Source organism: Leptidea sinapis, chromosome 30 (genome assembly GCF_905404315.1).
Source record: "Leptidea sinapis chromosome 30, ilLepSina1.1, whole genome shotgun sequence".
Taxonomy (NCBI): Eukaryota; Metazoa; Arthropoda; class Insecta; order Lepidoptera; family Pieridae; genus Leptidea; species Leptidea sinapis.
In genome coordinates this window covers 11,457,031-11,601,209 of record NC_066294.1, presented here as the reverse complement: position 1 = coordinate 11,601,209, position 144,179 = coordinate 11,457,031, and the positions used below count along the sequence as shown (strand labels likewise).

Below are 144,179 nucleotides of genomic sequence, written 5' to 3'. Positions count from 1 at the left end.
TTCAAACATTCATTAGTGGTGTCGTGCAATCTTTTAATAAGTGCGGCTGACTGTTGTTGCAGATTTGGTAAATTCAGTAATATGTGAATATGCGAATTAAAAATAAGACGCATGTTACTATATCTGTGGTTTAAAATTTCCCAACAAATTGAGTAATTGTCTGAACTAATTTTTAAGTGCTGTACCAGTTTATCGGCTTCACCCCTTAATTTATTTTTTAAAAATTGCATCTTTTGTGCATTTGGTATGAATTTGTTTTTGTGTATGGTTTCACAAAACAAATCCTTAAATGACAACCACTGTTTATAATTGCCACTAAATGTTGGTATCTCCATTTGAGGAGTAGAATTTTCCCTATATTTAATAGAATACATTTTTGGTCTTAAGACCTTTTGCATGTTTTCAAACTTATTTTCGTAGGCACTGAAGGCTGCCTCGTATTCATCATTATCTATTCCTTCACTATCGATCTCCCAATGCATGACCGACCACCTCGACCTTATTTTGGTCAAGACGTCCTCAATTTCCCAGGTTCGGATATGTCTTCTATATCCACAGCTTCAATGGCGCGTTTTAAAGCTTTTAAATTACTTTTTTGCTTTCGTAGCATATCTTCACCTCGACTAGAACTACCCTGGGACGTCAAGTATTCCTTAGATGTGGAGTACGAATTCCCCTCGGCAGGCGACATTGGTGTTACCTGACGATCTGAGTCGTAAAACAGTGGGGTTGCTGGTCTTAATAATGGTTTAGTTGCTTTGAATCTACTTATAAGATTTTTCAAATCATTATAAAATTGTAGAGCCTTTTGATAATAACAATCCCTAAAGTAACTATGATTTGGATCCTCATATTCAGCACGCAATTTCGTGTGATTAATTTGGAATTCACTCCAATAGCCATCTAAAGTATTTAATCTTTTTTCAATATAGGCAGGCGTCTTACGCTCCGGCCCATCCTTCTTAAAATTGGTCCGAAGGGTTTCCATTGCTGACATTATTTGTTCTTGGGTTGTTAATAGAGCTTCCATGGTTAAAATTGTATAGTAACAAGTATGAAATATGTAAAAAAATAAATGATCTCACTCTGAATAGTGGCGCGTGGTTGTCTGGTTTTTCTCAAAGCACTTTGGTAATGGTTTATGGTTAATGATATGGTATGGTCAATTAAATGCACTGGTATAAATGTCGCAATTAAGGTTAACTGACACGTGTTCACTATTCACTCGCGACAGTCCCGATTTACGACTAAATCTCGAAGGACCGCGTTCTACTCCACGCTGTACCACGATGTACACCACGTTTGGTCACTGATCTTATTAATGGTTAAATGGCTCGAAGGACCAAGATGTACGGTGTTCTGGTTGCCGTACAGATTAATTTATGTTTGGTTCATAAATTAATCTAGACTTAAGAACAATTTGTTTATTGAACTTAGTCTAAATGGTTATAATGGTAAATGGTTATGAGCACACGCGAACCGATTGATGCTCGAACGTGAACTGGGGAAAATGTGGAAACACGGCACGCGCCAGCGCAACTGCTGACAGGGCGCAACGTGATGTGCGATGTTCCACTCGTACACCCATAATGTAGTTCATACTCAATCATACTTTTGAGCGGCGGCCATCTTGGATTTGAAAAATGATCACAAATTCGTTCTCTGCACCCTCGAGAACCTCTGATACGATACCCATGATGTAGTTATAATAATTTTGAGCGGAGGCCATCCCGGATTTAAAAATGATCCCAAAATTGTTTTCTGCATCCTCGAGAACCTCGGACAAGATATCCATATTGCTGAAAACATAATTGTTTGCGGCAGCCCTCATGGATTTCAAAAATGATCACAGAATTGTTCTCTACACCCTCGAGAACCTCGGACACGATATCCATATTGCTAAAATCATAATTTTGTGCGGCGGCCATCTTGGATTTGAAAAATGATCACCAAATCGTTCTCTGCACCCTCGAGAATCTCGGACACGATATCCATATTGCTGAAATCATAATTTTGTGTGGCAGCCATCTTGGATTAGAAAAATGATCACAAAATCGTTCTCAGCACCCTCTAGAACCACTGATACGAAACCCATAATGTAGTTATCATACTTTTGAGCGGCGGAAATCTTTGATTTGAAAAATGATCACAAAATCGTTATTTGCACCCTCGAGAACCTCGGGTACGATATCCATATTGTTAAAATCATAATTTTGTGCGGCGGCCATCTTGGATTTGAAAAATGATCACCAAATCGTTCTCTGCACCCTCGAGAATCTCGGACACGATATCCATATTGCTAAAATCATAATTTTGTGCGGCGGCCATCTTGGATTTGAAAAATGATCACAAAATCGTTCTCAGCACCCTCGAGAACCTCGGATACGATCCCCATAATGTAGTTATCATACTTTTGAGCGGCGGCCATCTTGGATTTGAAAACTGATCACAAAATCGTTCTCTGCACCCTCGAGAACCTCAGACACGATATCCATATTGCTGAAAACATAATTTTGTGCGGCGGCCATCTTGGATTAGAAAAATGATCACAAAATCGTTCTCAGCACCCTCGAGAACCTGGAATAAGATACTCATATTTTTTTGATCATAATCTTGCACGGCGGCCCTCTTGGATTTGAAAAATGATCACAAAATCGTTCTCAGCACCCTCGACAAGACGGGTGTAATATGATTGTGTACGTGTGTGTTATATTTCGGTTTTTGGCCACACGATGTTATAAGGTTCACTTTACGAGCAAGTGTTTTGAAAAAGATATTACGGTTCAAAGTAAGAAACAAAACCACGGTGCACTCAGAGTTCTGGATTTTCAAGGTTCCTAAATTACTACTACTACCGCTAGACGAACATCTAACTTATTTTATGACAACCTATTACAAAAAAGTACGCTTTGATTGTACTGAACATAGGGAGTTTAAAAATGTATCTCTTCATTCAGACTATTTTGAACTGGAAACAAAACATTTATCATATATATATATATATATATCATTTATCGAAAATCATTCGGGATATTATCTGTGTTGAATGTATTTAGTGTCTGGATACTAGGCAGCAAAATCAATCAGGTAAGAAATAATATCAATTCTTTCAAAACCTTTGAGCAGCTTAATAGAAGTGACCGTATAAGCAAGTCATAAGTTACTTATCTTTCAAAATGAATTCGATAATACCAATCCGATCTGAAACGGAATGGCACTGAAAAAGTTAAGAAACACCGTAAGTAACTCTCTAGTATTGTTTTTGCTCTGTTTTAAAAATATTACCCTTTTAGAAACAAACTTTACAATTGTATGTGGTAGGCACTCTTCACAAAGCCTAATGGTTATGTAATTAGAACGTGGTATGTGACATGCGCGGGGACACAACCGCCTCTCTGGATAGTTCTTTCCTGACTCCGCTTGGAGCTCGCCGGGTGCCTGCTCGCACCCGCACTCGCACCGCACGCTAATTACACTGGAGCTAAGACTAATACCGAATCAGCTTCGTATTCGCTTCTTGGCTCGACGTTGTTGACTGCGATTATTATAAAGTAAAAAGCATATATGGTGTCATAAGTGGTATAGAAAAAATGCCAATTAGAAAAGACGAACACGTGGAGGGTACCGGAGACTCATCGGGAGTATAGACAAGACCACAGACTACGCGTGGCGCTGCTTGGCGTCGTAATGTGGGTGAGAGCCAGGATACCAACCTTTTTCTCACCCAGAATCATTATATATCAAGCTTGTCCTATCGACACTTTGCGCTTTAAAATCATTACTTACGCCTTGGTTGGTTTTAATATTAGCATAAAATGTTCTTTACTGTGTGCATTTTGCAATGATGCTTAGTTAAGGATTTAAAAATAATAAACAAACTAACATTTGCATATTTTATATAGAAACGAAAATGATGAGATTTTAATCTAACTTACGATACATTGAAATAATAATAATAATAACATTTAATCATTATTTGATTTGATTTATTCAAACAAAACAAATCTTATAACTATATTTACAATACTATGACTACATAAAATTAAAACTATCATTACAGACGTGGAAGCGTACCAAGAATACTGGCAGCATTTCCGCGCTGGATAGCTAGGCTGATCGCGAAGATAGTACTTTGTACATTCACCGCGCCTGGACATCAATTATTATTTATTTATTTATTGCTCCAACAGGGTGAGCACCAATACAATTTCTTAATAACTAACATAATATATATACATCTATATACATATATATAATTAACCGTTCTATGTTAAGGTTGATCCAGTAAGATATTAAAAGAAATGTTGATCCACCTTTTTGCAGTGTATAATTGGTTCTTTATAAATATAACTGATATACTTTGATCCGAATTTGAAATGGAAGGGTTGTTTGGGGATCTGCATCGGTCGCTTTGCAACATACTTGCCATCAAAAAATACATTAACAAAATGTTTTTGTTGATCCGTAACGGTCGCAAAAATTATACCGACGAGTCAAATGTGCATCCGTTTTATATTCATGCTCATGCGCAATCTTACTAACTAACGTTGATCCGAGGGCATTTGACCTTGAACCCGTCGACGCCCGCGCGGTTTTGATTTTATTGCGGAAAAAAGACACAACTATTGAAAATCTCACTGACGCGATTGATTCTGAAAAATATGTAACATTTGTAAGTGCCATAAAAGAAATGTGTGGCTTTAATGAACAAACAGGCATGGTCAAAATTATAAGCATACCCGCACGTATGCGTCCCGCTGTCTTGGGATGTGTTGAAATACTATACACACAGTCTATTATGCACAATGAATCCACAGCTTATAAGGAAGCATATAAAAAAAACTAGGTGACTTCAAATATTTCATTGAAATCAATTGGGAGTGGGAGATTTCGTTAAACGCTAACAAAAGTAGAAAACAAAATCACTTAACCAAAGAAAAAGTCATGCCGCTGGACAGTGACATTAATACCGTTATGCAAAAAATCCATAAATTAGAAATTAAATATGCGAGCAGATTGAGAAAAGATAGATGTTTTTTAAATTATGAATTATTGTGCATGGTAACAATAGCTCATATTATAATGTTGGACCGAAAACGATCAGGTGACGTAGCTTAATCTGAACTTACGTTTTACATCAATAGAAAGAATGAAGAAGTGCCCGAAAAGGTTTTGGAAAGTTTAACTGTAGAGCAGAGGAATTGTATTAAAGAATTAGACGTATTTCAGATTCCGGGTAAAAGAACTAGGGGTTGTATTTTGCTAACAAAAATAATGAGAGAAAACATAGATTTAATAATAGCTTGCCGTGAAGATTTAAAAATTCCAAGCTCCAGCCTATATTTATTTGCAAGACCTGGTACACAAGAACCTTATGAGGGCGGTAAGTGTTTAGATATGATAAAAAAACAGTGTTATTTGAAACGCCCCTAAATGATTACATCCACCGAAATAAGACATCATATTGCTACAATGTCCCAAATTCATTCTTAGCAAAATGATCGTTATACTGAGCAGATCGTTATATTGGCAGAATTTCTAGGGTATAATATATCAGTTCATGCACAAAATTATAGATTGCCTATGCAGGTACTCCCAAAAGCTGTTGTAGGATCTCAACTCTTAGAATATGAAAATACATTAATGGAGAAGAAGGGTCACAGGATAGAAACGATTACATCTCAATCATACCAAGAAACTAAAAATTTGAGGAAGAGACGCCATCTTCAAAAAATCCGGCAATAGAAAGCGATCAATCTAACACCTTACTTACAAACCCCAAAATATCTATCAAAACACCAGAAACTACAGTCAATAATAACATGGAAGTAATAGAAATTGGAGACTATAATGAAGTAAACGATAAAAACAAGACAATCAGTACAACCAAGATCCTTAAAAATAAAGACCCCAAAATTAAGCCAAACGGAAGCATGACGGAAACAAAATAGTCAAGTAGTACAAGTGATAGCGATATTGATATATGATAAACAGATTCAGAAACGAAGTAAAACTAGACGAACAAAAGTTCAAGCGATAGTGATAGTGATAATCCAATTAAGAAACGAAAAATAATCAGTCATAGAAAGTGGTCGGATGAAGAGATAAAATTAGTCAAAAAATATTTCCAATCATACATAAATAAAAAGATCAATCCAGGCAAAAACAAATGTATGGAAGTTTTAAATAAAGAACCTATTCTTCAAAATAGGACTTGGATGCAACTTAACACGTATGTTAACAATATTTGTGAGAAAAAGTAAATATATTTTAATGAAGATTCTGTGTGATACAACAAGTTCCTCTTAATATTAATAGTAATTGTATTGAGCTCATATGATTGATAACAAATGTTTTTTTCTACATGTCATCCAAACTCAACTTCGATATGATGCGATAAGATCATTTTTTGCTTTTCAATTATCACTTTAATTAATATATGTATCCATACTACTTAAACATTATAATAACAATTAGAAATTGTCCTTATATACAACTATATCTAGTATTGGTAGGACTCTTGCGAGGGCCAGTCTGAGGAATGGCCAGACCTTTGTCAGTTAATCAACGGCCAAGCAGTAGCTAATCAACGCTACGGTGTTCCGGGTTGAAGGGCATTGTTTGCGGAGTCATATAACGGGGCTTCAAGACTCTAGATCTTATATCTCAGGGTACTGTGTGAGATACAATATCACATACTCTGTATGATATTGAGCTGCTGGCATGCATGCAGATGGGCACGAAACTTAACATGGGGTAAGCGACAAGCTCGTGTCGTCAACAAATTTCCTTACCCTATATACAGGATGTCCCAAAGTTATGGGACATGAAGGGAAAGTACCTTAAATATCGAAGATAGGCTATTTTACTGAAAGAAGACTTTATGTTATTTTTAAAAGTTAGTACTTCTGCATTCAAAGATTTTCTAAAAATTACTTGCCTCGGCTGGGAACGAACTCTCGTTATGTAAAAAAAACACACTCATGCCAATCGAAAGAATGGCCAAAAACTAATAACTCTTCTTAAGTAACATAGTATTTTAAAAGAAAGTAGTCAATTAAGTGGGTATTATTTGTAAATTAATTAATTAAATGCTCAAGAAGAGTTATTCGTTTTTGGCCATTCTTTCGATTGGTATTATAAAAGTAGGTGTGTTTTTTTTTACATTTCAGTCGGTTCGATTTCCAACCTTACCTAGTTTACCTTAGTTTACCTATAAACAAAAAACTTTATAAATTAAGAAAAGTTAATGATTAGGTGGTATTGCAATACCTTAGGTATGTCCAGTAGGAGGACCTGCTGCCTTCTGATTGGCCCATTGGTTGCGTTTCCTAAACTTCAACGGAGTAAATCATTGATCCGGCCGGAACCACATTTGTATGAAAAATATTATATTGGATCAACAAAAACCACCCGGATCAACATAGGTTTTCGGATCAACAAAGTGCTCGCGATATAGCACGCATGATCAACAATTGACGGATTGATATAACTATCAGTATATATAGGGTCTTTCAATAGGGACTTCCGAACTTTTACAGTTGATAGCGGCCATCTTGTTGAAGCTACATCTGTCAAATTGGCTGTCATTTATTCAGTCTGTTTTGCCAAATTATCATGGATGGATATAGCGTTCAACAACACGTGCAAATGATAAAATTGTTTTATCAAAATGGGTGTTCTGTTCGGGCAACGTTCCGCGCTCTTCGCCCATTTTACGGGCGCCGTAATCGTCCTACCGAGAGGACTATTCGCAGTGTGGTGGATAAATTTGAGTCCACTGGTTCAGTAAACGATCAACCAACACCCGTACGTCAACGAAACGCAAGATCTACCGAAAACATCGCCGCTGTCCGTGAGAGCATGCAGGAGAATCCGAGGCAGTCGATTTCGCTTCGCTCACAAGAATTCGGCCTTTCACAGACCACAACTTGGCGAATTTTGCGTCGTGACTTGGCCTTCACCCGTACAAAATTCAACTGACCCCGGAGCTGAAGATGAAGACGACCATAGACAAAGAATTGTGTTCGCTGAATGGGCTCTGGAGCAGTTGGCAACTGACCCTAATTTTCATCGAAAAATCATCTTCAGCGATGAGGCCCATTTCTGGATGAATGGGTACGTGAACAAACAAAATTGTCGAATTTGGGCCGATACAAATCCACATGAGATCCAAGAGCGTCCAATGCATCCCGAAAAAGTCACTGTTTGGTGTGGATTTCGGGCTGGCGGCATCATCATCATATTTCTTTGAAAACGACGTTGGACAGGCCATCACCGTAAACGGAGAGCGCTATAGGTCGATGATTACCAACTTCTTTTGGCCTGAATTGGATGATATGGACACCAACGACATGTGGTTTCAACAGGACGGCGCTACGTGCCACACAGCTCATGCCACATTGGACATTCTGCATGAGCGGTTCGATAGCATGGTCATCTCACGTGGAGATGATGTGAACTGGCCACCGAGATCGTGCGATTTGACCCCATTAGACTATTTCCTGTGGGGTTTTCTTAAGTCGCAAGTCTATGCGAATAATCCACAAGCCACAGCGGCCCTCAAAGCCAACATAACCCATGCCATCGGTCAAATTCAGCCTGATTTATGCACTAGCGTCATGAAAAATTGGACATTTCGGATGCGCGCCACCCAGAGAAGCCGGGGCGGACATTTGAACGATGTTATATTCCACACATAATGGCATCGATAGGCCTTTCAAACGAATAAAAATTGTTGATGATATCTAACACAAATTTTGTTTTATTTAAATTTGAAGATAGGAAGCCCTTAATGAAAGACCCTTTATATATAACTATTTAAGTGACACCCCAATTATGGGTGCAAATCTAGAGCAATTAACAAACGAACACAAAAAAGCTGTACTTACGTTTTAACAAATTCATAAAAATATAAAAAATTAAAACTGTGAGAAATGTATTAAATTCGACATAGGAAAAAAGAGCTCATCAAATAAATCATTGTTAATACATTAGTGACTATATTGCAAAATAAGACGTATTACACATATTAGCGAAAGCTAGTACATAACAGAGTGTGAGGACATAACAGAGTGCTGTATTTTTCTATAGTAGCTATGGAGGTAATCAGAGAAGATATCAATAGCTTGGTGTCATATCGACAGCCCACTACCCTTAATATGATGATCATCGCCATTGACATTATGAACAGCGTTGTAAGTACTTGTTACAATGGAAGCCCAGATTCGACCGTGCTGAATTCGTTTTTTTTATGTAATTGGAGGACAAACGAGCGTACGGGTCACCTGGTATTAAGTGATTACCGCTGCCCACATTCTCTTGCAACACCAGAGGAATCACAAGAGCGTTGCCGGCCTTTAAGGAAGGTGTACGCGCTTTTTTTGAAGGTACCCATGTCGTATCGTCCCGGAAACACCGCACAAGGCGTCATTCCACAGCTTTGTAGTACGAGGGAGAAAGCTCCTTGAAAACCGCACTGTGGAGGACCGCCACACATCGATAACCTTTTCCTATTTTAAAAGCATGTACAATACCTCATACAATTCGCTGACATATTCACATGCAAAGACATCCCGTGAAATGTAATCATATTATGCTAAATGCTATCAGAAAAGCCAACATTTAAATTTGCAACTGAAAGAGTTTCAGCTGATCGGAAAAAATTTGGAGGATAAATTTGCAATTACAATTCCTCTTTTGCATACTAAACGAGATCAGCATCGAAATGTAGTTTAGCTAAAAGAGACACGAATTTGTTTGAACTTAACTAACTTTAAATGTTGCTGAGAAAATTAATTTTTACATTTTAGGTATCTTAAAATGAAGTAATAAGCGTGTTATTGTAGTAGGCTCCATGAGGTATTAATAGGTTATTGGGTAATTTTATCTCCTCTTGTATAATAAACCTTTTTAAGAAAACCCCAGTTGCTGTTCAGGCGTTTTCTATAAAAAAAAAATTGTAAAAAAACTCTGTTGTAAATCGTATTACTACAACTGCACATATATCTTCAGTACGGACAGATAGGCATTGGATTACGATTATTTTAAGGCAATAACAATGTTAAATATACCTATTGTAAACTATATTATTTAAAATATAATTTATTGAAGTTTATTGTGTGCCTGAATAAATAAATGAATGCTCCACGAATTCCTCTCGTCACTTATCATCATACATCTGACAATCCGTATTCTCGTTTATGCTTCTTATCCCATTAAAACTCCATGTTTTCAATCTCAATTTTTTAAAAACTAATTCATATATCTACCCTCCAGATATCGCAACAGAAGGGGGAATGCCCGTACGCCACACCGCCTAAGTTTTTTTCTCATGATTGGTCATCTGAATGTTTTGAACAGGGGATTCAATTGAAAATAAAATAAAACATAATTTAGATTTTCCTGCAAATGGCGATGATGGAAATAAAGTCATCAATTTCTTTGAGTGACGCCGTTTAACAATTAATTATTTTTTATGTACTATTGACATTTATTGATTTGAATCGATGTTTTTGTATTTGAATCAATTTTGGCAAGACCACGTACTCTGAAATCAGGTCTCGTAAAAGTCTTTTTTAGTTAATCGAATAAATAAAAATCTTTATTTTTATCCTTATAAACCCTTATCCCACATATATGGAGTCATACATACATATGTGGAGTCGGCACCCTAATTGTGACTCTCAAATTAAAATATTATAATATCGAATCATTCACGTTATGCATAATCTACTCATTAGGTTTAACATATTCAATAACTACGGTTTATTGGAGTATCTTCATAATATTCTCCTTTGTGGACTCGATTAAGTAAAGCATCGTACGATGTCAGACTCTAAAACGCTAAGCTCTCATAAATATTCATACATTCAGTTAATTATCTCCGCCAATTTTAATGAAGTTTTAATAAGCTGTGAACAAAATAAATACGTCAATTGGAAGAACGCCAGCGGGATGTTTAATTAAATTACCTTTCAAACAAGAAATTTCTTTGAATTCGAGCTTGCGAAAGATTTGTTCCCGTTTAAGCTGGCTTCATTACTTTGTCCAATTATTCCGCCGATAATTAATTATTGTAACTTATTCATGTAATCTTCTTATTCATGAAATAAAAGTTACAAATTGTCATTGTTTCTATTTGCCAAGCTTGAACCGTCGTTCGATTTAATTTGAGTCGTAGAAATCTGAAAAATAATATATTTTCGAAAAAAAAAACCTAACTAATATTAAAAAAAGACGAAAATGCATATTTTGCTGTGTATTTTTTTAAACTAATTTTATTTTTCACAATTCACTTTATAGCATAATGCACTCGGAATATCTGATATATATAAGTTAAGAAAAAAACTTAAAATTCCTCCCTCAAAACTTCATCATACTGCAATATGATATGCGAATCTGTATCGTATTAAATAATCCTTCACTTTTAGAAAAAGATAGTTATCACTGGGGAATAGGTCAGGTGAATATGGAAGATGATCAAGTATTTCGAAACCAGAATCTTGAGTTGCAGCCATAGCACGGCGGACGAGTGAGCCGGACAGTATCTTGATGGAATTTGATCGATTTTGATTGTGTTCAACATTCAACTCTGGTCATGAAGCTATGACACTATGGTATATAATGGTCTACGCACGATCTTCGGATCTTATATTAAAATAATAAAATTCAGAGGGTCGATGTGAAAAAAAAACACAAGGTAGTATTGTTAGCGGATAACGGGTGAACCAATTTTGATAATGCTTTTTTATTTGAAAGCTGGTGCTTCCCGTGTGGTCCCACTTTAATTGCAGGAAATTTAACCTTTTTATGAGATATTGTAATGAATGTAAAAAGATGACATTAAATTTCCGAGAACAAAAGTATGATTCGAATAAATATAATATTATTTGCAAAACTGAAGCAATTGCCATGTAGAGAACATTTTATCCTATGTATGATTAGATTAAACCGACTTCAAAAAGGAGGAGATACTTCAATTTAAATGTATTTTTTATGTTTTCTCAGAACTTTCGACTGGGTGAACCAATTTTGATAATTCTTTTTTTATTTGAAAGCTGGTGCTTCCCGTGTAATCCGTACTTTAATTGCGTCCAATTTCAACTTTAATATCGTAAGTCTTATAATTTGACACAATAAATATTTTACTGAACAATGTTCAAAAAATAGTCGAAAAAAATTTTTAACAAAAAACAACCGACTTCAAAAGCACTATTCCAAAACAATAGATATAATATGCACTAAAATGTATAAAAATAATTGCGTATTTTTATACAATCTAATTATTTAATCTAATTCTAGTTACGAATATTGTTATTTTTGGAATCGGTGTCCTTCCGCCGCGACCCTCTCTCGCCTCTCGCCTCCTCACAACTCAAGCACATCTCACTTATAACTATGTATGTAGTTACAAACCTATTTATTTATTTATTAGGTTCACCAACAGATTATACACTATTACTAGCTCATAAAATTAACAAAATAAGTATTAATTATGGTGTAAATCCAATTATTTTTGAAGTGCACAAGTGCGGGGTTGCAAGTTTACAATGAAAAATTATGTATTGTACTAATATAATGTAAAAGTGAAAAAATGAAAAAAACTAAAAATTAAACTAACTAAAAATAATAATTAAAACAAAGCATAAGTTTATGTGGTTTCTGCACTGATAAATTGATGCAATATTTTTTTGTAATCCTGAGGGGGGGAGGAGTGAGTGAGATGTTTTGAAAAGATTATTGTGTTCCCGGCAGATCTTTTCTAAAACACTATTAGCACCGAGTTCAGTTCTATATAAATTTCCAATAAATGTTTTGAAATTTGAGGAACGTGCACTTTCGCGTTGCACTGAAATTTTAATTTTGGCTAGGATATTGGGACAGTCTAATTTGTGATTTAAAAATTTGAATAGAAACATTTGAAGATTCACCCAGCGACGATTTTCTAGTGACGTTATATTAAAGAAATTTAATCTATCGCTATGAGAGGTTAATTCGAACTGTTTTTTTTCATGTACTGACAACAAAAATAGAACGCGTTTCTGGATTCTTTTGATTCTTTTGATAGGATCCTTATAGAATGGATTCCAAACTTGGATGACACCGACTCCAAAAATAACAATAATCGTAACTACAATTAGATTAATTAATTAGATTGTATAAAAATACGCAATTACTTTTATACTTTTTAGTGCATTATCTATTGTTTTTGTTAAAAAAAATATTTGTTGATTTTTAGTGAATTTGAAGTACACTAACTAACAATTTGTCTAAATAAGTGTATAAATAAGATTCGGCCGAGTATCGTTAATTTGCTCCTAAGAATTAAAGAGTTCCGTTAGTTTGTCATGGATTCCGTAATTACAACCTAGCCAAACTCTCACAACTTTTATTATTTATTATAGACACTTAAATTTAACAAGGTATATAGTTGTTCGTATCGTAAATTGTAAAAACTGGCTAGAAAATTTAATTATCAAGCAATGGTACGTTTTATTGTAGTATTTTCAAGATGGCATTTAGTTACCCGATCTTATAAGAGGTGACAGCCAAGTGTGAGTCCCTTCTATAATATATACCTCCTATAATCATCTTACACGATACATTTTTAAATACTTTTATAGAGAGAGAGAGGGCTGTAATAATATTTAAAAAAGTCTCTATTCATTATTTTGGTTTTTATTTTCCCACAATTTGCTGCTTCAGCTGACTACATCTATACTACGAACAGGGCGTAAAAAGTTTTACTATCATTACCTTAAAATATTTAAATGGGCACATCTATTTATTATTTAGGTATCTAATTATAGTATTGATGCCCTTAACTTCGTCTTGTGTCTACTATTTAGTAATACTACTACTAGCACTATTTTATTGAACGCTATAACTACATAGACCATTTCAGATACTTACTTCGCTTGTCTAACAGGCTGCTGCAATAAAAACAATGACCAAAATTTTACAAGTTAAACAGAAAATGAAATTATTCTAACAAAAATTTGTAATAAACGTAAGAAAGTTGAAATACATTTCGAAGAACAAGAGTATGTTCTTTATTAAAAATTTCATTTGAGAATCTGAGCCGATAGCAAAGTTTTACAATAAAAAGGGCAAATAATTGTACGAACTTCTTCATTCAATTTATGACCAGCTTTTTATTCAAATGTATCGTTATAAATATATATATTTACGAATCAGTTTTTCAATTTATCTATTATATTTTATCCCGGAGGAAATTATATTGAAACAGGTACAGATGTTAGTCAATAATCTAAATGTCCGTTTAGGCCATTAATTAAATCCATGTCATTCTAAATCGTCTAGGTTCAATAGCTTCTATGTAAATTAAGATAAATAATAATGACATCTGGTATGAAAATTAGAAACTTACCAAATTTTATGGTTCTAGTTCAATATGAAGCTTTAACAGATTTTATTTGTTAATCTTAAACTTCTTACCTTCACGTATTCCTGAACATCTTTGCCCATAGTATCCTAGAAAGTAATAGATAATAATTTATTTATATTATCATTATATCAGCTGCAAAGCGTGCAACTACTGAGCAATGGCTAAGCTAAACTTAAACTTCTATACTTAGTAATGGATTTGTATTAATAGATAATATAAGGTCCATTCAGATATTTATTAATATAATCCTGTGATTATATTAATTAATATCTGAATGATTAATAAATATGTGTACTCTGTAGTAGCGATGGTATAATGAAAGTAAATTGCACTTAATGTCACTTTTTTCATCTTTTTAGTCTCAAATAGCATCAAAATTAACTCTCACTGATACTTAAGGCAGTTTCCTCTTACTTCGTATTTAAGGCCTCATTACTATTCTGAAAATATTGTCATAGAAACGATGATCAATTAAGGAGTTTTATTATTTCCTATGATAAAAAGTATTTTTGCTCTCAATTTCACAATAGTTATTAAACAAATTTTTTTCTGCAGCGGATAAATCTCTTATCAATATCACATTGTCCGCCAATAACGAAAACTCAACTTTGGAATTTTCATTGTTGCATTTTGTCGTCCACGCGAGGGTTGAAGAAAATTAGCTTTGGTATTTTTCTATTACGAAATTTTGAAATTCTTGTTTAGTTTTATCAATGTGCCCACAAGAATACAATTTAATACTCAGCTGAATGTCGTGCTATGGATGTCTGCCAAGTGGCTTGTAACGATCGCAAGTTGCGACTTACCAACGTGTTATAAAGCTTAGCTGTGTTCTAGGAAACATACTATTGGGTAACTCTTAACTTTATTTATTTATTTACTCTAAACATTTCTTAGACAACATCCAAAAATATAACAATTGCTTTCAAATGACGCAATTTGGCGCAACGCATATTGTGTTCATAAATTATTTATCAGAAAGAAATAATTTAAAAAGACTTTAAACGATTGCAGATACTTGCAGTTGCTGTTGGCAAAGATCAAATCACCAAATGAAGTAGCCCTAGTATTGGCTTCATCTGGAATACATGCAGCATTGTTAAGAGGTGGACGAATTACACATTCTGCCTTCAAATTATCAAATAAACATGCAAATCAACGAAACACCAGTTTCCAACATCGCCAAAAATAGCCCATTGATTAAGATTCTAAAGTTATGCAAATTGATTATAAAGAATGAATTTACGATGGCACACAAGACGTGGTGGACACAGGAGGCACTGGACATAACGTTAAAGTTAACGTTATGTTTCCAGTTCTCCCTCTAATTGCCATCATATAAGCCAAGCTGATTCCTACCAATCGTAATGTGATAAAACTTGTTACAATCTAAATAAAAGTAGTTCACCGTACAATTATAACACATTCAAAGTTGGCAACAATGTTAAGAAATCATAAAAATGTGATGGAATGTCCTTAACTACTGTTACGTCGTTAAGAAAGCAGCAATTCCTGTAAGCTAGTAGCGTAATAAAGTTATAAAAAGTTTATTATAATCGGTACTGTACGGTTTTAATCAGTCAATTTTTGTATTATAACCGATAGAAAAAAACGGCACTCCATTTATTAATATATAGATTAAAAAATACTTGGATGCGCCGCAATCTATTGTCTCTTTTCTTGTAATTTGGATATGGCAAATTATAGTGCAGACGATGTCCCGAAGAAAGAAGAAAAACATAGAGAGTTTGTCATCTGAGAGATTAATCTAGTGACAGTTGTCTCTTGCGCCGAATATAATATAACCAAAGTGTCACCGAGCAACACAGTTCGTACGCAAATCGCAATATACGCATAATATAAAAAGTAAATTAAGACTTCATCAGTGATCGTGGTGATCAACGATCTAATCGCCTCGCCTTATGTTGTCTGTGTAACACAACGCATAAATCCATACGCCGAGAGGAAGTAACACGCACCTTAGCACCAGGAGTTCCTAAACGATTAGCGGGGGCTCCCAGCTGCAGACCATCGCGCCTCGGAATCTCAGTACCTACGGCAGCCTATTATTTAGCCACAACTGATTTTTCAATTTAAATAATATCATATTATGTTTTCCTAACACTCTTACATCATGTTCTGTATAAATTACTAGCAAAGCCGAGTAGGGAAATGCCGTTATTTAATAAAAATTATCATGGTGCATTATCATATCAGGTGCGTAAAGCTGCGTATTTTTCTGTCATAAAGCATAAATATTCAAGCATTATTGTGTCTTGGTTTGCACCGTAGCTAGTGCAATTACTCGGCTAATATCAATGATATGTTGGACACCTCCAACATTCATTGCTATGCAGACGACAGTACTGGTGATGCCGTATACACGGGCCTTGTGTATTCTATCGAGTCCTCTCTTTAGAAGGTCGCGGAATGGGGTAAATTGAACCTTGTCCAATTTAACCCCCAGAAGACTCAAGTTTGCGCGTTTACCACTAAAAAAACCCCATTTGTCGTATCACCGCTCTTCGACAACACTTCCCTAAAAGCCTCGCCTAGTATCGGAATACTGGGTCTCGAAATCTCGAGCGATTGCCAATTCCGTGGCCATATGGAGGGCAAAGCCAAATTGGCTTCAAAGAAACTGGGCGTCATTAATGGAGCATGGCAATACTTCAAGCCGGCCCACATTCTAGCGCTGTACAAAGCGCAGGTCCGGCCACACATTGAGTATTGCTGTCATCTCTGGTCTGGCGCACCCCAGTATATCAGTTCGATCCATTTGACCGCGTGCAACGCAGAGCAGCTCGAATTGTCGGGGACCCAGTGCTCTGTGAACGACTGGATCACTTGGCGTTGCGTAGAAACGTCGCTTCATTGTGTGTCTTCTACCGCATTTATCACGGGGAGTGTTCCGAAGAGCTGTTTAACCTGATTCCTGCCGCCGACGTCCACCTTCGCACGACACGCCACAAGTTAGGATATCATCCTCTCCATCTGGATGTGTGGCGGTCCTCCACAGTGCGGTTTACAAGGAGCTTTCTTCCACGTACTACAAAGCTGTGGAATGGACTTCCTTGTGCAGTGTTTCCGGGACGATACGACATGGGTACCTTCAAAATATTATAATAATAAAAATAAATAATATCGCTATTATTTATCTTGTATAGTGCCGATGTAGTTAAAAACATTATACATTGTAAATATCAAATATATGCAGATGATATTCAACTATACATAACTTTCAAGCCAAACGAGATGTCAGATGCAGAAAAAAATATTAATTCAGATGTCAGCCAAATCTATACTTGGTCGGTAAATAATTCACTGGTTCTTAATCCATCTAAGACCAAATTTATGATACTGGGAACACCTAAAGTCGTTGAAAAAATTGAACGTTAAAATCCTAAAATAGTTATTAATAATAAAGTTATTGAGCGAGTTCATGCGGTTTGTAATCTAGGATTAATATTTGAAGAGAATCTTAGATTTGAGAAACATATAAACTCTATTGTTGCGAACTGTTTTTATCGTTTAAAAGTGCTCTATCGCATTAGGATCTATTTAAATACAAATCTTCGTGTCAGGTTGTGTGATGCTTTGGTACTAAAAATAATAATTAAAACAAAGCATAAGTTTATGTGGTTTCTGCACTGATAAATTGATGCAATATTTTTTTGTAATCCTGAGGGGGGGAGGAGTGAGTGAGATGTTTTGAAAAGATTATTGTGTTCCCGGCAGATCTTTTCTAAAACACTATTAGCACCGAGTTCAGTTCTATATAAATTTCCAATAAATGTTTTGAAATTTGAGGAATGTGCACTTTCGCGTTGCACTGAAATTTTAATTTTGGCTAGGATATTGGGACAGTCTAATTTGTGATTTAAAAATTTGAATAGAAACATTTGAAGATTCACCCAGCGACGATTTTCTAGTGATGTTATATTAAAGAAATTTAATCTATCGCTATGAGAGGTTAATTCGAACTGTTTTTTTTCATGTACTGACAACAAAAATAGAACGCGTTTCTGGATTCTTTTGATTCTTTTGATAGGATCCTTATAGAATGGATTCCAAACTTGGATGACACCGACTCCAAAAATAACAATAATCGTAACTACAATTAGATTAATTAATTAGATTGTATAAAAATACGCAATTACTTTTATACTTTTTAGTGCATTATCTATTGTTTTTGTTAAAAAAAATATTTGTTGATTTTTAGTGAATTTGAAGTACACTAACTAACAATTTGTCTAAATAAGTGTATAAATAAGATTCGGCCGAGTATCGTTAATTTGCTCCTAAGAATTGAAGAGTTCCGTTAGTTTGTCATGGATTCCGTAATTACAACCTAGCCAAACTCTCACAACTTTTATTATTTATTATAGACACTTAAATTTAACAAGGTATATAGTTGTTCGTATCGTAAATTGTAAAAACTGGCTAGAAAATTTAATTATCAAGCAATGGTACGTTTTATTGTAGTATTTTCAAGATGGCATTTAGTTACCCGATCTTATAAGAGGTGACAGCCAAGTGTGAGTCCCTTCTATAATATATACCTCCTATAATCATCTTACACGATACATTTTTAAATACTTTTATAGAGAGAGAGAGGGCTGTAATAATATTTAAAAAAGTCTCTATTCATTATTTTGGTTTTTATTTTCCCACAATTTGCTGCTTCAGCTGACTACATCTATACTACGAACAGGGCGTAAAAAGTTTTACTATCATTACCTTAAAATATTTAAATGGGCACATCTATTTATTATTTAGGTATCTAATTATAGTATTGATGCCCTTAACTTCGTCTTGTGTCTACTATTTAGTAATACTACTACTAGCACTATTTTATTGAACGCTATAACTACATAGACCATTTCAGATACTTACTTCGCTTGTCTAACAGGCTGCTGCAATAAAAACAATGACCAAAATTTTACAAGTTAAACAGAAAATGAAATTATTCTAACAAAAATTTGTAATAAACGTAAGAAAGTTGAAATACATTTCGAAGAACAAGAGTATGTTCTTTATTAAAAATTTCATTTGAGAATCTGAGCCGATAGCAAAGTTTTACAATAAAAAGGGCAAATAATTGTACGAACTTCTTCATTCAATTTATGACCAGCTTTTTATTCAAATGTATCGTTATAAATATATATATTTACGAATCAGTTTTTCAATTTATCTATTATATTTTATCCCGGAGGAAATTATATTGAAACAGGTACAGATGTTAGTCAATAATCTAAATGTCCGTTTAGGCCATTAATTAAATCCATGTCATTCTAAATCGTCTAGGTTCAATAGCTTCTATGTAAATTAAGATAAATAATAATGACATCTGGTATGAAAATTAGAAACTTACCAAATTTTATGGTTCTAGTTCAATATGAAGCTTTAACAGATTTTATTTGTTAATCTTAAACTTCTTACCTTCACGTATTCCTGAACATCTTTGCCCATAGTATCCTAGAAAGTAATAGATAATAATTTATTTATATTATCATTATATCAGCTGCAAAGCGTGCAACTACTGAGCAATGGCTAAGCTAAACTTAAACTTCTATACTTAGTAATGGATTTGTATTAATAGATAATATAAGGTCCATTCAGATATTTATTAATATAATCCTGTGATTATATTAATTAATATCTGAATGATTAATAAATATGTGTACTCTGTAGTAGCGATGGTATAATGAAAGTAAATTGCACTTAATGTCACTTTTTTCATCTTTTTAGTCTCAAATAGCATCAAAATTAACTCTCACTGATACTTAAGGCAGTTTCCTCTTACTTCGTATTTAAGGCCTCATTACTATTCTGAAAATATTGTCATAGAAACGATGATCAATTAAGGAGTTTTATTATTTCCTATGATAAAAAGTATTTTTGCTCTCAATTTCACAATAGTTATTAAACAAATTTTTTTCTGCAGCGGATAAATCTCTTATCAATATCACATTGTCCGCCAATAACGAAAACTCAACTTTGGAATTTTCATTGTTGCATTTTGTCGTCCACGCGAGGGTTGAAGAAAATTAGCTTTGGTATTTTTCTATTACGAAATTTTGAAATTCTTGTTTAGTTTTATCAATGTGCCCACAAGAATACAATTTAATACTCAGCTGAATGTCGTGCTATGGATGTCTGCCAAGTGGCTTGTAACGATCGCAAGTTGCGACTTACCAACGTGTTATAAAGCTTAGCTGTGTTCTAGGAAACATACTATTGGGTAACTCTTAACTTTATTTATTTATTTACTCTAAACATTTCTTAGACAACATCCAAAAATATAACAATTGCTTTCAAATGACGCAATTTGGCGCAACGCATATTGTGTTCATAAATTATTTATCAGAAAGAAATAATTTAAAAAGACTTTAAACGATTGCAGATACTTGCAGTTGCTGTTGGCAAAGATCAAATCACCAAATGAAGTAGCCCTAGTATTGGCTTCATCTGGAATACATGCAGCATTGTTAAGAGGTGGACGAATTACACATTCTGCCTTCAAATTATCAAATAAACATGCAAATCAACGAAACACCAGTTTCCAACATCGCCAAAAATAGCCCATTGATTAAGATTCTAAAGTTATGCAAATTGATTATAAAGAATGAATTTACGATGGCACACAAGACGTGGTGGACACAGGAGGCACTGGACATAACGTTAAAGTTAACGTTATGTTTCCAGTTCTCCCTCTAATTGCCATCATATAAGCCAAGCTGATTCCTACCAATCGTAATGTGATAAAACTTGTTACAATCTAAATAAAAGTAGTTCACCGTACAATTATAACACATTCAAAGTTGGCAACAATGTTAAGAAATCATAAAAATGTGATGGAATGTCCTTAACTACTGTTACGTCGTTAAGAAAGCAGCAATTCCTGTAAGCTAGTAGCGTAATAAAGTTATAAAAAGTTTATTATAATCGGTACTGTACGGTTTTAATCAGTCAATTTTTGTATTATAACCGATAGAAAAAAACGGCACTCCATTTATTAATATATAGATTAAAAAATACTTGGATGCGCCGCAATCTATTGTCTCTTTTCTTGTAATTTGGATATGGCAAATTATAGTGCAGACGATGTCCCGAAGAAAGAAGAAAAACATAGAGAGTTTGTCATCTGAGAGATTAATCTAGTGACAGTTGTCTCTTGCGCCGAATATAATATAACCAAAGTGTCACCGAGCAACACAGTTCGTACGCAAATCGCAATATACGCATAATATAAAAAGTAAATTAAGACTTCATCAGTGATCGTGGTGATCAACGATCTAATCGCCTCGCCTTATGTTGTCTGTGTAACACAACGCATAAATCCATACGCCGAGAGGAAGTAACACGCACCTTAGCACCAGGAGTTCCTAAACGATTAGCGGGGGCTCCCAGCTGCAGACCATCGCGCCTCGGAATCTCAGTACCTACGGCAGCCTATTATTTAGCCACAACTGATTTTTCAATTTAAATAATATCATATTATGTTTTCCTAACACTCTTACATCATGTTCTGTATAAATTACTAGCAAAGCCGAGTAGGGAAATGCCGTTATTTAATAAAAATTATCATGGTGCATTATCATATCAGGTGCGTAAAGCTGCGTATTTTTCTGTCATAAAGCATAAATATTCAAGCATTATTGTGTCTTGGTTTGCACCGTAGCTAGTGCAATTACTCGGCTAATATCAATGATATGTTGGACACCTCCAACATTCATTGCTATGCAGACGACAGTACTGGTGATGCCGTATACACGGGCCTTGTGTATTCTATCGAGTCCTCTCTTTAGAAGGTCGCGGAATGGGGTAAATTGAACCTTGTCCAATTTAACCCCCAGAAGACTCAAGTTTGCGCGTTTACCACTAAAAAAACCCCATTTGTCGTATCACCGCTCTTCGACAACACTTCCCTAAAAGCCTCGCCTAGTATCGGAATACTGGGTCTCGAAATCTCGAGCGATTGCCAATTCCGTGGCCATATGGAGGGCAAAGCCAAATTGGCTTCAAAGAAACTGGGCGTCATTAATGGAGCATGGCAATACTTCAAGCCGGCCCACATTCTAGCGCTGTACAAAGCGCAGGTCCGGCCACACATTGAGTATTGCTGTCATCTCTGGTCTGGCGCACCCCAGTATATCAGTTCGATCCATTTGACCGCGTGCAACGCAGAGCAGCTCGAATTGTCGGGGACCCAGTGCTCTGTGAACGACTGGATCACTTGGCGTTGCGTAGAAACGTCGCTTCATTGTGTGTCTTCTACCGCATTTATCACGGGGAGTGTTCCGAAGAGCTGTTTAACCTGATTCCTGCCGCCGACGTCCACCTTCGCACGACACGCCACAAGTTAGGATATCATCCTCTCCATCTGGATGTGTGGCGGTCCTCCACAGTGCGGTTTACAAGGAGCTTTCTTCCACGTACTACAAAGCTGTGGAATGGACTTCCTTGTGCAGTGTTTCCGGGACGATACGACATGGGTACCTTCAAAATATTATAATAATAAAAATAAATAATATCGCTATTATTTATCTTGTATAGTGCCGATGTAGTTAAAAACATTATACATTGTAAATATCAAATATATGCAGATGATATTCAACTATACATAACTTTCAAGCCAAACGAGATGTCAGATGCAGAAAAAAATATTAATTCAGATGTCAGCCAAATCTATACTTGGTCGGTAAATAATTCACTGGTTCTTAATCCATCTAAGACCAAATTTATGATACTGGGAACACCTAAAGTCGTTGAAAAAATTGAACGTTAAAATCCTAAAATAGTTATTAATAATAAAGTTATTGAGCGAGTTCATGCGGTTTGTAATCTAGGATTAATATTTGAAGAGAATCTTAGATTTGAGAAACATATAAACTCTATTGTTGCGAACTGTTTTTATCGTTTAAAAGTGCTCTATCGCATTAGGATCTATTTAAATACAAATCTTCGTGTCAGGTTGTGTGATGCTTTGGTACTCTCAAAATTTAATTATAATGACACTACGTATGGTCCTAGACTACGAGCCCGCACCAAAAGTACTATACAGCGAGTGCAAAATGCCTGCGCCCGGTTTTGTTGGAATATTCCCCACTGATCTCATGTGAGTCCGTATCTTAGGAAAGCCAATATTCTGAACATGGAAAGTCGCAGACGGCTACACTTCGCTTGTATGATTTTTGGAATTATAAAGACAAAAACGCCAGCATATCTCTATTCGAAACCGTTATGGGCAAATGAGGGCAGGGTGTTGAATTTTATAACAAGGAATATTGTAAAGGCTAAGCTTTGTCCTCCCAAGCATCACACTGCGGCTTTCACGGGAAGTTTCAAGTACAATGCCACCAAGTGCTAGAATAATTTACCACCGCCGCTACGGGGTTTATATACAGTCTCGAATTTTCGAAAAAAATACAAAAAATACTAATTAATGACCATTACCTCCCTACATCTCCTGCCTAGGTGAACACTGTTTAAATTTCATTGTATTATATAAAATAGCTTCTCGTATTTATTATTATTTGGTCTTCCTTATATATTTACACACATACGTTTTTTATTATTTTTGTTATTGTCATTATTTATTTTTACTAACATTTTTTTTGTTAATCATAATTTTTTTTCTCATAATAATTATTTTAGTGCCATATTAAAGGCCGTCAACGCTCCTGTGATTCCTCTGGTGTTGCAAGAGATTGTGAGCGGCGGTGATCACTTAACAACAGGTGACCCGTACGCTCGTTTGTCCTCCTATTCCATAAAAAAAAAATAAGCTGAATGACAGTGTGCCAGGTAAACGTCTTTGTCGTATGCTCATAAGAAAATTGAATATTATATTGTATTCCTTGTAACTTGATCATTGGAACAATAATAATATAGAGAACATCTCTTCACTTTTAACGCGGAACAAAATCCCTTTAAGTAACACACTCGGCAAACTTTATCGCATTAAATAATACATTATGCCTGAGGGTGACAAACTTTTGAGCTAGAGTCCAATTAAAACGTAGCTTTCATTAACTGAGGGAGGATGTCTGTTTGTGTCCGGGAGTCTAACTCGTGCCAGCCTCGTTGCAGTTTCCTCCTTCAATTACATTATGTGTTTAGAGTTTAAGGACGGATTATAGAAACTACTGCAGCTCGAGCTTCAAATGCGGGTTGACTTGATCTTCGAGTTCAATACGAGAACAAAATGGAAATTTCTTTTCAGTACACGAAACTTCCTGCTTGCAATCTGTGAATTTCTCTAGTAAATTACTTTGTTTTTCAAATATTTCAGTAACGACTCAAGCCATAGCCAAATTCCCTATAAAGTGCGTTTTGTCACGTACTCAAAACGATTGATTTGTCAAACTGCAGCCAGTAATAGCACGCTCCCAAGAATGGAAAGAGATTAGCTATAATATAATTATTGTAGCTAGCCCAGCCCTCGGGTTTTATTAATAATTTAATATCTTTACTTCTTTAAGTTTAGCTTTTTAATCGCATTGAAATTGTTCTACAAAGTATTGCTATTAATATGATATTGTTATATATTTTTATTTCTTATTTATCTGTGCTTAGAGGTGTTTCTGACCAGTTGCTAGAATTACGAAAAAGTGTGTAGTGGACGACGGGTGAACACTCACAGACACTCCGTTAGGAAAATATAAGTTCCGATGCGCGGTACTATACACTAACACGATTAAATGCTCAATTTTTAAACCCATCAAAGTCGAATGAGATGAACTTCTTCCAGTAATATCTGTACTTACTCACATTGGCCTCCATACAAAGAAGGATACAAGGTTTCGAGATGATAGGGGCCAATTATTAATAATTATTCTTCGCCTCACATAGGTACTTCCTCTATTCACCCAACCAGTACAATAAATGATTCCTAATTCGAAATATTATCAATATTAAATTTCATGAATCTTACATTAGTTTGGAGAATTTTAACCAACAAACCTACAAGGCTTTTTCTTTGGATAATAGAGTGAGATTTTCACACGCTATCAAAATTGTTAAAAAAAAACAAATATGAAGCAAATTGAGTTTTGTAGAAATTGACATTGAAGTATATTAGCTACATATAGCTATAAGAACGTTTAAAACAAACCTCTTTAAATATTCAGTTTATTAAATCTTCCAAATTTAATTAAGTATTATAGCTTTGAGCAAAATAAATTCGCTGATTGGAAAACCCCAAAACTCTTCGCTTGATTAAGTTTCCCTTTTCAAATAAGACTTTGAAATCGAGTTTTCGATAGATTTTATCACATAAAATCGAATTGAACAACTGGGTGCACTATCTAAACCGCGTATAAAATTATATATATCTAAATAGATTTATGATATTTTTTTGCATAAAGGAAGTATTTTTCAATTAAGACCTTATTCACGTTTCTTAGTAAATTCATCATTTAATTATTAAACTTTTTAGTTAGTACTAAACTACTTAGTTTCAGCTCGTTCGCCAATTATATGATGTGAAAATATTGAAAAAAATTGCAGCCAACAGTTAATTTCTCTCCTTTATTTTAAGCAACTCACTCACACTAAAACAAAGTGACTAACGTATCTCGAGAGTAAGACGTATCTGCCATGCACACTAAAGTAATAAACATGGCCCGTTGTCATGCGTTTTTTTTTTGTTATAGAATAAGAGGACAAACGAGCGTACGGGTCACCTGTTGTTAAGTGATCACCACTGCCCACACTCTTGCAACACCAGAGGAATCACAGGAGCGTTGCCGGCCTTTAAGGAAGGTTTACGCGCTTTTTTTGAAGGTACCCATGTCGTTTCGTCCCGGAAACACCGCACAAGGAAGCTCATTCGCTTTGTAGTCGAGGGAGAAAGCTCCTTGAAAACCGCACTGTGGAGGACCGCCACACATCCAGATGGTGGGGATGATATCCTAACTTGTGGTGTGTCGTGCGAAGGTGGAATTCGGCGGCAGGAATTAGGTTAAACAGCTCTTCGGAACACTCTCCGTGATAAATGCGGTAGAAGACACACAATGAAGCGACGTCTCTACGCAACGCCAAGTGATCCAGCCGTTCACAGAGGTAGTGAGTCCCCCACAATTCGAGCTGCTCTACGTTACACGCGGTCAAATGGATCGAGCAGATACTAGGGCGGCTTTCAACTGCCGTCAACGAAAATAATGTGGCTACTGTAAGGCGACTTATTGAACAAACCCCGCGGATTACCTATGAGACAATTCAAGGACTATTGGGAATTGATATGAGCCAAATTCAGAAAATTTTACAGGAAGAATTGAAAGTTCGGAAACTTTGTTGTCGTTGGATCCCTCATGAACTGACAGCGGAGTAGAAGCGGGCTCGCGTGGAATGGTGCTCACAGATGCTAATGAAGTCGACCACGGACATTCTAATGCTGTTTATGACATTGTCACAGGAGACGAAACGTGGATTTATTGTTTTGAACCTGAAAAACACTAGCAATCTTGTGAATGGGTGTTTGAAAATGAGAACAGGCCAACAATAGTGAGGCAGGCGAGAAACGTTGGTACAAATGATCACAATTTTTTTCTCAGCTATGGGTCCCACCTGCACAATTCCACTTGAAGATCAAAAGAGTGTTAATGCCGAGTAGTATTCTACCATTTTTTTTACCCAGGGTGTTAAAAAAAGTTCGCGAAAGACGACCAAAAAGTCGCCTTCTCCTACATCATGACAACGCTTCTTCACAGACGGCTAACAAAACTAAGTTATTTTTAGCTTCCGAAAAAGTACAACTCGTCACCCATCCTGCACATAGCCCGACCTAGCACCCTGTGATTCTGTATTTTTCCCAAAATTAAAAATTCAAATCTTGAGAGGTTTCACTTTTACCAATTCCGAACAGGCAGTGGTAGCGTCCAATCAGCACGTAGGAAACATACCTTCAGATCTGTGGTCCTCCTCTTTTAAAAAATGATTCGATCGCTTGAAGAAATGTTTAAAATATAAAGTATACGTATTTAGAAAAGCAATAATCATAATATTTTGGTTATAAGATGTTGTTTTTTTAAGTTACGCAAAACTTTTAGTGTGACCTACGTACTGACAAAATTTAGAGAACAGATTAGTATAAAATATATGCACGAGATTTAAAAATTAGTTTGCCAATGAATGTGTACCTTGTACGCATGCAATTTATTTTGTTAATGTACTGGTATATCAAATACAAGTATAATAATTATATGAATTCAAAAATAAACTTATTAGTATGGGCAAGGATCGAATGACAATGCCTCAAATCTTTGCATCACCGCTACTGTATATTTTTATGATGTTCTTATGTAACTATGTCTTTATTTTTTTTTTATAATATTGTATTCGTGTATGAAAATCAATTAAAAGGCTGTCAATTAACGTATAGTCCCTGTAAAGTTAACACGAAAAGTCATCAGCGGTCCATTTATGATATTGTGATGAGAGAGGGTGATCGTGTGCTATCAATCATCGTGCTCATTTGTTGATGACCGACCTTATAAAGTGCTGCTTTAAATAAGCTTGAATGATTTGCCTGAATTGGTATCATTTATTCGTTACCGGTTCGTGTTATTAGCAATGTCCACCGTACGAGTAAGCGTGATGCGATCGTGCGCAGTACGAGACAACTCCAAGGGTGTGGATTTTTTGGCCTGATCCAAGCGTATGTGTTGCTGTGGGTTTACACCGTCTTCTGTATTAAAATTTGGGTGTTTTTAAATTTCAATGGCTTTACGTACCAGTCTTGGTAAAATCTATTTTCTTTTACCAAAACTTTTGGTTATTCGCACCGGATGTAGTGATTAAGACGGTTTTCTATGTGAAAACGAGATCATAAAAGGTCTTGAAACGTTGGGTTAACTAATATAATATATTACATATATACTTTTACGCAAAAATATAATGTAAAAATTGTTACATAAACACCCGTTTTAATCCTTTAAAAGTGTTTTATTTAACTTTATTACAATACCATCGACGATCAAGTCATCTCTAGCTAAGTTATTTGGCATTATGCATATGGTAGAATTCATATTCTTTCTGCATATTCTACCACATATATTACGAGATTTGTTCAGAAATATTTTTCAAATATTCAGCAATCGAGTTTCTTTGCCAAAGATAACGTTAAAACGTAAATTTCCATCCGCATCTCTTTGGTGTCTGGTATTCAATAACTGTATGTTTCACCAGATACTTTTAGCCTTGCACAGCCGCTTAATGGAATCATTTTTCCGAAAGTGTTCTCCAACTGATACAAATAACGCACCTTCTAGACTAGAACAGAACACACCCCATGTAAAAGGATTACAAACCAAATGGTATTGCGAATATCCATAGGTGGCTGTTATTTTTTATGAGGATAAAACATGACGAGCAAAGTCATTTACTCGATATGAGAAGACGAACCCGAATTTGTATTGCTTTGTAAATGCACTCGTCACTGCAAGACACAGAATGTTTTTATTGTTTTTAGAAGAGGAGGACAAATAATCGTTCGGGTGATGTTAAGTGATCATCGCCACTCACATTCTCTTCTAACACCAAAGGAATTACAGGAGCATTGCCTGCCCTGTAGAAAGGTACCTACGCGCTTTTATTGAAGGTACCCATGTATCGTCCTCGAAACACAGTACAAGGAAGCAACAGCTTGGAAGTACGGGGAACGAAGTTCTTTGAAAACCGCACTTTGGAGGAACGCCATACATCCAGATGGTGGGGATGGTATTGTTATTTGTGGTGTGTCGTGCGAAGGTGTAATTCGGCGGCTGTAATCAGGTGAAACAGCTCTTCGGAATACTCCCCGTGTTAAATGCGATAGACGACGCACAATGAAGCGACATCTCAACGTAAAGCCAAGTGACGAAGCTGATACTGGGGTGCGCCAGACCAGAGATGACAGCAGTACTCCATGTGTGGCCGGACCTGCGCTTTGTACAGCGCTAGAATGTGAGCCGGCTTGAAGCATTGCCGTGCTCTATTTAAGAGACCTTGCTACTAGAAGGCCAAATTGGCTTTGCCATACAGATGACTGCGAAGGAAATTCATTCCACACCTTTGTAGTACGTCGAAGAAAGCTCCTTGTAAACCGCACTGTGGAGGACCGCCACACATCCAGATGGTGAGGATGATACCCTAACTTGTGGCGTGTGGTGCGAAAGTGGAATACGGCGGCAGGAATTAGGTTAAACAGCTCTTCGGAACACTCCCCGTGATAAATGCGGTAGAAGACACACAATGAAGCGACATCTCTACGCAACTCAAAGTGATCCAGCTGTTCACAAAGCACTGCGTCCCCGACAATTCGAGCTGCTCTGCGTTGCACGCGGTCAAATGGATCGAGCTGATATTGGGGTGCGCCAGACCAGATATGACAGCAATACTCCATGTGTACTCCATACAGCACTAGAATGTGGGCCGGTTTGAAGTATTGCCGTGCTCCATTAATGACTCCCAGTTTCTTTGAAGCCAATTTGGCTTTGCCCTCCAGATGGCCACGGAATTGGCAATCGCTCGAGATTTCGAGACCCAGTATTCCGATACTAGGCGAGACTTTTAGGAAAGTGTTGTCGAAGAGCGGTGAAACGACAAATGGGGTTTTTTTTAGTGGTAAATGCTCAAAATTGAGTCTTCTGGGGGTTAAATTGGACAAGGTTCAATTTACCCCATTCCGCGACCTACTCAAGAGAGGACTCGATAGAAGACACAAGTTTCTCCCGGCACTGGTCGACGATTTCCCGAGAGAGACCTGCATGGCCCGTGTATACGGCATCACCAGTGCTGTCGTCTGCATAGCAATAAATGTTGGAGAAGTCTATGGTAATATGCAGAAGAAACAGCGTAGGAGATAGCACACAGCCTTGGGGCACTCCAGCATTCACGAGCTTCGGGTTCGAGCAATGTCCTTCGACAACGACCTGTATGCTGCGCCCAGTGAGGAAGCTGGAGGTCCACTTGCACAAGCTCTCGGGAAGCCCAAATGATGGAAGTTTAGAGAGGAGCGCCTTGTGCCATACACGATCAAAGGCCTTCGCTATATCCAGGCTAACTGCCCCGCCTTCCCCTTGTTTTCAATAGCCGCAGCCCATCTATGTGTTAGGTATACCAGAAGATCACCTGCCCACCGACCATGGCGAAAGCCGTATTGTCGGTCGTTGATCAACTGGTGACCCTCTAGGTATACCAAGACGGCTTATTATGCTCTCCATGATTTTGGAGAGCAGGGAGGTAATAGCAATAGGCCTGTAGTTTGCCGGATACGAACTGTCTCCTTTTTTTTGGATTGCATGGACAAGGGCTGACTTCCATGAGTCAGGGACTACGCTTTTGGAATAAGAGTGCCGGAATAAACGCGTTAGCACCGGCGTCAACTCAGGGGCAAACGTTCTAAGCACGATTGGAAAAATACCATCCAGCCCGCTCGACTTCCTGACGTCCAACGAAAACAGAGCTTGCCTATCAGTTTTCTGTCTGAACTGTACTTCAGGCATAGAGCACTGACACCGCGGGATGGTCGGCGGTGTTTTTCCGTTGTCGTCAAGTGTCGAGTTGGAGGCGAAAAGAGCGCACAGGAAATCGGCTTTCTCTTTTGCCGTATGGGCCAGGGTGTCATTCTTCATGTGCAACGGCGGCATGGACGGCTGGCTGAAGTTCCCAAGAGCAGCTTTCGACAACGACCAGAACTTGCGCGTTCCGGTCGGGTTACTGTAAAGCTGCCGATTTTGACGACGTGTTTTGACTTTGCACGGGCGATTTGCCGCTTAAAAAATCTGGAAGCACGGTTGTATTTCCTCTTAAGAACTATGCAGTTTGGATCCTTTGTACCCAGCGCCGCAACCCAAGTTCAGTACGCCTGTTTTTTGCAGTCAGATGTTGCTTTAACTGACGCATCGACCCGGGGATATGATCTACCACCGATCGGTACTACAGAGCTTGGTATAAAAATATCCATGCCCTGTAGTATCACATCGGCTACTGCAACGGCGCAGGCACTAGGATCATCCGAAGGGAAACAAACCCTGCTCCAAGGGTAGGATGCAAAAAAGGAACGCATCCTATCCCAATCTGCTGACTGTAGTGCCAAACGCGGCAGGTCGCTGGTGGTCTGCGACGTGGGTGTCGGATAGGCACTACACTCCTGACCAGGCAATGGTCGGTCGTTCCGAGAGGGGCGTCGACAAAGACCTGGTAACCATCGGGATGTGTAGTCAGCAGAAGATCTAATAAGGACGGCATGTGGCTATCCACATCCGGGAGCCGCGTTGGCGACTCAACCAATTGAGAGAGACCATACGCCAATGCAAAATTATGCACAGATCGCCCTGCGTAGTCTGTGGTACGTGATCCAAGCCATTCGGCATTGTGCCCGTTGAAATCACCCAAGACTACGATTTAAGCGGAAGGGATCTGTGCAAGCACGTCGTCAATTGCCGCTTGAACGCAGCCCATGAGATGATCGGTTTCTGCGTTACCACTATGGGACCTGTAGACACACGCATAGATGCGGACGCGGTCCTCTAAATCTACGCGGAGCCAGAGAGTGGACAGGTCCCTACCCTCAAAATTGCCGAGACGGCGACAGCAGATATCCTCCCTAACGTACACACATACCCCGGTATGAGGCTAAAAATTGTGCTCAATTTTGTACCCGGGGTACGTTAAATATGACGTATCGCTAGGTCGAGATATCTGCTTCTCCGTAAGGAAACACAAGGCCGGCTTCGCCGTCTTAAGTTGGTGGTGAACGGCGTTTAAGTTGGAGTGAATTCCCCTGATATTGCAAAAGTCCACGTTGAGTGTGGAGTGGGGTGCCGTGGTGTTACTGCCTCGTTTGTCCTTGGTCATGCGCGGTACTGTGCCCTCCCCAGAATACGAAGGGCAGCCCGAGCTAGAGTGCTCGGGGAGGGATTCTCCGACTCTGGTAGAGCCGGTACCCTCCTGGGATATTATCTCTTTAGGGACAACTTTCTTAATCTTTGTTGGGGAAGGGGGGGGGGAATGGCCTCCAATACCGGCATGAAGTAGCGGCACTAGGCCGCTACTTCATGCCTTTCTGTGCGAGTGTGGTAATTAACCCGGACGAGTCTGGCCCAATTGTGCTGACGTCAAAAGACGGCAGCGTGACTCTCCCACTTCTAATAAGCCCTTAGTCGCCTCTTACGACACCCATGGGCCTGGGACTCCCCTATTCTTTTATGCCCAGGGGAAAGTACAGGGCAATATAACTCCTAATTGAAGTGTTTGTTATAAACTATGTACTGTGATTTTTAATTAATTATTTTATGTTGATTGAGCAGTATTTTGGGCTTGGCTATCTTGTAAGTCAGTCGAAATTAAATAGTCTTAAATAAAATTTCTGTAAATCTAGTGGAACATATAGTTCAGAATTTGGCACTTTCTTCAGAAAAATAAGCTGAGCGTGAGCCAAATGCCAATCAACTTTTAGCGAAGATAAATTGTGAAATATCGTTGATATATAACATTATTTCATTAGCTGCATGTAAGATTTGAACAATTTATGTGATTCATATACTGAATATATAATATAATGTTAGGTATGAGTACAACAAAAATTTTTAATCATTCGTCTTGGAGCTACTGTCATTAGTTGTCAAGCAATTTATTCGTAAATTAGTGAAAAAAGTGTAATCCCGGACATAAAAAGTGAAAATATTAGTGTAATATTATTTTACCTGTGACATACAGTGTTATACCAGTGTGTAAAGTCTTATTGCATAAAACCCCGAAATAGTTCTACGACCGGTGGTTTTTTCTTCTGCTTACCCACATTGCAATCTTCATAAATCAAGTCCGGCGTGGAGTGGACACCACGGGAATGGGCTTAGGTGGTGAACCGCGCCGTTTTTTTGTATGAGCACCTGACTCGCGTAAATCGTAAATTGTTTTACCTGGCGAGAGAGGAATTTGCACGACAGAGATATTGGCGCTTTGTGTGGACCCGGGGTGGGATATGCTCGGCGAGATCTGAAATCCTCTGTTCATGTTATTCGTTCTAAACAGGACACAGTAAGGTTTTTGGCAAAGAGTAAGTTTAGTACTTTTTAAAAGTAATTTATTTTTATTACATAATTATATTGTTTTCGCTATAGTTAACAGTTGTCGATCACATTATATTGGAATTTGGAGAGCTACAAAAACATTAATCACAGCAAATTATTATTATTTTAATGCACTTCTCTCTTTTCTAATGACGCTGAGTCTAAATGATAACGACAATAATTATAATATTGTCTGGAACTTTATGTACTATATTTTAGTTATCTTTATTTTAGCTTTAATGTGTTTTTATTATATAGAGATTCTATAATAATAATAATAATAATATAATAATATTGACACTTTTTACACAAATTATCTTGCCCCAAGTTAAGGATATATAGCCTGTGTTTAGGTTAGGTTACAAAGATAATGATATTTTTAATACAATATACTTACTTAAACATACATAAATTCATATAAATATATCTACATATAAACATACATAAATACATTTAAACATCCATTACTCGGAAACAAACATCTATATTCATCATAGAAATGCTTGCACCTACCGGGATTCGAACCCTATGATTCTATGTGACATGGTTTTGCAGTACTATTGTGGACAAGTTTTACTAACTTTAAATTTTAAAAGTGGTTGTGTTGTTATTTTATTATATGTACGTATAAATATTATGAAGTATGGTTATATAAAATAAAAAATTATCTACATGTTATATTAACAAATTTATATTTTTTTTTTATTCTCTTACACATATAAACGTTATTTCACTTGGTCACATATTATATATTGTTTCTAAATATCACTATGTTCAATCAAAAAAAAAACTTAAAATTGGTCTGCTGAATCCCGGCTCACTTGGAACCAGACATGACGAATTTGTAGCAGCAATGCAACGTCATGCTGTTGATTTGATGGCTATAAATGAGACGTGGCTGTGCCAGGGCCAGGAGGGTCGCGCACCCGCTGTCCCTGGATACAAACTACGACATGTTCCGCGCCCAACCAGCGTTCGCTCTCGAGGCGGTGGCATTGGACTCTACACGAGACAAGGCCTGTACGTATCTTATCACATCCAATTACACCAAGCGTTGAACAGATGTGGCTTAAGCTTTTTATCCATGGCAGAGTTTTGGTCGTGGGCACCGCGTATCAACCTCCTTGGATGGATGTCAATACATTTTTGATGCTCTTACTGAGTCAATGGACGCGTTTGTCTGATGTGAAAACATTGTCTTACTTGGGGATTTTAATATTAACTTTTTTGATTCAAATCATATTAATTACAAAAAACTTGAAACATTTTTAAACACCTTTAAATTAAAACAACATGTGACAGAGGCAACGCATTTCACTTCTCAAACAGAAACACTTATAGATTTAATATACACACATGTTCCCGTATCATCTGTTACAGTGGATCATGTTGAAAGTTTGAGTAGCCATGCGTTTATATCATGTGTTTTAAATATAAATAAAGACCAACCTGTTCCAAAACAGGTTATGTGTCGACCTATAAAAGACATTAACGTGAATGATTATAAGCAATCATTAAGTAACATCCAGTGGGAGAAATTATTGATATTAGAAAATGTTGATGAAATTGTATTCTCATTAACATCGATACTATTATCTTTATAATAATCTAATTTGTTAAAATCAAATGTAATACATAACCTTGGATTAATATTACAATATTAGGAAGATGATGCAGTGTCGTGATGAAGCCCAAGTAAGGGCACGCAAAAGTAAGCTTGAAACTCATAAGCAATTTTATAAAAAAATAAAAAACTTTGTTAAGTTCGCAATACAAAGAGAGAAACAGGCATATTTTGATACGTACATAAACTCCAATATAAATAAACCTCAAGTATTGTGGAAGCATATTAAACAGAATACTCATATAAATACCGAGGGACAACAACAGTGTTAATGGACGTAGTGTACAATATTCTTACTGCTCAAGATGATGAAAAGGGTACGATTTTATTACTACTTGATTACTCACACGCATTTCATACCATAAATTCGAGTCTGCTGCTCTCCAAACTAAGTTACTATGGATTGAGTCCGAAAGCAATAAAATGGTTCCACAGTTACCTGAGTAATCGAACCCAAACTGTAGTCATTACACATGAAGATGGAAGTAGGTCATTCTCAGATTGTAATGCTCTTGAGCGCCGAGTACCTCAGGGATCAATATTAGGACCGCTATTATTTATCTTGTATAGTGCCGATGTTATTAAAAACTTTAAACATTGTAAATATCAAATTTATGCAGATGATATTCAACTTTACATAACTTTTAAGCCAAACGAGATTACAGAAGCAGAAAAAATTATTAATTCAGATGTCAGCCAAATCTATACTTGGTCGGTAAACAATTCACTGGTTCTTAATCCATCTAAGACCAAATTTATGATACTGGGAACCCCTAAAGTCGTTGAAAAAATTGAACGTTAAAATCCTAAAATAGTTGTTAATAATAAAGTTATTGAGCGAGTTCATGCGGTTTGTAATCTAGGATTAATATTTGAAGAGAATCTTAGATTTGAGAAACATATAAACTCTATTGTTGCGAACTGTTTTTATCGTTTAAAAGTACTCTATCGCATTAGGACCATTTTAAATACAAATCTTCGTGTCAGGTTGTGTGATGCTTTGGTACTCTCTAAATTTAATTATAATGACATTACGTATAGTCCTAGACTACGAGCCCGCACCAAAAGTACTACACAACGAGTGCAAAATGCCTGCGCCCGGTTTTGTTGGAATATTCCACACAGATCTCATGTGAGTCCGTATGTTATCCTTTTAAGCCTTTTGCCTTTTAAACGCCAGCATATCTCTATTCGAAACTGTTATGGGCAAATGAGGGCAGGGTGTTGAATTTTATAACAAGGAACATTGTAAAGGCTAAGCTTTGTCCTCCCAAGCATCACACTGCGGCTTTCAGGGGAAGTTTCAAGTACAATGCCACCAAGTGCTAGAATAATTTATCACCGCCGCTACGGGGTTTATATACAGTCTCGAATTTTAGAAAAAAAATACAAAAAATACATATTAATCACCAAAACCTCCCTACATCTCCTACCTTGGTGAGCACTGTGTAAATTCCATTGTATTATATAAAATAGCTACTCGTATTTATTATTTTTTTTCTTCTTGAAATAACTGGGAAAATGAGACTTAGCATCTTATGTCTCAAGGTGATAGGCGCAATTATAGTGCCGATCAGAGTTATTGGGTTTTTCAAGAATCCTGAGCGGCACTGTAATGGGCAGGGCGTATCAATTACAATCATTGAACGTCCTGCTCATCTTGTCCCTTATTGTCTTATAAAAATCATCCCACACTTTATTCTCATCATAATCTAACTTTCATAACATTTTTTTTTATATAAGAGGGGGCAAGAAGCTCATGGGATGGGGAGAGGTGAGGCATACGCGCATGGACATCTGCAACATCAGGTGTGTCAATAAATACGTTGCCGGCCTTTAAGGTGAGTATGCTTTTTTCTTGAAGGTCCCCAAGTCTTATCTGTTCGGGAAACCGCAGCCAGTAATTGATTCCACAGAGTGGCTGTGCGAGGCAGGAAATTTCTAACGAAACGCGCGGTTGTGTAATGACACACGTCTACGTGTTGCGGATGGTACTTTGCACGTACTTTCCGTTGGTGGAATTCGGCCGCTGGAATCAACCCGAACAGCTCCTCTGAGCACAAAAAAAATGATAAAAAATGAAAATTGAATTATATTAAAATTATAATTCCCCGTGATAAATGCGGTAGAAGATGCAGAGAGAACCCACATCTCTACGCAATGCCAAAAAATCAAGCCGATCAGAGATGGCTTGATCGTCAATGATTCGAACCGCTCTTCGTTGTAAGCGGTCAAATGGAAGAAGCTAGTACTGGGGAGCACCCGCCCAGAGGTGAGAACAGTACTCAATGTGAGGCCGAATTTGTGCCTTATAAAGTTGCAGGCGGTGGCTTTTGTGGCTTTGTGGCTTTGTAGTGAAGTACTGTCTCGCCTTACTGAGTACACAAAGCTTTATAGAGGCCAGTTTCACCTTCTCTTCCAAGTGACCACGGAACTGAACGTTACTCGATATATCGACGCCAAGAATGCCAATATAGGCTGTGGCAGTTAGAGGAGTGAATCGAGGGGATACGACAAAGGGAGACTTTTTAGTGGTGAACGCACAAACTTGTGTCTTCTTGGAGTTGAATTGGACTAAATTTTGTCGGTCCCATTCCGATACTTTGCAAAGCATAGTCTCCATTTCAGATACAAGTTTGTTCTGGTTCTCGTCGACGCTATCCCGGGATATGTTGGCACGGCCGGTGTAGGAAGCATACCCTGTGCTGTCGTACGCATAACAATGAATACTGCTGATTTGTAGCATATCTTTGACATGCAGAAGAAACAGTGTAGGGGATAGCACGCAGCCTTACGGGACACCAGCGTTTATGGGTTTTAAGTCGGAGCATGCACCGTTGATAACAACCTTGATGCTCCGATCGGCCAAAAAGCTAGCGACCGATTTGCGCAACTTCTCGGGAAGCCTATAGGATGGAAGTTTCGCTATAAGCGCTTTATGCCACACCTGATCGAAGGCCTTCGATCAATGTCCTAAATGTCCTAATGTTCAAACTCACCGCCAACGCCTCTACCTTCGACTCAATCGCTTGTGCCCATTTATGGGTGAGGTAAGCAAGATACAAGATCACCAGCTGAGCGACCCTGACGGATACCGTACTGGCAGTCGCTGATCAGCTGTGCTCCTCTAGTTATCCCTTAAGCTGGCGGTAGATGATCGACTCCATTACTTTGGAGAAAATGGAGGTAATGGCAATGGGGCAGTAGTTGGACGGATCCGAGCGTACATCTTTCTTAGGGATCGGGTGCACTAATGCACTAGTGCACTGGTTATAAAGGCATTTATGCGGCCGGCTTCGTGTGCCCGTTTAGTTATAATTTTACTTACAATTACTATGGATTTTTTTCTGAAAAAAAAATGGCGTGCGTACAAAGTACACATGTCAGAAGTTAAACTTCTTTGGAAAACTATTTAAAAAATCTTGTTTGTATCAATTATCCTAATCTGTTCCCTAAACCAATCCTTTTTGTCAATATTAGAAATTATTATTCTACTTACTAGCGGCCACGCGCTAAACCTGCACGATACATCGCTAGTAGGGAAGATGTTCTACTTTCTCGCGGCCGGATACTAATGCACGATACAACGCTGGTATGGAAGATGTTCAACTTTTTCGCATCCACGCGCTAAACCTGCACGATACAAAGCTAGTGGGGAAGTTGTTCTACGTTTTCGCAGCCGCGCGCTGAACCTGTACAATATAACTCTAGTAGGAAGGTTGTTCTACTTACTAGCGGTGCCATGTGCTTCATCCTACGTTTGCCCTTTCTCACTCTATCTCAATCGGTCTCAATCTCCCTCTCCCTCTTCTTGGATAAAAATCTCTCACATTTTCGTGACACTTCATTGGCACATATAGACACTGGATTTAAAAAATAATCCCAAATTCGTTCTCTGCATCCTCGAGAAGCTAGGATTCGATATCTACATTGTTAAAATGATAAATTTGAGCGGCGGCCATCTTGGAATTCAAAAATGATCCCAAATTCGTTCTCTATACCCTCGAGAACCACGGATACGATATCCATATTGTTAAAATCATAATTTTGTACAGCGGCCATCTTTTATTACAAAAAATGATCCCAGTATCTTTCTCTGCACCCTCGACAACCTCAGATACGATATCCATATTGTTGATATCACAAATTTCCGCGGCAGCCATCTTGGATTTCAAAATTGATCCCAAATTCGTACTCTGCACCCTCGAGATCTTCGGATACGATATCCAAAATATTGTCAAAAATCATAATTTTGCGCGGCGGCCATCTTAGACTTATTTTTTCGATTCATCGAGTTTGAAATCACAATGATTCTAAAGAAGTTTCACTTCATTTAATTATTATTATTATAGTCTTTTTTCCTCTCTAATAAAAGATTGATATTTTTTTTCATTAAACTATAATGAAAACAGTGTTAAACTCTAGATACAACTCTCTACAACTACCGGTAAATAAACTCGGAACCATTTTTATATATACATATATTGGAACAAACATTGTAATTAATAATACATACTGAGACTGCAAAACTTTCGTGTTACGGTCCAATTAAAATGAAGCTTTCATTATCTGGAAGTTTATTTGAATTACATCATTTATGTTTAGAGCTTAAGGACGTATTTCAGAAACTGTTACAATATCCAGCTTCACATGCGGGCTTCTATCTATTCACTTGTACTTCGAGTCTGTATTGCAATTTCCTATCAATACGCTGAAAGACTCTGAGCTTTGATACTCTTAAAAATTGTTTCGTGTTACGATTTATCTAAAGTTAATGTAGAAAAATCTAAGAAAATCTATACTTTTTTTGATTATCAAGATTTGCTATAAAAAGTGAATAGAATGATATTTTTTTCTTTTTAATGGAAAAGGAGGACAAACGAGCGTACGGGTGTTAAGTGATCACCGCCGCCCACATTCACTTGCAACACTAGGGGAATCACAGGAGCGTTGCCGGCCTTTACAATAGAAGTAGAAAAATGTATATATAGTTATAGGTAAGTTCCATATAATATTACATATGCGCATTCATATTTATATAAAAATGATATGAATATAAAATATTGGCGTATTATCCTTCTCAGTAAATCTGAAGCCTCGTGGAAAACACTTGATATTATTATAATTATTTAATATTTCATATTATACTATAAAATGCAAATGTTGAAATACAAAATTCAAATTAAGTTATGATTATTTTTCAAAACTTAACATTTTTCAACTGTCAAACCCCAAAAGGCTAAAAAAATTGATGTTAACCGATTCTCAGACCAACCCGATATGCACACAAAATATCATACAAATGGGTTCAGCCGTCTCGGATGAGTTTGGTAACAAACACCGCGACATGAGAATTATATATATTAGACTAGCTGACCCAAATTAATAAATGAATTATATTTATTACAATTATATTTATATATATAATTTATATTTTTTTAATAGGAAATAAAACATCTGGGTACAATAATTGTTGTAATATAAATACAACCTTTGTCGTACTTGACGTCCTTATTAACATTGTGAAGAAGCTAAGCATAATATGCTTTGAACTTAATATTAGGCCCTGGTCATCAGGATAATACTTACTTCCATTGCTGTTACCAAATATTACTCTGATCTCTGCTTCTCTTGTGAATGCCTGGCCAATAATACTGAGTGTTTCATAACATTGATATATAGAGCTCAATGTGCCTAAAGAAGATTAACATTAACAAATTAAATCCTACACTGTACATTGTGGTCCTTCGGCCTTTTGTTAACCAGTGACAAATTTTTTTTTTTAACCATTCCAAGGACATTGTGGTCCTTCGGCCTTTTGTTAACCAGTGACAAATTTTTTTTTTTTAACCATTCCAAGGACATTGTGGTCCTTCGGCCTTTTGTTAACCAGTGACAAATTTTTTTTTTTTTTAACCATTCCAAGGACATTGTGGTCCTTCGGCCTTTTGTTAACCAGTGACAAATTTTTTTTTTTTTTAACCATTCCAAGGACATTGTGGTCCTTCGGCCTTTTGTTAACCAGTGACAAATTTTTTTTTTTTTTTTTTAACCATTCCAAGGACATTGTGGTCCTTCGGCCTTTTGTTAACCAGTGACCAGAATTTTTTTTAACCATTCCAAGGACATTGTGGTCCTTCGGCCTTTTGTTAACCAGTGACCAGAATTTTTTTAACCATTTCGAGGACACAAAAACATTGTGATCCATCGTTCTATTAACCAGTACCATTAGTTAACCATTTTAACCAAAATTCGTCGCGTGTGTAGTGAACCAAATTAGTGTTGACCAAAGTGCTTGTGTGTGGAGTGTAACCAGTTCACCAGATCGGCGATACTACCAGCGACTACCAACGGGGAGACTGCTGAGGACACACCAGGTCACCACGTACCAGTCTTCAAGTAAGATCTTTCCTTTTTATCACTCACCACTCTTTACCACTCTCTTTTGACCCGTAACCATGGAGGCTCTATTAACCACCCAAAACCAGATTATGTCCGCGATTAACACGCAGTGTGTTAATTTCAAGAAGGACGGGCCAGAACGAAAGACACCCGCCTATATTGAAAAACGTCTCAACGCTTTAGACTCGTACTGGAGTGAATTCCAGACCAACCATACTAGGCTTTGTGCTGAGTTTGAAGACCCTAACCATCGCTACTTCGCGGAAAACCATTACCAGCGGACGAAAGATTTTTACCAGGAAGTTAGGAATATGATTTCTAATTACGTAACCAGCGATCCCAGCAAACCATTACTGAGACCTGCTACACCATTATCGCAGGGCTCAGATAGGCGCGATATTTTCTCTCCCGCTCAGGAGGGTCCCTCTTTTAGCTTCCCTGCACCAAAGCTATCGAACCAGGGCAACTCCAGTAGGGTCGAAGAAATGCTGCGAAAGCAGAAGAGCAACTTCAAGGCGCTATCCCGTACCATAGAGGCTGTCGACCTTGAAAGCTGCTCCGACCGCTGGGAGTTCGAAGATATTTTACGAACTATCCAATCAAGATGGTCGGTCATCGATTCTCTTCACTGGGACATCGACAGCGAAGGGCTGCTCGACAACGAAGAGTATGAGACAGCATTCGCTGAGATGGAGAAGAAATACAACACCATGAAGAAGGCAGTGAACAGACAGATGTGGTCGTCATCTTACAGGGAACGTTCAACCCCACAAATGGACATTCCCACCTTCAGCGGAAACTACCAAGATTGGATATGTTTTAAAGATTTATTCTCCGAAACAATTCACCATAATAAATCTTTACCAAATGCGCAGAAAATGCAATTCTTGAAAAGTAAGCTCCGTGGCGAGGCTGAAAAATTAGTTCACCATTTACGCATCAATTCTGAAAACTACGAAGTATGCTGGGACATATTAAACCAACGTTACCATAATACTAGGTTAATATTTAATTCTCACATACAATTGTTACTAACCATGCCTACGATTCAACATCAATCTGCAGCGGTCATCAAAAGGTTACATGACACCACCAACGAGTGTCTTAACTCTATAAAAGCAATGGGCATCGACATTTCCAACTGGGACCCATTGATCGTCTATATTTTGTGCCAAAAGTTAGATACTGAAACCCATAATGATTACATTGTGTCGCTTAAGAATCCAAAAGAATTGCCTACTTTGTTAGATTTTTTGAAATTTTTAGAAATTAAATTTACTTCGTTAGAAAGCTCTCGTCGTAAGCAGGACTTCAACAAATCAAATTCATCCCAGGTACACCAAAACCAATACCAAAAACCATGGGCTGAAAAGCATACCAATAACCATTTACATAATTTTATGAACAGAAATTTTAAACCAAGACCAGCTGTAATAAACCACGTCAATACGAAACCAGTACATATTGCGCCACAACGGAAATGCATACTCTGTAAAACGTGTTGCCATGAATTGTTTAAATGCAAACAATTTCTAGAATCCGCACCGCTGAATCGACTTAAGGTCATTGAATCCAACAAATTATGTAAAAACTGTTTAATTAACCATTATGACAAGGAATGTTCTTCGGAAAAAACTTGCCGTTTTTGTAACCAGCAGCATAATACTCTTCTGCATAATGCTCTTGTCACTTTTGCACCATCTACTTCTAGAAATACCGAGATCGAAAATTCTCCTAGAAGATCCAATATATGCGTTACCAATGCCCCACAAGAAACCATGCCCAAATTATTAGCAACAGCTAAAGTTAATATTATGTCTATGGATGGCTGTCACCATACCATGCGAGCCCTCATAGACCCGTGCGCGGAGTCATCTCTCATTACAGAGAATGCCGCTCAACTTTTAGGCCTACCCAGGATTAAGCGCCACTGTGTGGTGGTCGGAGTAGGCGCAAAAGCCAACAATAGTAAGGGAGTCGCACAGCTTTCAGTGTCATCTCTTCATAATAATTTCACATTTAAAACGGAAGCCTATGTGATGAAGCATGTCGTCGGGAATTTACCACACGAAACATTAGAAAAACCAGCTTGGCCGTATTTACAAAAGTTACCACTCGCAGATCCAGAGTTTTATAAAAGTAGACCAATAGATTTAATTTTAAGCGTTGAAGTTTACGAATTAATTATTTTACCAGGTTTAATTCGTAATGGCACATCACTACCAATCGCGCAAAATACCAAGCTCGGTTGGATTCTTAGTGGTACCATAAAACCAAACCAAACATATTGCAACGTCGTCATGGTCGACTTGCAGGATATACAGCGGTTCTGGGAGATTGAAGATATCTCAGACAACTCTGTAAATATTACGGATGAAGATAACCATTGCCTTCATCATTATCAACAGCATACTACGCGCAAACCAGACGGACGTTATGTTGTACGGTTACCATTAAAACCAGAGATTACCGAAAAATTGGGTGAGTCTAAAACCAAAGCCGTAGCCCAATTTCGGCAATTAGAACGCAGATTTTGTAAAAATAAAATTATCGAACAGAACTACAAACAATTTATCCATGAATATATTAATTTAAACCATATGAAGAAATGTAATAGTAATCCGATACTTCAGTGCTATTTACCTCACCATTGTGTAATCAGAACGGATTCCACGACGACTGCCACGCGAGTTGTTTTTAATGCCTCAGCGAAAACTTCGACTGGACTTTCGTTGAATGACCTTATGTACTCTGGACCAAATTTACAAGAGGATTTGTTTACTCTCATATTAAAGTGGAGGCAGTACCAAATAGCCTTCACAGCCGATATAGAGAAGATGTTCAGATTTATAGATGTCCATGATGATGACCAGCCGCTCCAGAAGATCGTGTGGAGGGACTCTGAAAAGCAACCATTAGAAGAATACCAACTTACCACTGTCACATACGGCACCAAGGCCGCACCATTCCTAGCCATGATGACATTGAAACGTCTGGCTAAGGATGAAGGTCACCGTTACCCAGAAGCAGCAGAAGTTCTGGCTACCAGGCTCTACATGGATGACCTCCTCCATGGACATCATGACCTCCAGTCTGCAAGGAGGCTGATTTCCGACCTCATAAATCTCCTTAAGTTAGGTGGATTCAATCTAAGGAAGTGGTCGTCAAATCAACCAGATGTACTACCAGATAACCAGTTACCATGCGAAGACCAAGCATATGTTTTTAAATACCAGGAATCAACCAAGGCATTAGGACTTAAGTGGCATCCCGACGAAGATTATTTCACTTTTCAATTGAATTCCGAACCAGTCAGTAAACTCACCAAAAGAAGTTTACTCTCGAATATATCGAAGATATTTGATCCGCTTGGATGGCTTTCACCAGTTACCACCAAGTTGAAACTACTCTTCCAGGAAGTATGGCTCTTAAATCTTCTGTGGGACGACGAATTACCAGCTGACATCAACACAAAATGGAAAACCATAGAGGCTGACATCACGAAAATTAGCCATATTACCATACCAAGGTGGTTGCAGTCTTCTAAGAACGACACCATTGAATTACATGGGTTTTGTGATTCATCACAAAATGCCTACGCTTGTGTTGTATACTGCAGAGTCAACAATATTACCAGCAACCAGTCTTCTGTAGTATTAGTAGCTTCGAAGTCTCGTCTCGTACCTGTAAAGAAAAATGTATCGTTACCTAGATTAGAGTTATGTGCAGCGGTTCTACTTACCAAGGTCATGAAGATCACCTGTAAATGCCTATCAGATTACAACATCAAAATCTACGGTTGGTCTGATTCGACAGCTGTGTTAGGCTGGCTCAACGGCGACCCATGTAAATGGAAACCATTCGTCGCGAATAGGGTGAAGCAGGTCATTGACATTATACCATCGAGTAGCTGGCATTATGTGTCAACAAAGGACAACCCAGCTGACTGCGCAAGTAGAGGCATTACCACAGAACAGCTGATTAACCATTCCATGTGGTGGATAGGTCCCCACTGGCTAAGATCGTTTGAAGAGTCCAAATTAACCAATAAATTATATACAACCTGCGAAGAGCTTAAAAAACCATTATTAAATATAAATGTAAACACAATTAAATATCAAAACAAGGTTATAGATAGTATAATTAGCCGATACAGCGATTTTACGCGAGCTTCAAGAGTGCTTGCGTGGGTGTTACGTTTTACACCTAAGTCATTTAATACTAATAAAACAAACTACTTAACTATATTAGAAATAAGAAAAGCTAAAAACTTAATTATAAGGCATATACAACAAGTAGAATTTTTAGAAGATATACAATATATTAAAAACCATAACCAACCTAACCCTAAGAGTAAATTATTAAAATTGAAACCATTTATTGATAACCAGGGGCTCTTGAGGGTTGGGGGGCGATTGACCAACGCCAAAATAGAAGATAGTATGAAACATCCGTGTATTTTACCACATAACCATTTGCTTACTGACATGATTATTGACCACGCGCATAAGATGACCTTTCATGGGGGTCCCCGGTTAACCCTTGCTTGGCTGCGTCAAGAATATTGGATCCTGGGAGGAAACAATGCTGTAAAGAAGAGGCTACGGAGATGTGTGCTATGTAGAAGGCACGACCCCCTGAAACACGACCAGTTGATGGGAGACTTACCACCTGCAAGAATCAACAGGACCCGCCCCTTTTACCATTTGGGGGTTGATTTTACTGGTTTTGTTGACGTCAAGTCTGCGAAGGGTAGATCAGTGAGATGTACCAAAGGATATGTCGCCGTCTTCGTGTGTATGGCGACCAAGGCTGTACATTTGGAGTTGGTCTCTGATCTCACCGCCTCAGCATTTTTGGCAGCCCTCAGAAGACTTGCGGCCAGGAGAGGATCGCCCGGTCACATTTACAGTGACAACGGGACGAACTTTATAAAAGCAAATAGAGTTTTGCAAGAGGAGATTGTTAACTTGAAAACCATATTGAATGCCCAGTTTTATGCAGAAATAGCTGAAATGTCGATAGAATGGCACTTCAACGCACCATCTTGGCCAAGCGCAGGCGGTCTCTGGGAGGCTGCAGTGAAGAGCTTGAAATACCACCTGAAGCGAGTAATAGGAGAACAAAAACTCACCTACGAGGAGTTCTCTACTCTTCTAGCTCAGCTAGAAGGATGCCTTAACTCCAGACCTCTGTGCCCGCTGAGTGAAGACGTCGAAGACTTAGATTGTTTGACCCCTTCTCATTTTCTGTCCAGTGGACCAACATTGACCATTGTTGAGTCAGAACACGACTTACGAACCAGATGGCAGTTAGTGCAGAAGATTTACCAAGATGTGTGGAAGAGATGGAGAGCGGAGTACCTCACACAGTTGAACGCTAGGTCCAAGTGGCGACGTTCACAACCAAATTTAAATGTTGGCGGCATTGTAATTATACACGATGCTAACCTGCCACCGGGTAAATGGGCTCTCGGTCGAATCGTGCAGCTACATCCGGGGCAAGATGGGCTAGTTCGAGTAGTCTCTGTTAAAACCAAAAATGGCATTATGAAGCGACCAGTAGTCAAACTATCTCTTTTACCTATTAACCACTCCAACGACGAAGACAGTAACCAAATTCATGAAACCACTGACCATAACCAGCCGAAACACCAGTCGAACGACGATTTACCAAAACCAAAGCGACGAGCTAGAAGAGGAATTGTTAATTTATTTACCATGGCACTTATGTTGTTTACCTTTTTATTTTCACCAGCCACGTGTGCATACAACGCTATAAACTTCAACGACAGTCAAAGTTTATATTTAGATAAAATATCAACCATGCGACTAGTTCAGGACGAATGGAAACTAGTTGTATACTACGATTTAAAACCATATTGGCAAGGCAGTAAATTGTTATCCAAATATATTGATCATATGGAATATATTTGCAAGGAATCGTCAGTCAGAAACCATTGTGAATCTATTTTAATACAATTACAGCACAGTTATACAGAGTTATCGCATTACAATAACATTCTGTCGACGCAGCAGTTCCCACGCGGGCACGCGCGGCGCAGGCGCGGCCTTATCAACGCTGTGGGTAATGTTGCACACGCGCTGTTCGGTGTACTCGATGACCAATTCGCTAAGCAGTATATTCAGGACATCGATTTAATTAGGGAAAACCAAAACCATCTTGCTGCTCTATGGAAAAACCAGACTTCCGTAATAGAAGCAGAATATAATGTATTGAAGAGGATGCAAGGCTCAATTGACAAACAATATAAAATATTTACTCATTACCTTAACCAGTTAAAGAACGCTACCAATGATGTCAAGAGTCAATTGAAAGACGTGGAAAACAATAATGAATTTTTATTATGCGCTATGGCAGCTAACAGCTTGGAGTCGAATTTGAAGAATGTGCAGGATGTTCTTTTAGATACTGTTTCGGAGGTGTACTTTGGGAAGTTCAACATACATCTTTTGAAACCCGACCAGCTTCTAGAAGAATTAAATATTATTTCCGGAAGATTGTCCAACGATTTAAGTTTACCAATAGAGAACACGCATACAGAATTAACCAAAATGTACCATTTACTCAAGGTCAGAGCGAAAATGCTAAATGACTATTTTATTTTTGAAATTAGAATACCATTAGTGAGTAGAGACCATTACCAAGTATATAAAATTTATCCTGTACCAAGACGGAACGGCAAAACCATGGTCACCCTAGTTCCAGTTTCGGATTACATTGCGATCAACTTACGAAGAGACTCATTTATGACCATATCACACTTAGAATTAAATAATTGTCTTCATTTAGATACTGAGACACAACTTTGTCCTTTGGAAAAACCAATTTCTCATATGAGTCATGATGACGTCATGTGCTCCAAAGACCAGGAGACGAAGCAGTGCAGAACCAAAACTGCCAAATGTCTAGATTGGTGGTCTCAGCTAAGCGAGGTCAATACATACTTTTTCTTTTGCTGCGACTCGTATCCAGTACGTATCATCTGTGGAGAGCAAATGTTTTCCAATCATCTTAATAATAGCGGCATTATTAGGTTGGGTCCAGATTGTGTTCTGAAAGGACAAGACATTACCATTTATGCTCGGAGGCTTCAGAACAATACATTAACCATACAGACGGATATACCAGCTATAGACATTCACCCCATCAACCACATCTTTAACCAGAATAAGACGTTCGTGTCGCTGATTTCGGAGCCAGCATCAGTGATGGGTGGTTACGATCAGGAGCTAGATGATATAGGCGCAAAAATAAAACAAATGAATTCAGAGAGTGGTCTAAAGGGTGGTATATCTTATCACGACGTTCACCACTACGTCGCGATATACGTGGTGGCGGGTGTGCTGGTGGCCGGGGCCGCCGCGTACGCCGTGCGGCGGTGGTGCCCGCGCCGCAGCCGCCGCCAGGACTCCAGCGCGCCGCCCGCGCCGGCAGCCGCTGGCGCAGGGCCAGCCGCGTCGCACCCGCCGCGCCCTGAGCCGCGGGGTCTGACGAACGCAGCGTTTGTGTATAGTGTTAGTGACCAGTGTGTAAGTGTAGTTAACCACGGGCAATCTAGTGCTAGTAAAAATAGTGATAAGTGTAGTGATGAAGTGAAAGACCAATCCACTTCTCCTGTAGTGCATAGGCATAATTTTAGTGATTACTGTGGCTAGAGACATTAAGGTTACCATTAGATAATGCAAATTTGTTTATCACCTTGTCTCACGTCACTCGCTAACCATAACCATTTCTTTTTTGTACCATCTTCACCACCACTCTTTCTTCTCTCGCGGTGGCAGCATGTACGGTCAACAGCATGTCGACTGTACATCACGTTTCGCGTATCAGCGTTTACGTCGCCTCGCGTTATTTCCTAAGTAATATTGTAACCAGTTCGCGACAAGCCGCCGATCGATTCGCGTGCTCATTACCATACCAACATTTTACCATTTTACCATATAGCATAAGTTAAGGTTTCAATATACCATTTGAGCCTAACTTGTGTTTTACTCTGTACGGAACCAAACCACCGTACATACACCAACTATTTTAGGTTATAAAGCCATAAAGGCATTAATTTTTTCAAAATTTACTCCTTTATAATTCTTTTTGATGTCATTCCTAATATACTAGACACTACTACCGCTTTGGAAACAAATGGCGCTCTGAGAGAGAAGAGCGGCGCAAGAAATTCTCACAGCATTCTTTTTTTTGCGCTCTTTTTTAATCGAAATATACAATATGGGACTGTCATTGATATTGCTATAAAATAATCATAATCTAGTCCCAGGCTGTCGGATCACTTAGATATTCAGCTGTGAAGTTGTAGGTATTTACGACAGAGCGATTTTTTAATAAAATATTTAAATTTATTTATAAATAGTTCCTGAACAGAAGCTGGGACTTTATTTTAATAGTGTATACATTTACCCTTAAAGCTATTATGTATCTAATGAAGCCTACTATAATCAGTCACAAGCAATCCCTTATTTTTAGTGTTTTAATAATGAAAATCTTTATTAAGAGCAAAAAGGTGACGCTTTTTGTGAACGTATATAAGCATTTCTGATTTCATTTAAAAAGGTTTAACTACACCATTTCCTATTTTTCTAAATTTCAATTATCGTACAAGTGTGTTAGTAAGTGTTTCAAATATAATACGAAGCCTGTATTAAGTTCGTACTTGCACACAAGTTATCATATGTGCAAGAGATAAGCGAATGGCGTTCTGCCAAACTCCGTACTGCAGTTTGATTACAAATATGTTGAGAACATTTTAGGACATTATCTAACGTAGTAGACGAAACGTTAAATCCTTGGAGAACTGCTGAGAAAGCTAATTAAAATAACTTAAGTACAAGATAGTTGCCAGAAACAAATACTCGGAGCTATTCCCTAACCTAAACAAGGACTGTCACGTTACTAAATTAAAGTTAACAAAAGTAACATATCTCAAAGTCAAATAAACTTTTCTCAGATTTTGAATCGTCACTATAAATACTTCTTTTAAATTACTGAATCTAACATATGTTCGGAAAAAGTAGAGCTCGTGAGAAGAACATACAAGAAACTCAACAGCCACTTGTTTCAATCAATTATAGTATTTTACAATGACTGTGATACAGATAAAAAATGAGTTTGTAAGGTGATGCATCTGTATATATGAATCGTGTTTAAATAATATCAAATACTAGCTGACCCGGCAAACGTTGTTTTGCCATATAAAGTATAATTCACGCGATAGTTTTATAAGTAATAAAATATTGCCTATATTATAGCCTGTACATTATTTTGTTCTATTGTCAATAGTTGTTGCAGCGCTCGCAAAAATAGGATTTCGATTTTACACCTTGTGTTACAAAATAGCAATTTTATTACGGATCCCTAATTTTGAAAAATAGCCTATAGCCTTCCTCGATAAATGGACTAACCAACACTGAAAGAATCATTCAAATCGGACCAGTAGTACCAGAGATTAGCGCGTTCAAACAAACAAACAAACACTGCAGCTTTATATATTAGTAATAGATTTCTGTTTTAGTGAATTGTGCTGTACATCTACCAATTGCTAAGAACTTTGTTACCACGATTCATACAAATAAATAAATTTCAAACTTCAAACAATAAACTGTATATAAATTATCGTATATTAGACGCATCAACTTTTAGAGCTTGAATTTATTGTTTGTGTAAGGCCGCTTCGCCGAATCAAACAAACACAAATAAAAATGTTTTTATGATGAAGACATTATTATATTCAGTAATATTAGTGAAGTAATGAACAGTACAATAATTTATGCAAGCACTCCGAATTTTGGCTGTGCTGCCAAGAAATCTTCAAAACACAGTTTAATGATCATTATGCTTTTACATTGTTAACTAAGTTGCCAATTCCCTTAGCAATAATAATTGAGCTGAAAAATATTCAAGTATTAAGAGAGGACCACCCCAGTTTTGTGCGGATGTTACTTAGACAAAATATGTGTGAGAATCTCACACATATTTTTTTAAATCATATTACATGCGGATGCATGTAATATGATTTAAATTTACATTTATAAATTACCTCCATTATTGTCTGTATATATAATTGCAGATTTAACAAAGTTGATTGAATTTGTCATTATTATCAATACTTATCTAAATGTTATAAGTATTCTTCTGCTGTTCAGAATAAGAACGAGACTGGAGTGAGAACTACTATCAAGGCATACAAGTCATCTTTTCCAATAAACAATCGTTCATACAATATGATACAATGTCTATTTATAACCGACTTCAAAAAAGGAGGAGGTTCTCAATTATTAACCGAATTCAAAAAAAATTAAAAACAACAACCAACTTCAAAAATACTATTCCAAAACAATAGATGTAATGTGCACTAAAAAGTATGACAATAATTGCGTATTTTTATACAATCTTATTTTATTTACGATTCAGCCAAGGTAGGTTTGTAACTACATATATATTACTACATAGTTATAGGTGAGATGTGCTTGAGTCGCACGCGCGACGTGAGGAGGCGAGCTGAGGCCAGAGCGGGGCCGCGGCGGGAGGACACCGATTGAAATAATAATCGTAACTAGTATTAGATTTATGAATTAGATTGTATAAAATACGCAATTATTTTTATAGCTTTTAGTGCATATTCTATCTATGTTTTGGAATAGTCTTTTTTATTATAGATATAATATGCATTAAAAAGTAAAAAAAAGTATTGCGTTTTTTTATACAATCTAATTATTTAATGTAATTCTATTTACAATTATTGTTATTTTTGGAGGCGGTGACACCGCGGGTAGGTTTGTAACTATATATTACATAGTTGTAGGAAGGTTGTAGGTGAGATGCGCTTGTGTCACACGCACAACATGACAAGGTCAGTTGGTTGTTAATTCACTTTTATTTGACATAGATATTTTTTCTTCTTTACAGTGCACTTTTTCCTTTGCACGGGATGCCGGCTAGATTATGGGTACCACAACGGCGTCTATTTCTGTCGTGAAGCAGTAATGTGTAAGCATTACTGTGTTTCGGTCTGAAGGGCGCCGTAGCTGGTAGTAGTGAAATTACTGGGCAATTGAGGCTTGACATTTTATGTCTCAAGGTGACGAGCGTAGTTGTAGTGCCGCTCAGATTTTTTAGGTTTGTCAATAATCCTGAGCGGCACAGCATTGTAATGGGTAGGGCGTATCAATTACCATTAACTGAACGTCCTACTTGTCTCGTCCCTTATTTTCATAAATAAAATATACCTATATATGACATTTCATTACATATGACAATTCATACAATGAGCGGGGGGAGAAAGGTACTTAATTTATATGGCAAAACAACGTTTGTCGGGTCACCACTTGTAATGAATAAATTAATTATACATATTTTGTTTGGTACAAGTATGCACATACAGGCACAATGCGATGGCTGTTTGGGAGATGTAAAAAATTGTATTTACTGATATGAACACAGCACAATATTCAACGGCCGCAATATTTTGAAAGGTTTTACACCTGTCACGTTCTATAATAATGTCTAGATAATGGAATTGATTTACTCTTTTTAAATGTTCTCGTATTTGTTACAACTTATCCATCATTGTTATGAATTTATTTGTCATATTTTAAGCTATTGAAACGTAATTATAATTTTATTTCATCTTCTTATTAACAAGCTGATCAAATCCTCTATATTATTTCAATCGGCATTATATAGAGACGTCAATTGATTATCCATTTTGTGTCATTTACCGTATTTATCTCGGGGAGTGCTAAGAAGAGCTGTTTGACCTGATTCCTACCGCTAAAATTCCATCTTTGCACAGCACATTATGCTCACCATCGGATTGGCATTTCAACACCAACTTTATGGCACTTACAACTAAAGTGTGGCATGTACTTCCTTGTCCAGTGTCACCAGGCAATATGACGTGGGTAACTTCAGAAAAGTGCTACACTTATCTTAAAGTACAACAACGATTCTGTGATTTATTTGGTGCTGCTAGAGTAAGTGTAAAGAAAGTTAAATCGTTAATTCAAAGGTAAAAATGACATGAATGTCAAAGACTTTAACACCATTTCGCAAAAGATGAGCTTTAATGAGAAGAAGTTGCATTGCCACTCTTTAAAATAAAAATCATATAAACATAAAAATCCCCGAAGATTAAGTGGGATGCCGTTTTCATTACATCAGGTTTTCTACTTTTCGCCTAAAAAATAGTCTCTAGTCTATGAGAGACCATTTTTCTATCCAATTTCATCTGCATAGTTTCAATTGTCTTTTGAAGTTAGTTTAATTTGGGCGAATAATAAAAGTTCGACACAGCGGATATGTGGTCCAACTTTATATCGCAATTTCCGTGAAAGGATAAATGATGCATCATTCACGTTTCATTGTAACTAAACATGTAGGTATTTGAATTTCAAATACGATACTTATTCGCTGACCATAAAATACTACAAAGTATTTTAAATTAAATTTCTCTAGTAGTATTAAAGTTACCTTAGATGGCGAACATAAATGCCTCGGGCGAGAGGTTTTCCATTTAGGTCGTATGTTCGTTTTCTGCTGGAGAAAATACCTAACAGTTGGTGATCCTTGATATATTGATCAGAAATATAATTCAGTATCACCTATCAAGGAAAAATATTTTTTTGTTATTAACAGCAGCAAATAAAAAAGCAGTTCATGTTTTTTGTCATTAATTTATTATTAATATTATTAAGCTGCAATAAACACTTGTTTGTTTATATACATCTAAACTTTCTAGAATAAGTAAGCTTAAATATTTTTGTGAAGTAAGTTTGCTTGCTTGCATGTTCGATGGGCGCTGGTGAAATAGTAACATGTTAAAAATGTTCTACTGTAAAATCAATATTACTTCGATATCTACCAGTTACTTGTTTTTAATTCAATGCAGAGGGAACTGCGAGCCACATAATTCTACTCGGTAAAGTCAATTACTTAAGTCTTTTGTTATGCTTTTTCGTCATGCTTCCAGAAAATGTACAAATAAATGTGTTACAAAATTCAAAAGAATAGTTAAAAAACGTTTGTGTGGTAAAGGTTTAATTAAAAATTAAAGGATGAATGAAGCCTTTATTGCAAGCAAACTAATTAAAATGGTACATTCTTAACTTATGATATACATTACAACTTACACTAAATGATTTTAATTATATATCACCTAATATATTATATTCATTTCTTATGTCAACCATTGCTCGCTTGTCCGCTGACGTAGGTCTCCTCCAGATCTTCTCACATTTTCCTGTCGTAAATTGTTCTTCTCCATGTTGGTCTAGCAATATTTTTGAAATCATGTTCCCATCATATCGTTTGTCTCCCTCTATTTCTTTTTCCATATCTTGGATACCATTCAATAATGTCTTTTGTACATTTATCTTGTTTGCTTCACATGTCCTGTCAAACGCCATTTTAGCTGCTTAATTGCTTTTTGCACATTTTCCTTTTTTTGGCACACTTTTAATATGTCTAAATTTTTATTTGTGAGAGATCAGGTTTGGCACCCATAAGTCATGCATTTTATACACGTATTATTATTTTTTAATTTAATTGATTGGGAGATATGAGCACTTTTCATTATTTGCTTGAGTGACCAGTACTTTTGCCAGCTTTTCGTTGTTAAATTTCCTTATCCATAAGTTCTTTCTTAAAAAGTATCCGGCTCAGATACACATATTCATCTACATATTCAATGGCTCTGCTGTTTATTTCTAGTGTTTTAGGTATTCATATGAAAACCTACTTTTTTGCTCTCCATAGCTAATTCTTGCATGATCTGTAACGCTTCTGAAGTTTCTGACAGGATAGTAAGCTTATCTGCAAATCTCAAGTGATTTATGTATACGTCCACCGTTGATGTTCATCCGGTATAGTTCCCAATCAAATCTTCGAAAGATACCTTCTAGAACTCCAGAAAACTGGTAATAGGCCACTTTGTCTCACCCCTTTTTGTATCTTTAATTCACCTACCTACTGTTACCAACCTAACTTTGCCGTGCTACCGGTGTATATTTTAGTTTTTTTTTACTTTCAATAAGTGATGTCACATCCTATTTTAAATTAAAATATTTGAATTTGAATTTATTATATTTATCAAATTTATATATTTACTGTGGATTCCTTGTTCATATTATAGTGAATCCCAAAGATACTTATTTTTTTTTAGTTTGATCTAGTCGACTAACTATAATTTTCGAAATCTATATTGTGTGATGGATTGTACTTATTACATTTTTCAATGATTTATCTGATCTCGAAGTTGAGACTCCTCTAATATTTTCGTTATTCTATTTAAAATTATTTTTGTGTAAATTATACAAAGATTTGCATTAAAATTATTGGTCTATATTTTCTATCATTTCGGTGTCTCCCTTTTTATATAGCAGAATTGGTTTGTTTCCATTGATTGATTAGATATGTTCACTTTCAACGATTACATTTAAATCTTTTGTTATGATCGAGATAGTTTCAGATATTGTTCCTTTGATAAGTTCGTTACATATTTTATCCTCTCCCGGTGCTTTATAGTCTTTCTGTGTTTTAATCGCTCTCTCAACTTCAACGTGGTGAAGGTTACTATAATATAAATAACTTTCTTAACGATACCGCAGATTGGGCATGAAGCGACTGCTCTCAAGCTTTGTAATAATAAATTTTACACAAATAAAACTAAAAACAAAATTTCATTAACGATGCTATACCACTATGGCATAAAAGGAACCGCGCTCGATCTTCTGACTTCATATCTAAACAATAGAATTCAGAGGGTTGACGTGAAGGGCAGGAGATCTCCTGGGACTCTTCTCAGTATGGGGGTACCACAAGGGTCTATTCTTGGATCGTTCCTCTTCCTTATCTATATAAATGATCTTCCTAATCTTATAGAGAAAAATCATAAGGTAGTATTGTTTGCGGACGACACTTCACTGATTTCAAGGTGAAAAGAAACCAAGCTATGTATGACGAAGTGAACGATATTTTATCTGACATCGTGTACTGGTTTAGCGCTAATAACCTATTGTTAAATAGCAAGAAAACTAAATACATTAAATTTACCGTACCCAATGTCAAAAATGTAAATGTAAATGTTTTGTTAAACGGAGAGGTGATAGAACCGGTGGAATCTGCTATATTTCTTGGCATAACTCTAGATTCCAAATTACAATGGGGCCCCCAAATTGAAGGATTGGCGAATAGACTTAGTTCTGCAGCATACGCGGTTAAAAAAATTAGACGGTTAACTGACATAGATACGGCGCGACTAGTATACTTTAGTTATTTCCATAGTATTATGTCCTATGGTATATTGCTATGGGGCAACACTGCTGATATTAATACAGTATTTGTGCTGCAGAAGAGGGCTATTCGCGCTATTAATAACCTAGGTCCTAGAGAATCATTGAGAGCAAAATTCAAAGAAATTAACATCTTGACTGTTGCTTCTCAATATATTCTTGATAATATAATGTATGTTCATAGGCACATAAGTGAATTTGCCAAAAACTGTCATAACCATAATGTTAACACCAGGAACAGACATAAACTGATGATGCTTACTACTCAGCTAAGTCGAGTTAGTAAGTCTTTTGTGGGGCGATGTATATGCTTTTACAACAAGATCCCAGAAAATATTCAAAACAAAAGTATTACGTTATTCAAAAGAATTGTTAAAAAACGTTTGTGTGGTAAAGGTTACTATAACATAAATGACTTTCTTAATGATACCACAGATTGTGAATGGAGCGACCGCCCTCAGGCTATTAAATAATAAGTTTAATTGTACAATATTACTTTGTAAATGTTACTTTAATTGTAAAACATATTTTTGATGAAAAAAAAGCCCGCTGAGTTTGTTGAGCCCATTTTTTTTTATGGAATAGGAGGACAAACGAGCGTACGGGTCACCTCAGTACGGGTCATTCAGGTCGACAACGACCTGAATGCTGCGCCCAGTGAGGAAGCTGGAGGTCCACTTGCACAAGCTCTCGGGAAGCCCAAATGATGGAAGTTTTGAGAGGAGCGCCTTGTGCCATACACGATCAAAGGCCTTCGCTATATCCAGGCTAACTGCCAGGCCTTCCCCCTTTCTTTCAATAGCCGAAGCCCATCTATGTGTTAGGTATACCAGAAGATCACCTGCCGACCGACCATGGCGAAACCCGTATTGTCGGTCGTTGATCAACTGGTGACCCTCTAGGTATACCAAGAGCTGACGGCTAATTATGCTCTCCATGATTTTGGAGAGCAGGGAGGTAATAGCAATAGGCCTGTAGTTTGCCGGATCCGAACTGTCTCCTTTTTTTGGATCGGATGGAAAAGGGCTGACTTCCATGAGTCAGGGACTACGCCTTTGGAATAAGAGTGCCGGAATAAACGCGTTAGCACCGGCGTCAACTCGTTTTAAACACGATTGGAGAAATGCCATCCGGCCCGCTCGACTTCGTGACGTCCAACGAAAACAGAGCTCGCCTAACAGTTTTCTGTCTGAACTGTACTTCAGGCATAGAGCTCTGACACCGCGGGATGGTCGGCGGTGTGTTTCCGTTGTCGTCAAGAGTCGAGTTGGAGGCGAAAAGAGCGCACAAGAGATCGGCCTTCTCTTTTACCGTATGGGCCAGGGTGTCATTTCTCATGTGCAACGGCGGCCCATTCTTCTCAGGCCTGAGGCATTCATTTTGGAATGGGTGGTAGTTTTTTTGACTTTCAATAAGTGATTTCACGTCCTATTTTGAATAAAAATATTTGAATTTGAATTTGATGTAATGTACATGATGTATGGGATGTAAGAGTTTTTCTCAAAAAAAACTCTTGGTTCATTTCTTTATCTTTAAGTTGTTAATTCTTAATGATTATGTAGAGTGAAAAAAGTCGTAATTACAATTTATAAATTTTCAAAAAGAAATACGCCAAAACTTATTGTATGTATGGTTATAATTGTATGGTATCGACATAATATTTGAGATAAGTTTATATTAAGTGTGTTATATAAGCCAATATATGTTTAATACTTATCAAAGAAGTTAAGTCTTTGACGCAGATATTTAATGTTAGCACATCTACTCAAGCAAATATTGGAGGATCTGGGAGCCGATTAAAGCAGTAAAGCAGTGCTTAGTGAGTAGTTTGTTCCACGGATGATTGGATCTTTATCGATGACTTTAGCGTAAGAATCTAGTGATGTCTATCAGAAACTTATTTCAAAGGTTACTTTTGTATAGCTCTACAGTTTGGTTATCCATATTATGATAACTCCTAAAGGCGTTTAACAGTTTTAAGTTAAGCTCAAAAAAAATCATTTTACTGCTATCTCACGCAGGGTGTTACTAGCACCCCAGAGACTTCAAATTCAAAAATAATTATCATTTTATTAATTTTAGAATTTGTTAATTCATTATTTTACGTGAGTGTTGTGGGGGATGCTCATGACAGCCCGCGAGTTTATTAAATTAAGTCATCTTGTCAGCAATTTTCATTAAATCTATCGGGTTAGTTTGAACTACAAAATAAAAATAAATAAGGATAGTATGTTGTTCTGCCTGCTCAAACAAAAATGTAAACATAATTTTATGAATATTTTCATCGTTTTTAAACAGATAAATTGTGTAGTGGAGTGGAACTCCCAATTTATCCAAGATATGAATAGTGATATATAGGAGGTAATTTTAGAAGACTATTAGTACAATGTTACATATTATCTATGTGAAGTCACATCTGACCAAATGCAGCAACTGAGATTTTTATATCTTCTACTATCAATATCATACAATACAACCTACCTAAATTATAAACATATTATCAAATTATTGTGTGCTCGCGAAAAATAACGTATGCGCATGTTTTATATATAAATAATTAAAATTTTTGCAAAGTCAAATTATTTAAATATACACTGGCCTGCAAAAGTAAGTATCACACTTTTCAAATTATTTTTTTTTCTTAACTATAGAAGGTAGAGACTTAAGATTAAAAACGTTTTGTTGCAAATTTTATAGGCTTTAATTCTTAGAAACTAAAATTATACATTAGTAACATTATTAACTTAAAAAAGATAAAACAATGAAAATAGACATTTTTAGTTTAGTGTAAAAAATTCAACTAAAATGTATTACATGTTATTTAATTTTAATAACTGGTATTGCCTCCTCGAGCTCTGATTACAGCTTCGAGCCGGTTTGGCAAACTGAACACTAGGTTTCGGAGCCGATGTTGGGGAAATATTCTCCCATTCTTCTACCAGGGCCTGCTTTAGTGCCCTGAGGGTAGTAGGTGGTGGTCTGCGATTTCTGACTAGCCTCCCAAGCTCATCCCAGGCGTGTTCAATCGGGTTGAGATCAGGACTTCTTGATGGCCAAGCCATCACGCTGATACCGACCTCCTGAATATACTCTTGTACGATATGAGCCGTGTGTGGCCGGGCATTATCATGCATCAGCATCGATCCATCACACATATTTGCTAAATACGGCCCTGCATACTCATTGAGAATCTCTTGAGCATATCTTTGTTCAGTGAGGGTGCCATTTTCTATGGCTACTAGCTCTGTGCGACCTTCTGAAGATATGCCAGCCCATACATGTACACTGCCTCCACCGTATTGGACTCTTTCTGAGATGCAGGCTTGAAGGTATCGCTCACCTGGTCGCCTGTAAACACTTCGCCTTCCATCAGAAGTGTAAAGGGAGAATTCTTCTTCATCCCACTGCATGTGTTCACGGGCGTATCGCAGTCTCGCTACTCGATGCTGTCTCTCGAGTTTTGGGCCACTCGCTGATCTTCGGGGTTTCAAATTTGCTTCAGCGAGTCTTCTTCTCACTGTACTGTCACTAATGTAGTCCCTCCGGGTCTGAAGTAGCTGTTGCTGGACTTCAACTGCATTTTGGTGGCGATTTCTTAACACAGTGGAAATAATGTAACGGTCTTCTCGGGCACTGGTTCAGCTGGGTCTGCCATTACAAGGTCTCCTTAGATGGTGTCCAATCTCTTCGTACCTTCGCTTTACCTTCTGGACCGTTCGTACCGTCACACCCACCATTCTTGCAGTGCGACGCATACTGATGCCTAGTTCCAGAAAAGCCATGATCCTAGCACATTCTTCAACTGTAAGAGGCATGAAAAATAAATGTTATGTGCTTTTTAGCATAAATTTTTAAAACAAGACCCATCTATCTTGAAAAAAATTTAAAACAGAAAGAAAAATGTGAATGGTAAAATTGTAATTCGGAAACGTCCACTTTGAAAAAGGAATGGTTTTGTTTTTGAAGTTTTTTTTCAGTCAATTCTTAAAAGAAGGTTACCGACTATAAAGTTTTTATGTACAAAATTAAATTCTCTTTGGAGTCCTTTTTATTTCAAAAGTATATCTTGTGAACTGAAAACGTTATACCAATTTTAAAAGTGTGATACTTACTTTTGAAGGCCAGTGTATATAATTTATTATTTTGTGTTCTTACAATGTTTAAAGTTTATTATTTACTGGTTTATGTTTATTTTTCTCAGACTTATTTTTATTTAATTTTATAACAGAATCGTTATATATATAAATTTTTATACATTATCATCATTGTCGCTACCACTTAGCTATAAAAGCCAACTTCATTGTCATCCCACTGCACACCGCGAGATTACTTATGGGGCTGAATTACTGTGCAAGTTTTAAGGGATATTTTCTTTTATTTTATAAGTAGGAACACTAAGAGGGCCAGTATAACCCTTTTTTCATAATAGTTACCGGCACACGATATAAAACTTTAGATGTTATGAAATATTTCGATGATATAATATTTCCCTAAGCTATCGATAACTTAACACAGTTGTAAACATCACTAAGCTTTTGTATTAGCCCTGAGGTGAGGGTATAAGCACCTTTCTAATGACTCAATTATATCTATTGCGAGTGTAAATCCCTCGTTATTATTCCTTGGAAAATTATATTCTAGTATTCATTAAGAATCCAATTTATATTCAAGTCTCCGAGTTGAACAATTCAGGCATTCATAGTTTTATTATTTTCTATGGTTGATCTGTAGTAGTCCGGATCGTGGGGATGAATAACAATGTAGCAGGACTATTTGTAATTGAAATGTCATTTGAATTTCTGCAGAATGTTAGAATTGAATTGATTGATTCTATTATACCGAGACGGTGATATTCTAATAACTTGCGAATATTTCAAAGAAGAATGAACAGTTTATTATAATCACTTTCGCGTGTCAAAACAGGAAGTTGTTGACTGTTTTTTTAAATTTTATATGAATGGATATAATACTCCAAGATTCGTCACACTATAAAAAAAAACAAATCTACGAGTTATTAATGAAACTCTTCAAATTTTACAAGGTTGGGCTTCAAACATTATGCAGCGTTAATTTCAATATAAAGTCAAGCATTTGAATATAAATTTATCATTTGTTGCAAGCTGCAACTGATGCAGAAGAACACAAAATAAATATTGTAACTATGTGATAGTAAATTTTTCACAGGTCCAAACAAACTAAAAGGCTGATCTAGTGGTGAAGCCGGAAGGTAGGATTAGTAATTTCCTCCTGAAATCATTCCTATTCTTAATTATTAAAAGGCTTTTTGGGCTGCCCGTAGTTAAGGTGACCGTCGACTCGGTAAGAAGAAGAATTATTAAAAGAATACAATACTAGATATGATTAAATTAGTCGGTATTAAGGGTCCTAGACTTCAGTGGTTAGCATCATATCTTAGCAACAGGCAACAATGTCTTGTTATTGAGAAAATAGATGACAATGGAGATATGATCCCTTTCTTGTCCGAATACAAGCACAATAAATGTGGCGTTCCACAAGGAAGTATGCTGGGCCCTATCCTATTCTTACTATATATTAATGATAATATTAACATAACCAAATATTAATGTTTGTTATTTATTGTGGATATTACAATCGTTTATATACAACAAACGTTTATATACGTCAATATTACAACAAAATAACAACAATTAAAGAAGTAGCTCATACAAAGTTTCTAGGAGTAAAATAGATAAGAATTTCAATTGAAAAGAGCAAGTAGACAATATATCTAAGAGAATAAATAAGTTCGTATATGCGCTTAAATAAGTCAGAAACGTAACAAGCGTAAAAACTGCTATCATGACTTATCAAGCACATGTAGAATCGCTACTGCATTACGGGCTTATATTATGGGTACACAGCACAGATATAAATAGAGCATATATTGCCTTTGCCGTCTCTTTATATTTTCGAGATATGTATGTTTGTAAAAAAAAATAAAGAATTGTTTATATATTTAAGAATTGTAGATATAAATCCGCGGAACCGACGTGGTGCACAAAGACACGTTCTGCTAAATACTATACTATATAAGTTGTGTATGTAATTGTGTTCGTGTTTATAATAAGTTACCGAGTTGCAATACAAATTTAAATTCTAGATTATTTAGGAATAAGCTATATAGTCGGCTAAATGTTTATAATTTTTATAGTGTTAAGGAATTTATGGAAATTAAATTCTGATATTCATTGTAGTTAAATATTTGCATGCTAGGAATAGTACTAGCAAAACATATAAGCTCATTGTTATAATATTTTGACACCATTGTATACTATGTTCTTAGCAAATAAATATATTATTATTATATTAAACACCGGCATTCAATGTGTAAAGAAACCCATTAATAAGTGTCTCACACACGGGAATCACTTGATATATATTGACGGCCACAACTTATAAGAACCTGTAGCAAATAGAAATGTTCTCCGTAGTGAAAATTGATGGCAATTTATCTCGTAGTTCCATATACTAACTTTTGATTGGTCACGCTTTTGACTCTATTGATGAGGATAGAAACTGATGGAAATGTAGGTTTAACTTAATCACTCATATTACCTTAATTTTGGGATTTTTAATTCCTAACACGGTCTAAAATAAGCACTATTTTTAATTTGCCAGCGCACAAGCTATAGGATCAATTGAATAAACTGGTCAGGGTATTCCCCTGTTTGGAAAAATGTTAAAAATAAAATTAACCAAGATGTAAAAAAACAAAGTGATTGAGACTCTCCCTATAAATTTCCATCACAATGCAGATTATTTAAGGTGAAATGACAGCAATTTTCTGGTTCATCGTCTCCCTAATGGTTGCCAGACTTTCGAGACGATGTTGGTTCACATTTTTCTAACTTCCCCACCGCTGTCCGTTGCCATATGGCAATAGTATGAGACGACCGTGTAGTACGCTGTACCAAAAGAAAAACTATAAAGGGATAAAATCTGTCGAGTATGGTGGTCAACAATGCCTCCACGCAAAAGACAATACGCCCAGGAAAACATTCTCTCAGAATTATGTTTAGTGTAAATTTTTATAGAGCTGCATATTCCGATGCAGAATTCTCCGAACACTTCGTTTCAATAGCTGCAAGTCATTTGTACGTGCAGAGCACTTGCACTTGCACATTGCTCGATTGCTGCTCTCATTGCTGGTACAGAACCAGCTTCAATTCCAAGTGTCACGAGGGGCTGCTAATATAGTGTTGTGTTGGTGTCTTCTGCACTGACCAACAATGTACTGAGTCAGTTTTTTTAACTGGTAATCACGCGCCGCACAGTTTTTTGTTGCTAATAAATTATCTATTTTATATTTAATCTATTTCTTTTCTATCGCTTTATATTCCATTGCTGATTATTTAGAAATGAGAAATCCTCGATAGAAGTTTTGTAACTAAAAGGAACGGTGTTTCAAGTGGAATATATTTAATAAATACGGTGGAAATGATAGTTATAAGTATTATGTTTTATATTTTCATAAAATAGGTTGTACCGCTGACTCTCACAACGGTTCCTCGGGTTCGCTCCTTGCCTGTCACGCACCAATGTGTTCTCGGTTTTCGGATTCATAAGTACGTTTTTTCTATACTTTATAAGGTCGGCAAAGCTCTTGTGATTCCTGTGGTGTTACAAGTGAGTATGGGCTGTGGTAATCACATACCATCAAGAGACCCGTATGCTGGTATTTGTCCTCCTCTTCCATAAAAAATACGTACAAGGGCCACACGTCAAGGGAAATGAATAATCAATTACACAAGCTAGGCTAGGAATCAATATTGCGGGTTTATTAAAGTTGAAGATTGGCTCTCGCCACATCTGAAACACTTGGACTACAACTTATGGATACGATTAGAAGATATCATAACCTGCTCTAAATAACACACCGACATCGAGTCACTTGAATTAAATTTGAAGGATAGAAGTCTGTAGAATAAGCAGTGATTAAATTTCTCATGAAAACAATAAAAATCCCTACATTCGTGGCCAGACAGATTAAAGGCCTGCATAGGCGAAGGTACATCTAGAATAGATTTTTATATTTATTGCTGAGACTTCAACAATTATTTCCAAAAATGATTACAATAAGTCAAAAAACTAATGCACTTTTTTTATCGGTTTAGTTTAATTGACATTCTTGCACAGCATATTAAAATAAAATACTTTAATACAATTAAAATCCGTGTAAAACTGTATTTTTTGCAAAAGGTCCATCCTTTAAAAAGTATTTTGTTTAAATGTGTAACACTCGTATTAATCAAAATACTCTCCTTGGATTAATTAAAATTAACTCCTTACTTCCACCATATCATGCTGTATCAGTAGAATTTAAAAAATCAAGTAAAATACAAAAAAAAAAACAGAGTGAAAAGATTTACAATACTTCCAGAACACATCGAACGTTCACACTCCAAAAGTAATTGTTGTTAATCGACTTATATTAAAACTTTGTCATGCCATTTTGTTTGATCGTGGAGTAAAGGATGTATCTTGGGGTGAGCGATCAATCTTTGGGCCCCCAGTTCTTTGCTGCAATACGTTAAGCTTACCGAAGCCTCTATCCGCCGCACGGCATATCGCTACGGGGCGCGGCAGCAAGCAACCGGCTGGAACCTTCACGGTGAGTACCTCCGTGCTTATACAAATTAAAAAGTTCACATAATATACTTTTGCAGTTCTTTTTTCAAATAACAAAACTCATTTATTTACTGGTTTTTATTTTAAAAGTTTAATTTATTCGGCTTAAACTCAGATAGATTAAAACTTTTTACGCAACTGTTTTTTTTAAGTGAAGATGCAACTATGGCTACATTAATAATTTACTGGACTGTTTGTCTAATATAACAATAGTTAAACGATTATTGCAGATAAGGGTTAACTAGATATCTTTAATTCATCATTTGACTAAACTTTTTACGTAACTTTCGGTTTAGTAACAATTGCTGATACGAGCGCCCTCAACGTCAGGTAGAGGAACAGTACTTGTATCTTACATAAGTTGTTTGTTGTTCGTTTTAGTTTCATGTTACATTAGAATAATAATTTTTTTCGTTAATAAAACCTGAGACAGGAATTCAATATTTTAATTAAACATATTTGTTTTATTTAGCGGTGAATAAGAAACAGAAAACAATTACTCTATTACCTACGAATGAGAGTCGTCTATGTAATTGAAAGAAGAAAACATATTAAAGAAGAAAAGTAGTAAGGAGTCATAAAAAATTCCAATAATAACCTTTTTTAATTTTTAAAATTTGCTAATTGACTTAAAAATTGTTATTTTCTAGTCAAATAATTACACGCTATACTTAAAATTCGTACTTATAGGGCATGACAAAATAAAATAAAAAATAGAAAAATCTTATTTCCGACATAATAAGGGAAAGCTTTTTAATGTCAGACAATTTAATTTTTCATAATTTAAAGTGACATTGATTTTTTAAAAACCTCTACCACTTCATGATTTAAATCTGGGTTTGCGTGGAAATTGCCTTTTAAAAAATTATCGATAGAACTATTAAACAACTGCTATATGTCTTTGAGAAAAATAATAATTGTACATAATTTATTAACAAGCAAATACTGCTCTAAATATTATTCATTTATATATTATAATCATAAGACGACAATGTTTTAATTATTTTCGCCCTGCCGCCGGTCGCGGTGGTATTTCTTTGTCAATATAATATATTATACAGTATAATACAAAATATAACTACATTATATATATAAAAATCTCGTGTCCGGGTGTTTATTACCAAACTCGAAATGACAAGGGTCAACCCAACCCTCAATTGTTTTTTATTTTTATTTTATTAAGATTAAGCATTAAATAATATATACAACTTCAAATTTTCTCCCGTCGTATTTTGAGTTGCATAATGTTAATCGAATATAATGATTATTATAGTACTATAAATTTTATGTTCAATATATTTGGTTGGTCTGAGAATCGGTCGTCATCTATTTTTTTTACCCCGAAAATTTTAATTCTTGTATTCTTTTTATTACTTTTTATGGCAATACAACGTTTGCTGGGTCTGCTAGATATTATATAAAAGGCATTAATTTTCTAAAAATTGAATCCTTTAGAATTCTTTTTGAAGTTACTTCAAACACCACCGCCGCTTCGGAAATAAATGGCGCTCTGAGAGAGAAGACGCGGCGCAAGAAATTTGTATCAAGAAAATAATCATAATCAAGTACCAGGCTGTCCGATCACATAGATATTCAGCTGTGGAGTATTAGGATTTACGACGGAGCCATTTTTAATAGAATATTGAAATTTATATTTATTTATAGATAATGCCTGAACAGTGGCTGGGATTATGTCATAAAAGTGTATACATGTTACCTTAAAGGTATTATGCATCTCATGATATGTACTTATGTGTATATTCCAAAACACCGTGAACGTCCAATGGACAATGAACGCTCTTTCTTTTAGTCTGTTATTAGAACTAGAAAAATCTGAAGCAGAACAAGGAACCAGCACACGGGTTGCTCGTGTTTCCTATTATCCATTAAAAAATCAAAATAGGTTGTGATCGGGTGTTACGTTTGACAAATCATTTTACACTTAAAAGCCTCGATATGGATTTCATGTATACAAAAATACGAAACATATTTTCACATACCTGTTCTTGTACGTTCTACATTACACAATTTAAAAAAAATAAGACAATTTATATGTAAAAGATGAATTATTATAATAACGATGTGTGTTTCATAAACAATATTATGTTTTACTTCACTGAATAAAAAAACAAGAAAAATAAATGTGTAATTATGAATAGTTTTTCCCGTTTTATATAAAAAACTAAGTTATATAATATATATTTATACAAATTTATTATTTACCAAAACTTATCGCCGATGTGAGACTCGAATCGGCGGCCCTCGTGTTCCGTTGCATTATTAAGAACGCTCCGTAGGGACATCTCCAGAAGCCAGAAGTGAGGGATGTCACTTAAAAATATAAAGCTGCTTCTATAATATATTATAATTATAATATACATGTATTAAAAGAAGAAGGTATTTCATTCTGAAGGGGAAATTGTGATTAGTTAGTTAACTAGACATGTGGCGATCCTCCACAGTGCGGTTTTCAAAGAACTTTCTTCCACGTACTACAAAGCCGTGGAATGAGCTTCCTTGTGGCGGTGTTTCCGGGACAATACGACATTTAATTGTAAATATTTTATTAGTACACGTCCTTGAAACAGAATATACGGCACTACATATATACAGGCACGGAGTATTATTTATCATCAGATAATCTTGCTCGTCTCTATAGAATAAACAAAATGGCGAACAATTGGGACGCGCACGGCTTTTTCCGTTTAAATTTTAGCGTTTTATTTCAATTTAGTTTAACTTGCTAATTTTTGCACCGATGGAAATGAATCTAACATACTTTACCGAAAGTCCAATCCATGTCGGCGAAGCAAGTTTCGAGATTAGCATTAACAAACAGACAAATCGACTAAAAGACTAAACGAGCTTTGTGACATAAGTATAATATAAGCTTACTATTTTTTTAATATTCAATAATAGTTAATTTTCAATGAGGATGTTTAAGGCTGATTATTAAGAGGGTTTTGTGTTGTCCTTACGCCTCGGTATTTATTAGATAAAAATTAAATTATAATAATAAACGTAGCTACGTTAATAAATAACTGATGATTTACAAGACTACCGATATAGCCTGCTTTGTATGTACAAATTCTTAGTGAAAGTTGTTATAAGAGGAAATACAAGAAATGTGTCTATTACCCCGGTATATTTTTACTATCGATTTGAGAAGCTGTTATTGATAACATGAATAGGTGGAGGCTCATAACGCGTTCGGTAAAAAGTCAGTTCATGTGTAAATTAACGAACACGAAAATAAAATGTCGCAATTAAATCAAAAACTAAAAAGAATTATGAAATTAGGTGAGAAGACAACATAAATAAGTAAAAGAAAAGATTGAAAAATTGTAGCACTTGTTACGGCACTACAAATATGTTATTGATGTAGACTTTTCAAGCGATTTCAAAGAAAGGAGGTTATCAACGTGTTTGTATTATCATAGTATGGATTAGACCGTTTTAAATATTTTAAAGGGTACCGAGATTGGTTTTTATTAGAAAACATAATATTATTTAACTACCTATATTTTATTAGGTTAGCGAAATGAATCACATCTAACGATGGAGTATATTGGTATTTGTGAATGTAAAGTAAAAGTAAAGGTAGCATTTATTCATGACAATACACAAAACATAGTAAATACATAGTTAAATTAACAAAATAACAAAAAAAAAATATGATGTCATTATAGGAGACGCACTGAACATTTTTTGATTGAAATTAGTATCAGTCCAATTCCAACACTGATTGTCAGTAGGTACCTACCAAGTTGACCTGTTGATAGCAGCCGTAGAAAACACGGTTCCTTTTGTATATCCTAAAAAATGACAATCTTAAAAATAGTACAAAAATAATAAAAATCAATAAAGAATTTTAGAGTTTTAAATGATTTTTATTTTATTAAATAGAGCACGTTTTGTATTTTGTTTTGATTTTTTTTAGTTTAATTTCTATATTATAATTTATGACTCTGAACCCTTTTGTTTTTCTAGTAGAAAAGATTTCAGTTTTTTTAAAGGGAGAACAAGCCGTGTAGGATATCTTGGGATTACTAAAATTCGTTCGTTAATAATAATAATACTAAAATCAGCAAAATTCCGCTGAGACTGAAAAGGTAAAAAAAGAGTATCGGGAACATGACAAATAGAGATCAGACTTATAAGTTACATAATATTATATAGATGTATGTTTGCATAATTAATGTAATTATTACTACGTTTTAATTAGAAGCTGGGTTTTTAAATTTTTCTTAGAATATAGATATTATTAATAAAGCATGTCAGACAAATTTAAATTCAAGTTGAAGCGATGTTCAGTGTTCTAAAACTAAGTTATTACAGGCACTAATTGATGATGTAACGTCGGGCCAAATTTAACCCGAGACAGGTTTGGCATAATTGATAATTATCTTACTTTACAGCATTGCATGCAAATTTGTTACCCAATTACTGTGTGAAAATGAGTATGTGTTACCTATTAATATGATATTAGCATGTATGTGTATCAAATAAAACTCTGATTATTAATTATTATACAGAACAGAATGTTTCATTTATTTTATTACAAAGTCACCCTAAATGTCGATAATGCTCATAAAATTCTTCGTTCCACAAAACTATCAATTTAAACTTATAAATAACATATTGTATTCTTAATCATAATATTTTTTTTCATATAAGATTTTATACACTCTCTCAGAGTGTAAGAGAATACGGTAATGTAAATTAAAAAAAAAAATGTTTTTAGTTACTAGTGGTTACAATATTTTTGTTATATACGATTTCTAGGTCCTAGTAGACAATACCTACGTACTTCGCGCTTGAGACATGCAATACGTATACTTGCTATAGCAAGTTAGCAACATCTTCGTACGAATAGAGACGTAGCTGCCAAATAGCTTGTAGCAACGTAGCGCGTAGCACGAAGACAACGAGTATCTGTGTTCTGTATACGCCTCGATTATTAGCATTTTTGGCGTAGTATACCAAATAGAATATAGGGTAAGTATATTATACGCTATAAACCCATTGCTTTAGAATGATAAAACTTAAATACTATACCCGTGCGGGTATTTAACACAAAATAAACGGTCACACTGAAAGAATCCAACAAAACGAAAAGAGACGGCGCATCTTAAGACATTGATTTATAGATTTTATATTAGCAATACAAGAAATTCGGAAGTTATGCTGTCAACAATTTGGAAGTTGAATTTTTATATTTTTTTAGGAAAATGTATAATTTATAACACTTTTTCTTTCATCAATAGCGGCAAAAATAATGTTAAGGCCGGCAATGCTCCTGTGATTCCTCTGGTGTTGCAAGAGATTGTGGGCGGCGGTGATCACTTAACACCAGATGACCCATTCGCTCGTTTATCCTCTTATTCCATAAAAAACATATTTGAAGTGTTTGAATTATAAAGTTTGATCAGTAATGGAAGTTAAGCGTTTCAACATAGATTTGTTTCTTCTCTTCAATAGCGACCAATATGTACTGTTGGCATTCCTATGTAATCACTGATTTATACAAACTCTCACTACAACTTCAATATTTTGGGCTTATCAAGAATTTAAATCTATTCAGCCCCTATGGCATATACATGTATAGCCGTACTCTTTTAGCTCAGACCATAAGCGCGTGAACATTGGGGCGCGCAAGAGATTGTCTGCCATCGGCATCATTGAACTGAAAATGCAGAGTCTAAGTCTTAACTTATCTTCTATCTAGAACAGTGGTACATTGTTCAGTCTAACAGATTTGTGCCTTAACCACAAAAAAAATTACAAAAAAACAACCAATTTCGAAAACACTATTCCAAAACAATAGATATAATATGCAATAAAAAGTAAAAAAATAATTGCGTATTTTTATACAATATAATTCTAGTTACGATTATTGTAATTTTTGGAATCGGTGTTCTTCCGCCGCGACCCGCTCTCGCTTCTCATCTCCTCACGACTCAAGCACATCTCACCTATAACTATGTATGTAGTTACAAGCCTATCTTTGATGACACCGACTCCAAAAATTACAATAATTATCAAAGTCGGTTCACCCAGTCGAAAGTTTTGAGGTTACAAACATTAAAATAAAAAAAAAATACCGACGAATTGAAAACCTCCACCTTTTTTGAAGTCGGTTAAAAAGCCAATCAATCGTGTCACCCCCTCTTTAAAAATATTCCTTTTATTGCCTCAAGAAGCTATTGAATCTGATTTCTGTTGCCAAAAAACAGATTGGAGAAAACGAAAAAGAAATCAATTATTGATCAGGTGACGATATATTCTTATTCCACAAAATAAATATATATAAATATATATAGTATTTAGTAAAGTTGTTTTATTATTTATTTCTAGCATATCGCATAAATATCTATATGTTTCATCTAAATTCAAGCTCCCGGTGTATTGTTCGGAAAATACGGTTGTCTAATAAATAAAACATTGTATCAAATCACATGACTGAACAAATGTGCTTATATGAGATACTTCGCTATATCGATATCAATAAATAACAACAACATTAATGTTTTCAAAGATGTAAGAAGATAACAAAACATATATATTAAGTTAGTCCTGCTGTTTTAATTTTTCATCATAAGGTTTCAAATAAATTTTGTTTTTTTAATAAATAATAAAATCTTTGAATACTTAATTTTTTGTTATTTTTATTATTTATTTCTAGCATATCGCATAAATATCTATATGTTTCATCTAAATTCAAGCTCCCGGTGTATTGTTCGGAAAATACGGTTGTCTAATAAATAAAACATTGTATCAAATCACATGACTGAACAAATGTGCTTATATGAGATACTTCGCTATATCGATATCAATAAATAACAACAACATTAATGTTTTCAAAGATGTAAGAAGATAACAAAACATATATATTAAGTTAGTCCTGCTGTTTTAATTTTTCATCATAAGGTTTCAAATAAATTTTGTTTTTTTAATAAATAATAAAATCTTTGAATACTTAATTTTTTTCTCGTTTTGTTTTTGCGTTACAAATATGCATACATGTCTCTTAATAATAAGTAAAATAAAATCTTCATTCCTCTTTAGTCACAATCGTTCATATGTCTTGGCCTTCTCAATGATTCTCATCTCGATCGTTTGAAACTTCTCTTCTGCTTTTATATTAGAGGGTAAACAAGCATACGACACATCTGTGAGTGAGTGGTGTCTCCGCTACCCACACTTTCTTCTCTAAGAGCGTAATAATTGATGCTGCAAACTGTGTCATATTGAGCTAGAAATGCGAGTTCATTCCATAGTTTGACAGGGGAAGGAAGAAACAGATAATTGTTTGCTTTACAAGTGAACGAAGGTATTTCTTAATACAATCTGAGAAGTGCGGATTTCGAAATGCGTACACATACTGTTAGCTACTTACATATTATATGTGTCCCGCTCTACGCACCTATGTTGAGTGCTGGTAGTGATTTCTGAACGACGCGACGCATAATAATTTTGCTCATCAACTAGTATACATCAATTCTTTGTACGAGTTAGGTTGAGAATGCTGTGTAATTTCGTTCAATTGCGGCAACAACAAAGTCTATACTGCACCATGCATCAAACCCTGTATATATATAAACATAAAATTTATGAATTTGATTATTTTATCTTCTTGATATCTTTAAATATAAAAAATTTGTACCACATTGTTGGTCCGCGATGGACTCCTAAACTACTGAACCGAAATTAATCAAATTATGCACAACGTGTGCAGGTTGATCCAACTTGAGAGAAAAAGAAAGACAACTTTAATATTTATACTTAACTTTTATTTCCCTTAATATTCTTTAATATTATTTTTTTTTTGTATGAATAATTCTATTATATAAATTTACGCACAGTTTTATCGTTCTTGTTAATTATATTAATATAAAAATAAAAAAAAATGTAATTTTAACTCTACTGACATTAATATTTATTTTAGATCAAAGTTTTTTAGTTGTATTTTATGAAGCACTTCGGGAAAATTTGATATTACAAATGGGCAAAGCCGTTGGCAAGTCATCTTGAAACCGTTTGTGGCTTTTATTAGGAGCATCGAAAGCTTCCAATCTCTCTACAACACCTGCTGCCTCCACCTAAGTTGAAATCAATGAAGGATTTTAGCCTTATTATGGGTTTTATTCGATAGCACGTTGTGGCAAATTTCTAAGAATCAATTTAGAGATAAAATGACTATCCCTTTTGAGGCACATATGTCTTCGACTTACGTTTTGCATTGAAATGTTTATGAATTGAACACGAAATAGATCGACTCTGAGAAGATGCAACTATTCGTTTTATGAAGGCTTTTTTCTCAAGTCATATATTATCACATTATCATAATTATTTCTGCTGGGCAAACAACACTGAATTTGAAATTTTGTTTACATTCTTAAACATTTTCCAAAAGAAGTGACTCAGGAACACTGGTGGAGGAGACAAGGGTGCTTGTGATAGTAACTAGAATGTCAGAAAAAAAAGATTAAATAAAATCAAGTCGAATACAATTGACAATAATAAAGCTCAGAACAGTAATGTTACAGTAAATTCACTTGTATCGTTATTGCATCACTTCGAAGCGTACTTCGAGGCACACGATCGATTTACGTATTGGCAACAATTTTTAGTTCGTTGCAGTTGCCAACAACCTCACGAATCTCGGAAGAGCGATTAAAACTTCACGTCGAAACTTATCTGAACTTCACAAGATATGCGAATTGATTTTATAACTACTTCTCTATCTGTTATGTTATAAAGTTTCTTGTTTCCTATTTCAATGGGGGTTTAAGGACAGCAGTGAAGTTCGTCCAAATAATATTAAAAGTCGTCGCTATAGCTCACCTATTGATCGCGTTTGGCAGTTTGATTGTGTCAGGCACAACGCTTCTGGTTCTATATATTACGTAATTAATTGTGTACGACACAATTAATGTATTACCTTCTTCAGCAAGTCAGCTACAACCTTGTCCTACTTAACATACATAAAGTAATTTGGATTTAGTTGACAAAAATTAAAGTCTAAGAACACAGTTTTTGCTCCTTTCTTCTATTTTAGCTACTTCGGGTTTCACTAAAAAACCTAATCCGTTGATAAAATCTCTAGGTAATTTATTTGTCAACCTTGACTGAAAATCGAATAAAGAAAAAAAGATGCAGTTGGCTCTCGTACCATTGTTACTTCTATATTAAAGAAACCGACAATAGACAAGATCAAAGATAGTCCACGGACAAGCAGAGTAAGTCTCAAAAGGCCAATAACGTTGACCAATCTTAACTAAGCCTTTTGACTTCATCAATAGTAAACAAAGCTAATTGGGGCTCTTTGACAACGTTCCCACAGAGAAGTTTCGAGAATTATTATAGTGGGTTTTCATGACACGGCAGACGTTAATTGGCTGTTTTGGAGAATTGAATATTTATGATGTATTATTTAGAATGATATAGATTAATAAGCTTTTCATGATTGATAATAAGTCATAAGTCTAGTCAAAATAAAATCGTATGAGTCGTACTGTCCGTTAGAAACGATAAAACTTATAAATGGCTTGAGTTTTAATATTACTTTTGTTATTATGATTGAGTTAATTCTCTGATTATTTAGGTTATATATCGATAAATTTGAAAACATCTAAAGGAACAGCTGTACAACCAAAATCTTATGATTTAGGTTTTTGACATTTTCTTTCTCTCTAGTTCGTGGTCACTTCGTGTTTCTAAAATTGAAAATAATATTTTGAGTCGGTTGCAAATTCACATCATATCCGATATAATAATAGAAATGTGAGTCTTTGGTCAAAAGTACAGTTATCGTGACATGATAGGTCCAAGTAAATTTTTAAGGGCTGCCACACTTTATCAATTTTTTGTCGAACTTTTGTCCCAAATCAACCAGTCAACCAACCAAACCGCATTAAAATTTAGTTCTACTAAGCAAGAAGAGTTAATTGTGCTTTTATCCAGATTTCTTGGTACCAATGGAACTTTCAATCCAACGCAAGTATACAAAGGACATATAAAGCTTATTTTCAAACATTCGATTGCAAACTAAAGCAATATTTTACTGCTTCCTTTCACCAACTGTTCGCTTCCTGAATTTATAATTCGAAACAGTTTCTCGGGAAAATCTACGGAATACGAATTTAAGGCTTGAACGGTAGCCATGAGATATTTTCTGTAATATATAGCCTCTTTTCTTAACACCTATAAAAAATATTTTTACATTTTATATTCAAATAAAATATAACATGAATTTGTTATATTTTAAAAACTGCGAAAACCGCTACTTTTTGCAGTTCGTAATTTGCAACCGTGTTAATTTTATACTTATTAATAATTAGTTAATACGTCTTAAATAACTTATAGATATAAATTTATTAATTAGTTTATTTTTCATTTGATTGACTTTGTTACTTTATAGAAATTCGTTTATAAAATTGAACTCCCATTTATTTTCATAAGCATTATTTAACTTGTGTTAATATTTACTGGTATAGTAAAACAGCGTCATACAACCTTTCTATTGTAAAATGAACTGGTATTTAGTTATCAAAACATTGAAACCAACTCCAACTGTCCTATTAGATAACATTGGAACCTACAGCTAACTTAACAAAGTTATTAATAAGTTATGTAGTGGTTGTTGGCAACTCAGGAACATAGGAATATTATGTTTAAACTGTCAGAAACATAGCAATAGTTACAACTCGCGACTTTGAGTCACAGCAAAGATGTAGTATTAAATACGTGAGTATCCTTCCCTACTATGTGATCATATTTGTATCATTCTTGTGGATTCTTACGAATTCATACTTAAAAAAAAGCAACAATATTTCCATAATCTTTTAGTATTTTTACACAAACCGTAAGTGACACATTTACAGTAATTAAAATTCGTTTTTTTTATATTTTATAAATCTATTTTTCTAAAAAATTCACGTTTCCTATTTATATTGATGGTCTTATAATTTCATAATTGTAATTTATTATCACTTGGCTTAGATTTTTAGGTTTTATTTTTTATGCTTCCACGCCTCCACTACTTAGTTGATCATAATGAAAGTTGCACATAAAATTGCTGTGCTTCGTAAAAAGCTATGCCAAAATTCTTTAGAGTTTCACAGCTTGATACTAATTAACATCAAAAGCTAGTATGTCTATGATATTAATCATTCTAGTATTATGTATTTGGTTATAACAGTTGTCATTTCTTCAATTTAAATTTCTAAATATTAGTGCCGTATTATTTTTATGATAATAAGGGACGAGCAGGATGTAATTGATACGCGATGCCCATTACAATGCAGTGCCGCTCGGGATTCGTGATAAACCCAATAATTCCAAGCGCCACTACAATTATTGCACTGGTCACCTTGACACATGAGTCAAGTCTCATTTGCCCAGTAATTTCGCCCTTCAGACCGAAACACAATAATGCTTACACATTATTGCTTCACGGTAGAAATAGCCGCCGTTGTGTTACCCATAATCTAGCCGGCATACTGTGCATAGGAGCCTCCCACTGGTTACATTTATTTATTTATAGCCGTTTACATATATTTAATTATTTATATATTATATTTTGTTTGCAGGTAAACTACAAGACTCCAAAAAGCAAGTAAGTACAAATAATATAAATCGTTTAATTTAAATGTATTGGACCAACAAATGGGTTCCATAACAATTCTCACTCAGGCATAGTGGCACATACAGAGTGATGTTTATATATTCATTTATTAAGGCATACATACAAACTTAAGTTAATAACAATAATATTAATTAGTTAAATTTGAATTTGAATATGAACTATCACCGAATACCTACATACTTTATAAACAGTATTGATAATTTAAAAAAATTTTAAATTATACAAAATGTAATCAAAACATGAATAATAATATTATGATTATTCAACAAATCACTTGTATATTGTGTAATTTTTTAAAATGAAACCATTGTTAACTGGATCGTGTTAAGATTTTCCTGCAAAAGGCATAAAATAAATTATTATTAATTTTCTTCTAAATTGGAATTCCTTTCTATGCTAATTACACTTCCACCGCTCCGGAAACAAATGGTGCTCTGAGAGAGAAGAAGCTTTGCTAGTATTCTTTAAATTGCTATAAGATAATCATAACGTAATCCATGTTGTCTGATAGTTTACATATTGTGCTGGTGAAAAGTAAAATTTAAATCTGATTTTTTTTTATTGTTTTAATTACTTATAGATAACATGTGAGAAGAATGAATGTACTATTTCTTTTTATTATTTAGTTTAGTTCTCATGACAGTGTTCGTCATGTTCACTTCAATGTCACTGCTCGTCTCGGGGCTATTCATTTCCTTCTCTACAATATATTCGTGAACGGACGCTACTTGTGGTGCCTCCATTTGATGTTTTAATATATAAGTGTGGTGATGTTATAAAGTTATTTACTTATTATACATGTTTTTAAATCGCTAATAAAATTATCTTATATTTTTTTTACAGTGTGTGTGGATTGATGCATCTGATGTACTTAATATATGTTGTGTTTTTATTTAGAAATAGAAATAGAAACACTTTATTAATTTACACAATTTTTTTTACTAACTCATTCATCTAAGAGATTGAATATTTGATAATTTGAGTATTTTGTTGATCATGTTTCATTTATTACAAACAAATAATCTGTAATGTCGTTTTTAAGGAATGGCAATGAGTTTCTAGCCACTTCACCTCATTAACGCTCAACCTTTTCCGAAGTGGTTTGAAAAACTCATGATTGGACTTGATTTGCCGCGGCTTGTCCTACTAGATTAAGTTAAACGCATAACCTTATTTTTAAGAGTAGTCACCATGAAATTATTTAGAGCAAGGGGCTACGACTTTAATTTACTAAACTTGAAAGTGTTTCAAAGTTGTTACATACTGTGCGAGCACTTTTGGCTAATATTCTCCATAAACTGTAATTTTGTTAAGTCATATTGTTGGCCTTAATGAGCCCACAGTGAGACACATCTGTGGCTCTCAAAGTGTGAAACAATGGGGTACTTTGTAATAACTGTATAAATAAGTCAGCTAGTAAAAACAGGAAAAATGGAGGAATAATTTAAAAAAATATTTTACATATATAAACGTTTTACGTATATATATCTCTCATTTGTGTAGATTGTAGATTTATTCATAATTTCCAACTTTCCTGGTTGTGCGGGTCCTAAATATTGCAATAACTTGTATTTTTCTTTTTAAGCTAGTCAAAAAGCAGTCTGAAAATATAAGTGATGGCTCACCAGAATCATAATGACGTCTAAAAAATGTATCAAAAGTGTGTATTTAGCATATAAAATATTGCATTTATTATTAACATATTCAATTGAAAAATCATAGCAAGTAGTTTGTCGTAAATAACTCAAAAACTAGTTACCGTCTTTTAGCGGCACTGCGCTACTTATATACTATTGGCGTTAAATTTAAATTATAAATAGTGGAGATAGAGTTCCGAGAGCCAGAACTTTTTTATTGGAAATTTCCTCCTCTTTAAGTATATTTTTTCAAATTCCTTAAATATAAAAACTTTTGAGTTATTTACGAAAGAACTAAATGCTATCTGTTTTTTGTTGATAAAATATTTTTCTACACGTCTTTCCAAATCGAAAGAGCTATCTCTCATATTTTTAGGAGATTTATTGAGAATTAATACAGGTATGAACTTGATGACTAACCTAAATGAAAATGTCATAAAACTAACATAGGTCATTGAAACTGACCAAACTTTTAGTTGGGTTAAAGTTAATTAACACTTGATTAACATTGAATTTATTTTAGTCCTTCACTGCCAAAGTGGAACTATTTTCTAATTCAAATGCATGCACTACAAATTAAATTTCACGTAATAAAGGAAATGGGAAGCGACGATATAAAGCCTTCATCGTATCACTTTGATAGTACGAGCACGTTCCTTCGTAACGATCTTGTTAACAATCACGCTTCTCTGGGATATATATATTTTTTCACATTCAATTTTCTTTTGCTTTACATATGAAAGCAGACATTCTTATGTCTATATGTATATAAGAATAAATAAAAACTTTTTTAGTTATATACCTGTATAGCCGAGTGGTTACTATGCTAGAGGTCCCGGGTTCGAATCCCGGTAGGTGCAAGCATTTATATGATGAATATTGATGTTTGTTTCCGAGTCATGGATGTTTATATGTATTTATATATGTTTAAGTAAGTACCCATATTGTATTAAACATATCGTTGTCTTGCAATTTCGGCAAGATAATTTGTGTAAAAAATACTTAAATATCGTTCATTTAAATATCATTAAATTATTATTATACAATAAGGAAAATATGTTTTTGGTTCAGTAGACATATGAGTTACTAGTTGCTGATTTTTTTAATAAAAATAAGGAACAAGACGAACAGGGCGTTCAGCTGATGGTAATTGATTCGCCCTGCACATTACAATGTAGTGCCCCTCAGGATTATTGAAAAACCTAAAAATTCTGAGTGGCACTACAATTGCGCTTGAGACATAAGTATCATTTGCCCAGTAATTTCACTAGCTACGGCGCCCTTCAGACCGAAACACAGTAATGCTTACACATGACTGCTTCACGGCAGAAATTGGCGCCGTTGTAAAGTAAAGTAAAGTAAAGTAAAGTATGCATTTATTCATGACATCACAAAACATATATACATAGTTAAATTAACAAATAAAAAAATACGGGGTCATGAAAAGGACACCCACTCAGTATTTTTGGAAATGATTTCCAGTACTGATTTTCAGTAGGTACCTACCAAGTCGACTCGTTGACAGTAGCTGTAGACAACACGGTTCCTTTTGTTATAGGTCTTAAAAGTGACCATCCAAAAATAGTAGAAAAATAAAATAAAAGAAACTAAAAGATTGAATTGGAAAACGAGTTTAAAAATATTTTTATTTTAATTTTATTAAATAAGACATATTTTGATTTTTTATTTTATTTATTCATGCTGTTTATTTTTGATTTTATGCCTCTGAACATTTTTGTTTTTCTAATAGAAAAGATTTCAGTTTGTTTTTAAAGGAGAACAAATTTTTTTGATCTTTAATAGGTGGCGGCAAATCATTCCAGCATTTGGAGGCGCTGTATTTAAAGCTACCCCTAAATGCTGCGGTACCGTGTAGAGGCACTTCAAGGAGAGTCTTGCCGTGACGCGTCTGATAACTCTCATTTGAGTCCGATAACCACCTAAGCCTTTTATATAGGTAAAATGGTATTCTGTACTTAACCACGCTAAAAAGTAACGAGGCAAACTGAAATTGCCTACGTAATTCCATCTTCATTATGTTGTTGGTGTTCAAAAAGGGTGTTACGTGTGCACGGTAAGGAATATCATAACAAAATCTTGTGCAAGCATTTTGTACCCTTTGTATAAGTTTTTTTGAAGCCACCAACAACCTAGGCCCAATCACTGTATTAGCGTAGTTAAATTTAGAGAGAATAAGTGATTCACATAACTCTTTGCGAACCCAAACGCTTAGCGAATTTCTGATGCGATAAAGTAACTTTAACCTATAAAAACAATTTTTCGCGACACCAAGAATGTGATTTTGAAATCGCAAGGATTCGTCAAATACAACTCCCAGGTTGCGCGCTTCAGAGACTCTGTCTATTTGTTCTCCATTTATAAAAATTTTGGGTTTATGGTCTGATGTTGTGTTGACTTGATGGTTACTTCCTAATATCATATATTTTGTTTTTTTCGCGTTTAACTCAAGGCAGTTATTTTTTGACCATATAGATATGCGATTTAGGTCTTCCTGTAATTTCGCAAGAGCAGAATTCAAATCTCCTACTTTAAAAGATATATACAACTGTATATCATCAGTATAGATATGGTATTTGCAATTCTTTATACAGTTAGCGATATCCGCTGTGTAAAGTATAAACAGAAGTGGCCCTAAAATTGAGCCTTGAGGAATTCCTCTACAAACATGGGCGCAACGAGAGATACAAGTGCTAAGACCATTTTCACGCCTAATGTTGACGACTTGTGAACGATTACAAATAAAGGTTTTGAAACAGCAAATAACGTTGTGGTACCCATAATCTAGCCGGAATCCTGTGCAAAGGAGCCTGCAACTATGCTCCCACTCCCAGTATGATAATTATATATAATATGGTTTAGTTGATCAACTAGCATGAGGGTGTTGACGTGCGGGCCAATCGAAAAATTCACTTCGATAACTATACGAACTATAGAGAGAGATATTACGAGCCGTAACTACATTCACATTAGTATTAATGACCTGCCTAATGGTTAAACAATTCAAAACTTATAATAATATTTGGCTCAGTAATATACAAGCCACTATTTAGCTATGCAGCTATGAACTATTATTTGAATGTAATTACACATTTAGTCCAAACGTATTTCGAAATTAGAGTTAATTTTACTGTATTTATGTTGAACTGGTAGACGATTTTAATTCGATGGTTCAATGCAGATTGGGTTCCAATACCCATAAAAACTTTTGTGATTACGTTTTACGTCATTTTGTGGTTAAGAAGATACTTTGAACAGAAAAAAGAGACCATTAGCCCTTTAAAAATAATGGCTTTAGCACTAACAAGGTATAGGAAAAATATATGAATCGTTCATGCACTCAGTGATATTTTATTACGGGTTTTACTATGATAATTAATTTGAACACTCAGATTTCAGATTAGATGAAAACATATTTTAGACCCTTATTGACACTCTTTTAATACCAATATTTCTGTAGATTTGTTATGTATTAGTCATCTGGCTGATGTCGCTCGGGTTCTTAAATATATATTAATAAGAATACAAATTGAATTTTTATCAAAATTTATGAACGATGCGGATTCGAACCAGTGCCTTTCGGGTTCCGTCCGAGTGACGTATGTCAAGTTCAACTACGAGTATTAGGAGCCACGACCTGAAGTGACGGATATCACTTATAAATACCAAATTGTATATAATAAGTTATTATAAGAACCGTAAAGCTTTACACTTTCGTATAATTCACCTATATATACTATACATCGACGTAATTATGTGTAACACACACATCATTGATCATGACTTTCGACGTTTTTAGACAAACAAATATATATTTTTTACCATAGAGAGTAACAATAACATAACATTACTGTAACAACATCAACAGGCTACATTAGTTCGTAGAGAAGCTGTGACATGAGAAGAAGGACTGATAAGAAACTCCCATTTCTAACGAATATACATACAGCAAGATACATAAGAAAGTATAATAGTGTTACAGTAAGAGATTGGATTAACAAGTCATTAACAGACAGCTAGCTTGGCATTAGCTCTTTATCGCACATATTGACAAATCAAAGTAGGTCATCCTATATCGGGCTCTCAGATCATCTATACCATAGTATATTAGTCTATCATTATCACCCACGTGCAGAACGTTTGCAGATTTGTTTGAAAATATGAACTCGAATCAAAATATAATTAGTTTTTATCGTAACCATCATTAACTGAAGAAATCTATTAATATTTAAATAGAAAGATTTTTTAAAGTAAAAACTAGCTAGCAATAATGAAATATTAGAACGTAAATGCGAAACAAAAATGTAAATATTGATTTAGTTAATTCATTTGATTTACGACGAAGTTTATGATAAAAGAAACAATGAATATATTAAAGGTTAAAGCAGGCTTAACTAAATATGGTTTGAAATATAATATGACAACAATAAGAATATACAATTTTTTAAATGACTGACATTACCTAATGGAATCTAGTACAAACAAAACGGATATATTTTAAATTACTTGTAAAATGTTGTAATCTTAATAAGCATACAGGCCGAAATGAATCACAATTTAATATAAATCACACGAGATTTTCTGATAAAACAAAAGGGATTACAACGCTCCATTTTGTGTGTACTGCGGCTGGTAATATTCAAATTTAATATTGTTCATTTGGAATTGTATTGTAACGTATTAATTACATTTAAATATATTTTACTAGCTGACCCGGCAAACGACAGACAATATATATATATATTGACGAATATATAGGTGTATATGTATAGGTATTTCAAAGTAAAACCAACCATCTGCATCTTATGGTAAAAGTATTATTTTGAACAGTTCAGTACTTTTCGTAATATAACCAAAGAAAAAACCGGCTCTCCATTTATATATATAAGTATACTAGAAGATAATATTCCATATAATATAATATTATATTTACTTGAGTGTCGCATGTAAGGTTCCCTATTTAAAAAAAAATATTCTACTTTATTTAAATAAAAACAAACTACATTTAAAAAAACCGACTCAAAACTCAAAAGTATAAAATATCTTAATAGAGATTTAATTTATTACACCACTCATGCAATTCTTATACCTTTAATATGAATAAATTACTATTATTTGTATGTGCTACCTATTGATGCAATAAATCACGTAGCAATATAAGGAAGTGAAATAAATATGCTTATTTAAATCATAAATCTAATACGTGCAATACATGAACAGCCTTACAAATAAAACTGGTATAAAGTTATACCTGAGAATTAACCAAGAATATGCAAAATACCAATAAGCCATTTGTAAGACACCAAGGTAAGTAATTCGGAAGATATAATAGCATAAACAATTTCCTTCAAAGATTTATTCATAAATTATTTTACTTGTATTTATGGCTTATAGTTTCTGTATGACATACATATTATATTTGACATCATATTTAATAGACTGGTTTCGCGACCTCCAAATATCTTTATTAATGTATAATACAAATTTCTTATTAGCAAGAATGTCTAAGGAAAACAATACCTTAGAAAAGCAATTTAACACAGAAGCAATCTAATTTGCGTTCCCTGTAGCGTTGGTTTTTAATCTGACGTTTTAATAAGACGCAGAGTGGACAAGGCTTACGAGAAAATGAAAAATAAATTGTGTAAGTCCTTCATAAAGTTTAATAGATGTTTTATCTATAACAAAGTACAAATCTGATACGGATTTGAATACAATTTGCAATTTGTTCGAGAGTTTGCAGTATTTCTGGTTATTTCTCGTTTGTTTCTTAGGAGAAATAGATAATAAAATTTAGGTTTACTTTTCGTAATTATTTTTCATTGGTGTCTGGCTACTTAGTGCCTGAAAACTAATTAAGGTCTCAATGGTCTAGTAATTCCATTTTGTGTGTTATCAGTCCTGTGGTCCTTCAAACGTGTGGTTTTAACATCCCTCTTGGAGTTTAATGTTGTTCAACGAGCTGTGGAGAGAGTTATGCTCGGAGTTTCTCTGCGCGACAGAATCTGTGAAGAAGTTATGTGCAGAATTAGCAAGCAATTAACGAGTAAGTTGAAGAATACGGAGCAGAAATATATTTATTTATCTTAGGGAGTGACAATAACATAACATATTGCAACAATACTTGCTAAACGTCACGAAGCTACATCAGATCATAAAAGGACTTTGATATGGACAGAAGAACTGATAAGAAATTCCCAGCCCATCTTTTAAATCATAGAACCCCTTAGCCTATTTAATCTATTATTATACGATGTTAGTGGCCAGTGCATAACCAGAAAAGAACCATGCATCATCAGTCAGAAGACTGCTGGACAAAGGCCTCCGCCAAAAATTTCCACGACGATCGGTCCTGCGCTGTCCTCATTCAACGTATTCCGGCGATCTTGACCAGATCTTCGGTCCATCTTGTTGGGGTCCTACCAACACTACGTCTTCCGGTACGCGGTCGCCATTCGAGGTCTTTACTGCCCCAACGGCCATCTGTCCGTCGAACTATGTGCCCTGCCCACTGCCACTTCAGTTTCGCAATCATTTGGACTATGTCGGTAGCTTTGGTTCTCCTACGAATCTCCTCATCTCTAATTCGATCTCGCAGGGAAACTCCAAGCATAGCCTATTCCATTGTCCTCTGAGTGAGCATGAAGATTTTAAGGAGCTTCCCGAACGCTGTCCATCTGAGTTGCATTCGACGAGTGACCTCATTCGCGAAATTGCACCTGCTGCATATGGCTTAAGTCATCCATCACTACGTGGAACTGCATTTTCGCTTTTTTTGATAGCTAGGCTGATCCGTTGACCGAAATAGCTGACAGTGCTTGGGTTTCCAGTAGGCTTATTGAGGCGCGAATATAGTACTTTGAACATTCTCCGCGCCTCTGGGTCCCACGGACCAAGTGTCTATACCCCAAACGACACAAAAATGTAAGACTCACTGAGACTGATATATTTGCTACGCTTGTTGTCTTCGGCAGTCGAAGCAGCAGTCCCAGCACCAACTGACGTAACTTGGACATGACAAGGAGCCAGAGTGTCGTCGCAAGTCGCGTTCCACACCAGCGCCCTTCCCCGTGACAAGCCACCAGCGTCATTTCATCAGGACGCTTGCCATCGCGGCGGGTAATTACATTTGGCTCTAAAACAGCTGGTATATTAAGAGCGGAAAATTCCTTTCGGATGACTTCATTAATGTTGGCGTGACGACTGATATGGCCTGCTGACTTTAGGCAGGACAACCCGTGACGCCCAAGAGCATCTACCTGAACGCCACATCTACATTGATAATAATATAATAATACATATTATTACCACATCCCCCATTTATCAGACTCTCAGTATTATATGAAACAACAAGAAGAAAATGCAATAAGTGTTGAGTGTAAACGTTCTCACAAGACTTGAGTTTCTAAACAATCCATACAACTTCCAACGTAAATGAAAAAGATACTTTCACATTTGCTTGAACAAAGCGCGATAAGTTGTTCCGACAAAAAACGTACCTTTTTCCTTGATGAATAATTTCTTAACATTTGTAGAGCCACTTAAAGAAAACAGGCTTCCATTAGGGGTAATAAATGTACAACAGTGTGGAGATGTTTTTACGAATAACCAGACGCATAAAAATATTCTGAGATAATCATGGATTTTTATGGTATAGCAGGACAAACAAGCCCACAATCCACCTTGTGTGAAGTGATCATTACACTCTGTATTTTTTTTATCGAAAAGGAAGTAAAGTCAGCGTACGAGCACAATAGATATAAGGTGTACGCGCTTTTTTGGAGGTACCCAATTCATATCGTCCCGGAAACACCGCATAAGGGAGCACTGTGAGGACCGCTATACATCCAGATGATGAGGATGATATCCTAATTTGTGGCGTGGCGTGCGAAGAATTCGGTGTCAGAAATCAGGTGAAACAGCTCTTGGGAACACTCTCCGTCATAAATGCGGTAGAAGACACACAATGGAGCGACGTCTCTACGCAACGCTAAGATGTGAGCCAGCCATTCGTAGACCCGTAGCCCCAACAATTTGAGCTGCTCTGTGCTGCACGCGGTCAAATGGATCGAGCTGATACTGGGGTGCACCAGACCAGCAATACCCCATATGTGGCCAGCTCTGCGCTTTGTATAGCGCTAGAATGTGGGTCAGCATGAAGTATTGCTGTGCCCTATTTATAACGCCCAGTTTCTTCGAAACCAATTGAATTAAATTATAATATTCTTAAGATCTATAATATTTAAGAAGCGTAGGATCCTCAGGGGGTCCAGGCAGGACACGTCCTCTGCTTTGAGTGAAGGTATTTTAAGACACTCCAGCCTGATTCTGGTAATTCTTCATATTCCAGGAACAGAATCTGCACATGTTTGATTTACTGAAACCCATTCTGACTAGGTACCCATTCAGCTTGCAGTGACCTGAGAGGAAACCCGTGAGGGCTCTCAGTTATCTCTTGTCCAAGCTTATGCATTGTTTGACGCGCTTACGTTGATAGTTGCCTAGGAGCAGCTTATCCTGCCGATAGCCTGGTAGCGAGGACCAGTGCCTGGCTGCTTCCAGCATTTCTTGATTCCTCAGGCCATTGCGGATAAGAGCTCCTCTCCTCCCTCTCCTCCTCCATCCTTAGCTAGCCGGTCAGCTATCTCATTACCTATTATGCCTTTGTGCCCAGGCCAGGGTAACTATGTTGCTCTGGCAGAGGATATCCAGTTTTCTTCTGCATTCCCACACTAACCGTGAAGTTCTTGTGTAGGATGTCAATGCCTTGAGAGCTGCTTGGCTATTAGACATTATAGCAATGTTCCTTTACTGGTAGTTCCTGTCGAGATTCATTTGAAGGCACCGGTCTAGTGCATATAATTCCGCCTGGTATATAGTTGCTGCTTTACCTAAGGCTTCATGATAATTTATTGCTGGGCCATAAAATCCAGCACCGGTACCGGTTTCAGTCCTGGAGCCATCCATATACCACTTAATGGTATAACTATCTAACCTTACCGTGGTTTCACAGTAGTCTTTCTTGTTGCTAATAATGGGCTTGAATTTCCGCTCAAAGCAAAATTCTGGGGAAATTCTTTCATGTGGAATAAAACAGGTGTGAGAGCACTTTGTCAGTAGCTTTAGGTCAGGCTGGTTTTCATTTATGCTTTATGTTCTAATCCCGATAGTTTTATTGTGATTATTCCGCCATTCTGGCGGCCGTTGTTACTGCTTTATGCAGATGTGGAAGATCTAATATCACCTGGCTGCGGTTGGGCAGGATTTCATAGTGCCTGTGACGCAGACGCATACTAACCTTTGTAGTTTTATAGGGCATAGTTTCATCGCTACAGTAGATGTCGTATTTGCCCACACCACACAACCGTATGTGATAATGGGCCTAGCCACCAATAAATACATTTATCTAAGGATTTTAGAGAAAAGCCCCCAGTTCCTTCCGGCTAAACGCTTGCAGATCATGAGTGCCCTGGTGGCTGTAGATTTCACCTCCTGCACGTGCTTACGGAAATTGAGCTTGCTATCAATCCCAGATACCTCACTTCTTTTTCCATTCAAGAGATTTACCATCTACCGTAATCCGTAAAAACCTCTGGTGGTTCTCCTGGTTGTTTCCTGGCTGACCAATAACCTATTTTTCAGCAGACCATCTTCTCATCTTATCCCGATGGTGGGTTCAACCTTCTTGTCATTGAGTGTTTGTGTGATAGCTCGGTAGGTGTTGAAAAAACATTCTTCAGTGTCCGTAAAAAGACAGAGTGCTGTCTCTCTCACTCTGTCTTTCTCTGCTATAGCGTCTTTTTGTTAATTCATAAAAAGCCGTGTCCGTCGACCTGCCAGCACGCTATGCATGCTGGCTGGTATGTAGAGGGCTCATTTTCCTATGTCTTCTCCAATATATTAAATACAAAGGAGGTAAGACAGGTGAGTCTATATAATTTAGGAGACTAAGTGTCCTTTTTTCCGGTTTTGAATATATATATGTGTGTGTTTTTGAGGTTTTCCCAGAGCTATATCAGAATAATGTGAGCAGATATAGTAAGTGCCATTTTCCTAAAATATATCTTATCGCGATTGAATTATTTTAGTTTCGTCGTGCAGTACTTTTACTAAACTTTGAATAGTTTTATGCAAGGATATGAGGAAAGTATTCGCACCTTTCTGTGTAACATCAGAGATTTATCTCTGACCCTTTAGTATTTCAATCCTCTTATACCTCTTTCGCTGTTTTTGTTTAATCAATCTTTTTATCTTGCTTATGCTAGAGTACGTATTAGGGCGTATATACATGAGCGAATAGCACTTTAGTTTCTCATGTAAGAAGGATAGTAGTTTTTTATGAGATATTGTTTTTGAGTATTACGTTGTTATGCCTACCCAATATCTCCTAAATCGAGCTATCTAGTATTTTCTTAAACGAAGTATGTATTGTACATGTAACGTTTTTTTATAAACGTTTGTGTGTATAAATAAATATGTATAAAAGTTGTAGTAAAGTGATCGCCCCCAAGCTATTAATAAACAAAATTAATTGTATATTAAGTTGAACATAAAAGAGACTGACTGAGTATATTTCGCCCTCAGTATTATCCAGATATTCACAGATATTCAATAACTCATTTAATATTACATTTTGACTAATTGTCTTTTTATATTAATTCAATAACAACTTGGGCCACATAGCACCCTAACATGGACCATAACGTCACAGCCTTTGAGCTTCTTAAGATACCTTACATTTAATCACAAATATTTGCCTGAATGTCGCATAATTCGCTCATTGAACGCAAAATCAAGTATCTCATTATCCTCTTCAAAAGTACTTCATTTAATACTTAACTAAAAGTCCAGTAATTTTGTAAACCACCGTTTTGTGAAATTGATATAACCATTGCAATTACAGAAATACTTATGAATTCGCCGGACAAATTTAAGTGCTTACTCGTAAAGTTTTTTTTTTTTTTTTTTTTTTATGGAATAGGAGGACAAACGAGCGTACGGGTCACCTGGTGTTAAGTGATCACCGCCGCCCACACTCTCCTGCAACACCAGAGGAATCACAAGAGTGTTGCCGGCCTTTAAGGAAGGTGTACGCGCTTTTCTTGAAGGTACCCATGTCGTATCGTCCCGGAAACACCGCACAAGGAAGCTCATTCCACAGCTTCGTGGTACGAGGAAGAAAGCTCCTTGAAAACCGCACTGTGGAGGACCGCCACACATCCAGATGGTGGGGATGATATCGTAACTTGTGGCGTGTCGTGCGAAGGTGAAATTCGGCGGCAGGAATCAGGTTGAACAGCTCTTCGGAACACTCCCCGTGATAAATGCGGTAGAAGACACACAATGAAGCGACGTCTCTACGCAACGCCAAGTGATCCAGCCGTTCACAGAGTACTGGGTCCCCGACAATTCGAGCTGCTCTGCGTTGCACGCGGTCAAATGGATCGAGCTGATACTGGGGTGCGCCAGACCAGAGATGACAGCAATACTCCATGTGAGGCCGGACCTGCGCTTTGTAGAGCGCTAGAATGTGGGCCGGCTTGAAGTATTGCCGTGCTCTATTTATGACGCCCAGTTTCTTTGAAGCCAGTTTGGCTTTGCCCTCCAGATGGCCACGGAATTGGCAATTGCTCGAGATTTCGAGACCCAGTATTCCGATACTAGGCGAGGCTTTAAGGGAAGTGTTCTCGAAGAGCGGTGATACGGCAAATGGGGTTTTTTTAGTGGTAAACGCGCAAACTTGAGTCTTCTGGGGGTTAAATTGGACAAGGTTCAACTTACCCCATTCCGCGACCTTCTCGAGAGAGGACTCGATAGAAGACACAAGTTTCACCCGGCACTGGTCGACGTTTTCCCGAGAGAGACCTGCATGGCCCGTGTATACGGCATCACCAGTGCTGTCGTCTGCATAGCAATGCATGTTGGCGGTGTCCAACATATCATTGATATGCAGAAGAAACAGCGTGGGAGATAGCACACAGCCTTGGGGCACTCCAGCGTTCACGGGCTTGGGATTCGAGCAATAACCGTCGATAACGACTTGTATGCTGCGCCCAGTGAGGAAGCTGGAGGTCCACTTGCATAAGCTCTCGGGAAGCCCAAATGATGGAAGTTTTGCGAGGAGCGCCTTGTGCCATACACGATCAAAGGCCTTCGCTATATCCAGACCAACTGCCAGGCCTTCCCCCATGCTTTCAATAGCCGCCGCCCATCTGTGTGTTAGGTATACCAGAAGATCGCCAGTCGACCGACCATGGCGAAAGCCGTACTGCCGGTCGTTGATCAACTGGTGACCCTCAAGGTATACCAAGAGCTGGCGGTTAATTATGCTCTCCATAATTTTGGAGAGTAGGGAGGTAATAGCAATAGGCCTGTAGTTTGCCGGATCCGAACTGTCTTCTTTTTTTGGGATCGGATGGACAAGGGCTGACTTCCATGAATCAGGGACTACGCCTTTTGAATAAGAGTGCCGGAATAAACGCGTTAGCACCGGCGTCAACTCAGGGGCACACGTTCTAAGCACGATTGGAGAAATGCCATCCGGCCCGCTCGACTTCCTGACGTCCAACGAAAACAGAGCTCGCCTAACAGTTTTCTGTCGGAACTGTACTTCAGGCATGGAGCTCTGACACCGCGGGATGGTCGGCGGTGTTTTTCCGTTGTCGTCAAGAGTCGAGTTGGAGGAAAAAAGAGTGCACAGGAGATCGGCTTTCTCTTTTGCCGTATGGGCCAGGGTGTCATTCCTCATGTGCAACGGCGGCATGGACGGCTGGTTGAAGTTACCAAGAGCAGCTTTCGACAACGACCAGAACTTGCGTGTTCCGGTCGGGTAACTGGAAAGCTGCTCGCCAATTTTGACGACGTGCTTCGATTTCGCACGGGCGATTTGCCGCTTAAAAAATCTGGAGGCACGGTTATATTTCCTCTTCAGAACTTTGCAGTTCGGATCCTTTGAGCCCAGCGCCGCAACCCAAGTTCGATACGCCTGTTTTTTGCAGTCAGATGCTGCTTTAACTGACGCATCGAACCAGGGCTGTGATCTGCCACCGATCGGTACTACAGAGCTTGGTATAAAAATATCCATGCCCTGCAGTATCACATCAGCTACTGCAACGGCGCAGGCACTAGGATCATCTGAAAGGAAACAAACCCTTCCCCAAGGGTAGGATGCAAAAAAGGAACGCATCCTATCCCAATCTGCTGACTTGTAGTGCCAAACGCGGCGGGTCGCTGGTGGTCTGCGGCGTTGGCATCGGATAGGCACTACACTCCTGACCAGGCAATGGTCGGACGTTCCGAGAGGGGCGTCGACAGAGACCTGGTAACCATCGGGATGTGTAGTCAGCAGAAGATCTAATAAGGACGGCATGTGGCTATCCACATCCGGGAGCCGCGTCGGCGACTCAACCAATTGGGACAGACCATACGCCAATGCAAAATTATGCACAGATCGCCCTGCGTAGTCTGTGGTACGTGATCCAAGCCATTCGGCATTGTGCCCGTTGAAATCAACCAAGACTACGATTTCAGCGGAGGGGACCTGAGCAAGCACGTCATCAAATGCCGCTTGAACGCAGCCCATGAGGTGATCCGTTTCTGCGTTACCACTATGGGACCTGTAGACACACGCATAGATGCGGACGCGGTCCTCTAAATCTACGCGGAGCCAGAGAGTAGACAGGCCCCTACCCTCAAAATTGCCGAGACGGCGACAGCAGATATCCTCCCTAACGTACACACATACCCCGGCATGAGGCATGAAATTATGCTCAATTTTGTACCCGGGGTATGTTAAATATGACGTATCGCTAGGTCGAGATATCTGCGTCTCCGTAAGGAAACACAAGGCCGGCTGCGCCGTCTCAAGGTGGTGGTGGACGGCGTTTAAGTTGGAGTGAATTCCCCGGATGTTACAAAAGTCCACATTAAGCGTGGAGCGGGGTGCCGTGGTGTTGCTGCCCTGTTTGTCCTGTGACATACGCGGTACTGTGCCCTCCCCAGAATACGAGGGGCAGCCCGAGCGCGAATGCTCGGGGAGGGATTCTCCGGCTCCACAAGAGCCGGTACCCTCCTGGGGTAATTTATTTTTTAGGACCGCTCTCATAAGTAAAGTTTTCTCAAAGCTCTTAAAGTTTCAACAGAAATTGTGTTTAACAATTAACTTGTAACATTCACTCACTAATACTCAAATCTAAAAACCATGTGTTGACTTTAGCTTTTCTTGTCCTTTTTATATTTATCTACAACAATGTTATTATTTTTATTCTAAAAACTTTCATTTGCATGTTGTTATTTAATTTCCTACATACAATCCCTCGTAGAATTAGATTTAGAACGTTTCAGAACCAGTTTCGTATGTGTGAAATATTCCAGCGATATAATTTTAAATGTGAGAATTCCCAATAAAAATATCGACGTATATCCAATGATGTTATTCAATTAATATTATCTCATTTACTCACAAAAGTACCGACTAACTTTTTTTGGTTTCTAGTTATTGTCGATAAAAGCCGATTCATATAAAACTACCAAACAATTATTGACATGGTTTGCTATTAGCATATTTATAATATTGGCATATTTGCATGAAATCGGTAAAAAATTTTGAAAAATGGGTGCCCCTGATTTACCTTTCCTTCAAATTCAAATTCAAATTCAAAAACACTTTATTCATGTAGGTCACATAAATGACACTTATGAATGTCAAAAAAAAATATATAAATATTGTTTCTTATTGAATTTACCGCTACTTCGTAAAGGGTTGAGCTAATGAGAAGTAGCAAGAAACTCATTGCCACTCTTTTAAGTCAAGATTTACATTTTAGTTGTTTTACAAATCATTTCAATTACAGTATATGCAAAGTGACGCAACAAAAATACTCAAAAGTCAAAAACTGAAAGGCTTACATGAGTAAGTCAAAAAAAGAAAAAAAAATTAAATTAATACTTATAAACACAAGGGTTATTGAGTATAGTAGATGCATCAATCCACGCATACCGTAAATAAATAGAGGCATTATGTGAACATTTCATAAAATAAAATATATAATAACTTTAACTTTAACTCCAAAGAGAAACACGCGTTGATCTTGAATGGGCTCAGAAATAAATAGACTTTGGGGGCGAATTGTGTCGTATGAGATGTAAGTGGTTTATATTCGATAGTCGCTGGACTCCAGGTCCAACGCCGCAACAATGTGAACTTACTCATGGACAATAGTGTTGATAGCTGTGTGATGGTCACTCCAGGCTTCAACAAAGTTTAAGTAAATAACCCTCCTTGTGGTGCAGTCGGGTAATATGAATGATTGAATTGATTGAATAATAGTTGCAAACATTTGAATGGAGAAATTGAAGCTATAGACCAGTGCTGAGGCCCTTGAAAATGATAAAAAGTGAAAAAATAGTAATAGTAAGATGAAACCTATTGGAAAAGGAAGAGAATATAACAAAAATGAAAGATAAATAAATTACGGGCGATCTGAGGTCGGGAAGTGGAAGGGGGGAGGGAATATTAAAGGGTAAAAACGGTCAAATTGCAAAGTTGTAGGTAATAAAAAGATCCACAACTTTTGTTTTCAAGTGTAATACTTCTCAACATCTGTCAGATAAATTATTACACTTGTAAAACGTTTCTATTAATAAAAAAGTTCAAAGAGATTCAAGAATGTAATGCGAAAGTGTTAGCGTGATAACTGTATATTTGATATCATACATTGAATAAGAATGTAGTATTCATTGGTGAATAATAATGTATACTAATCTTATTTTGACTTAGTAGATACCGTGCTTATATTGAAATGTGTGAACGAATTTCATCAGTAGAGACCAATATATCGGGGCTTCAATGATACTGCAAGGGCCTGTTATTCGAATTTGAACACAATTCGAAAAATAAACAACGAAACCCTAATTTCATCCCTCTAATTGTCCTATTGTTAGATGAGCTGGTCAAAAAAGCGTATCGGTCACCTGACACCTGACGGATATCGATAAACGCAACAACCTTAGAGTTACAATATAGTAGTGCATAGATGACCCGACAGCCCAATGATGCGTGACGTGATTAGTGTTAGTGGTAGTGGTTAGATAGTTTAATATTCAAAATACTAACAAGATATTTCCAAACATGTCCGACATTATGTTAACAATCATATAATAGGGTATTTACAAAGCGTTCGAGAGAGAAGATCATCTCTAACGGAGATACAACAAGAGAGACAGCGCGCCTTAATAATTGTTCACTTAAAAAAATAGTGCGTCGAGTCTCGGAAGAAGTGAAATTTCGTAATTTGGAAATGAAAATGGGAAGGGGGAGAAATTGATTTTTAGTGAAATCATATTGTTTCTTTAAGACAAACTTTATTAACATTGCTTACAATTCACAATTGATCGCATCTCTTAATTATCATTTTCGAGTTGAGAAATATTCAAATGTACTTATAACATTTACAATAGGATGATAACTATACTTATTATTTATAGTTCTATATTTTCAATATTTATTGCAAAAACTACATCAATGGTAGTTCCCTTAATTAAATATTATTAAGTTATTTATTTATGAAATATTCCTTTTTATGGACTTTTCCTTATTAAAGGAAATTTTATTTTATTTAATATTTTTTTTCAATTCTTATCCACAAAATTTGAATAAAAAATACTCCCCTATTCAATATTAAATTATATGTGTATCAAATCAAACTAAAAAAACAAGTAAATGAAATAATGAATATTATTTATATAATATAATATCTACCGACTCACTCTCTTTCTCTCTCCTACTTTGTACCTTTGTGTATCTTTCTTTCTCCCTCGTCGATACTCGTTGCTAACGCTAGCGCTGGCCTGTAACAGGTATACTACGCGCATGCGTTCGAGTGCCACGCATTCCCTCTCGCTCTGTCTCTTTCTATTCCACCTCCCCAGGAGCGTTGAACGTTTAACGCAACCTTGTTGGAAGTCGCATTAGAAGGCTCACTTCAAAAATGTTAAAAAAAAAGTATAAATAGTTATTTCTTCTTCTCTTCCATAGTATAAACATTCCTGTACACTTACATAATAAAATCTCTACGGATTCATAGGTCTGCTACAGACCTATTATACAGGGTGGACCAAAAGTCTATTTATAATTCAAATGATGATTAAAAAAAAACTAATTACAGTAGACCAAAATTGTTTATTGTTTTCGATAGTAAACAAAAGGGGAATTTATTTCTTAAAAATCTCATCATCCATATGAAATCCTTCATTATTCTGACATTGCTGCAATCTAGAACGGAAATTTTCGATAACAGCTTTACGTGTTTCTGTTGAGATGTTTTGGATTTCTGTGCGAATACGATCCTTTAATTTGTCAAGAATTACTGGGTTGGTTGGCTAGAATGCAGGGGTTTTTGATCCCCATGACATAGTGTCACTCCAATAACGACAATTTTGTCTATTACCATGGCCATTTAGGAGGAAGTGTGCCTTGTTGAGAAAAATATGTTTGTAAAACTGGTGAATCGCTCTACCATTTCGTTCGCAAACTGCAACCTACTGGCATGGTCCTGAGGCCTTAATTCCTGCACCATTTGGATTTTATAGGAATGAAGACTTAAATCTTTCTTGAGAATGCGGTTTAATACATCATTATCATGGCACGTTAAGGACAGCAGACCGCTTTCGAGTTGAAAGTCCAGGTTGGTCACGAACAGACGATTTTACTCGCTCCACGTTTTCGGGGTCCCTCAACGTTCTAGGCCGGCCAGATCGAGGTAAATCCATTGTCGAACCCGTCTTCTCAAACTTGAGCACCTATTTTTTAATTAACACACCTGATGGAGCTTGATTTTTGTGTCGTATCTTGTAATGATTGCAAAACTTTCGTTGAGCTAAGGTCGCAGAATCGTTGTTTTGATAGTACTCGCGTACACAAAACGCACGTTGACTACCGCTGAACGACGCCATGGCACTAAATTCCCATTGGCCGCTCTTGCAATGCGTAACCCCTCTGCCGCCGTTGCTAGACGCGGCAACCGATTCAAATATAAACGGACTTTTGGTCCACTCTGTATATATCCTTTGCACAGGCTACAGCATGTCTCGGGACGAATTGCAAGCAGCTATCAGGGTCCCTGGGAGAGTAGGGCTTAATAAATAGCCACTGACTACTTTAGGAGCGCAGTACAAGTGATATATTTTTTAAATTAGATGATACAAACTGGCAACAACCATGAACATCCGCAGTCCAGAGGTCAAGAAATGCGCTCACGTTATTCCATCCTTTATTGACAGAATCTACTCCTGGAATGACAACCTAATTATTTCAAATGAAAGTCAAAATCTTATAACAATGTTAACGACAAGATATGTCAAATTCAATCGAAATAATAACTAAATAATTAAATATTATCATTTATATGCTGACCATACACCTGTTGTAGAATCCATTTATGCTTATAATTAAAGGTCTGATAGTACTGAGTCTGATATTTCAAGTCATAAAGTAAGCCCAGACCTTTTCACATTCACAATAATCTTGCCCTATATATTCGTCTGCCAGACAAACACGTTCCAGTAATATTTTATTCAGTTTTTCCGTGACTGTAATAAAATGGCCACACATCGGGTCTACTCTCTAGGATAGATAGCCTATTGTTTGAGTCTGAGCGTGTCGTAAAATCAACATAGCACGTACTTCTGTATAGGATTGCTTACAAATAAATATTTTTATTAGATTCTGTTGAAAGCTTTTTGGGATCATCAGATAGTTAATTTATCTTTATGTGTATTTATTACTGTCTTGATAGCCTTACGACTAAACTATGAAATGGATCGACCGATAGACCTCATTTTGAAATAGCAACTTACGTTTTTGTTTTCGAAAATAAATAAGGGATCTTACAGTATTTTTGAGATGATTTATGATTTTTGTAAATGTAAACCTGGACATGATGTTAAGAGTGCGGTCATCTCGGTATTGTATTACCGCGCAGTTATTGTTACTATTTAATTGTTCTTTCCACTCCTTTTTTACTACTACATTACTTCATTTATTTATGTTTCTATTCATTTAAAATATAATTATTTATCTTAAGTTGTATTATTTGTGATCTTGGTACCGCTATTAGGTACACGTTACAATCTGCAATTTTCAAACGTAACTCATTATCCGCAAATAGCCTAGGTAGCTAGGTTTTCCCAGTTTCGTGGAGTTCCCCCAAAAAACATTTTGTACTAAGTTATAAGCATGATACAGTTTTATCGTCCAGCACGTAGATAGGGTTAAAAGGAATAAGTATTTTAAGACCTACTTCATAGGTTGTTCAAAAAGTGTATTCGCTGAAATAAGTTTTTTTTTTCAAATTGTATGTTTTAATTCAGTAATTTCTTTTTTGCTCATGTGTCATATGATACTATTATTTATTTGAAGATTTTTCCTTTTTTTTTTTTACTAGATTCACTCATTTTGACAGAAAGAAAAACATGAAAATTATGAATTTGTTTCTTTTATAAAATGTTACATTTCTAATTTTATCAAACCACCCACATACAAACAGTACAGCTAAAGAGATTTTATTACAAGTTTATAAAAGAGAAATATGAGTAAAAAAAGAAAAGATGTATAAAGGAATATTTAGTAGTTCGTTTACCATCAGCTGAACGTCCTGCTCGTCTCGTCCCTTATTTTCATGAAAAAAGTAGGCCTGTGCTTTTCTTTCAATTACTGAAAGAAAAAAAACAATTAAATTTTAATGTTTTTAACAGGAATGTTAAATTCCAACTGGATAAAATATATTACGTTAAATATAAGGACGCCCATGTTCTATTAATTAAAATTCTAATTAAAGATGGAGTCTTACAAAACATTATCTGTTTTATAATAGCAGGGTAGGTCGACATGTTTTTTTTTAGATTCGTCTAATTAAGCGAGTATTTAGGTAATCATCTTGATTGTATTCATGTATTATTTTTTTATAATGATTAAGTAATTTCAAATTATATTACAGCTCAAAGCGTTTTGTGATCCGTTAAGTGTCAGGTCATTCTGTCTCTGTTATTGGCAGGAGGAACCAATCTAGTTTAGACATTAGAGTATTTGTAATATAAAATAATATTTTTTACTTAATTAATTTAATAATAAAATATTTTTACTGCCCGTGACAATCTTTGTTGAACGAGTACAATAGCACATAAAAATTCCAATTTCATTTCAAGATGAGTTGACAGTGAACAGAATAAATTTATAAATTATATTTTCGTGTAATACATCAAGGAGTGGTATCATGTCGACCCATCATACCCGTGAGGGGTTCACTTACCTCCATACATATTTATGAAACCTTTTTCAATCGCATCTGACATTGGAAACAGTATTGTAACATGAATAATTTAAGAATTTTATTTTTATTGGACATTTTGTGATATTTTGAAAGCTCGTTTTATTTTGAGAATGTAATATAAATATTACTTTAGTGCTCATTTCTATTTTCTGTATTGTATTGTAACTAAACATATATTTGGGGAGATATTTATCATTCTTTGGCCTCCTTTTGATGCCATTTTAATTATTACAAAATTCATGTTGTGAAGAAGAAGGAATAAAGTGTGCGTTCCTGTGTTAGGTTAGCTAGGGGTAATTAGATTTTAAAAAATATAGTATATCCACTGATCACTATTGAAGAAATATTTAAAGTTTCAATTAAAAGATTATATATAAGATAATATTGTTCTTGACTTATTCTGCGCAAGCCACCTGAAATTGTATGTATAGTATGATATTACAAAGAAAGATTAATACCTTTGTTATTCTATGATTTAAAAAAGAGCTACAAGTTTCTTATCAGTTTTTCTCCCCATGTCAACCCCTTTACGAACATATTGGGCACATATGGATTAAAAGAAATAATTCAAAAACGTTTCCATAGATCGGTTGAATGAAATCGGTTTATTGAAATAACAAATGCAGGAAGTGCATAAAAACATCAATCTTCAATTGCGAATTTACCCTGTGGTTAGACAAGACAATATATCAAAAAGTGACAAATAATTATATTTGTCACTTATTTATTTATTTATTTGGTATAACTGGTGTTAATTAAATCTAAAGCTAATAAACTTGGATCATTTATACGTCTAGATAGACTGCGACAGTTGTGAAAACGTCGATAAAAACTGAGGTTGACAGTTAACCTCTATTTACAAGCAATGCACGCACATTTAAACAATGTGAGATTCAAAACACGAGTGTAAGACCTAGCTTGTCATGCACACTAAAGTAATAAACCTGGCCTGTTTTCTTCGGTTGTCTAGCAGCAAGAGGCTCTATCTAGGCGTGTAAATTATATAAGTTACTTAAAATTTGGGCAGTAATTCTCAAGTGAGCCGTACACCAATGGAACCAACAACAAAACTTCTTAGTAAGCAGGCTGTGTATGTTTTACCGATACTAACTTTATCCATTATGTTAACCGAACGACATTCTATTGTTGAACTAAACCTAACAATGCCACTGTAGGCAGTTTCACGAAAACTTTCAACTACAGTTTCGAAATAGCAACTTACTCGATAGAATATTAATTAACCCTCACTCATACAATATAGTGCAAAGTTTCCACGTACATGCTCATTGTCGTATATGTGGGGAGACATATTATGTACCAAATAGGAATGTCCTAATTTTTCTTCGTTAGTTTTACCCAAAGAAATATACACGGTGTCTATACTTTTAAAAATTAACCACATGGAATATTAATATTGTTCAAAAGCTGTTTAAGGTGAAGTTTTGTCAAAACAATTAAAAACACATTTGTGATAAAATTTCACATGAAACCTTGGTATTGAATATTTAATTTACACGCGAACTTTCGAAGGGAAACAAAATGAATAACTTACTGAAACGTTACATAAACATTGAAAGATTATGTTTCATTCTCTGAACAAAAAATTGTTTATACACGTTTAGGAATTATTTAATAAACACGCGCCCCGCATTCTATCATACTGTATTCTTAACATGTTACGAATGCGCCATAAAAAAGAGCTGCAATTTTATGGCTGACTGGTTTTTGTCTACTCTATTTATTTTCTGCGAGACTGATGGACACAAGAAGCCCTGTGGCGCCGTTCAATTATATATTTTGCAGGATTTTCGAACATAATGTTTCTCGAACGTAATGAACGTATCGCGTATGAATTCGTCGCTAGAGGCGCTAGTGTAGCGTGAGGTCTCCGAAATATCAAATGTCACTATTTGTGGGGGAGCTACTCGGGTTTATTCTTAATTCTAATATTGTTGTAAAATTTTGCAATCGCTGAGATTAATTATGGTGAATATTAATTACGGTAATATGATTGTCAGTATTTTAAAGGTGCTTTTGCAAGCTACGAAAAGGAGGTGCAAAATGGACCGGGTTGAAAGAGCAGCTAATTCAGAGCTAAAAATACAAACACGCGAATGTTTCCAAGGGTTATAGTTATCTCTATCTCTTCTAACCTCTGTCTCTTCTAACCTCTGCTTTGAGACACTTTTATCCGTCGGAAACTTATGTCCTAACTCACTGGGACTGCGCACCACTACAATATTTGTTGTACATTTGGAGTAATGTTCTGTAGTATGGTGTCCTCGCTATCAAATATACAAGTAGGTTAGAATAAATACAAAAACGTTTTATATGGTATCTTTCTTACCAATACAATCTATGAAATACATTAGAAAATTCTAAACCCTTGCGATATTTTAAGATGCACACACTGTTTGATAGGACGAATATATTGGATTGCCTCTTTTTACATAAAATTGTTAATGGTGGAATTAACTGCCCCAATATTCTCTCGTTAATTTATATATCCGATATATGAGACTCCCGAGAATCAGTAGACACGATACATTTTTAACAAATACTGCAAAGTAGACTTTGGCTAGAACCTAGTTCACTTTCGTACTCTTAATAGAATTGTTCGTACTTACAAAAGTCTTCTGAAAGTTGATCGAAGTATAGGCATTGTTTATGATAAGTTCTTAATAGAGTTGCTTTTCGGCATAAACTTTGGAAATATATAAATTTTGCTAGACAGGAATATAATTTGCTATTCAACAAAAAATAATGCATTTATGTAACATTTTAGTTCTGCCGTAGCTTCGTAAAATAAGTTTTGTTCATTTTAATTAGTTTTCACTTTACTTTAAAGAAACTAATTATATTTGTAATTGTATATCTTAGTATTAGGTTACCAGAATGCCGGCTTGATTATGCTATGATAAGCAATAATATTTATTTTGTGTTTCAGTCTGAAGGGCGCCGTAGTTAGTGAAATTACTAGACAAATGAGACTTAACATCTTAATAAATGTCTCAAGAAGACATAAGACGTAAAAGTGTAATTGTATTAGTGCGAATAAATTAATAATAAACTATTAAGAAATATACATGTTTTATATTTTTGTAATCATAATGTACTTAATACTGTTGGCAGTCACCCGCTGAATACTCACTCATTTTTTATCCATCTTTTGGATAAATTCCACAAAGAAGCATCGAAAGAGTATATTTAAGGAAAATATCAAAACGGAATAAATTTTTCAACAATCTTAAATTACAAGTCTTAACAATATTTTAACGGGAACACTTTACATTATTCCACAATTCCCCCAAAATAATCGTTCCCTCGTATTATTGCTCGGTATAATAAATCGATTTGTTTGTTCATTTAAATAAGTTTGCATGTCACATGCGATACTATTATAAAAGTCAACTTATATTTTGTTAACATTTTGAGTCTCTCCTGAATATTTGACGACAATGCGTGCACTGTGTATAATATATTATGTAGTTATTATATAATATATTTTCTTACAAATACAATAAATATTTCCATAGTTTTTTTTGTTTCTTAAAGAAATTGTTTTACCGTGTAATTTTTATTACTGAGTAAAATTTTATAACCTTAATTTAATTAAGTAATAACAAAAATTTAATAAAGTTATTTTATTAACATATCTTGTATGGATCACTGTGTCTAAAATATATATTTTTCTATTATTAATTAATTTGTTACCGTGTATAAATTTTTTCTGTGTAAATAGAGTGGGGAGTGATGGCAGAAGTGAAAACTTGAACATTAACGTTGTGCATATTTGAATATTTTGGAATGTTTAGGGAATAATTTCGCACGAATTGCTTTATTTATCAGTATAAAAGTCCTACCATTTATATGCTTATATACAATAACCATTTATTGATGATTCTTAAAGAAAAAATAAAAGAAGAACTAAAGATAAACAGTGTCTGTGTCTTTTTTTATGGAAATAAGGGACGAGACGAGCAGGACGTTCAGCTGATGGTCATTGATACGCCCAGCCCATTACGCTTAGCATTATTCAAAAACTTAAAAATTCTGAGCGGCACTACAATTGCGCTCGTCACCTTGAGACATAAGGTGTCAAGTCTCATTCGCCCAGTAATTTCACTAGCTACGGCGCCCTTCAGACCGAAACACAGTAACGTTTACACATTACTGCTCCATGGCAGAAATAGGAGCCGTTGTGGTACCCATAATCTAGCCTACATCCTGTGCTAAGGAGCCTTCCACTAGTGTCATTACGAGGTTCGAGGTTCAGTACACCAGACATCTTCTATTATTGCTTGATAGAATCTGAAAAAGCTGTACTAAATTACACTATAAAGAAGCCACGAAATAGTTACCATCCACTGTTGTGCCGTTAACCAGTCAGCCATTTTAATACAAATTATATTGAGACCACAGCGTAAGTTAAACCATCCTCTAACCATCAACATGTGTACTAATAAATGGAGAGCTGGTTTTGTCTAATACTGCGAGAACTACTAAACCGATCTGAATAATACTTATACCATAAGATACAGCGAGTTTCGGAGAAAGTTTTACTATGTGATATGTTACTTATTCGGAACCTATATTTTTTTTCTAAGAAATACCTACATATTCGCAATGATTCAGTCAATGACAATTCGTTCATGAGCGGGGTACTTATTTTATTTCAAGGAGCCTTCTTCCTCGTACTACGAAGCTGTGGAATGAACTTCCTTGTGCGGGGTTGCCGGGACGATACGACATGGGTACCTTCCAAAAAAGCGCGTACACCTTCCTTAAGGGCCGACAACGCTCCTGTGATTCCTTTGGTGTTGCAAGAGAACGTGGCGAATTTACCCTCCTTTTCCATAAAAATAATCACACTTAATTAACATCAACGCGATAACCTTACAATTGTTTAAGAAGTTATACTGAACAGTTAAGACGTATTTTTTGACGCAGTGTGTTTAAGGTGTGGTGAAATGACCACCCCAAAGCTATAAAAAGAACATTATATCCGTTCATTAGAAGCACAAAAGAAACTTCGCAGTGCGAATAGTGGCAAGGTTACATTTAAATTGATATTAATGTCTGCTGGCTCTGACATATCGGTTAGATAGGTATCTACATCTTTATGATAAAGCATGTTTATAAAATCGGGTTTTCCTTCAAATACGTAGATATATTTGTATCTATTTATTATTTTTTTAGCGCGGTTTAATATTTTTTTATAAGTTTGAATATTAATTTTGTTTACAATCGTTTTGGTAGGAGTTACCAGTGGGAGGCTTCATTGCACAGGATGCCTGAAAGATTATGGGTACCACAACGAGCGCCTATTTCTGCCGTAAAGCGGTAATGTGTTAGAATTATTGTGTTTCAGTCTGAAGGGCCGTATCTAGTGAAATTACTGAGCAAATGAGACTTAACATCTTATGTCTCGAGGTGGCGAGCGCAATTGTAGTGCCGATCAGTTGCTCTTTTGGGTTTTTCAAGAATTCTGAGTGGCTCTGCATTATAATGGGCAGGGCGTATCAATTACCATCAGCTGAACGTCCTGCTCATTTTTTCCCTTACTCCCATAACAAAAAAAGTTTAAACAAAAATTACCTCGATTGATTTTTTATAAAAGAGCGGTTTTAGAACGAAAGCTAAAATTATAAATGTGTTTGATTGTTAGAATTATAATATATAAATACTTCACCGATTATCATGAGAATTTTCACATGTTATTTTGCCAAAGGTATTATTAAAAGGAAATTCTATGAATTATAGATTTTATTCCAAATTTTGAATAGTTCCCGTAGGATTGCGAAACATATTTAAATCCGACGAGTTCGTCACCAGCAGCTAGTAAAGAAATTTAACTATAGTTAAAAAATAAACAGGAATCCCTCTTTTATAAGGGAAATATATATATTATCAGACAAACACTTTCAATTAGTATTCCAACCAGCTGCATGAAGATTATGAGTTCGATTTTTTCTTTTACACGTACTATCGAATGAAAAGCAATATAGCAAATGTCAATGAAGACATTTTAGCTATGTTTCGGAAAGTAATTTGGTTTCATGTGAAATTTAAAAGTAGGTAATGAGAGTTATTTTTCTTTTGATATAATTCCTTTTTAAAAAATACCAAATATGTCTTTTTTTGAAAATGCAACACAAATTACAATGTCCAGTCAAGTGACGTCATCTCAGTGAAAGCAAACGTTTCGCAGCACGACAAAGGGTCTTTTAAAACGGCGTGAAAACAATATGAAAAAGAAACACAAAGTTTGAAAGTGTGTCGGACTAAAAGTTCAGAGTTCAAAAGAATATTGTGATTGTATACACGATACTGAACCTACAGAAACTCCTTATTTTAAAATACTGAAGAGCTTTTTATTGCATTAAATGAGATATTGCCCATTTTAGTTATTATTTACGTGTTATATTAAATTTACTCACATATAAGATGGATCAGAAAATATCGTCGATGGTGCAATGCATAGAACCGTTGACTCTCTCCACTTCAACCAGTTCAATCCTCACCCGTCACGTACCAATATGTTTATGATTTTCAAATTCATATGGTGTTCGAACAGGAATAATTTCCGCTGATGCCGGTGACGGCATTTTGTGACTTCGTAAGAGCCAAAGTATCTCTGCCGCATCCCCGCTGACTCCGCTAACAATTTCACGCCAACAGATACTTTGACCTCACGAACTCTTGACATTACTGTTCACCCCTGACTGGTAATTAAGTATTGCACGCCATCCGCACACATAGAATCGGCAAAGCCCCAGGAGCTAATCTCATCACCGCGGAAATGCTTAAGGCGGACATGGTATGGCGCTGACACCGCTGCCCCAGCGCAACTGGCGAGACGAAGAAATACCAAATTATTGGAGTAAAAGTCTTCTTATCATCGTTCCAAAAAAGGGAGACCTCAGCAACAACTAGAGCGGCATCACTTTACTAGTTATCATGGATTGGCTTTCGACGGTCATTGACCCCCTCATCCGTTGTAAGCAAGCAGGTTTCCGCCCAAATCGATTGTCGACGGACTACATAAACACTCTAGGTATCATACTATGACAGGCACCAGAAAGGCAAAGAGAAATGTACCTTACATTCGTGGATTTTGAAAAAGCCTTCGATACGTCAAGGCGTGTTGTTGGCGTCCCCGAGAAAATAATAAATATCACTAAACCCTATACAAGAACTATGCGCGTAAAGTGAATTATAATGGGCTCGTCTCGGATGAAATGCGGTATATGCGGGTCTACGACAAGGGTCCTTCTTTCAGCTCTTCTTTTACTTGTCGCTTTTGATGGAATTTAATAAAAAGTAACGCCCAACAAGCGGCGTGATATAGAATGGGAAATACTCTAGAGTATTTGGATTACGCCGATGATATATGGCTCTTAAGCCACACACGTGCAGATATGCAATCTAAATTGAACTTTTTACTATTCATCAGGGAAGTTGAATCAATTAAAGAAACATGAAATTATCTTGCTGTATACAATATAAGCAAATGCAAATTCAAATATTTTTATTCAAAATAAGATTCCAAATCACCTATTTAACGTCAAAAAATACCATAATCAAAATAGAATGCCTTAGACCTGAGAAGAACGTGTGCAAGAAACTCAGCGAGCTTTTTTTATAAAAAATGTGGATTACAATGCAATATCGTACAATAAACAAATATAATTAAGAGCTTGAGGGTGTCCGCTTCGTGATCATTTATGTTATAAGAACCATTCCCACAGAAACGTTTTTTAACAATTCATTTAAAGTTCGTAGTACATTTGTTTTGTACATTTTGTGGGATCATATTGTAGCACCATCCATAAGGCAGCAGCAACAACGGAGCCAGGTAACTATATACCGACCTTTGTGCTACCCACACTTTCCAAAGTGTTTGAAAAAATATTACGTAGGTAATCAATTTAGTGAGTTCTTAGATTCCATAAATTTCTTACATAAAACATAGTATTGATAACAAAAATAAAAAAAAACTATTGGTGTAACTACGTCAGCCTTTAATATATTCCAATCCTATCTCTCAAATAGATATCAGGTATCTAGAATCAATGGAATCCAGAGTACACGAAAATTAATAACTTACGGCATACCTCAAGGATCGATCCTTGTACCTTTACTGTTTCTAATAGACATAAATGTTAAATGTTAAAATTGGTGTAAAGGGTGACATGACTCTTTATCCTGACGATACAAGTTTGTTTTACTCAGGTCTTTCCATAAACTCCATAATAGAACAGGCACAGCCAGATTTACATACTTGGCTGAATTAAAATTTTCTTACTATTAACACCTCTAAAACCAACTATATAATATTTGCAGCAAAAAACAAGAAGATAGGTCAATATAATAGGCTTACTATTATTGGAGAACCCATAAATCGAGTATACACAGGAAAATATGTAGTACTAAATCTTGATCACCAACTCTCTTGGCAAATACACACAGGAAGCGTCCGCAATAAACTAATTCCCGTTACAGGTGCGCTTCGTGCTATAGCCCGATGCCTGCCAAAGCGTGAACGTTACACGATCTATAACTTCATGGTTAAGCCTCACCTAGAATACCTAGTAGAAGTCTAGGGAACCACAGCAAATTCTAATCTTAAGACCTTACAAATAACTCAAAACAAAATCATAAAAACTTTATTTTAGTTTGATTTTTTAACCCCTACTACAAGTTTACAAAGATACTAAATTAATGAAATAAAACCAAATTTACCAATTTGACACATGCATTTTAATACGAAAAATTTTAACTATATATATATATATATATAAATGCACATATAACATTCACAAAAACGATAAACCTACAAAAAATTATGACTCGTCAAGCAAAACATAATATTTGTCTGAGCACTCAGACAACAACAAACTATGGAAGAAAAAATATTACGTTTGAAGGTGCGCAGATATATAATAAATTGCCTAAAGATATAAAAGAAGCCAATTCGTTAAATAGTAGGATATATGTTTTTTGTCTGTTACTAGAATAGTATTATCTCAGTAAGTGAATTTTGTAATTCTTTTTGAGATAAATAAAGTTTCTGAAACCTCAAAAACATATACATCGCCCAATAAAAGACTTTCTAACTCAAGTTAACCGAGTAGTAGGCATAACAAGTTTATGTTGTTTTCTCGTATTAACATTATAATTGTCACAGTTTCTAGCAAATTTTTAATGTGCTTATGAACTTATAGAACATTATCAAGAATATATTGAGAAGCAACAGTCAAGATGTTAATTTCTTTAAATTTTGCTCTCAATGCTTCTTTAGGACCTAGGTTATAAATAACGCGAATAAAAACTTGCTTGTTGATCCCACCTTTTGCAGACAACTTGTGCTTCGTTCGTCCACACAATGTGCAGAGGAGACGAAAGTTAGAAACAAAATTATAATTGTGGTTGGAAATACTGAAGGCAAGAATCGCGCGGTGATTCTACATCAAGACGGACCGACCAATTTAAAGACTCGTCATCCAAATTCTCAATGATTGTAAGAGACGTGCTAAAGCTGACCACGATCTCAGACATGAGGGACCGATCGCAGATAGAGAGAGATAATTTGATGTGTGTTATAAAACATAAGTCCTCAAGATAGTTTTATATAGATTTAATAACTTAATTATGATATAGATCTAATAACTCAATTAGTGCTTAAAACTTCATTTAAATTTCGTGTTTCATAACGAAATAGTAATAATATGTTAAAATTTATCGCGTGCTAATATGTCAACGTGACATTGTTGGGTGTCACCTTGAACCCTTATCAGTTATTTACATAACCTGATAACTCCTTTGTGTTAATATTTTAAAGGGTTTAATATATTATTATTTAGTAAATAACTCAGCTTACCTTAGCTTTAAGATATATTTTAATTTAGTTGGGAAGTATTGTAATATGACAGTCTACGCGGTCTTTGTCTAGATTGAGTTTGAGTAAAAATTAATTCTTTTGGATTGAAATTATGATGAAAAACAAGTAAAATAGTCAAAACGTATAAGCGAAGGAATCTGTACAATGGAGTTAAAATGTAATGTTACTCACTAAAAAGGAGAAATTTATCCGTTAGGTATCATAATGTTTTTCTGCATAAGGACTTGTCTAAATTTCTATCACGAATAGCAATTATTTTGTAAATAAAACGAATTCACTAGAATTTTTACCATACAATTACAATATACTAGCCTATAGACAAATAAAGCATGCGAGAGATAAGAACGTCTCTTACGGAGATACAGCAAGATGGAAAAGGAAAGCGAATCTATTATTACTGTAACTGATTTTCATTGACAAGTCGTACACAGTCAGCCACGCTTGGCATATTAAATCCTTACTAAGTATTTTGAATATTGAATCATTAGCTAACTGCTTACATTGTGAATTGGTAACAAATTATTTGTCTGTTAGTTCGTATATAGTATATACGCTAATATATTTTAACTCTATGATTTTAACGAAATCTACAAATTATCATGTATTTTAAAACTATTCCTATTTCACAACATAAATCACTACTACTACTGAGTTGAGTTTCCAACTAACTACTGTTAGTTGGAAACTCAAAAATTACTGCCTTGATTCTGTTTTCACCAATGGATAGCATGGTTCTCAAGGAAGGTTTTATTATATAATTAATGTTAAGTTTTTGTATAGTTAACGATATTTGGTGGAGGTATCGGAAAAGAATAAGCCATCTAGGAGCTCTTATCGAAATCGCTGACTAAACCAATATATATAACAATATTATGTGTGATGGAATTGTATATTTTATATACACTGATCTAAAGAAAAGTCCGCGAGGGCATATGTCTATCTCTTAAGGATTACATACTATATTACCGTTTTAAATAACTAAGATATATTACTTCTTTACACCATATAATTACTTGATTGTCTCGCCTACTACAAGCAAGGAACTGTAGTTGAAGGTTGTGATCATTCAGAAATACGTTTTTGTTTCATTTTTAACTAAATATATAAGATTACACATTTCCGATGGCTTTAGACTACATAATCCTCGAATACTTACATCATATTATATCCTATTGATAGAACAGCGTCTGTCGGGTCAGCTAGTTGTAACTAAAGTAAGATACAATGCTTGCCAAATTACCCTGACTTATCATCATTTATGCTACTCACAGATGCAATATTATGTTTGTGGTAACTAAAATATGAAATGAAAAATATATTAGAGACATTTCCATTGATCATAAACTGCTCAGCGTGCATAAAGAAATTTCCACGTTTGTTTTATTTTAACAAACGCTTCCTCCAACTCCTTCCGTCATCTTGTTATTCAAGACTGCGTCCTGCCAGCTACCACTTTTATTTCGTCTTCTTATTTTTTATACTGTCTTCTAAGTTATTTTTTCCATTTCCAGGGCACCAGAATATAATTTTCGTACTCTATTTCGTCATTCCGTTCAACCCCATCTGTGTTTCTTTACCACTTTAGTTTTCTTTCAGAGAGTTGTGTTCTACATATGTAGTTTACTTTACTTTAAACTTAAAGATAATATTGATTTTTAACCGACTTCAAAAAGATTCTCAATTCTATTGGTATTATTTTTAACTCTGTACACGGATTACGCTGAGATTTATAAACCGATTTACGTGATTCTTTTTTAGTTTGATGTGGAATGTTTGCCATTTGGTCCCATATATTTAATATTTTATTACTAATGGCTTGCATACGAGGTGTATTAAATTAATCTTATTACGTTATTTTATATTTTGTAGTTTTTATATTGTTTATTAAAGATGAGAAATCGGAGTTATTACATTCATATTTATAGTCATCGAGTTTATGGATTTTCTATCCCAAACTATATGTTCTACAACTAAGTATATCCGTGTTTCTTTATCATGTTTATAATCATCGCCAACTGTAATACGTTGCTATATCAAAACCACAACACTCGCGTTTCCACGTACGTTCAAAGCCATGTAATTATGTTTCATGGTTTCCAATTCACGACCACGAGTTTAATTGTGCACCTTATTGCTTTCTGTGTCATTGACAACTGTTTGTTGTTTTGTGAATTGGTTAATTACGTTTACGGTTGAATATTGCTTGTCACGCCAAAATTGGTCAATGTTTGTTTTAAATTGAAAGCAGTAACACTCATTGTTGGAACACATAAAGATAGCCATCGCGTAAAGGAAAACGATATTCACTATCACAAAGTATTGTTGCAGTTGATTGCAAAATTATATTAAGGCTTATTGGTGGATATAGTAGAACGTATAAAGATGAATTTAAGATTTTGATGAAATTTAGTGCAGACATCAATGACGTTCTATACATATGGACATTCGCAGTCTGACAGTGGAATGGCAAAAGTGTGCTTTAAGACAATTTAAGCACACTTTTCTATTTAGTCGTGTGTCAACTGTGTGTCAATCTACAAGACTAAGTATGCTATAAAAAGTGCTTAAATAATACATTAACGACTCAAAAAAGATGGTGTGTCTTATCATCGGTAAGGTGATTTTATTTATATAAGATTGATATGCAAAAGGCTTAAGTAATTTAATAAAACGAATATATTTAATATGGTATTAATTATTGACAAGTCCCCAGACAAGACCGGCTTGTCAGAATGAGACAAATGAAAGGACACAGTCAGAAATGAAAACAATAGAGTCGCTCTTTTTAACCGACTTCAGAAAAGGTGGAGGTTCTCAATTCGTTGGTATGTTTTTTTATGTTTGTTACTTTCGACTGGGTGAACCGATTTTGATAGTATTTTTTTATTTGATAGCTGGTGCTTCCACGTTCTATGTTAATAGAATTAGATTTATTAATTAGATTGTATAAAAACACGCAATTATTTTTTATACTTTTTAGGGTTTATTATATCTATTGGTTTGGAATAGTGTTTATGAAGTCGGTTGCCTATTTGTTAATTTTTTTAAAGGCCTTTTGAACAATGATTAGCAATATTGTATTTTGTGTGAACGGCTTACAAGAACGTGAACGCTTACATACTAGTGCTATTTACATGTTATCACGGAAGTATCGTTACCTGTAAAAGCTAATATTTTTTAGCTTTCTCGTACACGAGATACTGAAAGAAAATTGGCGCCAGTTGGTAGAAAGAGAGAGATGTGACAAAATTTACAAACTAAATAAGCATATTTATAAATCACCACTAACTATATTTAAAATTTGACAAAAACTGTCATACAAACAAATGTTGATGTCCGCTTACGCTACATATACCAAAAAGATCGACTGGAAAAGATATCTAAGTCTAAAAGACAAATTTAATTTAATTCGAGCAACTCAACATTTAAAAAACCAGTGTAACTAATTATTTTATGTAAATAAAAATATTATATTTGAGTATTCATTTGGAGGAGTTGAATTATGGGATGGAAGTTTGTCACTATCGAAGACCACACACACCATGAAACATTGTTTTAGGCACTTGATGAGAAATAAATAAATATTTAGTCTAGCGTTTTTGAAATTTCAACCTATATAGGGATGAAATAGGGGATGAAGATTATAAAGATAAAAAGATGAAACTTGATACGAAGTAATTAATAAAAATTTATTCGAGCATTTTATAAACTTTGACCCATATGGATATATGAAATATATCTATCCGCTGTATCGTAGACGAGTGACGCAAGTAGCGGAAAGAGCAGTTTGTAAGTGTATTATTTGCAAATTATCCTAAATAATAAAAAAATCTTCCCAAGTAACTATTTCAAGCGGTTGAAGTAGCGGGTAAAAGCTAGTAATTAAATAAAGCTGTTACACTAGTCATATGACTATGATAGTAATAATACAGTTATGAGAACCAGCCTGGTCAATGACAATACTGAAACAGAAATGGTTATCTTAGATGGTATTTGGTAACCACAGAAATCGAGATTATTTCTCTGATGCTATGGGTTATTGGTAGATAAGACTGTTCTAGTCAATAGTAATGTATTACAAACTGTCCTAGCCAATGCAAGAGACAAATAAGTAATTTAATGTGCGTATATCAAAATTATAATGCAATGCTCTTTGATCGATTAGTTTCTATATTACTTGTTAAAGTTCGTTTAAGCTTTGGTCATCTGGATAATAAAAACTATATATAATAATAATAAATTATAGATTCTTGTTTTTCGAAATTTTGAAGTAGACAGAGAATCCTGTCAATGTTGACACCAAGAATAAACATAAACTTGTTATGCCTACTACTCTGTTACATGGAACTTATAAGTCGGCAAACTCGGGGTTATATCATATATGCTTTTACAACAGAATTCCTGAAAATATTCATAACAAATGTGTTATTTAATTCAAAAGAATTGTGAAAAGACGTATGGTAATGGTTACCATTACCATATAACATTACATAATTGTTATCATTACAATAACATAAATAACTTAATGATAACACAGATTGGGAATTGAACGATCGCCCGCAGGCTATTTAATTATAAATATCATTGTAACACACGTTCTTCTGAGGTTGCTGGTAGATTTTGACGTTCAATGTTAATTAGTACTCTATTTTGAATAAAAATATTTGAACTATCGATTGTTTCTAAATCTTATTCTGTTACCAGGCTAGTGCGACCAACTTTTTCTACACAGATTTTTGCTAAATAACTGTTGGAATAATTTCGACTAGTTTTAATCTTTTTTAAATATGATGGTGGCGTTGTTTCGTTAGATGGTGGTTGTATAAAGCTAGCTTAAAAGTATTTACGAAAATTCTGATTGTGAATTATAATGTAAATACCGTGTTCGGTGCGAATTAATATATTTCTCTTCTATATATATGTAAACGGAGAAGTAATTAAACGCAACCACTAACTTCTGGTGACTAATACTGTGGTAAGCTTACACCGACTATTATTACTTAAGCCTGGATTATTTTATATGCTGAGATGGTTTGGACATGTCGAGAGAATGAATGAAGAACGATTGACGAAGAAAGTGTATAAGGCCAGTGTGAATGAAAGTGTTGGAAGGGGTAGACCTAGGCGGACCGGATCAAATCAGGGACGTCTTGATAAAAGGCCAGGTCAAGAGTACCCTAAACCGGAGAGCATGTATGAAAGGAATAATGAGAGTGGTCGAAGCGAAAGAAGTATGTTAGGATCGCAGCAAGTGGAAAGAAGTCGTCTCTGCCTAACCCTACGGGAAAGCGGGATGGGCCTGGTCATTACTATGCTCGCTAATCATATTGATGAGTTGTTAATGACAAAGCGTGTATGTATAATATATACAAAAGATTAACATTAAAATGACTAGAAATCAACAGATCCATGGATTCGTGGGCAAACTTATAAAAGGCCTTCAGAAAATTAGAAGGTAGTCATTTCAAATGTGATTATTTTAATGTATTGCTGAAGCTTCAATAAAATAATAAAATATTTGTTTTATTAAGATTATTTTACGATATAACAATAAATGCATTTTAATTTGTAACAGAACTTATATCTATTTATAGGCCCGATAAGGTAATACTATGATGGTCATATCATGATAGATATAAGTTATATATTTCTGTGAAATTAGATTTTTAATAAACCAATTATTTTAAGTTTGAATTTATTTTTATTTAAATTATCATATCAAGAAATTATAAAAAATTACGTTCAAAAAAACGACTTAATAATCTAAAATGTATAAAATAACTTGACAAAGATTTAATTTTATACACCCCTTATACATACCTAATACCTTTAATATTAAAAATACTATTATTTGTATATTACACTATATTATATCAGAAGTTTTAAGTCGGTACCAAGTCCTAAACAAAATAAATCATGTTTGTTTTAATTAAAATAATTGAATCAAGTCGAAATTCAAAATTCTGTCTCGATAATTACCTAGAAAATTCTGAAATTTTTCTATGAGTAAAAGAATTTTTTTAATCGGTTCATAAATGGCCGAGAAACAATTTAACACACCAGTTGGAGCTCCGCTCAGCTTCGCTTCGCTTCACTCAATAACACTTAATATTATTATAAACACATTTACTTACTGTAATTTATCAACGACATCTGCCCGCACGTATCTGCCTATTTGTGCTGTTTTGTTCTAGACGAAGCTATACCGCTCAAAGTCACGCGTGGCGACTGTAGGTACCTGCTATTACATTTGGCTTGGCACCGACTTCACACATTCAAATAATAGCAGGTAGCACATATTATAAATAATAGTATTTTATTAATATTAAAGGTATAAGTTTTGCATAAGAGATGTATTAAATTCAAATCATTATCAAGTTATTTTATACTATTTAGTTTTGGAAGTCGGTTTTTGTTAACGTATTTTTTTATTTTAGTGTCACAGTGTACAGTAGACTTTTTCTAGATTACATCTGGTAAATTATAACATTTCATTTGCTTTTTAAGTTTTCGTATTTTAAATAGTATTTTTTTTCCAATGGTTCCGCGCGCCTTAAACAATATAGATTCTAAAAAACTGGAATGGAAAGTAAAAGACTCCGAAAAAATGCTATTCAAAACTCTGTTTCACGATCTTGTCAGACAGTGAAATATCGTGAAGAACGTTCGTTAGCTATGAATGACAGGTAGCCTTTGTTAATTATTACAATTAACTTAAACGAAAACTCCTCGAATAGGCGTTAACATCGTCTGTTTAAACAAAAATGTTCATAAAATGAAAACTACCGGGCCAAACTATGTTACATTTTTATGGGGCCAAATGGCAACTATTAAGCACATCAAACTAAAGAAGAATCACGTAAATCGGACCATAAATCTCAGAAAACCTCCTCCTTTTTTAAATTCGGCTTAAAAATTAATATTGAAGTCGATCTTAAATTACAGATCATATTCAAGTTCAACTTTTTCGAAGCGGCAGTAATAAAAGTAATCCAAAAGTCACAGAATTTTGATAAGAGTTGTTTTTGTAATTTTTATTTATCAGGGACAGATGCAATGTGCTTAAGAATTTATGGTGGTGGTGCACTCATCCTGAGACCACCCGCAGCTGTATTGACTTGCTGGGTGCATCACATGGGTGAACTTCCCCACGCTCTAGACTCCACTTGACCCTGAATGACAAGTGGTTCTATGGACTGCACCACCTCAATACAGGTCCGAAGAAGACGAGAATACGCGACTGTACTACGGCCATGTTTATGTGAATTATTTGTTCACAATACTCTATCGCCCTAATAACAAACACGATCAAATATACCATTGGATTTGATTTCGTTACATTGACAAACACAACTTTAGCACACAAAGCAATAAAGCATTATACGGTAAAGTATACCTGTGAGACATTAAGTTATCATTTGTGAAATCTCGTAACTTATAAAAGTTAGAGTCATGTCAATGAGTACGATATCTTGCAAACTTATTGACTCGGGTCGTAAATTCTCGGGGATCGATAAATTTTATCTAGAACTGCGTAGCCTCAAAGTAATTTGTTCAACTCGTAGTCGAATGTCGCACCTGCTGACTTTGTACAACCTTTCGAGATTTGTCAAGGACTTCATTACATAACTGGTTGTTAGGTAGATCAAGGTATAATAAGGGTAGGTAAGCAATAATTATGTGACCAATTTATTTAATTCTTATGGCAGTTAAAAGTTTTTTCTAAAATTGTTGATATTTTTATTTTACCTTCTAAGCTTAATAACATATAATCTGTTTCGTTATTAACAATTGTTTTATATATCAAACTTTGTTTTATTTCAAATGCACACCGTGTATTTATTTTAAAAAAAATAGAAAACATTATGATACTGTATAGGTTTTTGGTATATATGTTACGGGCAATGTGATTAACTGGGCATTATTAATAAGGACCGGCCATAATTAATGGTGCCCGGACTTCAAATTGCCCGTAACATATATAATGGATCGAAATACAATTAGAATAATGTGTGTGAAGTCATACTTATTGAGCCTGCCTTTTTCATTCTAATAGAAATAGTAGATTTAAGCAATCTCCTTGGGCTGTGAGTCTATTGCCACAACATCTTAATAGAGTTAACGAGCTTAAGCTGGATAACTAAAAAAAGTAAATGTAAATTAATACAAAAGTTATTGAGTACAGTAGCTGCATCATTCACACACATCGTAAATAAATAAAGGTATTCTGTCAGCATTTTATAAGCGATTATAAATAATATATATATATATATATATATATATTTTTAATTTTAATATTGACACACTTTTCACACAAATTATCTTGCCCCAAGTTAAGCATATATAGCCTGTGTTATGGGTTACAAGATAATGATATATTTAATACAATATACTTACTTAAACATACATAAATTCATATAAACATACATAAATATATTTAAACATCCATGACTCGGAAACAAACATCCATATTCATCATATAAATGGTTGCACCTACCGGGATTCGAACCCGGGACCTCTAGCTTAGTAGGTAGGATCGCTAACCACTCGGCTATACAGGTTGTCAAATCAATTATATATATATACATACACTCATACAATAACTTTTAAGAATCTGAAACCGAGTCTCCGGCAACAGGATCATTCAGCCACCACAAACAGCGCCCGTTCACGAGCATGACGTATGAGCCAGTATACATGCCATAATATGACGAACAATCCAATTTATTTACACTCAATAAATCTTGATAGTATTTCGTTGTATGCATAACAGTAATTGGGAGTTAAATCAATTATTTAACATCTGTTCTCGTCACGAATACGGTTTGGTTATTGATGATTTTAACAAATCAATTCGTTAACTCCTGATTTTCAACTGTCAATAATAACTATGTAGATTGATTGAGTAATTGAAGTTATCATTTTTGTTTAGTTTTAATATTTACTGTGATGTTCTCATTCGTGACAGTATTACTACCACTTCTATATTTACCACAAAACTACTCATACTGTATACCAGTTTTAATTAATATAATCTAATATAACTTTACGTCTCATTGTTATGTGCAAATTATGTCACTGAGCATTAGGCAGACCATCTTTACTGAAATAACTTAATAAAAACCAATCCTTATACACTGGTAAACATTTTAAATACATCTATACAAGATTGGTATAAAGGAGGCTTAAAACTGCTTATAAAATAGTATAGTTTATTCCTATGGAATAAATATGGACTCCTTTTGGATAAAAGTCCCCTGCATCTTTTACCATCTTTCTCGCTAGGCTCGTTTGTCGTGGACCAACTTTCTCTTAGGTCTGCCCACTTGTCTTTTCCTGTCCGTATCGATCCCTTCCATGTTTTTAGTTTCATCTTTTATTCTACAGCTATGTCCAGCCCATTGCCACATCTACAGGATTATCAACAACAACTGGATGTCCATTGAAACCTTTAAAGGGTTTCCAAAGATGGATTTAAGCAAGCTTTCAACTACTAATGTTATTTAAATCCACAGCTTAGCAGCCTAATATAAAGTACACTTTGAATCAATTGCGACGGAACGAACAAAAACCTTTCAAGTTTCATTTCCAGCTTAAAAAGAAAAGCGTCGCTCGCATTATTTATTATTTATGTGAGAATTTCCTCGAGGCGAGAGATCATTTATTTCTTTTGTTGTGAAGTAACAATATTCTTGTTGGAAATTCTTTGTAGACGGTGAAAAAATTATTCTAATTGGTGTACTTTGTTGCAGATTAAAATGTCCATCTCGGAGTTCAGACGAAAGAAGCTGCTCTATGTCTTCAATGTCTTCTTTGGTTTGTACCTACTTTTAAAATTTACATTTATTGCCTTCATTTCTATACTCAGTGTTAAACCACAATATACTGACGGAGGTCGAATGACCCCACAAGTCACCTGATGTTAAGTGATCACCGCCGCCCATATTTTCTTGCAATATTTTAATATTCTTTTAATTTTTGGGTCCTAAAATTATCCCACGTACACAGTAAAAATATAAAGAATCTCAGTCAATTGTAATTGATAGCAGTACGGTGACATCATAAGAAGTGTAAAAGTTAGAATGCAAGTAAACAGAGCTTTTACATAACCACAATATCTCTAAGGAGGTACTTTATTCAAAGAAAATAAAAAGGTCTCTAAAATTCGTAAACATTACATACGAACAAACATATTATACAATAATTTATTTAAAGTCATGATTATGACAGGCTATTTAAATTATTTTATTTTCATCGATCTTTGATAAATTTCAGTAAATGACGACGTTTTAATGTGACTGAAATATTCACGTTAAAATATTCCGTTCCATTATATACATACCATTTAGATACATACTAAGCTTATAAAAGCGTGTTTATACAATATGCATAATAAGAAGGAATTAAGTCTTTTAATTATTATAAGCACATTTAATCGGCTCTGAGACCAAACTCTTTTGAGATAGGGCTAGAGCAAAAATAAAGCGATAAAATATAATAAAAAAAACACGCTCTATACAAAGCAGAATTAAATGTTTTTTTTTTATGGAATAGGAGGACAAACGAGCGTACGGGTCACCTGTTGTTAAGTGATCACCGCCGCCCACAATCTCTTGCAACACCAGAGAAATCACAGGAGCGTTGCCGGCCTTTAAGGAAGGTGTACGCGCTTTTTTTCAAGGTACCCATGTCGTATCGTCCCTGAAACACCGCACAAGGAAGCTCATTCCACAGCTTTGTAGTACGTGGAAGAAACTGCACTGTGGAGGACCGCCACACATCCAGATGGAGAGGATGATATCCTAACTTGTGGCGTGTCGTGCGAAGGTGGACGTCGGCGGCAGGAATCAGGTTAAACAGCTCTTCGGAACACTCCCCGTGATAAATGCGGTAGAAGACACACAATGAAGCGACGTCTTTGCGCAACGCCAAGTGATCCAGCCGTTCACAGAGCACTGGGTCCCCGACAATTCGAGCTGCTCTGCGTTGCACGCGGTCAAATGGATCGAGCCGATACTGGGGTGCGCCAGACCAGAGATGACAGCAATACTCCATGTGTGGCCGGACCTGCGCTTTGTAGAGCGCTAGTATGTGGGCCGGCTTGAAGTATTGCCGTGCTCTATTAATGACGCCCAGTTTCTTTGAAGCCAATTTGGCTTTGCCTTCCAGATGACCACAAAATTGGCAATCGCTCGAGATTTGAGACCCAGTATTCCGATACTAGGCGAGGCTTTGAGGGAAGTGTTGTCGAAGAGCGGTGATACGACAAATGGGGTTTTTTTAGTGATAAATGCGCAACTTGAGTCTTCTGGGGGTTAAATTGGACAAGGTTCAATTTTCCCCATTCCGCGACCTTCTCAAGAGAGGACTCGATAGAAGACACAAGTTTCTCCCGGCACTGGTCGACGATTTCCCGAGAGAGACCTGCATGGCCCTTGTATATGGCATCACCGGTGCTGTCGTCTGCATAGCAATGAATGGTGTCCAACATATCATTGATATGCATGTTAGAATCAAGTTTGAAAAACAACGAAGGTTAAGTTTGCCTAATAATATATGGATGTAATATTAATGCAACTGTGGATGGTTTCCATGCCATAATGCCAAAAAACGTGTGTGTGTACTTATGTATGCACGCAAGAAATTATACTTCCTTGGAGTAACAAAGCAAAATTCCTTAAATTATTTACTCCTCCTGCTATTCTACGTTTGTAGAAAGAACAATATTGTACAAAACCATGCAAAGATGGCTTTGACAATTAATTATTAATCAACGTAATATTACACCCACTTAATATTAATATCGAATACGGCTGTACGGGCTTGAACCCTTTGCCTATCTTAATAATGGATGAAGATGGATGGATGGATGAAAAAAATGAATGTTGCAAACGTCAGAAAATTTTAAGAACCAACTTCACCATGTTACTTTTGTGTTATAGTGATGCGCGCGCATTTTAAAATTTCACTGTCATTTATTTTTTATAACGCGCCTAAAGAAATATAACTTCATAAAGCGGTCTACATCTTACAGCTTCTACGTGTGAGCAGTAACAGCATTCTAAAGATGTTTGCTGCCAGAGCTGACTGTTCCTTCCAGAAACACTGGATACAGTTAGCTCTAAGGTTTATAATTGAAGTTTATATTTGAGCCTTCTGGTATTTGACAAGAAAAAAAATTCGTTAGTGGCGCAATAGGTTAAACTGTTGACTCTCACCACAAGATTTCAAATTGAAATGTACGTTTATTCCACACAACATTAACACAAATCAAGTAATAGAATGGTGGCGTAGCTCAACTGTCTCCTTGACATTTATACCTATATCTGTAGTGAGCGCTAGGGACGCGGACGCGGACGGCACGACGCATCTTATTTAACTCGGAGCTTTGTGATCCCAAGATTGCTTAGCCCAAGATTGTAATACAAGGCCAGCAACGCTCCTGTGATTCCTCTGGTATTACAAGAGGGTATGGGCTGCGGTGATCACCTACTATCAGGAGACCCGTATTGCATGTTCGTTTGTCTTCCTCTTCGATGAAACAAAAATCGACAGCTACATTAAAATTACTTAAAGAAAACACATTTTTTATGAAAATTAGAGACGAGGCGAGCAAGACGTTCAGCTGATGGTATTTGATACGCCCTGTCCATTACAATGCAGTGCCGGTTCAAAACCCAAGACTTCTGAGCGGCACTACAATTGCGCTCGTCACCTTGAAACATGTTAAGTCTCTTTTGCCCAGTAACTTCACTAGTTACGACGCTCTGCAGACCGAAACATAATAATACTTACACATTACTGCTTCACGGTAGAAATAGGCGCCGTTGTGGTTATAAACATTTAGCCGTCATCTTGTGCAACTGAGACTACTGAAAAAACTTAAATCACCTCCCTAATTATTTTGAATTAGAATAATTTAAAGTCCTGTTAAATGCTCATAAGTTAATCTGGAGCAAAGGTATCACGAACTGTTCTCACTCTGAGAACTGTTAATTACATTACTCCACCGGTAATATACTTGACACGGTTTCCTTTCATCGGAAAGCACAAGTCAATTAATCTCTGTTGAAGTACGTTTAACAAGTAAGTTCTTTTAATCGTCTATATACAAATATAGATACAAAATGTTTATTTTCTTTATCAAGTATATACATAAATCAATATTTATGATTGGAGCCTCCTTTTAAGCACTATAGCGCCCGTGTTCTCGCGTTCCGTGCGAGCACTCTTTAAAACTGAGCGAACCGTTTGAGTGACGTATCGTTGACAAAATCTTGTATGCTTCAGTTTTATTTATGTTATTAATTCCAGAAGTGAGGGTTATCACTTTAAAACATAACAAATTCTTAAGCTTAATTCAATTACTTAGTAGTATGTGTACTAAGAATTAAGATATATGTGTGCGTTAGTGATAAGTTGTAGTGATAGTGATTGTTTATTTAAGGGCTTGTATGTATAAGAGTAAATATTTGTTTTTAGTTTTAAATGTACAGGACAATGGGGTTATTGTATTAGTGTGCCAGGAATAACAAAAATGACGAATACACAAAAATTAATAATAAATTGCAAGTATAGCAGCGTTTCAGCAGCGGAATTAACTGATAAAAAAACATTAACATTACAAAATACACAAAACTCTTAGGTATAACAAACTAGTCATGATTCAATCATAAGTTGATGGATTTGCTCTTCGTTCCTTAGGTTTATTAGAGGCGCCTGGTCATCTTTTCTGATATACCTTGCCATATGCAGTCCGACAATATTTATAAATATAATAATATAAATAATAATATGACCGAGATGACTCTTATTAGTCAGGTGTTCTGATAAGTAATTGGTGTGTCTGTTTGTGTCTTAAGGCCGAGATGTTTACAAAATAGCTTTGAAATGTGTTTAATATTTAACATCTTGACAGATGTGATGTGATGTGTATTTCAGTGATTCGGTTTTTAAAACCGTAGAACCCGTTTCTACAATGATTGGTGGATTTTTGCTTTCATTGATTTTTCCGTGCACTATATATGTCTTCAATATTTGACTTGGCTAGCAGGCAGACTATGTTCTGGGAAGGACATATAGGCATGTCAATTAAGTGTTGCTTAGACTCACCGGAAGCTTTCGGAATACCTTATATTACGAAATTAGCCTGACGGCTACCTGTTTCCATATTCTCTAATATTTTTCTAAGAATGCGATGTATTTCTTATCTTCTTTTCCCTGACTTTCTAAATGAAATATATTATTTTCAAGGTTCTGAGACATCAGAAACGTGACTGAGCTTTCGATATTAAGGTTGGATTTTTTTATTTCTTTTAGTGTTTCAGAGGCTTGTTGGGACACTCTAGTTTGTTATTTTAGAAAAGTAGACATCATTTCTTTAATTTCTTTTTCAAAATCCGGAATTGTAGAAAGTCAGGCATTAATATAATGTGGTTGGAACTTTGCATTATGACTTAACGTCGAGTGATGGAATTCGGTATTAACCTGAACAACTCTTCTGAGAGTTTTCCATGATATATGCTGTAGAAGATGCCACATCTCTACTAAAAAATAATAAAGCCTATCGCAGATGACTTCATGTTCGATGATCTGGGTCGCTCTTCATTGTATGCGGTCAAATGGATGAAACTGGTACTGGAGAGTGCCCCCAGACTCAGACTCCATGTGAAGCCAAATTTGTGCATTATATAGTTGCAAGCGATAAATTAAGATGAAGGCGATTTTGGCCTGTTCTTCCAAATCACAAGGGAACTGACCGTTGCTCGATATATCAACTCCGAGTATGCCGATACAAACTGTGGGTTAAACGAATGATATGGAATCGAACAAGACTTTAAAGCGGAGAACGCAGAAACTCACACTGTAGAAATCGCAGACACACATCTGTTGCACTGAAAGATTTATTATTCTTTTAACATCTTTAGGATTAATATATTTTGGTCTAAAATTTAAAGTTATCTTGGAGTCGCAATCACTCACCGTATTGGGATTAACTATGGCCATTAATTCCGGATTTTTTGAAGACGGTTATATTTTTACCTTGGTACATTTTGCCATCTTTTTAGATTTACTTTTGCATACATTTTTCTTTCTTATAAGGTTAACCTTATAGTATAATGAAGTATTCGTAGGATATATATAAACGTAGTGTGGCCGAGAATAGTGAGTATCTCTTAAGATAAGTCTACATACATAATATATTTAAACGAGCAGTTCTTATCAAGCTGTATTTGAATAGATGGAAGAATGAAAATATTTTGAAAAGTTTGCATATCTCAGAATCAACAGAAAAAGTTCCGTGCGTACGCCGTGTTAGTAAGACGTGTGTTCGTGCTCTTGTCAAGTTATTGTTTTGAAAGTGATGTTGAAAATAACAAAACCGATTGATAGTTAATATAAAAACTAAACACTAATTCTGTAACAATTTAATTAGACTAGTAAACAGTGATTCAATGTATTTGTGATGCAAATTCTATGATTATAATATAATTCTGTTATTGCGAATGTTGTGATCGGTCATTGAACTCTAAAGAGATTTTTTGCGACTACCCACTTAAAAAATATGATTAATTTCGTTCAACAATTTCAACGTAGTAAATCATAGCGCCGCGGGCAACTCTTTGACTGTAAAGGTATAAGTCAGGAGTTCGATTCCCTGGTTGGAGTAGCTATTTTTTGATTATTAATAAATTGATTGTTGAGGTCATCACAGTACTTTAAAAAATAAGGCTAATATTAATTGAATTAAATTAAATTAAAGAAGTTTAAAAATGTCCAAGGTACACATGAACTGTTGTAACGAAGTGAATGATGAAGAAGATTATTAATGTGTTGCACAAAATGTAAAAACGGATACCACCGTGCGTGTTTGAAGTCAACCGGGCAATTTAGCACAGATTCAGATTCCACGAATGAATGGACGTGTCCCGCTTGTATGTCAAGAAGGCCGAAAGGTAACAGTGAGAACACACCCGCGCGTACTAAAGACACCCTTTTAGCCTACGACAAAAATGTCACGAAAAGATCAACCAAAAGAGTAGCAGTTTCGTCACGAGAAACAGAAAAATCATCTCAGCTGGAAGAAATACGTGAGATGGTGAGTGAAACTGTACGAGCCGAAATGAAAGAAATGCTAACACAGATGCGGACTTCCATAAAAAGCGTATTAAGAAGAAATCACAGACATGAAAAATTTTATAAATTTTATAAACAACCAGCACGAGGGTTTCTTGAAAGAACACCGTGTAAATCAAATAGCTGTAAAGGATCTTAAGGAACATAATGCAAAACTAGAGGTGAATATTGAGGCAGCGACACGTGTTAACAAACTTGAACTGCGATCTAGATACAACAACCTGGAATAGCAATTTGTCCCTGAAAGAAAAAATGAAAATCTGATCAAAATCGTGGAGCAGCTGGGCAGTGTAATAGGGTTAGATATAGCTACTGACAAAATTATGAATGTAATGAGATCTGTCATAGTTAAATTCAATTCTCCGCTTACTAGGGACAGTGTTTTGGCAGCAGTGATAAAGCATAATAAATCCAACCCTAGAGATAAATTGACCACCTCTCACATGGGAATCGGGATAAGTGGGGAAAAACAACCAATTTATGTCATGGAACATCTGTCACCTGAGAATAAAGCTCTACATGCCGCGGCGAGACTTAAAGCCAAAGAAAAAGGTTACAAATATGTTTGGGTTCGAAATGGTCGTATACTAATGCGCAAGGACGATATTTCTGATTACAAAGTAATAAAAAGCATAGACTTTCTTAGTAATTTAAGTTAGAGTGTAAGGTTGAGGTCACGTAATGGTGTCATAATCCTAAAAAGGCGCTTAGATTAATATTGACACGGGAGTGGGTCAGGGATTGGAAATAATACTCCGCTTATAGGAACGAGTCTTTATTTGCGTTCACTTTTTCTGAACTTGCGCTTCGCCGGTCTGCCGCTGTTCCTCTTGTGGGCGGCGGTACCTTCAACGCGTCACACCGCACCGAACACTAAGTCTCTTCTATCTTCTTCTTCTTGGAACACTTCCACTTTTCACTGCTTCTTCTTTTCTTCTGCTTCTTCTTCTTTACACTTTCGAGTCAGAACTAGAACTGCCGTAGGCCACGCTTAGTACGGCTTATATACCCCCGGATCCGTTCTATTTTCAAAATGATTCTCCCATTCCATTTTGAAATTTAAATTGTACTAGAAAATTCTTTTAACTATTTTTATCCTGCTTACACATTTTCCATCCCTTTTTTTCTGTTCGATTTGATCCTGAACTTACTAGAAATTTCCTTTAACTTTACAAAACCCAAAAAAATCCATACACTGGTAGGTGTATCGAACCCGGGTCTACAGCGTCTAAAGTAAACACTTTTCCGCTGAGCTACGAGTATTGCTGACGGAGCTGTTGAAATTAACAATGTCTTGAAGCTTGACAACTCTCGTCACATACTTCGAAGGGTTGCTACGCAACAATATGTTATACCAGAATGTTCGCGGATTAAGAACCAAAACCCAAGATGTTTACCGTAACATAGCAGTTAATAATTATGACATTATTTTGACTGAAACCTGGTTGAATAGCTCAATCTCAAATAGTGAATTGTTTGATGCACGTTACACCGTGTATCGAAGGGACAAAGAGACTGCAAAGCTTAACACTAAGTGGGGGCGTTCTAATCGCTATCAAGACCAATATAATTTCAAACAGTTAGTAACTGGGAAAGCGATTGTGAAGATTTGTGGGTAGTTGTAGATGTGCTCCATTTTAACAGTATACGCCATTTAGCATTTTGTAGTATATACATTCCACCTCCTGTAAATGAGAAATTATTCGATATTTTTTTAAATAACTGTAATAGAGTTTCAGAGCAACATAATATGTTAACATGTAAAATTGGCGACTTTTATCTTAGCTGTATTACAAGGAATGCATCCTTAAACCCAGCTGACTATAACATACCCCCAGCTCAGAGATTACTGGATTTTATATCAGGAAAGACCTGCGCCAATGTAAACTATGTTCTTAATAATAGGCAAAAGATACTTGATCTTGTACTCGTAGATTTACCAATATGTTCCTTCGGTTACTCTTTTAATCCAATAAGTAATATTGATCCAATGCATCCCCCCCCCCCCCCGTTGAAATTAGTATTCCTTATACGAGACAACATAGACTTGCCACTAATACTTCAAACGAGCGGTACAACGTTTATAAAGCCGATTATGATTCCATTAATGCGTACTTGAAGGGAATTGATTTTGATACGATATTGAACCGATGTGATATAAATGAAATGTTTAAAGTATTCTACGAGATTTTACAGGTTGCTATCACAGATAATGTACCCTTAAAAAAAGTTAAATGCAGTATTGGCAGCAGAAGTGAATGACATTGTTTCTTGTTTTGGACACTGCACACCATATTTATATGCCGATGACTTAAAAATAACGAGAACAATTTCTTCATCAAGTGATTCGATTCTATTATAGGACGATCTAAATAAACTTACCAATTGGTGTGAATCTAATGGCATGCAACTCAACTGCAGTAAATTTACTCACAAAAATAATATTATTCCGACAAGGTATGAACTGTATGGTAATACTCTTAAAGAAGTTGAACTCATAGGGGACTTGGGTGTTATGCTTGATAGGAAATTGACTTATCTCTACCACATTGAAATCGTTATAAGCAAAGCGTTAAAATTATTAGGTTTTATTAAGCGACAAGGTCGAAATTTTTAACATGCCAAAATAAAAATCTGTCTTTACAACAGCCTTGTCCGCAGTCATTTAGAGTATTGTAGCGTTGTTTGGCGGCCACATTATTCTACACACTACTTAATACTGGAGCGTGTGCAGAAAAGGTTCATGTGGCATCTATCATACTCAGCGAATATTTACAAAAGGGTGGTGTCATATAAAAAAAAGATTAGAGCACTTTAACATAATGACTCTTGAACAAAGAAGAGAATTCTTGGACTTAAAGTTTTTATATAAATTGCTAAGAAACAATTTAGACTGCCCCAGTTTACTACGTAAAATTAATTTCCGAGTACCACGCAGATATCCCCGTACTGCAATTACGGTCGTGCCTCCACGCACTAGAACAGTCTTTGGCGCCAACTGCACTATCTCTCGCTTGTGTAAAGTATATAATAAATTCAGTTCAATAATTAAATATAAATATCGATTCCCCTAACACTATTCGTATAATAGTTATCAGAAATCTAGTCAGCCAGTTATGAGTGTGATAGATTACTTTGCTCTGTTGGTTATAACATAGGTAATATAATATTTTAATTTTAGTTTAGATTATTTTATTTTATTATATGATAACTTAGCTTAGGTTTAGATTTTTCTTATACTTAGTTGTAGTTAATTAAAACACTTATTATTTGTTTCCCTAACTATCCGTTAAACAATCTCTATTGATTATTGCAGACTTTCAAATTTTTATACTTTTTTTTCACCGGTTTTGTGTGTGTATCGTTAAGCGAAATTAGCATGTAGTGTTTACCTTTAAATGATTTTGCATACCCTGCACATGTGATTTAAATTGTTAATTGTTTAAGAAATATTTTAATGTAAAATCGCTGGTAGAACAATAAATAAATAAAAAACACGATTTGGATAAAATTTACTACACGGGTCTTTGTTTGTGGAAGATAACATATTATCTAGTCTGGTATTATCTCTGAAGAAAGGGCTGTTTCCGAGTTTTACACATATAAGATACATACATATAGAGACATCGACACAAACAGACATATAAGATATGAATTTGATTTAGTAATAAGCCTTAGATGTATGTTTGCTTAAACATGTTTTTGTATTTCCAGACGTAAATCAAAGCGGCACGATCGAGAGAAAAGATTTCGAGCTCGCAATAGAGGTAACAAATAAACCTTATCTTTACGATCATTGTACACCACAAGCGGTCCTTTTGACTTACCATAATATACGTACCGAGCAATGATATATAGTCCTTGGCTATCACTGATGTAACTTCTGTTGCAAAACTTGGATACTGCAATATTTATGGAAGATGAGGAAAAATCGAGGCTACTAGCTAGGAAACATGTGCCGTTACTGCACCGAAGTTTAAATAATATCCTCAAGACCTATTACTTTTAAGAGGCTTAGCATCCTCAGATGGTTTAGGTAGGGCACGTCCTCCGCTTTGAGTAAAGATACTGTGGACGAGTTTAGTTGTGTAGTTTGATACGCTGAAATACACCGAAAATAAATTAAATAGATTTACGCGTAATTTCACGTTCACTCTTCCTATTAATGATATTAGTAAAGTACTAAATCTATATTAACGAGTTTCTGGTCTATAAGCTACTGATGAACCGACATACTCAATGCCTTTATGTCCCTTCTAGAGCTTTCTATATGTATTTCTATGGTAATGTTGTATAAACGTATAAAACACTGGTGTAATTTCATATTGAGTTTGTATTTCTAGGCGGTATGAAAGATTAATTAATAAACTGTGAGAACTCTATAATCATTAACGTACAGTCAACAACTAGATTCACAATCTCGCTCAAAAATTGTCTGAAGCAAAACTATGCCTACGTGTCTTTTAAGCAGAGTTTTATTCTTAGACTTTGAGCATTACTGCAATGAAATAAGGTGTTAATTCAAATGAATGTTTTAATGTTATCTGTATAAGTTAGTATCAATGCAGCCCGCTCGGAAATTCTTTGAAGACCTTTTACTAGGCGTATGGGAGTCTAGAATTGTAGACACTGATGTAGTGTCTACAATTCACTATTTACAGTGACAATGGGCATGAAGAGCGGGCCGCATGGTTCATTCTTGGTTTGTGGATCTTCTTATTACTCGAAATAAATATATATATGAATCAAGCCGACCCCATAAAAATCACTGCTTATATAACATGTATATAATAGGTATTTATTAATACAGAAAATCTGCAGTCTGCGCGGCTGGAAGGCAGGTGACCCTAAGCACAGTGAGACGCATGAAGTCATGATTAATATATGGGATGGTCTGCGGAAACGAGCTGATTCTAACAAGGATGGACAGGTTTGTAAATTAAAAATCCAATCAAATTAAATTAAATCAAAATCACTTTATTTACGTAGGTTGGGGAAGTGACACTTTTGAATATCAACAGTTTTCTTTTCTTTTTACATCTACCACCACTTCAGAAAAAGTTTTCAAATCATGTTATGTAATTAAAAACAACAATAAATCTTAACAATAACCTTAATATATTATAAAGTGATGCGACAAACATACTTAAAGTATGTAAGTAAGTCAAAAAGAAAATCATCACTATCGTGAAGGCCTTTTGTTGATCCAATATTGGATGTAGCTTTCATACTAGTTCTTCCACTGCTGGTGATCGGTCGCCTGTCTCGTTTAGTCTCTACTCCCATATCATCTGACGTCATCCTCCCAGACCGTAGCGCAGGGAGAATTGATACAAAAATATCTATAGGAGAACCATATAGCCTAGCTACGCTGTTAATTTCCTCTGTTGTTCAAGGACAGCATAGGTCGCAGGCAATTTCTATTATATTTACCATTAAATATAGCGTTTATTCGAGAAGTTTAGAAACTTAAAAACTTAAACTTAAAAAATTTACAGTAGACTGTAAATTTTTTTTTCATTATTTCTTCTATACTAAGAAGGTAAATTTCAATTCAGCTTAACATAGAATTCAAATGACTAAAATTAATGAAATCAAAGTAAATATCTACAATCGGCATTATAATATAGGTGTTTATATTGTTGTTGTTATGTTTTTATTTTACATCGCATCTCTCTGGTGAAACTAGTCATAATATTATAGGGCTATTAGCGCCTTCATTGATTGCAACGGATAATGAAATGGCTAAAACATCTAGCTAAGGCAGTAGTAAGTTGGTTGAAACACAAAATCATTTTATTGTACTAAGTACGGTACATAACTAATTAAAAAATATTAATTAAATTATCTGCCAATTGGGACTTTTTATACATATTTAAATGCTATTACATTTTTCTTAATTAACAACGATTAAAACATAGACAAAGGAATAACTAAGGTGGGTTAAACATTTATCCCGGTGAAACATTTACCAATACTTAAGATATATATTTCAAATCAACTCACGAATTGGCCATCATCCCAATGGAAGTCTATAAAACTTTCCACACAAAGCTTCATAGTAAACAAAAGCGCTTAAAGTATTCCTTTGTCGCATTACATTAGTGATTTAGCTCGATATTTGCCAGTAGAATGGACTCGGGTCGTTTCATAATGGTCTCTACGAATTCTTTGCATAATGTCAGTAAAATGGCTACAACCTCAATATTTAGAGCGTTGAGTGTGCCCGCTTCATGTTTACGACAATTTTGGGTGTGGTGAGGACGAAATGTCTTTGTAACTTTGTTTATAGGCCAGTTTGGGATCGACGACATCTGTCTGTCACAAGTGACTGGTGTGATTTATTTCTTTTTGTTCTTTTAATGAGTGTGAATTAAATAATACTGTATTAACTGATTTATAAGAAGGTTCTCTCTATTTATTTGTTTTTGTTCTACATTTTTTCCGTCAATTAAGAATACGATATCTGTCTGTCACAAGTGACTGAGGTGATTTATTTCTTTGTGGTCTTCTAATTAGTTTGGATTGAATAATACTGTATAAAATTATTTATAAGAAAGTTCTATCTATTCATTTGTTATTTTTGTATTTATTGCATAAATTGAGAATTTTTGATGATTTTTTTATTTTATGTGTATAAAATTTTATTTAAAAATGTAAACCCCTCAATGGTGTAAAATGAGGAATGAAATTTTATTTCGCCAATTTTGTTCTATACAATAAGAAGTTGGTTTTTTTAAGTAACATTTTTGTGGGATGATAATTTTAATGCATTAATGGTATGATAGAATACAATTAAAAATAATATGATAAAAAATGCATCATTGCATCAATGCAGCATTGCATGCATTGAATAAACTTTTTCCTTGGCAATTCTCATCGCTTACATTTTGTATTTTAAGCGTTACTTTCTTGAACAGGTTTCCGTGGACGAGTGGGTATCAATGTGGAATGATTATGCTCAGAACCCGTCGGCAGCACTGAAATGGCAGCAGCAGTACTGCCATTTCATGTTCCAGCTCGAAGACGCGAGTGCTGACGGCACCATTGATTGCGACGAGTTCACCACCGTCTGCTCCTCTTATGGTATCAATCCACAAGAGTGCAAGGCTGCTTTCAGCAAGATGGCTAAGGTAAGGACTAAATATTTGAATACAAAGTGTCTTTAAATTCCTTTATAGATCTCCTCAAATAAACCTTGCTATTGCAATATCGTTTACAGAATTTCTTAGCTAAAAATATGGAATGGTTCAAAATTATTAAATACATTAAATATATCCAAAAATGTATAAATAACTATATAAAATTGTTAAACATACTGAGAAATTCATTAAAGTATAAAAACTTTGTAATATTAATAAGTGTTTAAACTTTTCATAGAATTCATGACTCAGAAATCAATTTATACTTAAAGGTTGTTATTTATTTAATCTGATGGTATCTGATGATAAACATAATATGTGGGACCCTGAAGTTACTGTGACTAGTTTGGTTAAAGGTCTGGCACAATTATTACGGTGACAAAGGTTAGATACTAAATTATCCTTCAAGAAAACGATTTATCCAATTTGTCAAAGGTCGGTTATTTTGTTTGTGTGTTGAAAGGGAGCATGGGCGTCGGTGATTGCTTTCCATCAGGCTAATAATGATAATAAAGACTTATTATAGATCAAATTAACTTACTTACTAATAGACATATTACAATACATTTTTTTATTAACTTAATTTTATGCAGTTACTTTGATACAGTCTGTGTCCTCTTCCTGATAACTGTTTGTCCTTCTACAAAGGCCTCCTATATGGTCATCCATTCTATCCGATTTGTGTTATTATAGTCCACAGTGGTCTTCAATGATACAAACAGAGATATTACATAATATTATGTTTCGTAATGCATTACGATTAGAATCGTATTGATACTGGATCTCACCTCTGTATGCAAATGCACATGTTTTATAATTTTTTTTTATTTTTTTTTAATTCTAATCTATAACTACATGTATTAAATGAAATTTATGATTCAAGTCTTTGTTTATTGACTAGGTTCTGCCTGTGAATTCGTTCACTTTTAGCCTTGTCCACGTATAATGAATGACGGTGAACAAATTTATTGTGGGATTCTTTTGACTGTCCTCGGTACGCACACTCTCTCTTTCGTTCCGTAGCTTTTGCGTTCGTTATATTATTATGTGGACCCGACCCAAAATATGTACATCAATCCCTCGAGAATTTATAATAAATTAAAATTAACTTAAACTTATAGGATAAATTGTACCCTATATCCTTTAACGTATGCCTGACGAAGTGTGTGCAAAATTTGGTAATAACAAACACACCCACACACATTTACTTTTTTTATATTTAAACTGAGAAACCAATTACCAAAACATTTTGAACATTTAAACGGAAATTAATAAAATATATCATGATAACGACTTCAAACGTTTTACGAAAAAATACAGACGAAATACATTCATTTGACCGACATTCATTATAAGAACACAAGAAAGAATAACAAAACTCATTTCACTTTCAGGGACAAGCTAACGTCTCTTGGGAGGAGTTCCAAGAACTTTGGATGGAATATTTCTCCACTGAAGATCCGAATGCTCCCGGCAACTTCATATTTGGTAGAACCAGCTTCTAAGTTATATTTGAAACATAATCAACTGGGGTGAACTTTTAACTTACTTAATCACCCTTATAGTGAGTCAGTGTTGATTTGCGTGTGTTCAACATATTATAGAGTAATTTTCTCTTTACTAGATAAATATGTAAGCTCGTTTTCATCTTTCTCTTGACGCTCAAATTAATTAGAATTTGAATTTTAGATTGTATATTACAACGAACTTGAACTCTTTGAATATTAATGAATCTGATATTTGAAATTGTAGTTAAACGTTTGATATCGTTTCTTCGTTAAATTTGCTTTGATATTCTATTTATATGTTAAAGAATTAAACTGTGTTTTATTAGTCTGTTAATATCTAGTCTATTGTCTATGTATCGATGTATTAATTTAATAGTTTTGTTGTCAATAATACATTTCACATTTGCTATTATACTTAGTTTATTATGTATATAATAAATATGATTATTCACAAAAAATTTTTGTTTTATTTCCCTTTAATAATGTGACTTACCTTAATATATATTTTCAGGAATAGTTTATATTTGAACTACTGTTATAATTAATGTATTATAATATATGTTTAGTAAAAGTTTTTTAATTTTTGATTCAAAATGACAAAGTGATACAATAGCTAATCGTCCTGTCCTCTAGATTTCAGTGCAGCTTCTGATTGCTTAACTCAAAAATGCTTAATGGCATACAATGGAATACAATTGCGTTGCGCTTGTGATCTTGAGACATCAATGTCAGGTCTTAGTTCCCAAGAGGGCTTAGCTCATTACAATTCATTATTAAAATCATTCTATTATTTGCTATAATTTGCAAGTCGATTGGCTGCCGCATGACATTATGTTGTTTATTTAACGCGGTAGGTACAGCAGTTGGTTTTCCGCATCGATTTCCCGAATTGGAAAAACGAATAGAAAAAAAAAAACAAAATCAAATTGAATTAAATGAATACAATACTATGATCGCTTTCGAAGATCATGCACTGCATGATGGATTACCGTTTTAGAATTTAGAAATTATTTTGTGTAGATATATCTTATACGTATAGGAATAAGATATATCGTTAAATCAGTATGGTCTGACATACAAAGTTATTACGATATTTTTGGTTACATTTTTGTTAGTTATTAACATTATCTATTTGAAATATCAAGATATTATTACTTTTACTGTATTATTTACCAGTGGGAGGCACAGTACTCTGCACGGGATGCCGGCTAGATTATGGGTACCACAACGGCGCCTATTTCTGCCGCGAAGCAGTAATGTGTAATCATTGCTGTGTTTTGGTCTGAAGGGCGCCGTAGCTGGTAAAATTACTGGGCAAATGAAACTTAACATCTTATGTCTCAAGATGAGGAGCGCAGTTGTAGTGCCGCTCAGAATTTTTGGGGTTTTCCAAGAATCCTTAGCGGCACTGCATTGTAATGGGCAGGGCGTATCAATTACCATCAGCTGAACGTTCTGCTCGTCTCGTCCCTTATTTTAACATAACACAATCGCTAGTACTATGAATACAAGATATAAAGGATCTAACAGCCACAAAATTGTATCAAAATGCTTTGTCATAAACATCCAAGCGAGGACTCTAACATTCATATTCATCATACTAATATTTGCACTCACTGTGGTTCTCGGTCGAATCTTCTGTGTCCACTACTTCAATCGTACGTAGTGCTGCAGGGCATGGATATTTTTATACCAAGCTCTGTAGTACCGATCGGTGGCAGATCACAGCCCTGGTTCGATGCGTCAGTTAAAGCAGCATCTGACTGCAAAAAACAGGCGTATCGAACTTGGGTTGCGTTGCTGGGCACAAAGGATCCGAACTGCAAAGTTCTTAAGAGGAAATATAAACGTGCCTCCAGATTTTTTAAGCGGCAAATCGCCCGTGCGAAGACTAAGCACGTCGTCAAAATCGGCGAGCAGCTTTCCAGTTACCCGACCGGAACACGCAAGTTCTGGTCGTTGTCGAAAGCTGCTCTCGGTAACTTCAACCAGCCGTCCATGCCGCCGTTGCACATGAGGAATGACACCCTGGCCCATACGGCAAAAGAGAAAGCCGAGTGCCTGTGCGCTCTTTTCGCCTCCAACTCGACACTTGACGACAACGGAAAAACACCGCCGACCATCCCGCGGTGTCAGAGCTCTATGCCTGAAGTACAGTTCAGACAGAAAACTGTTAGGCGAGCTCGGTTTTCGTTGGATGTCAGGAAGTCGAGCGGGCCGGATGGCATTTCTCTAATCGTGCTTAGAACGTGTGCCCCTAAGTTGGCGCCGGTGCTAACGCGTTTATTCCGGCACTCTTATTCCAAAGGCGTAGTCCCTGACTCATGGAAGTCAGCCCTTGTCCATCCGATCAAGAAAAAGGAGACAGTTCGGATCCGGCGAACTACAGGCCTATTGCTATCACCTCCCTGCTCTCTAAAATCATGGAGAGCATAATTAGCCGCCAGCTTTTAGTATACCTAGAGGGTCACCAGTTGATCAACGACCGACAGTACGGCTTTCGCCATGGACGGTCGGCAGGTGATCTTCTGGTATACCTAACACATAGATGGGCGGCGGCTATTAAAAGCATGGGGGAAGGCCTGGATATAGCGAAGGCCTTTGATCGTGTATGGCACAAGGCGCTCCTCTCAAAACTTCCATCATTTGGGCTTCCCGAGAGCTTGTGCAAGTGGACCTGGACGTGGAGGAAGCTGGTCCTCACTGGGCGTAGCATACATGTCGTTGTCGACGGATATTGCTCGAACCCGAAGCTCGTGAATGCTGGAGTGCCCCAAGGCTGTGTGCTATCTCCTACGCTGTTTCTTCTGCATATCAATGATATGTTGGACACCTCCAACATACATTGCTATGCGGACGACAGCACTGGTGATGCCGTATACACGGGCCATGCAGGTCTCTCTCGGGAAATCGTCGACCAGTGCCGGGAGAAACTTGTGTCTTCTATCGAGTCCTCTCTCGAGAAGGTCGCGGAATGGGGTAAATTGAACCTTGTCCAATTTAACCCCCAGAAGACTCAAGTTTGCGCGTTTACCACTAAAAAAACCCCATTTGTCGTATCACCGCTCTTCGAGAACACTTCTCTTAAAGCCGCGCCTAGTATCGGAATACTGGGTCTCGAAATCTCGAGCGATTGCCAATTCCGTGGCCATCTGGAGGGCAAAGCCAAATTGGCTTCGAAGAAGCTGGGCGTCATCAATAGAGCACGGCAATACTTCAAGCCGGCCCACATTCTAGCGCTGTACAAAGCGCAGGTCCGGCCACACATGGAGTATTGCTGTCATCTCTGGTCTGGCGCACCCCAGTATCTGCTCGATCCATTTGACCGCGTGCAACGTAGAGCAGCTCGAATTGTCGGGGACTCAGTGCGCTGTGAACGGCTGAATCTCTTGGAGTTGCGTAGAGACGTCGCATCATTGTGTGTCTTCTACCGCATTTATCACGGGGAGTGTTCCGAAGAGCTGTTTGACCTGATTCCTGCCGCCGAATTCCACCTTCGCACGACACGCCACAAGTTAGGATTTCATCCCCACCATCTGGATGAGTGGCGGTCCTCCACAGTGCGGTTTTCAAGGAGCTTTCTCCCTCGTACTACAAAGCTATGGAATGAGCTTCCTTGTGCGGTGTTTCCGGGACAATACGACATGGGTACCTTGAAAAAAAGCGCGTACACCTTCCTTAAAGGCCGGCAACGCTCTTGTGATTCCTCTGGTGTCGCAAGAGAATGTGGGCGGCGGTGATCACTTAACACCAGGTGACCCGTACGCTCGTTTGTCCTCCTATTCAATAAAAAAATTAACAACTACTCAATACTTGAAAAGTGTCGAATATATAATAATAATAATAATATTAATACTGACACACTCTTACACAAATTATCTTGCCCCAAACTAGGCATAGCCTGTATGTACTATATTTATATGTAGGTATATGACAATGATATATTTAATACAACATACTTACTTACTTAAACATACATAATATAAACATCCATGACTTCGTCATATAAGTGATTGCACCTTCCGGGATTCGAACCTGGGATCTGTAGCTCAGCAGGCAGGCACACTAACCACTGGGCTATAGCGGTCGTATTTATTTTCAAAATCCTAAGAACGGTAAAACAATAAAGGTTATAGGTTATAGGTTATCACGGGCTATTATCCGCAACTCGACGACTACAGCGCGCCTATTTTGCGTGGTGAGGAGGGCGGCTAATCCTGCCACCCTAGTTCCTCAAGGTAATGTATCAAACCTCTGATGTCACCCATGACCTCGGGGAGAGTCCTCGGTGACCCCAGGTGTTTGGCCCGGTATGAGGCCAGTATTGAACAGATGCTTGTTAAAAGGGCCGTGACCCGTTAGTACATGAGTTATTTTCCGTAACCTAGGTCGTGGAAGTTTTACTAGCTTGCGAGAGAGCTTGGGGTCTATTTGTGGTAGAGCTTCTTTTGCTTGTCTACACCCACTTACGTTCATCCAGTACTTATTATGTAATTCCTTGGTGTGTTGGCGTATTACCTTCGTAGGCCAGCTAGGCGGGAGAGGGATAGTTGGTTCTGGTCCTTTTGCTGTCATCGCTGAGCCTCTCCTGGCCAATTCATCAGCGGCATCATTCCCTCGTGAGTTACTGTGTCCCTTTATCCATTGAAGAGTTACTTGGTTGTTATTTTCGCATAACTCCCTCAGACATTGGTGACAGTTGTATATTAGCTTAGAGGTGATAGTGTGGCTTTGTAGGGCTTGTAGTACTGATTTGCTATCTCAGAGGATGCGGATGGAGTAGTCTTTTACCTTTCGAGTCAAAGTAGCAGTGACTGCTTCTATGATACCCATACATTCTGCTTGGAAGACAGTGTTATGAGCTCCTAGTGATGCAGCTATTCTTATATTTAGGTCATCCGAGAACACTCCGTATCCCGTGCCCGACCTTGTCTTTGAGCCATCTGTGAAAATCCTGAGGTTTTTTATACTGAGGTCCTCTTTCAGTTCTTCATGCAGCTGTATTTTGTATCTCTTATCGAATATGTATTCCTTTGGAGATCTATCACTTACTGCCAACAGCAGAGGCTCCTTTTCAATCACCTCATTTAGAACCTCTGGGTGTGGGGATTGAGTGGTTTTCCAAAGATTTAATGTCTTCAACCTTACTGCGGCGCAGGCCGCCTCTTGTTTTATATAGAGGTGTAGTGCCGGAAGATTCAGCATAGCTTCTACAGCCGCGGTAGGTGTAGTTCGCATACATCCTGTGATAGCCATACACGCTAGTCTTTGGAATCGTTGCAGTTTATTACAAGTAGTGATCAGCTTGGTGCGTGGCCACCATACAACTGCGCCGTAACATATCATAGGTCGTATCACAGCTGTGTAGAGCCATAGTACGATGTTCGGGGCAAGTCCCCATGTCTTTCCCAACATTCTACGGCATTGCCAGAAGGTTACGGTAGCTGTATTTATTTTTGTTTCCAAGTGGGCCGCCCAGTTTAACTTGCTGTCAAGTATAACTCCTAAGTATTTCACTTCGCTGTTTAGTTGGAGTTCGGTGTTAAACAGTTTTGGCAGTTTATAGTTACCCAGGACTCTTTTGTTTGTGAACAATACCAATTCTGTTTTATGTGGGTTGACTGATAGGTCGTTATCTATGCACCATCTTTCCACGATTTTCAATGCTGCATTTGTTACTTCACATATAGTACTGGCAAACTTTCCGCTTATTAATATAGTTAGGTCGTCTGCGTAGGCTACCGTAAAGTAGTGATTTTCGTTTAGAGTGGTAATTAGATCATTTACTACCAAGTTCCATAAAAGAGGTGAGATAACTCCTCCTTGGGGGCAGCCTTTAGCTACAAATGCTTTCTGTGTCTCACTTTCATTTAGTAAAATCACTCTGTGTTTGAGCATGTTTTCAATCCATGATGACAGAGTTGTACATACTCCATGGCGGTGTAATGCTTCTTTTATTTTTGTAAATTTTGTCTTATCGAAGGCTCCTTCAATTTCCACGAAAGTTCCTAGACAAAAGGTTTTTTCCGAAAGTGCGCCCTCTATAACGTTCACTACAGCGTGGAGTGCAGATTCGGTGCTTTTACCCTGACTGTATGCGTGTTGGTTGGGGTGTAGGGGTATGTTCTTAAGGTAATTCTCCCTCAGTTCTCTTTCATACAACCTTTCTAGGGTCTTTAGGGTAAAAGAGGTAAGGCTTATGGGTCTGTAAGATTTAGCGTTTGAATAGTCACTTTTACCTGGTTTAGGTATGAAGATCACTTTAACTTCCCTCCATATCCTAGGGATGTATCTATGCGCTAGACACGCCCTGAAAATGTTGATCAGCCGGTTGTGGAGACCTTCTCCTCCCCATTGCAACAAGGCGGGAAAGATCCCATCAGGTCCTGCTGACTTAAAGGGGTGAAAGGAATTTATAGCCCACTTTATTTTATCGGTTGTCACCAACTTGTGTGCTTGTTGCCAGTCAGCTTCCTCAGCGGTTATGTTTTCATTTACCCACTCGATATGCTGCATTATTTTGCATCCTGGAAATCGAGTTTCCGTCAGGACTCGCTCTGTTTCCTCTGGTGAGTTGGTAAATGTTCCGTCAGGTTTCAGCAGGGATCCAAGGATTTGCCTGGGTTGGTTAGAGATTAATTTCCTTGCCCTGTTGGCCTGGTTATGGCATTGGATGCTGCTGCAAAATTTACGCCAGCCTTCTGATCTTCTGTATCTGATGCGTTTCTTGTATTCAGACTTACACTCTTTGTAGATGTCCCAGTCGTATTGATCGCCTGTGTTCATTGCGCGGTTCAGATGTCTCCTCACTTTTTTCCTGAGCCTTTCTAATTCAGGTCCCCACCAGGTCTGGGGTCTTGGTCTGTCTGATTGAGGGCTGGTGAGGGGACATGTAGCATGATAACTGGCAGTCATGAATTCGTATATTTTTTCTATTTGGTTTTCGATGTTGTCTACTCCGATTATCCTGGCTGGGAGTGTTTCGTCCTTTAGACGCGATTCCATCAGCGACTTGTACTGAGTAAGATTCGTTCTGCGGGGTTTCCTCTTGGGAGGCGGTGTAGTGATGTTTACCTCCATGTTAAAAAGTATCCATTTGTGGTCTGAGCAGGATGCTTCTTTCGACACATGCCAATTGGATATATAATCAGACACTCCCTCTGTTGCTAAGGTGATGTCTATAATTGTTTTGCTCCTTCTATTTACAAAGGTGGGTTCTGAACCTACATTCAAGATATTAAGGTTAGTAGAAAAAAGGTATTCAGTGAGTTGCTTACCCCTTTTGTTGGTTGTTTGCATGCCCCAGAGCGGGTGATGTGCATTGCAGTCTGCAGCCACAATAAGCTCGCTCTTGGTTGTCTCGCAGTAGTTCACCAGTTTGACAAGTTCTTCCGGCGGTGGGTCTTCCCCGTCCGGCATATAGACGGAGGCGACCACTATCGCTCTCTGGTGAGTTGGAAGGAAGTGTCTGTCCAGTATTTTTATTGCGCATAAGTCTCTGTAACAAAAATCTGTTAGGGGTTGCACATGTAGATTATTAGAAATGTAGATACAGGCTCTAGGGTGTTCTGGTCCTGAGTAATGTATAAGCTTACCTCCGATATTGGAGAGATGGCATATCCGGCCTCGCCTAACCCACGGCTCCTGGATTAGGGCGAGAGCTGTAGGGTTAACCTCCAACCATTTCCGAAGTTGGGCCGTTGCGGTTTCGCTATGGTGGAGGTTTATTTGGATGGTGCTGCACTTAGAAGGGGATGCCATCTTTGGATAGCACACCCTCCTCGCCATCCCCGATGCAGAGCTCTTCAATGCCCTTGGTGCAGTCGGCATCGCCTTTGGTGCCCGTCGCCAGAAGCTCTTCGAGCTCCTTTAGGCTGTCGAGCACTTCCTCCGAGGGAGAACTAGTGGCGCAGTTGCCGTCTGCTGGGTCAATTGCTTGAGCGTCCATGGGTTCCGGCAGTGCATCACTGTCGTCTATATTATTCCCAGTTGTTGTCGATGCCTCACCGTTTGTATCCTTAGAGGGGGGGGTCTCGGTGTATTTACCTCCTGGCCCCTGGAACTTCAGATATACTGAGCCCAGCATGAATGATAGCCGGCGCTCATGCTCCAAGATTTTGGGGATTTGGTCCTCCGGGATGCTTACCACGATGAAGCTGTGGTCGTTGTGGTGATAAAGGGCGTGTAACAACCAGCTGTCTACTTTGACCCAAGAGTTCTGGAACCGTAGCATCCCGCCGATTGCTTTGGTGTCCTTCCATTCACCTGGTAGTAGAATGCCACACCTGACGCGGTTGGGAATTTCCCAGATGTTTTTTACTGCCAGGGTGTCACCGTTAGGGAGTTGGATTTCCGGGACAGCTATTTTCAGCCACTCCAATGTTTTAAGATTAGAGCACCACAGTTTTAGGATGCCCCCATCATAGACGGGTTTGCCCAGAAACGCAGGCCCTTCTCTGTCTTCATTCATAGCGGCCATCATGGCTGTCATGAGCTTATCTTCAAGCTTGCTTTGTATAAGCTGTGCCATATTCGCGTCAATATGCCCTGTAGTGGTAGATGTTATGGCCACAACAGGGTCGGTTTTCGCAGCGTTGGCGTATGTTGTCGGTTTGGGCCGATTTAGCAATTTGGCCCTCTTGTGGTCACCCCTCGGAGAGTTGGTGTCGTCCAAGCGAGTGCGTTTGGTGGATGTCGAGGGTTGGGCTACTCCGCCTGCTTTGTTGGAAGGAGGCCTTCGGTTGTCTGGGGCCTTCCTAGGATCATACCGGGCTTGCCTGACCGGCATATCCGAACCTCGTGAGGTGCTGGGTTGCGGTTCGGGTTCAGAGGAGGGCATTGAGGCGCTAGCTTTCTGAGCGTTGGCCTTGCGAAGGCGAGCTGCTATGCGCCTTTGCCTCCTGTTGGGTCGATGGCGATCTGTGTTGTCATGTGCCGAGTGACTTTCCCCTATTCGGGGTTTGTTTTGGTTTCGGCCCTTGTAAGATACGAAGGTCCAACCTGCCTCCAGTCTGCTGACTGATTGGGCAGACACTGCTGATGCGGCGTCTGTGCCCATAGACGGTTCCCTATTAGGCTCCTTGGTCTGTAATTTCTGGGTGCCAGCAGGTGCTGAACACGCTCCAGAGGTTTGTGTGGTCCCGGTGGATTTCTCCGCCGGGGAATTATTTTGTTTAGGGGTTTTTTTGGATCTTGGGTTGTCCATAGTTTACCGGGTAAGAACTTCGTTCCCCTTGCTCCCCACCCTCCACCGAGCCCGCAACTGGGGATGGTTAACTTAACCATCAGGGCTGCAAGGGGAATATAGGTCCAGCTGGTTGGCCTCTTGCGCGACATCGGGAGCTCGAGATGAGCGGCTGATGGATTCGATCCTATCCATCAGTTCCTCCACCCATTCTTACCCTGTCAGCATGGCTGAGCACCTCCCCTTGCGGGGACCAGCCGAACCTCGCCTGTGGCCCTGCCAAGGCGGGGACACTTGACCATTACCCTCGTGGCGGCTACTCACGGGGCTACCGTTTAGCTTGAAATCAGGACCGAAGGAAGCGTATTACGTTACAGGGGTAACTAATCCCCGACCCTTGTCCCGCTCAACCTCCCAGGACTCCGTCATCCCCGCGTACGGCGATCAACTGCGCAGGCCAAAGACGCAGGTGGATGCTGTAAAATCTTCCGGTTGGCACCCACTAACCGCCGAAAGAGTGGAGCAGATATTAGCCACTGGCCAGCAAAGGACTGCCATTACGCAGCAATTAGTGAAAATCGAGCGCAATAACAAATCAGTCACAGGCGCAATGTTTCCAGGGTGCACCGGAGAGGTAGGTGTCACTCTATTCAGAACGCCTAAGAGAGGTTTCATCGTGGATCGACACCACCGCCCACACGTGGAGGTTTCTGCTAAGCACCCCTAAACAATAAAGGTTAAATCGAATATAAATATATTCCCGGTATCCTTTGCAGCACTACAAATAACTGTAAGAGAAGTATTTCTCCAATGAAGTGCTCACACCACCAGTATTTCTATTTTCTGACGCTAAGCAGCAGTGCACTTATATTGTTATGTCCCACCTCGAAACTTTTTCTAATGAGTTGTTCATCAAGTTTTTGTATGCAATGAATCTAGTTACAAAGGTAGGTAAGTAGTCACATACACTTAGTTACAATTATTAAAATACTTAGCTCAATTTATAATATTTGTAGAGACATTGACATTATTGACAATATTGACTTTTATAATAATTATTTATATTTGGTTTACCTTATTAAGCACATGAACAAGTTTGATAGACTATTTCATAAGTCTCAAAAATCTGGTCTGGTAACTTAATAGTGCTTACCATAACACCTCGCTAAAAGCAGCGAGAAAAGAAACCTAGCATGTTTTGTTGAA

The 144,179-nt window shown here is 36.2% G+C and overlaps 1 protein-coding gene across 1 annotated transcript; it reads left to right on the top strand.

The window, feature by feature from the left end:
* Positions 1-65,384: 65,384 nt before the first annotated feature.
* On the top strand, positions 65,385-134,178 carry LOC126973809 (calexcitin-1). Its single transcript, XM_050821150.1, has 7 exons — positions 65,385-65,449; positions 77,061-77,086; positions 118,755-118,818; positions 128,854-128,906; positions 129,950-130,069; positions 132,060-132,272; positions 133,676-134,178. The coding sequence occupies exons 3-7, from the start codon at positions 118,761-118,763 to the stop codon at positions 133,784-133,786; spliced, it is 555 nt and encodes a 184-aa protein (XP_050677107.1). The 5' UTR covers positions 65,385-65,449; positions 77,061-77,086; positions 118,755-118,760; the 3' UTR covers positions 133,787-134,178.
* Positions 134,179-144,179: the final 10,001 nt, after the last annotated feature.

Bases quoted from the DNA above. Each gene is read 5' to 3' on its own strand.
- LOC126973809 (XM_050821150.1), top strand. From the start codon at position 118,761: ATGTCCATCTCGGAGTTCAGACGAAAGAAGCTGCTCTATGTCTTCAAT. The intron at 118,819-128,853 runs GTTTGTACCTAC...TTGTATTTCCAG, and splicing joins TGTCTTCAATGTCTTCTTTG to ACGTAAATCAAAGCGGCACG. The intron at 132,273-133,675 runs GTAAGGACTAAA...TTTCACTTTCAG, and splicing joins CTTTCAGCAAGATGGCTAAG to GGACAAGCTAACGTCTCTTG.